This window comes from Ochotona curzoniae, unplaced genomic scaffold (assembly GCF_017591425.1).
Source record: "Ochotona curzoniae isolate NIBS_2020 unplaced genomic scaffold, NIBS_Ocur_1.0 contig_21, whole genome shotgun sequence".
Classification (NCBI taxonomy): Eukaryota; Metazoa; Chordata; class Mammalia; order Lagomorpha; family Ochotonidae; genus Ochotona; species Ochotona curzoniae.
Genome location: NW_024465322.1, coordinates 1,207,738 through 1,351,916, shown reverse-complemented (window position 1 = coordinate 1,351,916; position 144,179 = coordinate 1,207,738). Strand labels below are relative to the sequence as shown.

Sequence of the window (144,179 nt, the reverse complement as noted above, 5' to 3'; positions counted from 1 at the left end):
TCTGACAGAGAGAGCCAAGATTCACAGGCAAGATAATGGCCGGAAGACAGATGGCCAAAAGCAAACAGATCAGACGAAATGGTAACCATAGAACATAAGTAAAATATGCAAGTTTTGAATACTGATAAGCATTGTGAAAGGAAAAAATGTGGAGTTAGGGATACTTTGCAAGAACAGGGATGGCTGTTCCAAATGGAGTGTTCTGAGCAGGCTCCGCGGAGATGATCCTTAAGCAAGAACCTGAAAGAGGTGAGGAAGTCTGCCCTGTAGGTGGGGATGGGTGGTCCTGATGATTGGAAGAATGGCCAAGACAATGGAGGCAGTGGAGAACCAGCTTCCTTGAGCAGAAGCCGCCAGGCTGTGGCACTGTGGGCATGGCAGCCACAGCGAGGGCATAGAGGTTATAAAACAGCTTTGTAGAAGGAGCTGCCAGGGGATTGTGAGAAGAATCATGGGCATTTTCTAAAGTAATTTTGGACGTTAATTCTGCAATGTTGAGAGAAGAATTTTAGCAGGGAGTGAAACACAGTGCAAGGGCAAGATCGTGGAGTTAGTTTTATAAGCTGCATGGTTTATAAACTTGTACCCTGATCACCTGTCACCCTGAATTTCCATTGTATCCTCTCCTTGGCATGATCGACTTTCATAGTCGCCCCTTAAAATGGGGTTCCAAGATTGGAATGCTACACCCAACAATGGTTTCTTTTTTTATTAAGATTTATTTATTTTTATTGGAAAAGTAGATTTCCAGAGAAATGGAGACACAGAGAGAAAAATCTTTGGTCCAGTGGTTCAGTCCCCAAGTGGCCACAATGGCCAGAGCTGAGACAATCTGAAGCCAGCTGCCAGCAGTTTCATCTGAGTGTCCCATGCCAGTGCAGGGTCCCATTGCTTTGGGCCATCCTCTACTGCTTTCCCAGGTCAAAAGCCAGGAGCTGAATGGAAACTGGAGCAACCGAGACACAAACTGGCACCAGTGGATGCAAGGCGAGGATTTAAGCACTAGACTACCGCACCAGGCCCAACACCCATTTGTTTAAGATGTCCCTAGCAATGTTTGAAATTGCTATATTCCCATTGGCTTCAGTCCTGGCTGCATTTCTGCTTCTGGCTATCTGCTCAGGCACACACAGAAAGCAATATGACATGACTCAAGTTGTTGAATCTCTACCACCACACGAAAGAAAGGAATTGACAAGTGTCTACTTTCTCCCCTTGGGAGAGCCAATACCAGTGACGGATAACGAAATATTTTCTCATTTAGAGTCAAGAAGTGATTCTCCTATCTTAATCATATTCAAAAGCATTATCATTTATCTTTTCCACTTATGATTTGCAATTCAATTGGAATTGATTCTGTGTGTGATTTAAGCTGAAGAGAAGATCTGCTTAATTCTCTCCGTGAAAATCCAACTAAAGCCACGTCATGTACCGAAAAGCCTGCTGTTCTCTATTGTATTATGACAACTGTCGTAGGCAGGTGACTTTAAGTGTGCATCTGTTTCTGAACTTTGCATTCCAGGTTGTCTTTTTTGCCTCAGAAGTGTGTCTTGTGTCTAAGTATTCAGTAGTACGTGCATCTTATGACTTTATTCTATTTTATGAATAGATTAGATAGCCTTGAATCCACATTTTCATGGATATTTTTGAATCATTTTGTTTCAATTTGCACACATGTCAATATGCAGAACAGACACAAATTCCTGGGATTTCAATGGTGCATATTATTATTATTACTATTTATTGGTCAGTTTTTGGAAGAATGAATGCTCTTATTGCATAAAATCTTTGAATGCCACATGTCCAATCCGGTCTGGACAGCAATGACCCACTTAACTTGCTTTGAAACAACCTCAGATTTAAGAGACAATCAAAATGTGTTGGTTTTTCTGAGTATATGTATAGCAGTTTCATTATTTCAAAGCGTAAACAGTGAGATGCTTCGGTTCAAGTCTGTAACTGCTTACTGAACATCCATGAAAGGAGCTCCAGGACAAAGAGATAGAAGATGCTCCAGTCCCTTCTGTCTGGTGCCTGAATAGAGTGCCTTCTCAAGAATAGAATCCCCATAGTTTTTCAATAGATTGAATTTGAAATTTATGCAATGGGAAACAATTTTATCTAGTAAAGGAAAATTGAATTTTAAATCAACACATAGTGGCAATCTAGATTTGGAATAAGAGCCTCGGTTACTATTAATGTGTTTTTAGGAACCAGAGGGTGACACTTGTAATAACTTCTCTACACCAAATGTGCTGTGTGGATGCTTTCAAGATAACTCCTAAGCTCTTGGATTTGATTAAAAACATCAGGCTACTGTAAGAAGAATAGATACAGTCTTTGCTGGAAAATGAAGAGAGTGGTTCCAATCCCAGTTAGGTCAGCCAAGAGCTAAAAGGGGGAGAAGGAATGAATCAAGAATCAAATTCATTAAACCATATTGTATGCATTTAAAAGCATATTTTATTTGCTATTTTCCTCCAGGTAGAGAGAAGAAAAATCTGGTAACAATTTACACTGAGGTTCAGGCCCATCCCCAAGAGTGTTTATTAATTTGAAGGAACAGTGAATGAATCACATATCAAGCACTCGATTCAAGTTCCAGTTTTTCCAATTCCAGTTCAACTTCCAGCTAGTGCACAAGCTGAGAAGAGGTAAACTAAGGCACAAGTACTAAGTTTCCTTTGCCCCTGTGCGAAATGCGGGTGGAACTCTGAGCATGTGGTTTCAGAGTGCCCCAGCCCTAGCTATCACCATTCAATACAATAGTGGTTGTCAATTCAGTGTCTTTCTGTATATCCCTGTCTTTATGCCTTTAAAAATGAAAATAAGTCATTAAACATGATAAAAACATTCTCTAAAAAGGGAAAGACATTTTCAGATTTTTGGAGCTGCTGGACAGAAGATGGTATAACATGACTGCAAGCCTCCAAGAGGAAATATCACACTCACAAGCTCCATTAGGTATTTTTCTAGTCACTGGATTAATGTAATTGACACACTAATAAAGTCTTCTTGAGCCAGCATTAGGGCATGGTGGTTAAAGCTAGCATCCATGCCACTAGCATCCATCTTTTTCTTTGTCTCTGCTTCTCTTTGTTACTTTGCCTTAAAACTGTGACAAGTTGCCAAAGTCTCCGAAAATCAGGCTTGTTTTCCTCAAAAATGATGCGTACCAATATGATCAAATAAACAGGCATGGTAAATGCTTATGTCCTGGGGCGTGCCCTTGCTTGGTGCTCATGGAAGTACATAACCAGCACGTGGAAAACCTTGAGCAGGCATCCCAGTGAACACTTTTGAATGAGTTGTTTACCAGCCAAATATCAGGGGCATAGGTGTTGATGCAGGAGAGACCTTTGCAGGCCACCCGTGAAATCCAGCTCATAGGGCTGTTAGACAAATTATGTTAGACAAATAGTCATATTACTTCACACAATTTCAGGGTGATATACAAATCCCCAAACTAAAAGATGCACTATAAAAGCAAACTCTTAATTAACCTGTTCATCTGTCTTTGCATTTGCTTTTTTATTTTTCATTTGACAGGAAAAGCAGCAGAGGTCTCCTGTTTGTTGGTGCCACCCTCCCCAAGCTGCCATGGCAGCAGGGGGTTCAGCCTGAGTCAGAGCAGGTAGCTGGGAACTCCTCCCAGAAGCTCCCTCCTTGGCGACAGGAACCCAGGTGCCTGAGCCATCACCACTGCTTCCATCCCAAGGATCCTCCTGGTAAGAAACTTGATCAGAGATGGAGCCTGGAGTCTCACCCAGGCATTCTGATCTGGAAAACAGGTGTCTTTAGCATTAGACATTGTAAAATCCACACTCTAGCATTTTGATGTTATGGTATAAGCAGAGTAAAAACAAAAGTACTTGGAGATTTGGCAACTCCTGGATTAAGACAAGATGAATAGTCTGTTGAGAAAGTTAGAATTATATGCTGCTTTATATGATCTACTTTGGCACCGTACTGGATGTTATCATGCAAATTATTAATGAATAATAAATTAATGTTCTTTTTAAAGAGTACTTAATAAAGTACTTCCTATGTTAATGATGAAATATTAATGACTGCTTCTTGGAGTCATTTCAGGTCATGTGGCTTTATACTCAGCCCTTCTTTCAAAGCTGGCAGAGCTAGCAACTAAAAGCTGTAAGCATCAAAAGCCCAGAAGATTCTGTCTGCCAAAGCTCCTCAGAACTGCTCTCAAACTCAACATGAAAATGTTTGTCCTAAAAAAATTCTGCCACTCTGAGGGAATGGATTGTTTTCAGTACGATAATCTCAACCCAGGGCATGGTTCACCTTGTGTAAGCATTCCAGTATTTAGGGGCATTGTTACAGGAGCCAAAATGTTGGCTTCCACGTAGTAGAAAAATTGAGACAGAGAAGGATTTTTGTATTAGATCAGCCAACACTGTAATCAGTTCCATATTTGAAGATCAGCCAATGATCTATTCCTGTAGGTCAGCAAGCAACACTCCTTACCAGTGTTCGAATAAAGAGGTGTCCATGCATAACAGAGCAGTAGCAAAATCAAGCAAAATAGATCAGATTTGAATTAGTTAATTCCATATCAATACAGAGAAACTCTCAACAACTTCTTTCAAAAGCATCTATTTCACACAGTAAAAGAGTTGTTAAAATCCTGTCACAGACATTTTCAGCCATTTTCCTATTTCTCAAACATCTAACTGTAGGAAAATATATATTTTGTAATAATGGTGCTTTGGTTTCCACCATGGGAGCGATGCCTGGCCTTGATGAGAGAGCCTGTGGAATTGAGATATTAATATTCATGAGTCCTCATCTGAACCCCCATCTGGTACCCTGCTCTAACAAAGGAGACGCGTCCCTGTGACTGCTTCACTTGACACACCCTGCAAACAGAGGCCCATCCGCACGCTTGAACACAGAGATGCTTTCCGACCTCTGAAGTTGTTTATGGCTCCTCAGCCCTCAGGCTCCAGGAGGGATCCCCGAGCTCCAGGTCGCCTTGCTTTCTCTCGCCTGCAGCCCTGCCAAGCAGGTCCCTGGGAATGGTGTACCGTTTGGGGAGACTCAGTGAACACTTTCACAGCTCATGGGCTGTGTGATTCATGGACATTCTTCCAGAGTGGGACCTGAACACTCCTTTACCTCCTGCTCCACCAGAGCACCAAGCCAAGGACTGATCAACCCTCAGCTCTCCCAGTCTCTCAAACACAACGACTGATTTTGCTAAAGTATTGCACTCCCAGTTGCAGAGGAGCTACTCATCAATATAAAACAAAGGCTGGCTCTCATAGCTGTCAATCTGAACAGTGCTCTTCAAGGAGCATGATTCATTTCATTAATATTGATAAAAAGCCCAGAGGGAGCCAGGCAATCTACTAAGCACCAGCCACTCTCTCCTCCATGGCCTTGTGCATGGCCAGCGCATACGAATGGTAGGCAAGCAGCCTCCTCACCATGAGAAAATGCTGTATTTTGATGCTGCCCATCCCTGCTTCCACTCCTCCGGCTGTCTCTGGTTTCTCAAACAGCTTGAGCTACTCTGGGTAGACTCAGAAGTACAAGAGTCCAGGTTCTAAACCTGCTTCATTTGTAATCTGGTTGAGTGATCGCGTTCTCTCCACACTTTGCAGGTGAGCAAACCCTGGATTTAATGCAGATGCATGCCAATGTGGACCACTCATTATGTTGCAAAGGGTTGGGGATTCTGGGAAAATAGATGGGACCATTATTTCCAAGTTTTGTTTTCTCCCTCCTGTGGGCAAAGAGGAGAAATTGCACCCAGCATCCAAACCACATCAGTGCCCAGGAATGGGGAACGGCCACCCAATTTCTTCCCAGGGTCCCCAATGTGAAACATGTTCCTAGGGTTCTGCTCAAGTGGTTTTGATAGTTCTGAAATGCTGTTGATTTCACTGCTGTAAGAATGAAGAAATCTTTCCAAGGTCCATTGGCAGACATGTCCACCTTAGAGTCTCCATTTGTTCAATATTTTCTGTAATCACGTAGCTGGGAGAGTTACCCAATGTCTTCTGCCTGCCATCCTCTGCTGCGGTACCAGATGTCTTCTGCAGACTCAAATGGACTGCAATATTCCCCATGTGCATTTGGCCATGCCACCCATTGCTCCATCTTAGCAAATCAGAAGGGCCAGTTCTGACACATGCACTCCACAGTCTGACCACAGATCCTACAATTCTCCCCATGATTTGAAACTCTGCTTCCAGTGGTTCACTTGGGGAGGGGTCACTGAAGAAGCTTGGTCTGAGGTGACCCCAGACCTGATTCCTATTTGCTAGCCAGTATGAGGCTCGGCTCAGTCTGTCACCCACGTTGGACTATACACACAGGGGTGATTGCAGTTACAGATCTGTTCCCAGCCCCATCTCTTACGCAAACCAATGGTCCAAGCCAACCCTATCCCTCACACACGTGACCCTTACACCAGTGGGATCTGCAACCCAGTCTGAGCAAATTCCAACAACCCTACAAGACCCACCCCTAGCCCTGGTTCTTGTCCATGCTGGTAAGTGCAGCAGACTGGGTTGGTCTGTCCCATACCCCATTCTGATTTGTACACACCAATGGATGCTGCAGCCTAGCTCAGCCCAATCAACCCCACTATCCAAGCCACATTTATACACCCAGCCTGGTTTGTATGTCCTAGTCTCTGTAAATCTGTCTTTTCAATAAAAACATAAATAACGCTTAAATAAAAAAAATGGCAACTGAAATATATCAGGAAGAAAATAGAACTTATAGAGGTATGTGTGTGCGATTAAACTCCCAATTGCCTGGCTTCTTTCTTCACTGAACCCTTAATGAAATAAAAAGATGCTTTTGAAAATACTGCAAAGGGTCCATCTCCAAGTTATGTCAGCTCTGAAACAAATCAAGCCATTGTTCTTCGTTACTTGCTTGGGATGAAAGTAAAACTCGCCATAGCTCCTTCCAAAGTTAAAACCATTGAGAAAAGAATGCTGTATCTTTTTCTGTCTCTTTTTTCTTAAGTTTGCTATAAGTTTTTTACCCCAACAAGCCTGGTTTCGAGAAGTCTAACATTTAGAGAATCTTAGAACATAAAGAGAGGATATTGGAAGTGCTACCATGCCTCAGCCTGAGGCACCACAATGCCAGATTGGTACTGCTTATTGTCCCTGCTGTCCCATTTACAATCCTGAGTCCTGCCTAAGGACTGGAAAAGGGGCAGAGGAAGACTCAAGCTCCTGGGAACATGAACCCACTTGAAAGACTCAGAAGCGCTGCCTGGTTGCTGGCTTTGGGCTGGCCCATCTCCTGCCATTGTGGCTGTTTTAGGGGTGAACCACTATAGGGAAGAGCTTTCTTTTCTCTGTGTGTTTCTGCATTTCAAATACAAAAATAATAAACTTTACTTTGAAAAGGAAGAGAGAGTGTTTGTCACAATGCACACTCAGTTTCTGAAAACCTTCATAGCGCGTTATGGATTCTGATGGCAAAGTTCAAACTATTAATTGAATACAGAAGTTCCCGAGTCAGTGGAAATTGTCAGCATGAATGCAAGAACTGGCTTCCGATTCCAAATCCAAGCATCTCAGCTGGGGATGGCAAGAAGATGAGCCATTTTCACATGACTCGGTAGCTTCTCAGAAACAAGCCCCTCGCCCCCTCAGAAGACGAAGGAGAAAGACACAGGTGCTTTGTCTGCCTTAACTTGGGATTCATTGACGGACAGATCAAATCGTACACAATAAAACGACTTCTAAATCTCTAGTGTTTTTAACACCAAAATCAACATCTCCTACTGTACTTAACTGAGAGGACAGGCGTTGGGGCAATTATTACGTAAGCGCAAGATTTTCAAGTGTCATCTAAAGCTTTCAGGGAAATGTACTGCGATGCAATAGATGAACTGAGATATTCACATCCCATATGGGAATGCTTGGTTTGGACTCCAGCAGCACAGAATTTCTCTCTAATGTGTCTGAGAGGCAGCAGTAGATGGACAGTAGATGGTTTGCAGCCACCCACCTGGAATACCAACAGCAGGAAGAACTCTCTCTCTCTCTCTCTCTCTCTTTCCCTCTTTCCTTTTTTCTCTGTTGTTCTACCATTCAAATGAATAACTAAAAGCAAACCTCAGAGAACTTTTTCTTGAAGAGTGCTTTTCATGTCTTTGCACAGTTGTGTTCATTTTGCAAACTATCGCTCTGTATGTTTCCATGCACGTGAGATGCCTACTTGCTCGACGCATTTGTTACAATCTTAGGTCACTTCTCATATCATTATATCCATAAGGAACGCATTTTTTAATAGCTACTAAGGGAACTGGGATTAGAATTTTAGTGTCAAGATTCTAAAAGCTCTCCCGTTCCTATAATGTCACCACATCTGCTTCCTCCAAAGTCGCTTCTTTTTCTCCATCTGGGAATTTTTCTTGCCTCATACATTTTTAAATCCTGATCGGATCATTCCCAGCACACAGATATACCTTAACATTATCCATGAAAATAATGTTTTGTATTAGAATAACTACTGAACAACCATCACTAAACAATCTCGTCATCTCATTGTTGTCATCTCTTCTTCCTCATTGATTCACACGGAAGAAGTTTTTGTTTCATTTTTGGATGCTAACGATGTTGAGAAAGACTTCTAGGCTGAAGGAAATTCTCTTTTTCTTCAGACTTCCAATAGACTTGACAAGTTGCGAAACAATTTTGTGCTTAAAATTGAAATCCGTTAGCTGACTACCCGCTATTTCTCCTGTCTTTTCTCTGAAAGAACAATGAGGATGAGCTTCCAAGAGTATTAACGCATTGCATCACTTTGACACTAGAATTTATGTAACACGTTATTTCGCTTTTGGAAATTAGACATGGGCGTATATTTTTGTGACTTTCAGCAAAATCAACAGTAAGGGGAACTAAAAAACGGGTTATAAAACAATACAATTTAGCAGGAAAAAAATGGCAGTATAGGGTGGAGTTTATAAAGCTTCTTTAAAAAAAAAATGTATCTATTTTGTTCCCAGCATGGTTGCCTAGAGGTTAAAGTCATAGCCTGCACACAGGGGGTTCCCATATGGGCACAGGTATTAATCCTGGTGGCCACATTTACCATCCAGCTTGTGGCCTGGGAAAGCAGTCGAGGATGGCCCAGAGCCCTGGAACCCTACACCCATATGGAACATCTAGAAGAGGCTCTGGGCTCCTGGCTTCAGATCAGCCCAGCTCCTGCAATGCCATAGAGGCAATTAATAATAAACATAACCCCAAACCAGAACTGAGATTGAACACACCCAACAAAGAAAAGCACTGAACCAAATGGCTTCAATGCTGAATTCTGCTCAATTTTTCAAAAACAACTTAATCCAATGCTCCATACGATACTTAGAACAATGGAAAGCGAGGCGGTCCTTCCAAACGCTATGAAGCCAACATCACCAAAGCGAATAGAGACACGTCAGAGAAAGACAATGACAGACCTATATCTGAGGCTATATCCTGAGGCTCTAGGAGAGTGGTCCTTGTCTAGACACCTTCCAGAGAGGGCTTTCAGGGCATGGTAACTTACCACCTGCAGAATTGACATTTTATGCGGGTGCCAGTTGGTGTCCCAGATGCTCCACTTCCAACCCAGCTATCAGTTGGCCCAAATGCCTGGCACCTGCCCCCATGTGGGAGACTCAGAAGCTTCTAGCTCCTGATTCAGCCTGATGTAAAATGGACCACTGGGGAATGATCTGTCTCTCCTTCTCTCTTTCTCTGACATTCAAACAATAAGAGTTGTTGAATCCCTCCACAGCGTCTCTGCTGTAACCTTCTCTTCTGCCTCCCTCTTTCATATTTAAGGACCTAACACTCATAGTAGTCTAAAATGGATAATGCATGGCAATCTCATTATTGCAAATCTACCGTATTAGCAACTTTGATTCCAAAATAAATATCAATGTAATGGGGCCACAACCTCTCTGGATAAGGATATGGATATGCAAATATTTTGAATGGGAGGGCATTATGCTGCCCAAAAATGCAAGGAAAAAAAAAGACAGAGTTGCCCTTTGTTTCAACTTGAAAAATCCTAAACAATTCCTGTTAGCCTGGCAAGGGCCACAGTCCATTCTTGTGGTAAGGATGGGATGGAGGGACAAGCCATGTATCATGGTCTACTGTCAAATAAAACCACATAGATGGAGTGAGAAGAGAAGCTGTTCATTGAAAGAAGAGGAGGCTTTTCTCAGATGCAGGGGGTCTGCTGGTCCAGCTGTCTTGTGCTATTTCACTCTGACTTCTCACTTCCTCTTTGGCACCTGATGTCACAATACACCCCCTTCATACCCGCTGTCCCTTTCATCCTCTTTCATTTTCTTATGTACCTTCATATATTTTCTTAGGCAAGGCGTGCTTCCCATTCACGCTATAGAAGTCCTCCTTCCTTCTGGTGGGCCTCAGGAGTGAATTCTTCCAGGAGAGAGGTGGATTTGCGGAGCTGCCCACGTCCCTAACGTTTTACTAGCGCATTTGAGGTTTAACCAGAAGTGAGAGCCAACGGTACCCTTTTGCATCTTTTAAAATGTTCCAGAGGCCCTTAGAATCCTGGACTTTCATCCGCTCTCTTCTCAAGTTGTTCTCTGGCTTAAAAATTATTGCAAAAGTTTTCCGAAAGGCCAGGATATTTGGACTCGCCGCAGAGAGATTCATAAATGCCAACTTTGATTTCTACTCTAAACCTCTTTTCCTGCAGCACTAACTATAACGACAGGGCCACACAACCAGGCTATAAAACTTGACTCTTCAGAAGGAATCTTCAACCTCCTAGGGGGAAAAAAAAAAAACTACTATGAAAGTTTTCGATCAGTTGAAAATTACATGTAATTATTGAGAAATATTTTCTAAAATAAATAACTTTCGACGTAGAAACATAAAACTGAATGCCTTGGCATGTGCTTTGTTCTATGTTATCTTTGCGTCACTGCTCGCCTCTCCCATACTTATCAGCATTTTTTTTATTGCACTACAAGGAGTCTAAGACCAACACTTTATTCTACTTCCAGGAGAAAGCTTGATCTCCGAAGCCAGCATTGTGGTGGAAGGGATTCTTTGCAATGCCCACATCTCATGCTGGTTTGCTGGTTCAAGTCCCTGCTGCTCCGGTTTCAATCATGCTCCCTGCGGATATGTACAGAGTGGAACAAGCAAAACAGGGTGCCAAACACAACCAGTAAAACTGACTTGCAGACTAGTGGGCAGCACAGCTTGGAAACCAGCCCTCAGGAGCAGAATCTGCTAACCAGAAATGCAATGACTAGAAGCAAAAAAAGAGAGGAGCAATGAATATTATTGATGTTGCCTCCCCCCCCCCCAAAAAAAGGAGCAAAAGCCTTTGTGAAACTCAGAGTTAACACAGGAAGACCTCGAGGAAAATGAGGGCTCGTTTCTTTTCAAACTTGTTAGAAAGTTTCTTATCAACAAAGGAGAAGCATATATGGGAGTTCAAGGAATATGGGACACAGGAAATAGCAACCCTGAAACAAAATCAGACCCAGTTATTAGACAGAAAGGCCACAATGGAGCAAATTCAATGAAAAGCCTCTATAACAGAAGGTGTGACACAAGAAAAGAATCTCAGAACTGGAAGACACTTTTCTTCCACAACAGGGAAAAAAAGACAAAAAGCTGGTGGTGGAACTGAGGCAAGCCAAAAAGTATTCAAGAATTAAGACACTCATAAAAGGCCAAATATAAGAGTTATGAAAGTTTCAGAAGGCACGGGAAGAAAATGACTTAAAATGTATTCACTGAAACAATAAAGGGAGTTTTTTCTCCTAATTTGGAGAAAGAATTTGGAAGCAACATACAGGAGGGGTACAAAACTCCCAATAAGGGTTGATCAAAAGTGTTCTTTGCCATGGCAAATGATAATCAAGCTCTCTTCAGTTGAACATAAAGAACAGATCCTTAAATATGCAGGTGAAAAAAAAATCAACTAACATATAGAAGAAACACAATTAGACTCATTGCTGACTTCTCAGAGGAAACTCTACAGGCCAGAAGAGAATGGAGTGACATATTCCAGATTCTAAAAACAAAAGAATTGTCAGCCCAGAATAGCCTACCCGGCAAATCTTCCCTTTGTTTTTGATGTAGTCATTTGGGGTTCACATTAATACCTAACTCCCTCATCTGGGCTTCAATTCGTGGACTGGGAAAGGGGGCCAGGGATGGCTCTGAGCCTACTGTGCCTCTCTCCCTTTCTGCCCGAGCCTCTTAGGGGGCTGCCCCCTGGCCAAAGCTGGCTTCAGGGATGCAGTGTCTGTGGGCTCTGCCCTCTCGATCCCCGGGGCTGTCAGCTCCCCTCGCATCTCTTCACCTGACCCTGGACGCCTTCCCTTCCTCCCCCGACTCTGTACCCTCCCAAGCTCTTTCCTTTCCAAAGAAAACCAGCTGTTTGCCCTGGTAGCCCCTACTGCCTGGCCAAAGGAGTTGTGAAGGGGGTGTCAGACTGCCCTGGCCTCCACCTCAGCAAGCATCCTGTCGGGGTGACACAGCTGGACCCCTCCCTGATCCAGATGCTTTCTGTGAGTCCACTCCATCCAGCAGTCCTCCACTCCTTGGCTCTGCATGTCCGCTCTCCCAGGCTGCGTTCGAGTGCAATCCAACCTCCTTCCCTCTTGGCAATTTCCCCTTGACTCGGGTCCCTGTCCCTGTCATTCGACCTGGAATGAGATGGTCCTTGCTTCGCCTTAACAAGTGCTGCTGAATAATGATAATAACCAATAAAATACTGATAATTTCTAAAATGTCCACTAATAAGGTTTTTTTTTTTACTTGTAGATATGTGTAACCTATCTCTTTTGGGAAACCTCAAAGCCTACAATTCGCATCTAACACACTTACGGAAGAGGATTCAGCAAACAGGAGAAAGACGTTTAGGTGCAGACGCGTTTGGAATCCCTGACTATTTCAGAAAATGAGTAAGCGAGGAGACATCGCAGCACACGTTTCTCTTCCCAAATAAAAAGAGGACTTCCAGTGGAACTGCTGAGTACACCTTAACAGCAAAGATTCTAGATTTTCTACCTTTGTCTATAGCTGCAATGCTAAGACGCACTCAACTGAGTGTTAAAATTGTCACTGTTAATAATAAAAGACTAGGGTCCTGTCATATTGCTGGGGGCGGGTGGGGAGGCGTGAGGAGAACATGGGAGGGACAAAGGGGAGGAAAACGGGGTGCCCATTACCTGGAAATTGTATCCTGGAAAAGAAACATCCAAAATGTAACAAATACATGGAATTGAATGCAGAAAAATGGAAGGAAAAACTAAAGCGGTACTTTGGCGCCATCTGCCGTTGCATCGTAGTATTACACCCATTTTCAGAAAAACCAGACGAGAAAAACACCAGATTACTACTGTTTCATGCAAAGTTTAAAAGCTACATAGTCTCTTCAGGCACTGGCGCTGTTCATTTTCTTGTCCAGAGAACATCTTTCACTGTCATCGCTCAACCGTTATATCCTGTGTCTTTGTCTTCTTTCTTTTAATTTTATAGGAAAATTCTACAGAGAAGCAATCCTTGGCTTGTCATCTGTTGACAGAAGGAATTGAGAATTGGCGTTTTTTCGCAAGAGTCATGAAGTTAAGACGAAAACTGCACATGCAGAACAGAATGCAAATATCACAAATACTTCGAATGCAGAAAAAATATGTATATAAAGAAGCGGGCCCGGTGCGACAGCGTAGTGGTTAAGGTCCTCGCCTTGCACGCCTGGGATCCCATATGATCGCCAGTTCTAATCCTGGCAGCTCCGCTTCGCATCCAGCTCCCTGCTTGTGGCCTGGGAAAGCAGTGGAGGACGGCCCAAAGCCTTGGGACCCTGCACCTGCATGGGAGACCTGGAGGAGGTTGCTGGCTCCTGGCTTCCGATCGGCACAGCACCGGCCATTGTGGCCACCTGGGGAGTGAATCATCAGATGGAAGATCTTCCTCTCTGTCTCTCCTCTTCTCTGTACATCTGTCTTTCCAATAAAATAAATGAATATTTAATATATATGTAAGAAATATTGAAGAGTGAACGTGCATTGAACAGACCCCACCCGCTAAACATCACAGGCCAGCAAGACAACGCACTGTGGGGCAGCAGGTGTTTTGTTGCTCACGACGGGGCTGACTGAGAGCTCTGACATGGTTCCCGCCCAGCCTCACCAAGACAGTATCATGCGGCTGAGGCCGTATCATCTATCCATCATTGTAAAGAAAAAAAAAATCCCGTTGAATGAGCAAAGCCAACTCTCATGAAAAGCCAAAACTAGAGAGAGAAAGAGAGAGGGTGCATTGGGCTGTATTGGTTTCGTGACTGCTCACAGCAGGGACTCCATCCACAGTGCATGTGAAAAGTGAAAAATGAATGAGCCACAGCCCGGGGTTGTGAGAGGAATGGCTACGGTGAACACAGAAGCCTGCCGGTGCTCAAAACACACGCTGACATCATTCATATAAAATGGAAGGGGAAAAAGAATGGGAAGCATTCAATAAGGCGTCATTCTAGAATGCACAAGTCCTTAATGCTAGTAAATTTAGTGAGCAAATACGATATATATCTTTTGCTAAACTGTACTTCTGGCGTATTTAGCAGAGCAGTGTTTAACCCTGCATGGTTACCTCTTGTTTCCTCAAGCCCCTTAATCGCAGGGATGGCTTCAACCTCCGTGTCTGCCGCCCAGCATGTCTCTGAACTCACTTAGGCTTTTGCTTTTATTCAAGTCTCTTCCACTTGCTCGGAAGTCTTGCTAGTGCGAAGACAAGCAACTTTCTATCTGATTCTTTTTGGGGAGTGGTTACGAATTCTCAGAGCTTTGGGGGGCTGCCTCAGTCGCTCATCTGGCTAACCGTCCACCTTCAAGCACCAACAGCCCATACGGGTGCTGGTTCACGTCTTGGCCTCTCCACTTCTCATTTGTGGCCTGAGAAAGTCCTTGGGACCTTCTCCCCGTGCAGGTGGGAGATCCGGAAGAAGCTCCCGGTTCCTGGCTCTGGATTGGCTCAGCTCAGGCAGTTGGGACCCTTTGTGGAGGAAACCAGAGGATGCAAGATTTTTTTTGTCTGCAAATCTGCCAGCCTTTCCGATGAAAACAAATACATCTTTTTCAAACAAGACAAGCCAATTCTCAGAGCTTTTATGTGCATCAGCTAGCTACCCATAAATCAGTAGAAAATTGGTCTTGCGTTTACAGAGGTGAGTCACTTACAGATAAAAGCACCATCTGACCAGCAGAGTTGTATCTCGCATGCACGTAATACCAGCCCTTAAAACACCTGAAGAACTCATTTGAAATTGCGATGGGCTTTGCAGCGTACCTTTGTGCCACGTCCCTCGTATGAAAGCCAACCTCTCTTCACATATTCCTGGTTTTCCACCAGGCGCTGTCAGACTGCCCTGGCCTCACCTCAGCAAGCATCCTGTCGGGGTGACACAGCTGGACCCCTCCCTGATCCAGATGCTTTCTGTGAGTCCACTCCATCCAGCAGTCCTCCACTCCTTGGCTCTGCATGTCCGCTCTCCCAGGCTGCGTTCGAGTGCAATCCAACCTCCTTCCCTCTTGGCAATTTCCCCTTGACTCGGGTCCCTGTCCCTGTCATTCGACCTGGAATGAGATGGTCCTTGCTTCGCCTTAACAAGTGCTGCTGAATAATGATAATAACCAATAAAATACTGATAATTTCTAAAATTTCCACTAATAAGGTTTTTTTTTTTTTTACTTGTAGATATGTGTAACCTATCTCTTTTGGGAAACCTCAAAGCCTACAATACGCATCTAACACACTTACGGAAGAGGATTCAGCAAACAGGAGAAAGACGTTTAGGTGCAGACGCGTTTGGAATCCCTGACTATTTCAGAAAATGAGTAAGCGAGGAGACATCGCAGCACACGTTTCTCTTCCCAAATAAAAAGAGCACTTCCAGTGGAACTGCTGAGTACACCTTAACAGCAAAGATTCTAGATTTTCTACCTTTGTCTATAGCTGCAACGCTAAGACGCACTCAACTGAGTGTTAAAATTGTCACTGTTAATAATAAAAGACTAGAGTCCTGTCATATTGCGGGGGGCGGGTGGGGAGGCGTGAGGAGAACATGGGAGGGACAAAGGGGAGGAAAACGGGGTCCCCATTACCTGGAAATTGTATCCTGGAAAAGAAACATCCAAAATGTAACAAATACATGGAATTGAATGCAGAAAAATGGAAGGAAAAACTAATGCGGTACTTTGGCGCCATCTGCTGCTGGTCCATATTATTACACCCATTTTTAGAAAAACCAAACTTGAGAAAAACACCAGATTTACTAACTGTTTCATGCAAAGTTTAAAAGCTACATAGTCTCTTCAGGCACCGGTGCTGTTCATTTTCTTGTCCAGAGAACATCTTTCACTGTCATCGCTCAACCGTTATATCCTGTGTCTTTGTCTTCTTTCTTTTAATTTTATAGGAAAATTCTACAGAGAAGCAATCCTTGGCTTGTCATCTGTTGACAGAAGGAATTGAGAATTGGCGTTTTTTCGCAAGAGTCATGAAGTTAACACGAACACTGCACATGCAGAACAGAATGCAAATATCACAAATACTTTGTATGTAGAAAATATATGTACATAAAGAAGAGGGCCTGGTGTAACAGCGTAGTGGTTAAGGTCCTCGCCTTGGCCTCTCCACTTCTCATCTGTGGCCTGAGAAAGTCCTTGGGACCCTCTCCCCGTGCAGGTGGGAGATCCGGAAGAAGCTCCCGGTTCCTGGCTCTGGATTGGCTCAGCTCAGGCAGTTGGGACCCTTTGTGGAGGAAACCAGAGGATGCAAGATGTTTTTTTCTCTATAAATCTGCCAGCCTTTCCGATGAAAACAAATACATCTTTTCAAACAAGACAAGCCAATTCTCAGAGCTTTTATGTGCATCAGCTAGCTACCCATAAATCAGTAGAAAATTGGTCTTGCGTTTACAGAAGTGAGTCACTTACAGATAAAAGTACCATCTGAGCAGCAGAGTTGTATCTCGCATGCACATAGTACCAGCCCTTAAAACACCTGAAGAACTCATTTGAAATTCCGATGGGCATTGCAGCGTACCTTTGTGCTATGTCCCTGATTTGAACGCCAACCTCTCCTGCACCTGCGCTGGAGTTGGGCACCAACAGGGATGTCTTATTGTCACTGAGGCTCCACACTCACAAATGAGCCTATGCCATCGTAGTAAAGATTTGCTGGGTGGAGGCTCTCTCTTCCCTGCCCTCCGGTGCTGTGAGTCCATGTTCTTTTGGTGCCCTTGTGCCGCCCCCCATGTGCGGCTGCAGCAAATAGACCCTCATGACATTGTGGTTCTGTCCCCCCGAGTTTTCCCCAACTCCACAAGTGGGAGAGAATACATTTCAGTTCTTCAGAAGCTGCAGAGTTCACGGGGCACTGCCACAGCTATACAAAAGTCACAGGTCCTTTTAAGGAAAAATTTTCAGGCTTTCATTTTACAATCATTTGATATCTGCAAAAGAGTTGGCAAAGAATACCAAGGGTTCACAAACAGCATACCCCGTATTCCCTGCTTCCACATTTTTTGTTCCCTGCTTCCGCAAGTGTACGGTCTGTTTAAATGAACGATTCAATTTTTGTTTCTCTCTGATATATTTTTTTGTCTCGGTTCCGGCATTCCACTCAAGATATGGTAATAAGCTTAGTTGTCATCTGTGGCCAGCAGGTGGCATAGCAAGTGAAGCTGCTATTTGTAATATCGGCACGCTGTGTGGGTATCAATTTGTGTCCTGGTGCTTCACCGTCCAATCCAGCTGCCTGGTAGTGGCCTGGGACAAAATGGCAGAAAAAGGCAGTGAAAGATGGCTCCAGGGCGTGGGTGCCAGCCATGTCTACCGAAGTGCAAGAAGCTCTTAGCTTTCGGCTTCTTGACTGGCCCAGCTCTGGTTGTTGTTACCATTTGGGGATTGGACCAGCGGGGTAGGGATTTGTATCTGTGTGTGTGTGTGTGTGTGTGTGTGTGTGTGTGTGTGTGTGTGTGTGCCTGTGTGTGCGTCTTTCCCTCTTCTCTTAGTAACATTGTCTCAAATAAGCAAGTAAATCTTTTGTGAAATATTTACCATTGGGGTCTGATGCGGTAGCCTCGTAGTTCAAGTCCTCGCTTTGCATGTGCCAAGATCCCATATGGATGCCAGTTCGTATCCCAGCCTCTCCACTTCCCATCCAGCTCCCTGCTTGTGGCCTGGGGAAGGAGTAGAGGACGGCCCAAAGCCTTGGCATCCTGCACCCGCGTGGGAGATCCAGAAGAAGCTCCTGGCTCCCGGCTTCGGATTGGCTCAGCTCCAGATGTTGCAGCTCCGATCCAACCAGTGTTCTCGTCTCCGTAACGTTGAGTTTTCCAACAAAATTTTTTTTAAAAAAAAAATCTTTGAAAAATTAATTTTGGTGTTGTTCAGAAGCATCTTTAAACTCTTTAGTCGTTTCGTTTAGACTCCGAATTGAACACGTGCCTTTTAAGAATAAGCATCTACGTAATTTTAAAGCAAGAATTGACTTATACCATGGGATCAAGTCACTACATGTATACAGTCCAATAGATCCATCACTTCAGTCGGATGGAAAGGAAATGGGAATCGGCCGGCAGGTGGGTACAAGCCAAGCTCACACACAGGACATGGCAGTCGCATAGCAACGGACCAGGTTGTTCGGGGACAGAAAATTCAGGGGAAGGGAAAAATGCCAAAGATAAGGAAGGAATAAGAAATGCTAGCTGAAACATCTCGGAAAGTTCCCAGGACTCTGATCACCTAAAAATTCCACCACCCTGCTTGCCCTCCCCGGCGCTGCAAGCAGCTCATGCACCTGTTCCGTGGAAGCAGCTGCCGTGGAGGCTTGGCTGGACCTGGAGCAGTAGCCTAGTGGCTAAAATCCTCACCTAAATGCTCCAGGATCCCCATTTCCCATCCAGCTCCCTGCCTTGTGGCCTGGGAAAACAGCAGAGGATGGCCCAAAGCTTGGGCACCCTGCACCTGCACCTGCATGGGAGAACCGGAGTAGGCCCCTGGCTCCTGGATTCATATCGGCTCAGCTCCGGCCATTGTAGCCACTTGGGGGAGTGAATCAGCAGACAGAAGATCATTCTCTCCGGATTTTCTTCTCTCTGTACATTTTCCTTTCCAGTAAAAATACATCTTAAAGTGAATGCAGCTTTATATTGATCTCTGAGGCCACGGCTTCCAGGAACTCTTGGCAGCTGTACCAGCTGAACGTAGCCAGTCTTTGGGGGGCGCTCTTCCTTGAGTTGGATCTTCAGCCAGCACCCCACCCTCACTTCCGTCTCAACGCATTGCACTGGCCTCATGCGTAAAACAGTACTGACTTGGGCATTCCATGAGTTGCATCCAACTTAATTGCCGACAAGTTCTGGCAGGAAGCAGAAAGAAAAATCCGTCCAATGGGCTGGTGTCTCTCCAAGCTCAGGTGTGGCTGGAACTGAGAGTGTGCCCACAGCACAGGGAGATGACGTAGCAGAAGCAATGGCAAATGAAGAAGCAAGCAGGATCATTAAAACCGACCTACAGATGTGCGAACACAGCTTGAAGAACAAAAACAACCCCAAGGAGACAAATTTGCGAATCAGAATTAACGATGGTCAAGGACGAACGAAGAGGCGTAGACTCAACAAATAAGGTTCCTGGCACCTTCCCCAAAGGAAGAAAAGTCTGTCAACTTCGGAGTTAACTGAGGAAGACACTGATGGCCCGCTGGATAAAGATTTTTTTTAAAGAGTTATCTATTTTTCATTACAAAGTCAGATATACAGAGAGGAGGAGAGACAGAGAGGAAGTGCATACAGGGGATCCTGAGGTTGTAAAATCAGCACGGTAAGTGTAAAATCACTCCGTTTGTCCTAGTCATCCCTCGGCAAAGGGTAAGAGGAGATAATTCCTTTGCAGAGATGAAGGCATCCTCCGTCCACATTGCCTAGCGTCAGAAGTTTGTAGTTGAGTTGGCGAGGCTGTGCCCTGCTGTGGCTAGCGGGAAAGGCAGAGGGCTCAGGAAAACCTGGACTTGTTTCTGGCTGTGCAATCACTTTGGGGACAAAAGGTTAGCATTTTCTAACTGCCAGTGGCCCCAGATCTTGAAATGGTGGCATACACTGGGGTGACAGGTTTCACTGTAACACTGAAGCTGTGTCCGTTGGAGTCAGACCGCTGCTGAGCAGTGGAACCAGGGATGCAAATCATATACTCCTGGTACGAAGTGGAACTCAACTTCTTGAGTCGTCCCGGCTGTTTCCCGGGATGAGCCACACTGAGTGGGTAACCTGAACTCATTTTTAGATTTATCTTGCTATAACAATTTCATATATATATTCATGCCACAAAATGTGTCTTGGATATGATAGCCTTTTATTCAACGAATTACTACAAGTGGAAAAATAATATTTAGATCTATTCCATCAGGACTTACTGAAAATGCCATGGAACTGTCTTGCTCCGTATTAGGTACTTTTATAAGTTTCCCAGGATTTGCACTGCAATGAACAAGGGTGTGTGAGACCGGGAGAAGAAATTCCTGTTATTGCCACTAGATGGCAGAGTTCGTCTGTGAATCTCACTTGTGTCTTGCCAAAAATTTACTCAATCTGTGTACATACGTAAAAATCTCACTTTTTCTTCATAAACAGTTAGGAAAATTTCCAGTTAAATTAATATTAGCGAGAATAATGCATAAATAAAACGTAAACAAACGCTCCTTTAGGACATGGTGTCTGGAATGGCTCCTTCCAGCCTGTTCAATCTTCCAAATGCTGTCACTTAGCAGTGCCCCATAAAGAATCATTGAATGAATGGGGGAAAAAAAAGACTTCATGTGGCTCATTTCACTGACTTTCCCATTACACCCCTCTCTCCTCCTTGACAGTTTTGTGCTGATTCACATGGGTATGTGTGAAAGTGTGTATTTTATGCATTATGTTGTAAATAAAGTCATTGGTTTTTCAAGAATAAAGTGAAGACCACTGACAGCAGCTTTCTGGACAATTATAAGGAAATTCTAGCATTGCAATAACAACGTAGCAAATTAGGCATATGGCGCTCTTTTATTAGAGAGAGAGAGAGAGAGAGAGAGAGAGAGAGAGAGAATGAATTGCTATCTCAATACTCCACTAAATAAACAAAATATTCTTGCAACATGATTCTTTAGGACAAGGGAAAAAGAGCCAGTTGGGCTAATGTGGCACACCCACTCATGTGAGGGCATCCCATACGGATTGCCAGTTCGAGTCCCAGCTGCCCCACTTCTGATCCGGTTCCATGTTCATGTGGATTGGAAGACAGCGTGGGGTGGGCCAAGTTCTTGGGCTCTTGAGCCCCGTGCAGGACCCAGAAGGTTAGGGCTCTGGCTTCAGGCCCAGCCAAGCCCTGGCTTTCTAAGTTATCTGGAGAATGAACTAGAGGATGGAAGATCTGCCTCTTCTTACGTTTTCCTCTCTTCCTCCTCCTGCTCCTCCTCCTCTTCCCCTTCCTCCCCTCCTCCTTTCCCTTTATTCTTCTCTTTTCCTCCCTCTTACAAGTAATTCTCTTTCAGAATTCAAGAGACGATGCTGTCAGTGGCTTTCTCTGTTGCAGAGATCCTGCGCAGGCGCTGTCGGCTCAGAGGCAGCAGGTTCCTCGGCATGTGGTAACGGTGTGGTTGGCTCCCAGGCAACCATGTGAACTGCTGTGGGGCAGGGCAGAGATGCCCTGGCATGGGTTCGTCATTTACTCTCCGTGTCACGTGAAGTCAGCGTTGCCCTGTGCACATCTGTCAGGGTGCAGGGCGTGAGGCGCGACCTTCCTGTGCACAGGCAAGTGTGGGAGGCAACTCAGAAACGAACGCTGAGTGCTTCTCTCTCCGTGCCAAGGATCTCTACGGTTCACCCTCTCTGCACCCGAAGGACCCGTGCTGCTCTGCTTCCCAGCCCTCTCCACCCCTTTCTGAGGCATCAAGCTACAACCGCAGATGGATGATGCAAGCGAGCATGGTGCCGTCTTGCAGCCGGCTCGGAAGGCACAAGCAACGCGGGGTCTGAAGGTTTATGCACTCCGTAACTCATCCTTTTCACTGCAGAGGCACGGTGGGGAGCCCAGTGTGGCACGAGCCAGGGACATACTGTTCTTCATGGAGCCACCCTTCCTGCGCATGGCAAGGAGCCCAGGGTGGGTGCTGTTGCACATATGCCGGATTGCACATTCTGGAATTTTCTCATGACTCAGCTTTCGCTCAGCTACTTCACGCCCCATCCTCTTTCTCCTCTTCTCTGCTCATTGACACGACCTGTGGCCTGGGGAGGTCCAGGGAGGGTCCTCTCTCCAGTGACACTCGGGCCGCCTCTTAGCTGACCTGAACCTGCAATCTCTCTCTTCCTCGCCACATTCTGACTGTTCATAAAATAATAAAATAAATGCATTTAATTAAGAAAAAAAAAAACAGAAAAGAACGTCTCCCAGAAATGGCTTTATACCGTAGCTGGACGTTCTAAAGGCAGCAGACTCCTCACCCTCCACGCTCCCAGCTGCACTGCACAGGAAGGCCCAGCACATACTGCCTTCCTTAAGTCAGCAGGGCACCCACCAATGAAGAGTGGCATTACTGAGTCCCTCCCTGGCAGCGGCTCTCTGCAGGACAGGATGGGTATCAGGAGTCCTTCCTGGCATTAGGCACGTTGGTTTTAGTGGAGGTGCATTGTAAGGCATTGAAATGAAAGGAACCATGTGCTTCAGAATCAAACAAGAGAGAGATCATAAGGAACAAGATAGTCAGACCAGCAGCTGGAAGCCCCGGGACCAGAAGAGACACAACGATTGTTGCTGGGACGCAGTGTTCCTTGTGCAAAATTAATGGGCAGCCAGTTAGGGCGTTTCATAATTTCCAAAGCTGGAAGCATTCAGACATGCACAAGCTGTGGATTGCAGGGCAGCCACCCGAAGAAAGAGTCAAGATTCCATGCCAGTATCCCAAACGGAGATAATCTACAGAGCCGGAACTCATTAACTGAAGGAGCAGCTGGGTCCTCGTGAAGAAAACAAACAAACAAACAAACAACAAAAAAAAAAACCCTTCTATACCACACCATGCATCCATGGCAGTAATTGCCCTGAGAAGGCTTATTTCAAGGGATTCTGAGGCCAGGAATTTCTTCACCTGACCTGTATTAAAAGGAAATACTTGACCTTTGGAGAACTAGTAGATACGGGACTTGAGTTAACACTGGTTCCTTGGTCTGAGGCATGACCATGACTTTATCAGAACCAAGGAAAAGGAGGGAAGCATCTTGGGATACTGGTCTCCTCAGCCAGTGCCTTGAAGGTTGACCAAATCAAGCATGCTCTGAGCTAGTCCTGTGGAACTTGAGTGGGTAGAGTTGGGTTTGGGTAGAAAACTCAGTTCCTTAGCCTATGACAAATGTTCGCCTTTGAAACTGTCTCCTCCCTGGAAAAAAAGAACCTGAATGAAATCCAGGATTCTCATCTTGCAAGGCAGCGAAGGGACCACTTCAAACACATGGATGCCACACTGAAGTGTCTGGGTTCAAGTTCCGGCCCCATACCTGATTTCAACTTTCTGCTAATACACATCCCGGTGGGCAAACAGTGGTGCCACCCATGTGGGACACAGATGAGGCAGTGGCTTCTGGATTTAGCCTAGCCCAGTTCTGGTCCATGAGGCACATGGAGAGTGAATCAATGTCCTTTCTGGTCTCTCTCTGTCTCTCTGCCTCTCTCTTTTGCTCTCTCTCTCCTTTTCTCAAATAAATTGCAAGGAAGAATAGTCCCGCTAAAGTTATGCATGATGGCGGTAAACCCTTTTCAAGGCCTATTTATATTGGAAGCCTTTTCTCTCCAAAGTTTAGATGAGTTCTTGAAAATGAGAAGAAACTACCCCGAAACCATCCAAGAACTAGCTCCAATTCCAATTTCAGCTGCTGGGCTGGGTACAGTAACTCCACAGATTGCATCAACATCACCTTGGCTAAAAGGACATAAGGACATAAACTTTGTATTGTACACTACATTTATCTGTAAAAGAAATGGGTTTACCTTCAAGAAATAGACAATATAATCAACTGACGATTTTGATCAGGTTCAGGTTAATTTTCTGGCTTATTGTCAGCATAAACATGGATCATGCTTAACTAGATGCAATATCACGTTGCTTCTTTACAGCTACCCATCAGTGGCCCACAATTGGTTAAAAACAAATCGAAGGTATTGCTAAGAAACATGCAAATTAGAGGGTGCTAGATGAACCCCACAAATGTTTAGGTTCCTTTCTAAGTAGCAGTTTCTCTGTATATATTCTCACTTTGGGCTTCACACTCACTACACTGGCAACTCAACATGTGGAAGCTGTGCACTGCTGTGTTTACCGAGAGATGTTAAAGCTAGCAAGCTGAATGGAGCTCAGAGCAGGAAAAGGCTCCGTAACAAGCTAATCTGCAGAGTCAACATCCCCACTTCCTGCACCTCCTCACCCTGCAGGGTTCTAGAATATACTGCAGATCTGTTCTGAGAAAGGCACTATGAGGAGACATGGAGCACCCATAAAAAGAATGGCAGTGTAAGTCCACCAAACGCAACAGAATTTTCAGCAGACAGACCAACGCTGGGAATGGGAGCCTCTGAGGTACTGGAAAGTAAGTGGACTGTTAGGTGTCCATAGGACCATCGACTCATGCTGAGCTGCTGGCTCTCAACCCAACCAGGTCAAAAGTTGAGCGGAGCCAACAGCAGCTGGCAAAGCAGACCTGGGTTGGAGGTCCAACACAAGTTGTGCCAGCTGGTACAACGTAACCGCAATCCGCAGAAGCCAAGGCCCCGATTTCCTTCCCTGATCTCTCCCTTAGCTGTCTGTGTGTGGTCACTGTGGGGAAGGAGCAAGGCTCATCGAATGGGGATCAAGCTGAGAACACGGATGGGAGCAGATCTCACCTCTGCTGCTGCAGAGAAGGCGACAACCCAAGATGTGGTCCACTGTTGTGTGCATCCTCTCCATGGAGGTCTCTCTCACTCCAAGCTGGCTTTCTTGTTGCAGTTGCATCTCAGTTCTACTCTGCTCAATCTCCCTTCTCTCACTGTCCTTCGGTAAAACTTCAGAAAACTCCCTGCCAGCAAACCTCTCCCTCGTTTTGGGGAGAGTCACGGAAGGTGCACTTGAGAGAAAAGCCTGAGAAATATCTGATTACTGTTTTTTTTCTCTCTTTTCCATCACACCTCCCGGCCCCTGCCCAGTGTTGCTTCTGTGGAAGGCAAGTTTTTGAGCTACTGGAATCAAGTAACCACATGGGGCATCATTAAAATATGTCAGAAAAGTTCATCACTGAAAAGTTCTGAGATTGCTTATTGCTTGGATATTTGCTCTTGTCCCTTAAAAAGGAGAAGCAAGCCCAGTTGGAGTAGTCCAATAAATGAAGCTGAATTTTTATTTCATAAATTGTTTCATTTGAATGGGTTCTATTTTCAAGTTAAAAATTCCAATTCCATTCCAGTCTGAACACAATTAGAACTCTCGCCGTAAATGCTATCACTAAAAGCAAACGTTTTTCCATCGTACGTAGCACTAACATAATTGCAGTCAAAAAGTTTAGGACTATCAAAATATGTGACAGCTTACACAGAAGTATCCATTTATCTAAAGACCTTTTTTTTTTTTCCTTTTTAATTGCATACAATCATGCTTTTTGAAAGATCTTTTTAAATAAAGCAAAGGGAAGCAAAGACATGTGACCATGCTGGTTCAAGTTGAATGTCTGCCAGCAGATTCACGTTCTTTTCTGGAATCTTCCACACCTTGACTTGCTTGTCTCATAGTAGAATTGAGCCCGCATCCCTGTCACTGAAGGAAATGAAAGAAAATCCTTCATTAAACTACACATCAAAACTTGAAAATACTTTCAATATTGCGACTGTCGGAGTAGTAAAATGCAGATGTAGAAAATTATTAATATTTTGGAGAGATAATTTTATGATAAGTGATTGACCCAAGGGTGATAATGAAAAGATCCAATGGAATAAGATAAAATTTGATTCAATGTGTGGTATGAAGCTAATCCAGAATTAGCAAAACTCACATTATTGATGACAGATGATCAAGGGAAGTGAGTGAACATTTAGATGAAAGCATTTAACTCCCTTTAAAAAATCATCACAAATACAGATTGTCCCCAGCTATTGGCAACTGTCTAGATTGCCTTGTACTTGGGCAAGTGTTCCAATGCCAGGAGAAAAGCAGCCAATAGCCGACTGGTTTACTAGGTCTGGTTAATATCAACTCTGTTCTAACCAATCTGAAAGTGGGTGAATGGCAAAGCAATGTGAGCACACATTAGCTATGGCCACCCCACTGCCATCACCGCTGCTCACATGTGCGGTGGAGTTGGGGGGGGGACATCCCACTGCCATCACTGGTACCAAGAAGAAGAGGTGAAGTTAGAGGGGGCATTTCCCCAGAACAGGGAAACTGTGGAACAAACCGGAAAGGGAGGTCATTGAGGGGCTTGTGTGATTCGTATAAAACGGTTTCCAAGGGCTTCCATGGACCAGGTCATTGCATCACGAGGTAACCAAGGCAGCTGGGACAGAGGCACATTGGATGGGAGAATCTGAATAACAACGTAAATGCCGGTGAACGCAACGGCCAGGACTTGAGGATAAGACTGGGCTGGGCAAGTCTACAGCAGCTACTGGAGCTCATGAGAACATGTTTAGGGTCCCAAGGCTTTGAGTCGTCCTCAACTGCTTTCCCAGGCCACAAGCAAGGAGCTGGATGGGAAGTGGAGCTGCCAGTATTAGAACCGGCACCCATATGGGATCCCGGCACATAGAAGGCGAGGACTTTAGCCACTAGGCCATCACGCCAGGCCAGATACAAAAAGTTAAAATCGGAAATGGAATCTCTAATTGACAAATGAGAAAAGCTGGGTTCAAAGTATCTTCTAGTTAAAGTTATGATTCCAATGTATCCATATTATTCATATATTTATCCCCAATCTCAAATTATTCCATCTGCATTCTTCAATGGCTAGGTAAAACGTTACCTATTGCTTATTCTATAGATGATTCCAGTAAACTTTCCCCTTAGCATATCATTATGCACACATATACATATGCACACACTTGCCCACACTGGAACAAGAAAGAGACAGTCCTATTTCATCTAGAACAAAGGTTCTGCCACTGAAGGTCACTTATGTTGTGCTATTACCCACCTCATTTTTAATTTCTGCTATAAAATCTTTAGAAAAAGCATCTTACACCCAATTACTCATTTAATTAAGTCGCTAATCCTTTCTACAGCACTACTTATCTTCTTAAAGGTTACCAGCAAACTCTTAAACAGCAAACCTCCTCTTAATCAGACATGATGTGAGTACCTAATATTTGCTTGTCACTAGAAGCAAGCATTCGATAATACTGTTCTGTCTTTCAAGAGGTTTACAATGGGAAAGACAAAGTGAAGAATATGATTGGTTAGCCCAAGCCTTTCCATCCATACAGGTTAAAAAAAAAAACTGGAATAATATCTACTTCCTTCTGGCTCTCTGAGGATTACGTATTTCTTGCTCAGAGGGGCTAGCACTTAGAACATGTCCACAAAATGTACACTGTTGTGTTTGTGCCATTACTCGGTAGCTTTGGAAGGAGCTTTCAGAATTGCTTAAGAAAAGCAGGATAGAAACAGGCCAGTGAGGACCTTATTGCCTTGGTAAGCACAAGTGATTAATTAAGGCTCTACAGGGAATAATGAAGATGAATGAGATGGTGGAAGGCATCCGAATCTACTTCAGATATGCCTGTGAAATTTTAGACTATAGGTTTCAAGAAACGTTATCTGAAGAATTCATGCATCATTGCGATTGATGAATTCAAATTGTGGACTTTAAACTAAAATAGTTTATGATTATAATACACTTGGACCTTTACGCAAACATAAGCATATGTATAATTCTCCTTCATTAAACATTTTTCACGTGGTTAACTCTTGGCATCCTATGCATGAATCATATCACAATGCTTCTTTTCAACTCTGTGAAACCTTTTCCAGAAGTATCCCTTTGAGAGAGTGGAGAATTGCTCTTAGATTTGGCTTCTTAACAAAATCATTCGCCTTCATCATAAACTATTGATAGCCGGAGAATAAATTTACAGTTGTTATTCTACTCCAAATGTGTATGTTTATACACAGTTGCTGGCCCTCTACATGACCTCATGATTCTTAATAGGATTACAACCTCAAAGTATGTAAGTACATTATGTCAGTCATTTATGCCAAACAAACAGAACATCTGAATAACATGATTATTTTGTTTGTTCATGTCATTCATATGTTACATGAATTCTGCCTACTGAAAACTTCTCTCCAGTTTCAAAGCCATTTCCTTGTTGATATTAAAGCTTAACCCAGACCATATCCAAGACATTGTTCATTGTTACACTAGGTCACCATGGCACCCAGAAGGAGTGTACACCGTCGTATTACCTTCGTAAGAGTAGATTTAGAAAAATCAGAATTAGGTCATGTCTCCCGTATTTTGTGTGTCATTGGAATAAGGCTAATGGCCATTTAAATGGAACGCTGGAGAACAATCTCTTTGGCATAGGTTGAGCAGGTCTTTGCAAGTGAGGAATTGTCTCTAGCCAACCTATACAACGATACAGCTTAGCATAACTGAAATAGGATGATAACTGAAGGGCAGAATGGTCAAGGGAGGAACTGAAATTAGAAGCTATGAAATCATGGACAGTTATGTAAGCAATCTAGCAGATGACAGGGCCAGAGAAATCTGTGCTCAGAGCTTAACTCACATGGACATAGGTCAGAGTGGGCATAGTTCTGGTTTGAGAAGAATTCACACAATCTAGCAGTGAGGCAGATAGGTTCGTGCTGGTTTCAGGAGACTGCATGGCTTTTAAAATCTAGCATGTACAGATTTCAAACATGTACAAAGACGTTGCAATCCCGGGTGAGGAAAAGTCGATTTATTGGAGATTTGGGGAAAAAGAAGGGGAGCTGTGAAAGTGGCCCTAAGTGGAAGTGGTTGCTGAGGTTGACTCACTAGGAAACTTGACCCTGTGAGGCTGCAAGGAGCTACTCTTTCAAAATCGGCTAAGAGCTGTGACATCAGGGTAGCGTGCACAATACTGTGGTTTTCAGTAGGACCATGTGGCTCTTCACCTGTACTCATAGAATAAGTGTCACGTAGCTTTAATTGGAATTGGAGGGTTTTTTAAGCTTTTTTTTTTTCTTAAATTCCCATTGGAAAGGCAGAGAAGGAGGTACAGAGAGGAAATTTTCCATCAGCTGGTTCACTCACCAAGAGGCCTCAACAGCTAGAGATGAACTGATCTAAAGCCAAAAGCCTGAAAAATCTGAAAAATCCACCTGGGAGCAGGGAGAGATGTACCCTGCACAAAGAAGTGTATTCACTTCATCTACTTCCTTCTTAGGATTTCAGATGCCAGATTGTATGTCCAAATATAATACAAATTATAATATATATAACATATATAGTGTGCCTGAAGGCAAATAAAAGCATCTCCGTCAGTATCAGATGAGAGGAAAGCAGTGGGAGAGACTTGCACACACGTAGGCTTCCTAGGAAGCAGGGTGTGGGACTGTCAGTACAGAATCATGACCCAGAGTGGGTTATGGGGCTGGATGAAACGGCAGCATGACAGTGGTGATAGCTGAGTCTGTATGTAAAACCTGGGAAGGACAAACAAGGGTAGACAGGCTCCAGTGAAAGGAAAGCTAGTGAAAGCCTTGGACATCCCCTACTTGGGATTGGGACTTGCTTAATGCCATGAAAGGACACACCTTCTGCAAATGACTCCCTGAGCTAATTCTCCAACAAAGCTTCTTCTGACCAGCCTCCTTCACAAAGGCCTCGCTGTTCTCTCAGTTCCCATGAAGCTCCTTTTATGCCCTGTGCATGCTGATAAACACTCATACGTTATATCTTGCAATATTTTACTTCTGCTCTCTCCCAGGTGGAGTATACGAATTCAAAGAGTGAAGGCTGTGTTTCATGTCGCTGTTTTAAATTTACCTAAGCACTCCACAGAGAGAGCTGTTCTATAATGCGGTGTACAAATATCTATTGAATGGATCTTAGCATTTTATCCAAGGGTAACTTCCAATTACTTTGCCATTGATTTGAAAATCTTTTAGATATCCAGAATATGAAGTCAAATAGATTTTTGCATCAACATTTGACTCTGCAAATTTGGAACGAACTGGTTCGTTCCAGTTTCCAAAACCATAGGTGGCTAATGAGTATTTCTTTTTTAAATTATTAGCATGTTATTATTTTTCATGAATCTGTGCTATAACCACGGTGACTCACCCCACCATTCTCCCACGACTTTCCCCCATATTCAACAGTTACAGCACACATTGTGCTATTTAAGTGTATCATAGCATTGTTCGGTATAGACAACGGTAGAAAGTCTAGTATGCTATTGCCAAGCTATATTTAACAACTTCATCGGGAGTCCATGTCTTAGCTGGGGGCAGATACACACAGTGCAATGTATCTTCAATTCCAAGCATGCTAGTTTCCATTCTCAATGAAAGAACTCTTCTAAACCGACTCACATGGATTGAATATTTGTTGAGTAGGACAGGACAAGTGGGCTTTACAGCTATGCTTGGATGGGTCCTAACATAGATTTTCTACATAATTCAGTTGCAATAATTCTTCACAAATTTCAAAGGAAAGTTAGAGTTAACATATAATTTGGCTTCCACCTCATTGTCACACATTATGAATGTGTAGCAACTACAAACATAACGATATCACCAGCTTCAATCACTTATTTAGTTTCCACTATAAACTGATAAGCATTAATGACGTCCTTTCCATTTTGAATTGCCACTCACTATAACTTATTGGCAGGTGTCTTTGCTCATGCAGCTGCCCTGGATAATCGGAGTAATGACTCTTGTGTCTACGGAAGCAGTTTCCCTTCGTCCATACCTGATGACTTGCAGGCAGCACATCTGGCTTCGCAGTCGGATCGGCGCCATCACTCAGTAAGTGCCCATGCCTACAGAAAGCATTAAGAGATACTTGGAAATGTTTTAGGTGCATTTTGGTACTTAATTGCATATACAAGAAACGACACAATCTTTACTTTCATAAATAAGTAAGCAAACCAAGAAGCCTTAAAGTGACTCTTAATAGCCCCTCTACCTCTTAAACCGTGAATATTTATGCTCTGAATTTCAAACGCACAGTAACCTTTAACCATTAATAGTTTAGATAGTATCTATGTCTTGGATATGGTCTGGGTTAAGCTTTAATATCAACAAGGAAATGGTATTTCTATTTTTTAATCTTTGGTACCTGGGGCATTTATGTTCCATCGTTGTTATATACAACAAATCGATTGGAAAAAAATAGGAAAACCTCTGTGTGATTATCAGTAGGGTGCCTTATTGGATCAGCATCTCCTTTGCAAATCTGACAGCATGTCACATAGGCTGTTGGGCATCCCAAAGCAATTGCTGGATAAAGACAGAGATAACTAAAAAGAAAAATGCTGCAATAAAGAAATTGGAATGTCATCTCACGCTTTAAAGTGATAATAAACATTTTAGGTCTTTTTAAAGAACTTAGATCATAAAGTCCCAAATGTCATTCTCTACAAAGTTAAGTATGATGTTACCTTATGGCTTTTCCGGACTCTGCTGTCCTGAGACTTGGCTGGTTCTGTTGATGTTTTTGACAGCGTGGAAATAACCTTGAACAGGCAGCGACACTACGGGAAAGAAGAACAGAAAGTGGGAGGAATTCTCAGACAGAAACAGAGTAATTGATTTTTCATCAACATTGTTCAAATGTTCAAGCTCCATTTCCTCATTTGATCATAATGAAATACATCATGAAACTTTCCAGGTAAATTTTTCATGGAAAAAAAAACTAACTAAATTGAATGTAAGCAAGATGACAACTGCTAAGTACATCTCTTGAACGTGAACATGAAATCATATCCATAAAAGACTTTCACAAAATCCCTGTAGGAATATATCAGCTCTTGAGATGTCAAAAATATTTGAAGTTTTTTGCTGACATATCGGCAATAAGGCTGTGCCTGCAGTAGATGCTAGGGGATTAACAAAGAAGACGCTTCTAACTCAACAAATAATGTGTGTACAACCATCACCCTTTCACACTCCTCTTGGTGGCAGCATATCCTCAGGTCCGCTTTCATGATGCACAAGCTTTCTGATAAAGAATGCGTTGTTCATTAGAGAGAAGAGTTAGAGAAGCATGCAACACAGACTTTCAGAATGATTTATCACATCCTATTACTTGGCTAGTCATCGCAATGTCTTAAAAAAGAATAGATTATGTTCTCGGGCACTTGATGTCACCATTTTAAATTTAAACTATTGTGCTAGAAAGTGTCCGTTTCGCAGAAAATAGAAAGGTCAACCTTTCTCAGTTGGCCTCAGTTTAGTGTTTCATGTTAATTATACTGCTTCCTTACTCCGTTAACTGTCCGATCTATATATTCCATTTTCCAAGACAAGAGCCAATCTTACATTGAGCAATAACTGTGCAGCTCATATTATCTGTGTCTAGTTTTATGTTTCTTAATAGAAAAAAACTCAGCCTCAGACGTAAGTAAATTATAATTTAGGTATTTATGTTTAATCGTGTTTGTTCTTCACAAATCAGTTTCAATGGCACTTTCTTAAACTTTCCCTACCCTTAAGTACATCTTTAAAAGAAAAAAAAAGAACTTTCCCTGCCCAGCTGCCTGATCAACAATTCAGTAGATCATAGAAATATACATAAACATTCGTTGGCCCTCTTCTCATTTTCCTTATATTACAATCAGTTATTCTCCTGGGCCCATTTACTAAATGTTTTATTATTTATTAACATCTCCATATTCTGATCACCAGCCCCAACTCCTATGTGGGGAGAGCTTAGAATAAAATTCTAGAGTGAATGTAACCCTCTTATAGAAAGATACAACTGTTTGACATTTGAGTTTTAAAATGTTTGGTGTTTTTATTTGTCAACTGACACACAACGATTGTGCATTTTCTATGAGGTACAATGTATTACTTTGATATCTGTATGTAAAATATAATGAAAACTTCCTCTGATATCTGACTTTTAAAAATAAACCAGAAGCGCGTGTCATGATTAAACCTAGGGCCATTAGCTTACCTGTCTCTTAAACATGTATCATTTCTTTGTTTTTGGAATTCACAGCTCCTTTCATCTCAGATGTTTGGGACATTCTGTGTATTTTTTAATGGGAAACTATTGCCAGAGGTTTCAACTTGCTTATATAGATAGTCGGTAAATTTCAGCATTGTTCTCTGCTCTACTCTCACATTTCTTGTTTTGGCTTTTTGCCACATGGGCATACGTCCACCTCAGGTAAGTCAACATCATCAAAATAAAATAAATTCATGAAAAACAATGAACCGCCAAAGCAAAACAAAACCTTACTCTTTGCAGAGGCACCATGCTACGGCATAGAGACACATCAGAAAAAGAACTCCTGTGAGTGTGAGGACTGCAGGGATCCAGTTGTCAGGGCTCCAGTAATAGGAAATCTTCATCAGAACAGAGGTGGTTACCTGTGAAACGCGAGCATTGGTCACCAGCAACTGGTACAAATGGCAACAATACGAGGCACAGTATATACCTGTACTAGGTGAAGCTTCTTAGATATTGCACTTAGTCTTTCTTTATGTACTGTGGAACATAAGATTACCACTTGACATTTATTTGAAAAACTAAAATAAAGAAGCCCAGGTGAGGACATCTAGCTTGTACTAAGTCGCTGCTGGAGTCCTACAGCACATAGTGCAGTGTCTGGGTTTAAAATGGCATGCTCTTCTGGCCCCAGCTCCTCCAGCTGCTTGCTATTGTGTAAATGGGAAAGTTCTTGGGTTCTTGGGTCCCCATGACTCACATGGGGCACCGACATGGCATTTCAGGATGCAGGCTTCCATCTGGCCCAACCTACACCTGCCCACAGGCTATCTTACATCTGTCTGTCTGTTTGTCTATCTCCCCTGCCTTTCAAATCGAAATAAAAACATAAACAATTTAATACAAACACAGGTGTTAGCTTTTGCACAGCAGTCAGGGCACTGCTAAAGAGTTGTACACTTCGTATTGGAGGGCATGGAATTGGACCACAGCTCACTCCCAATTCCAGCTTCCTGATGACATGCACCGCAGGAGGTGACAGTAGCTCAAGAAAGCAAGCCTTTGCTGTTAACATGGGAGTCCACCGTTAAATTCTGGGCTTCTAAATTCAGCCTTGCCTGCTTTGGCACTGGAATACATCCTCACACCCCCTCTCTCGTATATTGTCATTTTTTAAACTCGTCTATTTCTGTGTATTTGAAATAAGCAAAAATTCAAAAAGCAAATAACTATTTGAAAGCAAATACAGAAAATTAGAAAGCATGAACACACCTTCTGTGCCATTGAAAGCAGGCACATCTCTCTTAGAAATGTGTTCAAGAAGTTACTTCTGCCTGCGCTCCCTTCTCCTGCATGCCCTCCTGGTGAGTGCGTGTACAATGCCAAGGTTATCCTGCACCTGTGCTTTTGCCAGAAACCTGACTTTTGCAGAAATGCCCCGCCTGTACCCTCTTTGCTCATTTCCCTCCTGTAACATTAAGAATACTCTCTCTGGTTTATTTTCTTTCATTGTGATTCTTCTAGGATACAATTTTCCAAGATGCAAGGACCATCCCGTGCTCATTTTGGTGAATTGTATGCAATTTTTGGCACAGAGAACACATTATTGAATATTGGTTAGACGCTAAGTTCCTCACTGGGAAAAATATTATTTCTAAAATGCGACAGACTATTTTTATTTGCTGTCATTTCTTGGTTTCCTATCCTAAAAATATCAGAGATTTTTTTATGCCCAGAAGAAATTCTCATTGCCGTCTCAACCGGACCATGTAAGAGGCCAGTAGTGAAATATTCGTGGGTTTGTTTTTAACTAAGCAGCATGCCCAGCAGATGGCAGCAGACACTAGGATAAATTGTGAGAATCCTTGCTTCTGTGTGAGCAAAGAAATAGTTAGTAACTGGGCTGGCCGATAAAGCACCACTTAGAAAATTCAATGACAAACGTCCCTTCCATCTTGTTGAAGTTTGGTGGCTGGTAATTAGGTGACCAAACATTCTCTCTCAGACTAGACAAGTCTGCGCAGAGCAAGATGAAGATAATCAGTGGTGACAGCTGAAACGCAGTGGTTTCCTTTTACTGAGTAAATAATACTCCACGGAACTTTCAAAACAAAACAAAAAAAGGACAGAATGATGACAGACAACCTAAGCTCTTAATCACCTCGCTCTATTTTCTGACCCCTCCCAAGCTACCCTGCGAAGAGCAAGCCCACGAGCAGTAACTGTCAACCTTGCAACTGTCAACGATCAGATTCTTCCTATGCTGCAGGAATCATGTTATAGAAGATATACAGAAATGTAAGATTGGCAACTAGGAACTCACACTCATTCTGTAGCCGCTCTGTGCTGAATACACTAGCTATGCTTTTGCACTGCTCCCTAATGTTTACCCCAATAGAGAGGTGTTCACCGTCACGAATCTGCAAAGAGTTGAGGCCACAGAGGGACGGGGGAGGTTGTATAGGTCACCGAGAATTCCCCAGCTGTGAAGGGGCACAGCTGGCATTCACAGGTAAGCCCCTGCATCCCCGTTGTCCATGGATTCACTTCTCTAAAACCAGACGTTCGCGGGAGTTTTAAGAAAGCGTCTGATCGTGTGTAGAAACAACGACACGTTGACTTTCCTGAATATTTAACTCACTGGGACCAACGCCAAGACCCTGAAAACAGCTTGGAAGTTTTCAAACTTGGAAAACAAATGGTCCTCACTTGTACTTCCATGCCTGACCAACAGGGCTAGATTTTTTTCTAGTTTGTTTCTATTCAAGCTTTGCCCTCTCTTTTCTCGCATATGCACGATATTCAAAGCTATTATAAAAGAAAAAAGTCAGGTCTAATTTTATTAATATTTGACAGGCTAAGGTAAGTTGGAATAGTCTTTTTATTTTTTCTCAGTAGTCGTATGAACAATCAAAATCTGCCTACAGGGATTAAAAATGGTATAAATGGCTTATGTTGACATAGCATCCTCATAAACGCTTGTGTCTATCAGATCCAGCTATTTTAATCCCTTTAGTAACCCACGGACACAGTGTAAATATTTAAATGTGTCATATGGGCAGGCTCGGTTTTTTCCGTCTACTTTTTCGACTGGGGCCTCAAAATCATTTTAAAAAACTGAACTTGAGAGTTTACGTTTGACATTCTTCGTGGTCCACGGCAACTGACGTCAGAACCTTCCAATGTGTTATTCAGAGCCTCTTGTCATTGTGTTTGTGCTCAGGTGGACCATTCTGGCGTGCCCCTTTTTACCTTTCATGATAATATTCTTACAAGACTCACTGATTCCTGTCTTACCTTTATCATTTCATTTTCTACTCTGCTGGTCTACTTTTATTTCTCAAGCTATCTCGGTTGATTTTCTGTTGTCTGTATAACAAAGCTCAACTGCAGAGAGCTGACGCTAGGTGTCTGTCAGCCCTCCTTGTTGTCCAGCCCACTTCAAGTGTTCTTCAAAACACCTGCTTCTCTACTTTCCAAAACGGGCCCTGTCTCTGTCCTCAACCATCTTCCGTTGTCTCCATTCTTAATAAGGTTGCTTCTTGCTCCACTATGAAATGTCAAAGTGAAACTCAAATATTTCTTTTTTTTTTTTCATTTACTTAAAGCCCAAATTTGCTACATTATCTGCCTCGCATTGGTCTAGCTTTCTTTTGCAGCACCTGTCAAAACTGACATGGAATACAAGTAACTGGGAAATAAGTTGTTATAAATCTTTGCAGGATGTTATTCTTTCATTCTTCATTTTGTTTCACACTCTTTTTCTCCATCCTCTTAAAGATGTGAAGATTCCTCGAATCTCAACTGTTTCTCTGGCTCTTTGTCCGTCTGTCTGGTTCTACCAAGCACTAACACTGTGACTCTGAGAGCCGTCCTCTGTCAGATGTCCTCTGGTGTCAGTTCTGTCCTCCGTAAAATGGAAGGAAAAAAAAATAGATGAAACTTTGAATTAAATCCAATAACCTACTGATTGTGAAAACGCTATGCTCTGATTTACAAGATCCAGTGTAATGACGAGTTAGAGAATCCTATCAAACCTTGACTGAGCCATTTTCTCCCAAAGGAAATTATTTAAGTATGATTTAGTTACCTTTTCTAAAATATCTGTAATTTTTAGAACAGTTCTTCCTTATTGTATGAAGTGTGCCTTTTTCAATTGAATTTTATTGAAACTTTTTTTTTTGTCTCCCTAAGGTTTAGGGAGCTGCTGAAACCCAAAACAAGATATCCTTGTACTTGGACAACCGAGCAGCTCTTTCTTGTCTTGGGGCCGAGGAGTGATGAAATCAATGGCTAAGGATTGATGAGACAGTGGACTTTGTATGTCATCGTGTGTTTATCTTCCCACTAGGTAGTCACCAGTGAACCCAAAGGAATTTCCCCTCTGTCATCTGATCTTGCACAAAGTTGCTTCGGGCTGAGTGCAATTCATTTGGTTTGATTCATAACCTTAATTATGTAACTTGCCATATTTTATAGAAAAGACGGCCATGGTCTTCCCTATCATGAAACTCTTGTCAGAGCAGATGTGTAAGGCTGTCACGGAGGAAAGAAAAATTCATGTTACTTCCGCTGACTTGCAAATGATTTTACTTATCACTGAGGACGATGTTTTTAAGGCTGCCAATAGGAAATTCTGCCCGTTTGCTTAATGGCTATCACTCATGCTGTGTCTTAACTATTTTGAGTTGCATGTAGGTTAAGAGCTCCAGACGTACTGCGTAATTTTACTAATGGAAAAACACTGCTAATTTAGGAGAAGTGTTGGATTTGAGTATTTTCTAGGGAAGCTACTATACAAACAATGAAGTTGCCAATCGATTTTAGAGAAATGAATGTAAAAATTCAGGAACTACAGATGATCATTTGAGCTTCAATCACCCTATCAGCCATCACACTGCCAGTGTTTCCAAACACACCGCTTTGTGCATTGTCAATCCATTTGTAAACATTAGGTGTACGACTAACATACATTACTCTTTGTTAGCTGCCTGCTATGGTCTGGAAATTACATGATTACGGGCTGCTGAAATAGCTTGTAATAATCCCCTCGTATGGTGGGAAACTGAGGCACAAAGGTGGCAAGTTGCATATCCTAGGTTGAGGGAGTTCCCAGTGGTGTATTTTAAGATTGCTTCTTACCCACATGGAGATGGCTTTGAAAGAATCCGTAAAATTGCACGGTTAGCATGGTTTTCAGTTGAAGCTTGTATTTGGGTATTTTATTTCCCTTTTCTCAGAAGGCTATGTAATGCTATGGATGGATGAATGATGACCCTTTTTTTAACCTTTTTTTCTAGTTATAGATAAGTCCTCTGTGACCATGAAGCTACTTTTTAAAATTAAATCCTTTTACTTTCAGCATCATAGTATTCCTGGAACTTCATATTCATTCTCAAATCTTGCAGGCTAATTCAATTACCACTTGTCAAACAAGTGAAAATAGATGTTCAAAACAAGGGGAAAATTACAGGACAGAAATTGGATTAAAAAACTCGTTTTTTTTTTATCAAGGAGACATTATTTAAGAAAGCAAAAGAAAATGCTTGGGAATAATTGATTAGATATTTTTAATTTAATGATTTGTCTTTTTTTTTTTTTACTCCTCTCACAGAAATAATAGATGTCCATGCCGGGTGTTAGATTTAGCCTTCTTTTAAAAAGCGTGTGTGAATGAGTCAAGTTCAAGAAATATGGAAACAGCAGAATAGCAAAATAAACATGAGCACTTGAAATAGATCTGGGGTGAAATTACAGCCGGCACTTTGGGTGAGGTTGTTTCTGTCTGGGGCAGTGTACAGAGCCAGTTGGTTTCTGGTGAGGAATAAATGCGGGTGTTGCAAGCTTATCACGTGCAATAAGCAATCAGAGTGCAATCACGACCTCCCACTTCTACTGTGCCGCTACTTCTATCACGATATTAGGATAAAATTAAAACTACCCCCAGAAACTTCATTTAGGAATTACGGACGTTGCTGATCACAGAAATACTGCATTGAGCTCTACTTCAGGGGAGGACAGGGCTCCCAGCCATTACTTTACAGGATTCTCTCATCTCTGTCATGGTTGTGGGTAGATGCAAATGGTGCGTGCCAGAGTCAGGCTGGCAGAAGGTGAAGCAGCACCCGGGAACACTGAGGTATGATCTCTCAACCGAACTTTGGCTTATCCCAAGTGTGTGCTAATCTCTCTTAAATCTTTTGACTTAATTCAAATCGTTCTTGTTCTCCTACAAGTCCGAAAGAACAAGATGGACAGATGGGTGTGTCCAGGGCTCACTGGAAAACCAGTTCTCGAACAATCCACCCAGGCTGACACTTGGCACAGCCGTTACGCTGTCAATTACGACATCCACATCTCCTATTTAAGTATCAGGATCCAAGTTCTAACTCGACCCATGATTCTAGTCTCATGATGATGTGCATTCTGAAAACAAATCAGTGATTCGCCAAGTCCTGGGTCCAGATCGCCCAAGTGAAAAGCCCTGTGTTTGGTTTGGCTCAAACCCAACAGTGGTAACAGTGGGATTAAAGGAGTAGACTTACAGATGGAATGCCTCTCTATTTCTGACTCTTTCTGCCTTGAAACAAACAAACAAAAATTGATTTACTTTATTTTTATTTTAAAGGAGAGACAGAAGCAGAGATCTTCTGTCATCTGGTTCACTTCCCAAACAACTGCAGAAGCCGGATCTGGGTTCATGCAACACCAGGTGACAGGAGCCAGGAGCCTCTTCCGGGTCTCCTACATGGGTGAGGGCCCCACACCACATGTACCATCATTTGCTTAGCCCACTATGACTTAGCACTGGCCTCTAGCTTTCTTTCAAGGAGATTAAAGAATTTATAATAAATATCACATTAAAAAAATTGAGTATGTACAATTTGTGCAGTTCCGTGATATAACTATTTTTACCACAATCTCTTGCTAACAAAAACTTCCAAAGCAACGAACACAACCTCTACGTACTGAGTCCATTGCAACACAGCACTGCTTGAAATGGACAGGCATACTTGGTTGCAAATTATCCAGTACGGTGTATATGGCAGTGATGGATTGATGCTTGCCGAGTTGAAAAAGCAGTCTTAGGCAGGAAGCATACCGTTAGATGAACACATCGGTGAGGTTGCAAAGATGGGTCTCCCAGCAGCCACCGTGTCCCGGTGATGATTCTTCAAGATTCAGTGAAAGGGCCTAACAGACTCTGATGTTATCACTTCACACATCTAATGGCTTTTCTCAATTCTTCACTGATGCAGTAAAAAGCACGTTCGCTTTGCTGATATACAGTATGAGCTGTGGATGTGTGACTAGCATGAGCTGACTAAAAGGCTGGGCAGACTTCCTCCTCCCTATTCTTTCACTTATGTGCTGTTTATGTTGTAACCATAGTAAAGAAAAAAAAAAACCCCACAGTTACAAATTAGGATGATTCAGGGTTTCTACCACCAGAACGGACATTCGTGCTGGAATTTTTTTCTGATGGGTTCAATTTGCCGCTCACAGATAGTTTCAGGAATTTTGATTCATAATTCTTCTGGGATTAGAGCTGCAGGAAATGGTGTCTAGCCAGTTACCTCATTGTCTTTTTAGACGAACTGGACTTCAACTGTAGGGATTTAATTCGGTTCAAATGAATTCCTCTCTTCTGCTGCTTGCTAATAATCATATGGGTTCAAAGACTTGAGACAATCAGGAGACAGTTAATACTTTGAATAGAGATGAGCTTAGTCACTATTAACTTATTCAACTAAGTTTTTCTACACTTAAAATTATTTTCCTTCTCCATCTTCTTAATCTTCAGGTATTATCTTATTGACTGTATTGCTTATAAGAGCCCGAGAGAACTGTATTACTGATTTTCTTTTTAGCTGTATGTTAGAGTCTTATCTTGATTTGTGTTTTGTTTATTTTTGTTTGAAAGAGATAGAGAAAGTGCGTGAGCATCTCCAACTGCTGACCCACTTCTAAAATGGACACAATAGCCAGGGATGGGGTAAGCCAAAGCAAGGAATTCAGGGCCTGCCCCTGGTCTCCTACATGGCTGGTAGGGACCCCAGGACTTGAACTTACCTTAACCTGCTGCCTGCCAGGGCACACATCAGCACTAAGATGGATTGCAGCAGAGTGGGGACCCGAACCAAGCTCTCTTGTATGAACTAAACGCATCACCAAGTACTGTTTAAAAATTGCTCCCAGGCCCAGTGCCATAGCCTAGCAGCTGAAGTCCTCACCTTGAACCCACCGGGATCCCATATGGGTACCAGTTCTAATCCCGGCAGCTCCACTTCCCACCCAGCTCTCTGCTTGTGGCCTGGGAAAGCAGTCGAGGGCGGACCAAAGCCTTGGAACCCTGCACCTGTGTGGGAGACCTGGAAGAAGTTCCTGGCTGCTGGCTTCGGATTGGCACAGCTTCCAGCTGTTGTGGCTGCCTGGGGAGTGAACCATCATCCGATGGAAGATCTTCCTCCCTTTCTCTCCTCCTCTCTGTATATCTGACTTTGCAATAAATGTTTTAAAAAATCAATCTTAAAAAAACTGCTCCCAATGCTTTTTGTGTTATAGTGATAGAAATAGAATTTATGTGTGCAAACCTCGTTTACAGATTCATAAGGGTGATAAATCCTTGTTTGCAGTCCGGGTTTTATAATCTGGATCCCGTGGCTAGGTTCTACAAGCATCCATAATTATATATAAAATTGAGTATACATATATATAAATTCATTGTTCAACGGAGAACATCCATAGAGTTTTCACCGGATTTTGTAACAATTCATGAGCCCTTTGCTGTCCCCATTAAGAACTATCCTGCATGGGGCTGATATTGCAGCTCAGCAAGCCAAGCTGCTGCCCAAAATGCCAGCAAGAGCATAGATACCTGGATTCTAATTGGAGTCTCAGCTGCTTCATTTTCCATGCAGCTCCCTGAAATTGTGCCTTGAAAGGATTAATTTAGATATTGGGATCCTTGCAACCCTTTCGAGAGATGGGTGGAGTCCTGGGCGCCCAACTGAAGCTCATTCTGGCCCTGGATTTTTGGACACACCAACAGATAGAATCTCTCTCTCTCTCATCTCTCTTTCTTCTTCTCTTTCTCTCTGTATGTGTGTCTCCATCACTCCGCCTTTCACATAATTAAATAAGCCCTTTCCATGAAACCATGACTATTACATGCCTTTCCTACAACGTATGGCACCGGTTCTTGGACGTCTCAACAATTGTACTTGGCCTGCAAAAGATACAGAGGTCTTTACTGAGCACTTTCAAAACATTCAAATTTATGAGACGTTGTATTTTTCAAGATTCCCTCAAAAACGTCTAGTCCAAAAGACTGTGGATAGAGTGAATTTCATGCTAAAGATGGCTCCTATACCATTTATAATGTGATTGAATTGATTTTAATTGCTCTGAGCTTTTTCTCATCAGCACTTTATTTTTCTAAAATTCATAGACCCACAGTGTTAGGAATCTGGATTTAAGAATGTTCTATTTTTGTCATGAATTTTTTATAGTTATATTTGAGAAGCAGATAAAACTCTGGCAGTGGACTCCAACCACTTAGAAATGGTTTTAAGTCTTTGTACCTCATTCAACATTCTACATGCAATGATCTGCCTTGTAATAACAATGATAAAAGATATAGCCCATAACCATATTGGCCAAATCCTACGAGAAATTTCCTTTCCCATGATATACTGGAATAGTTCACTTTGTAGCACACGGATGTCAAACAAAATAGATGATATATTTTTATTACCTATGTGTATTTCAAATGTAGTGGTTAATTTCCACATTGAGTGCCGTCGCCCTACCGTAAGCCCTAACTCTCATATGAAGTAGTAAAACTAGCTTTGAACAAGTTTAGATTTTAAGGTTTTTTTTATTTATGTATTTTCATTTATGTGAAATGTCTTCCATGCACTGAGACCTTCCATCCACTGGCTCATTGTCCAGATGCTTACGAGAGCTGAAGCTAGGACAGGCCAAATGTCTAACATTACTTCTAGTTCTGTAATACTTTCGCGGAAAAGCACAGAGATGCCTGCCGAGGTAAATAAATAAATAAAGCAGAAAAAAATTTAAAGACACCCCCCCCCCGCGCTGTAATCTTCAGGAGTAAATTTCCTAAGTCACACTTTAATCATTATTTCCAAGTAGCATTAATAGCCTGCCTCTTTTAAGGACCCAACGGATCCTATCAAAGAAAGTATGTAGGTTCTAATCCCACTCAAACACAAAATTTAAAATACGTTCCCATCTTGCTGCACAACTTCTCATTTTGCCTATTGTGCCTTATTGGAATGCCTCAGGCTTTGCTAGAATTTGCTCTTTTAATCAGGAATTTGGTAGGTGGAAATCCATGTGTTAACATAAGCCAGGAGATTTTGTTTTTCCACAGCAGTACAAGCTAAAATAATCTCTCCCATAGGAGCAAGATCAGGCAAAGCAGATTGACTCGGGATAGGCACGCCAGGTTCAAGTTGAGCCAGAAATGACAACAACATGTTTTAAATGTTTGCAATACTGCTATAGCATCTGACAGTGTTAACACCAGTATCCCTCTGTCTTCCGCAGTATTTCTCTAACTCATAAAATTACTTGGAATAGAGATGGAATGTGAAAGTCCCAAGGTCATACACTGTGAGCAGAGAGACATTGAGAAGCAATCAACTGCAGAATATTCAGGCTTAAAATCATGTATTGTAGGATCTGGCTATAACAGACATACAATGGAAAACTGAATCAGATAAAGTTTTACTTAACCTCTGAACAAGTGATGTATTTCATCTGTAAAGGTTATTTGGAGAGTAATTCATCAAATTACTTATTAACAATATTCATGTGTTCCCAACTCAAGATTGTTACGAAACAAGTTATCAACTCCCAAATATTGGATTTTCCTTAAAAATATCCTTATGGTTGCTTTTTTCCTTCAATTGGAAAATTTTATATCCCGAACTGTTATGGGCTGTCTCATCTTTTTCTAAAGTTTATTATTTAATTTTTTTTCTCATTTACTTAAAAGGTAGAGGGGAAAAAGAAAGAGAGCTTTTCCATCCATTGGTCAGGTTCAGGCCAGGGCTGAGGATGGAAGCTGAAAATACAAACCAATTCTCCCCATGGATGACCAAACCCATTTACGTACATTGAAATCACTGCTCGTCAGGACCTAGGTTCAGAGGAAGTTGGAATAAAAAGTTGAAGGCAGAATTTAAACCCAGGTTTTCTGATTTAGGACACAGGTATGTTAACTGCTGTGCTAGAAAACCTCCTCTAAATTTTATTTATCATTTTTTTTATTGATGTTGACAATTCCTAATGATTTTATCTGAATGTTCATCAGCTGCCGACACAATTTCTCAGAAGTAACATTCTTTTTACATTGTTCTGTGGTGCCATCTCTGCAATCCATTGCAAACAAGGTTTATGCGAACACTGGCAGCACCTGATCATGTTAGACTTTAAGGCACATGGAAGCAGATCTTAGCAGATTCTAGCTCAATGCTGATGTTCTCCCAGTGACTTAAACATTTCCATTTTTCTGGGTTCCATCTATCCCATTATAAAATTGGTTAAATTAATACTCCTGAAAAGACTTTCTTGAAGAAAGACGGCCAATCAGTGTGGTTAGAGAAGACGGTCTTAGAAAGGTTGATGCTGAGCAGTGCTGGTAAAAGAAAAAGTGCTGCATAAGGTGAGCAGTGCTTGTGGAAGGCCTGTGGAGGGAAGGTGGGGCTGCGTGGATGGGAAGAAGTGGCTGAAATTTTTGCTCGTGGCCCGATAAGAGGATGAGTCAAAGGGAATGACGGTTAGGCAAGGCACACCAGCTCCTGGCTGGTGGATTTGTGAATTTGGAGCTAACACAGGGGAGAGTGAGACGATAGACTCCTGCAGGTGTTCCCAAGAGAGGGAGCAAGTGACCAGAAACCATAGAGGCAAAGCTGTCCCCAGCACCTGCACAGGAAGGTGAAGCTAAGTGGAATCCTCTGGGCTGTGGAACACCCCCAGGTTGGCACAGCCACGCCACTGCAGAGCAAACCAGCCTTGGGAGGGATCCTGGAAATGAGAGCAGTGAGCAAGGCTCATGCCAGGGCCAAGATGTCCGTACTCTAACCCCCACCACCACCAAAGGGAGAACTTCTTCTCGTTATTGTTCTTGTGACATCTCTACTCATCCGTAGAAGACTCAGATAAGCTAATCACAACATATTTGTCTCCAAAAGCGGCAGTTGGCAAAGCATCAACTAGCACAACAGCAAGGAAAGAGTGATAGGGCTTAAAGTCACACCAGTATCCTCTACAGCTTCAGGAGACATTGGAAGCATGAGCTAAAGAGACGCTAAGCAGACAAAACTACGGACATGACCTGGGAGGACCCAGGGCAGAGAGAGGCAGTCGGAGCAGTACTGGCTGCAGAAGCTGAGGACGGAACAAAGCACAGGAGTCTGAGCCGGAGGTTTCCCAGAGTGACCAACCAGCACAGCATCCCAAAGTGAGAAGGAATGGGGGATAAGTTCAGAAGGGGAATAGTGACATCTGCCCGCAAATCTGGGGCCAACACAATATAAAGACAGAGACAGTCTGCAAAGGAAACCTGCCGTTCTGAGAGGCAATGGCCGAGCAAAAACAGAACCACAAGGAACGCAACTGAGAAATCAGTGTTTCCCTCAAAGATTTTGCAAAACACCATTTCAATCGTAGACTTACAAGGTGAAGATATTGAGGATATGCTGGACAGAAAATTTTTTTAAAAATCATGATAGGGCCCGGCGTGGTGGCGCAGGTGGTTAAGGTCCTCGCCTTGCACGCCCGGGATCCCATAGGGACGCCGGTTCTAATCCCGACAGCCCCGCTTCCCTTCCAGCTCCCTGCCTGTGGCCCGGGAAAGCAGTCGAGGACGGCCCAAAGCTTTGGGAACCTGCACCCGCGTGGGAGACCCGGAAGAGGCTCCTGGCTTACGGATGGGCATAGCATCGGCCGTTGCGCTCACTTGGGGAGTGAATCATCGGATAAAGATCTTCCTCTCTGTCTCTCCTCTCTGTATATCCGCCTTTCCAATTAAAATAAAATAAATCTTTAAAAAAATCATGATAAAACTTCAGAAACATACAAGATCAAATTAAAAATACTTGAAAACATTCAAATATAATTGATGACCTCAGCAATAGAGACAGAAGAAAGAATTTCAAAACTGGAAGACGTCGCATTCTAGAATACACACGCAAAAGAACCAGAAATGTGGAAGAAGAATTGAATAAAGCTAAGAAAGCAAGAATCAAGTGACAGATTAAAAGATCACATGTAAAGACAGGAGGAGTTCCTGAGAGAAAGGATTACAAGATATTGTCAATGAAATAAGCAATGACAACTTCTCCAACATTGGGAAAGGCGAAAACAAATACAGCAAGGGTAGATTCAATCAGAAGTGATCTTTGCCCTGACCCGTAATTATAAAGCTCCTGTCAGTCGAAAATAAAGATGCTGAAAAGTGTGTGCGAAAAACATGTTGTATCCCAACATCCGTAGCAACACAGACTATGATCGTGGAAACGTGAAAACAACCCCAGACGCCCATCAAAGGAGGAATGCATGAACCACGGAACATCAACTTTATGGAATATTACAAAGTCGTAAAAAAAAGCAAGATTCTACAACGAACTGGTCCCAACCGAAGTCCGTTCTGCTCAGTGAAGTAAGCCAATCTGAAGGAGGTCAAACGCCCTATAGTCTCTCTGTTATAAGGCAAACACCATGCAAAATACACAACAGATATATAGGTGAACAAGCACAGAGAGAGAGAGAGAGAGAGAGAGAGAGAGAGAGAGAGAGATTGATTCCCATTAAGGAACTGTACAATGGAGGCTAGGATCCAGGAATGAAGAAATACTGCAGCAGCCTGCATCTCCTTTCCAAATAGAAGAACTCTCCCACTGAGTCTGCTAAATACACGTTAACAATTTGATGCTAGATTTTCTTCCATTACATGTACCCACAAAGTTGTGATACACGTATTAACAGAATGTTGCAATTGTGACTTCAGATGAAGGACTGTATTACTGCAATTACCCAGGGGGAAACGGGTTGGGGTTGATGGAGAAACCCTATATCTACAAAATCATAGAATGGTCAATAATAACAAAGAAAATACTCTCCAAAAGGTCATTGTTCTCTTTTTCCTAATTCCGGTATTCAGTTTTATGTATCTTTTCTATGTTTTATTTATCTACAGCCTCCATGTTTCCATTGGGAGAATTGTCACACTCTCCTAATTTGGTGTTTTGAATGATAGGTTTGTTACCACATCAGCTACCATATCTTTCTCTCTCTTGCATCTCCCAAAGGAAAATAAGCTAAGCTGCCACAATCTCATTTTTTTTTTTAAGGATTTGTCTTATTTATGGGAGAGGTACAGTGACAGAGAGAGAAAGAAGCAGAGAGAGAAAAAAGACCCTCAGTGTGTTTATTCACTCTCCTATGGTTGAAACAGACAGGGCTGATTCAGGGCAGAGTCATAAGTTCCACACTGCATCCAGGTCTCCCCTCTCAGTGGAAGGAGCCAGCCACTTGAAGCACCCTGCCCTTCTTTCCCGGGCATATGACTGGAAGCTGGATCAGAGTCAGAGCAGCTGGAACTCGAAGCTATAGTCTGATGCGGGATACTGTAACACAAGCATTGGTTAAAACTCTGCATGGAATACTTGCCCTCGTTTTCGTTTTTAGGTTGTCTGTTTCCACTTGTGCTTTTCATTATTTTTTGTCTCTATATTTCTCCTTCTTTTGACCTATGGTTCGTTCTGAATGGTCTGTTCAGCCATTTCCAATCAGTCAAATGCATCAAGTCGAAATTTCAATTAAGGCTTTAGTTTTCTGGATGTATTTGAAACATTTCAGCTATTCTTTTATATTAATATATAGCACATCATTTTCCATGCTAAACCTACCAACATCAGTTAACTTCATCTAATGTCTATAGATTCTACTTGTGTACCAAGAACTAACTACTCGTGCTTCCTCAAATTTCACCCAAAATTCACATCTCTGAAAGATGCTCGGGCCCTGCGGTGGCAGCCCTCTTCAATGTGATCAGGGCTTTCAAAGGAAAGATGCTAGAGAGACACCTGAGCCTCTTTCCCAACATGTCCAGACACAGTGAAAAAAAAATGATTATCTTTAAGTCAGAAAATGGGCTCCTATCACATAGCAAAGGTACCAGGACCTTGACTTTGGAATGACAATATTCTGGTAATAAATGATAAATAAATGCCCAGCGTTGAAATCACCATCTATTGCATTCTTGTTGTAAGCACAAACTAGAACAGAGTGTGTGTGTGTGTATACATATATCTTTTCTTCCACGGTAACTGTACGTTTTAAGAAAAACAAACTTTTCATTTTCAGAAGCCCGATATGGGACTATATGCATAATAAATCTTTACAAGCCCTCATTTAAATAAAGTACGCCACATTGAAAATCCACAGAACCACTCAAAAGTTCTACAATACACGACCAAAGGATCTATCAAATCATTAACACTGATATGCTTTCCTTAACTCAAAATAGATGGCTCACAGCCCCAGTCATTTATTCCTTTTTTTTTTTTTATCATGAGAATTCAACTGTGTGAAAGTAACCGTTTCTCGGACATCTCTCACTGCCGGGACATGCAGATAATTCCTGCAAGAGTTCCCAAGCACTTTCTATGTTTATGACTAATGTAGACTACCGAAGAATTATTTTTCATCACTGTTACTTACTGTAGTTGGAGCTGGTTTTGTGGAGGAAGTTGGCTGTGTTCTGGTCCAGGGAAACACATGAATTATGACTGCGGTGGTGGCTGACAGCTGACTAGCTTTATTCCCACCTAATTCATCAGTAACTTCGATAAGTAACTGGAAAGTCATGGGAGCTAGAATGTCTCGAAATACATCACCCTGGAAATTCGGTGTGGCGGCCAGGGAAGGAGGGTCGGCACCTCGTCTCCGAAGTGTGAACCGATTATTTGTGTTTCCTGAAAATGATGAGGCAAGGAAACATAAATGAATCACAATGTGCATTGTTAAACCTAACTGCCTTGCTTAAGGACCTTGTTGCAACAATTCAGAATAATATGTTTCTAACAGATATAAGATGCTGCACAGGTGAGGTTATGCGAAATCTCATGTCTTACCTCTTACGATTGAATAGCTCAGATGTTGCTGTGGGGAATCTTTGTCCGAACAGTTGAGTTGAATGAAAGGAATCTTAACAGTTGAATAAATCTGAATTTCCAAGTGTGGCGGCGTGCATACCGGGGGTTCGTCATTCACATTCTGTAACGTAAGCATCCCGTCCATGTTAGGTTATGTCTTAAAAAGTTCACCATATTTAATCATTTATTTACCTAATTCTTATCATGTGCTACTTTCACCTTTATAATGTGTATAAGATTCATCTTTATGTCTTGAAAGTTACAGGGTTTCATCACAGGAATTTTCACTTGGGGTGATCCTTTTAACTGGCGTGTATTTCCTATGCAATATTTTTGGGGCAAGGTGCTCGTGACACTCATGATATTACTAAATTGAAAAGAGTTTGGGGTGGACCCTTGCACACAGTTAAGGTGCCATCTGAGACATGAATTTGGGGTGGACACTTACAGTTAAGATGCCATTTGAAACACCCAATCCTGGTTTTGGAGCCCCAGGATTCAATTCCTGGCTCTGCTTCTGCCCCACTTTCCTGCCGATACACACTTTGCGAGAAATAGGTGATGTTTCAAGTAGTTGAGGCCTTCTAATCCGGTGTGAGAGACAGACTGAATTTTGGCTTCCTCTGTTACACTTAGTAAGCCAGTGAATTCTCTCTTTCTCTCTTCTCTTTCTTTGTTTCTCTGCCTTTCAAACTGAATGAATGAATAAATCGTATTAGGTTTAGGCCAAATGTTATCTACCATAATTATTTCTTTCTTCTCTAGAAGATTTATGTCTTCATGCCTCTTGCCTAACTTTGCAAAAGTTTGCACACACATCCCAAAAGGATGTATATTTCACAACTGGGTAGTTTCACGTGTCAAAAAACCTTAACTTCATTTTGAATTAGTAGTTTGAATATTGAGCCTAGTTTTCGTTCTCTGAAGGCAATTATCATCTTGTACAGTCTGTGACCTCCCAACAGTGAAAAGGAGGAATTATATGATCTCTGAGGTTGTTTGGGTTCCATGCTTCTTTAACTCTATGACCTGAGATGCAAAATGATACCTTTCTTGCCACTGTTCTACTTTCCGTTCTCACAGCAGACATGCTTAATTTAGTTATGTCTACAGCTAATTCGGACTGAGTTAGAATTATGCTGAAACATTGTAGTTGTAAGTTCTTGAAAAACGAACAGGTTTAGAGTTCCTTTCAAAGCCATGTAACATCCCAAGAAGGTACTGTCCAGTTTTTTCAAACTGGAATGTAAAATGAAAGCCATTTATGTCCTTGAATGGGTAAACCCAAAATGCAAAATGGAGTGCCTAATTCAGCAATAGTATTGCACACATCCCTGGCTTTCTCCAGTTTGAAAAAGTCAGCTCTTTAGAAGTTATTTGAAAGCACAGAGAAAATTCCACATTCTTCCCTGCACTCCCAACTCCCTTGAAGAGGCAATGTGCTCCCCTAGCTTGGCCATTGGAGGTCACAGGGGGTACTTGCAAACATTTAAGCCCTTTTCAGTAACGTGAATATCTTAAAACCAGAGGCTTTTCAAAAGTCATTTTCCCTCCTGAAAATGAATCCTTTTCTTCTTCTTTCTCCCCCCCACCTTCTGCGGATATACTTTTAAAATAAATAAACTTAAAAAAAAAGCAAAATAACAGGAGGGGATGGAGTGGGAGGGGAGGTGGGAGAAAAAAGGAGAGGAGAGGAACGTTTTAAAAAAGCAGAAAGAAGAGTTCAACATCAATATGAAAATTTTTATTTGAGTATGTAAATACGGAAGAGAACCAAGGTGGAAGAAAAACATGTCAAATACTGAAACTACTTTTGTTTGAAGATAAATAAAAAGGAAATAGAAACAGATTGGATCTTGATAAGTTGTTTGCCAAGTTCAGTATGGCTACCTTGTCTACACAAAGTTAATGCTAATAGCTTGTAAAGTAAAAAAAAAAAAAAAAAAGACTTAAAAAAACCCAGAAAGGCAATATATAAATAGCATCAGTGCTTTTTTTTTTTGCCCAAAGCAACAGGATGAGACACTCAGAAGTAATCTACTAATAGAACAAAAGATAAAAATTATTTTCTTGTATGAGAAAAATCAGCATCTCCAATTAACATGTGCACAAAATTATTTTGGCCACAATTTAGTATCTTCGCCTAAAAAGGGGATTTTTTGGTGACCCTTCCTGTATCATTAATATAGGGAAAAAAAAAAGATTGTTGGCAATGAGGCCATTGATCCGAATCTATTACTTATTTTGAGGCAACTACACAGAGAGGATGTCCTCCTGTTTTTAACTGGAAACACGGCTGAAAGTTGCATCAGTTTTGTGGCAATCAGAACTCTCAAAGCAGTATGTGTGCTAGCCTTATTCAAAAGAGTGTTACGTGAATTATTTCAATGCAAAGCCAGGTTAAGCATATAATATATATATATATATGAATATTCCTCAATGTGGGAACAGGGTGGATATCATAGCCCAAACCCCCAGTAAAGCTGAAGCGAGTGCCATCTTTTGTAGTGAGGCAAAGGCTTGTGGGATAGGACTGCACATGCACTAAGCTGGGCATGAACTCATTTCAGGCTCACTGAATTGCAACGATGTGGCATCCTACAGGTTCTGCCCATGATAGGTTCGAGGAGCTGTCAGACCTCACAGCCAGCAGATCAGGAACTCAGGTAATTACGGAAAACCCCAAGGCCTATGGAACTGTATCATAAACTGATAATAATAATAAACGGAAGAAGAAGAAGAGAGGCCATATTCATTGCTAGTAGGGATGCAAAACTCTACTGCCACTTTCAAATGGTTTGATAGTTTCCTGAAACTCTATAAAAAATATCTTTCCATAGTTGGAGACATTGAATTCCTTAATATTTATCAAACTGAATTTAAAGTGTGATTCATAGCAGTCTCCATGCCCTTATTTGATACAAGAATTATTAAATCTATATTTAATTTCCCATCCTATGGATTCCTCATGACATTTTGAAGGCATCCTTGTATTACATGAATTTGAAAGATTTTGCACAAAAATAAGGATGAACATTGGGTATAATGGGCAGGATGTTGTTTGGGGTGCCCACATACACTGTAGGAGGACTTGGCTTCGTTTCAATTCCAGTTTCCTCTTTATATGGACTCTAGAAGGCAGTATATGATGGCTCAAGTACTTACGGTCCTGCCAATCATATGTGAGACCCTGAACTAGCTTCCCGGTTCCTAATGCAGCCTGGTACTAGCTCCGAATTTTGAGAAAATTTTAGGCAAATGGAAAATCTATGTCCTTTTACAGTAAAATAAAGTTCGCTTTCTGTTTCATTTTTGCATTAACATTTTCAAGCACCCATCTAAATATTTATATAAACTTTAGTTTCAATGGCACAAAACATGGAGGTAACCAAGCTATTTTCAGTAGGCTAATGGAGAAACACACCACAGTGTATACAAACAAAGGAATATTATTCATCACTAAAAAGAAACGAGGTTTCAAATCATGAAATGGGATGGAACTAGGTCAAACAATCTAGTCTGAAAATTCTGCTCATCGTACCATGAGAGGCACGTAACATTTTGAAAACAAGAAAAGCCGTGGAAATAGTAAAATGGTCAGTTGTTTCCAAAGGTTGGAAATAGGAATGGATGGGGAGAACATAGAGGATTATTAGATTTTCTCTAAAAAAGAAAGAAAAAGAATCCGAGATATAAAAATGTGGGAGTCTACCCTGGAAATATCCATCTAAATTCCTCATGCATACTTGTGAAAAAAGGTAATATGGGACATAGCATTTATAGTCTGTGTATATATATATATATATGTTTATTTTTACATTTAATGTTCACTCGCATGCTGAAAAATAAACATGCCATGGAGACAAGATTTGTGCCAAAATCTTGATTCTGGAAATGTGCTCTTCTGTGCCTCCATTTCTTCATCCATCCAGTGTTTGCCATCTTGCTTACTGAGCTATTATGAGCTTTAGTGCAGACACTGTGCAGTATTAAAGGATAAAATGTGACAGATTGGTTTTATTTTTAATTAAAAAATGCTAAATTTATCAACATTTTATTTTAGGAAATCAAAAAGCTAGAAATTTGATCATGTTTGCCCTTTATGATTTCCAGAAAGTGCAAAACAGTCTTGTATATTTAAGAGGCATGGAAAAAAAATGAACAGATTAATACTGGATAATCCCAATAGAACTGCTATTTTTACCAGGGTTTGATAATGGGAAATGTGCCAGACCGTAACAAAGGATTCTGACTAAACAGTTGGGTTTCAGTGCCATCGTACTTTCTCTTAGCGTTTGTACCATCTTCCATTTTTGTAGTGTGGCCAATATACACTTTCACTTATTATGGAAACCGCAATTTCTCGTGAGGGACTCAGCATTTGGATGACAGCAATGTTACACTCATGTGCCCATCCAATAGCTTTTACCTCTGAGTTGGCTTTTTCTTCTTCTTCTTCTTCTTTGGAACAAACAAGAAAATGCAAGGGGAGGGGGGGAAGAACTTTGATGGGCTCGGTCTTTATTTTTTACTGTTTGACCCTGAATGTGAATTTGCTTTTATTTTAAATGCTATTGTTCTTTTCTTCCAATGCAACAAATAGCAGTCTTGATGAAAGCAAGGTTGGGAAGCGTTACTGTTATGCTTTTGCTATTTGGCTCAAAAAGAAATCTGTGTAGGGGGGAAAAAAAGGCAAAGAAAATATTCTGTGTATGCCCACCCACAAGTGGAAAGCCCTCTTAAGTTCGAGTGTCTGAAGCTGAGACTCTGGCTGGACGCTATGCATGTGTAAACCCCAGAGATATCATAAAAAAATGCCCTGTGGGCATCCTCTGAGACAGAAGATGTTCAAGCAGATTCCAAGAACTCAAGAACATGTGTTTTACCAGGGAGAAAGCCAAAATACAAACTTTCCTCTAAGTACTACACATACCAGATGGAAAATTGATCCCATAAACTAAGAAGGAAAGCGCAGGAAAGGAATGAGTTTTGCATCCCACTATGCCAGCCTTTTATACTAATTTCTAGAAAATATGACTGAATTAGAAGGGAATATTTGACAAGTGGTTCAAATGTCATTTCTGGTTCTATTTGGAAACCTTGTACAGATGGCAACTTTGTCTCGTTACTTCTGAAATGCATCAGAGTTTGAAAGGGTGAGAGACAGAAGAATCACCATTGGCCCTGTTGTCCTGCAACTTTCAACGAGTCTTTGTTTTCCATCAGTTAAAACTGTTGGATGAAAGTAAACCTATCTTATTTAAAATGTACAGAGCTTTCCGGAATGCAAAGGAACTACAAAGAGGCCATCAAAAATGGAATTAAAAATAAGCTGTCAATGAAGAAGAAATTTGAAATGTGTGTGTAAGTGTGCACTTTCAAAAATTTTGCCAAGACCTCTTGTCCAGAGCAGCCATATTCTCTGCATTTGGGAAAGTACACTCCTGTTGGACATGTTTAAAACTATGAAGGTTGAGTATAGATCAATAGGGAAATTATCACATAAAAACAGCATAGCTCTGTCCTGACGCAGACTGCGGGATTCTTATATCGTTTTTATTATTATAGCCAAATGATGAAAAAGGGATACTCTTATTTTATAAAGATATTAATGTTATAGTCCAGAAACATAGCATATGTCAAATAACATTACTATATACATATTTATATTATTTCCCCCAGAAAATTTTATCATTGACTGGAGGAGTGTGTGTGTGTGTTAGAGTTTTACGCATCTCAGCAGGGATTCCTGGGTGTTTGTTTTGTATGGCAAGGGCACTGTCAGAATCACCAACCAGCCCTCTTAGAACAGACTGGCTTAACTTCCGGTTTGTACTCCAAGACTCCCATGTGTTTTGGATCAAATGTCATATTAATCTTTTTATGGAGATTCCCACAACGTGAAAAGATTAGAGTTATTAGGACTGTACATCAGAATTTACACAGGACTGTAGGTTGCATTTATTCTGAAGAACTTCTGAATTTGCTTTTCAGAGAAGTAGTCAGAGAGATCTTATTTGCTGTACAAAGAATCCGCGGTGTTATATACTCTGGTGGGCCCTGAAATTATGGTCTTATTTCTGCATAGTTGGGTCCATCTCTTTAAATGAAAATGAATAATCACCATGTTTTCAAATGTTGTATATTTTCCTCTTTCTGAATTCCCTACATTTCGGAAACCCAATTAAGTTCGAAATGCAAAAATGTCCAGTTCTGTTTACTTCATTTATAATTTCTATTTCTTGTATATTGTGTTCTCAGCAATTTCTTCATATCTATATTTTCCATTTCTCTTAATCATTTTGTTTACTATCTTCTATTTTCTTCTTAGTGCTTTTTAAGTGGCTTCTTGAGATCCACGTTACAACTTTAGAATTCTTTCATTGGCTGTACCTTGTTTACTGTCCCGCATTTAAACTATAATATCGTTGCTATTTCTAAGAGTTACATTTAGCTCTTTTCATGTCTACCAGAATTTATCCTCTCTGCTTATTCCTGCCGAGCTTTCTTTTTAAAATATTTTGTGTTTTTGACTTAACTTTTGCTTATGGCTTTAGCAAATGTCCACTGAATGTCCGTTGAATTTTTCTGTTCTCTCGCTGTCTCTCTTTCCCTCTAGTTGTTTCTGAGCATATAATATGAATTTGCGGTCAGGTGCTTATTCCAGCAGTTGAGAGGCAGGTTAAGGCATCCGTGCCCCATAGTGGAGTGCTGGGTTCAACTTCTGATATCACTGGTAACACTGTTGAGTCCAGCTCCCTGCTAGTGCCTATCCTGTGAGATAGCAGTGGTGCCTCACATAATTGGGTCCCTTAATCACTGCAGAAAGTTGAAGGAGATCCAAATTTCTAGATCTATCCCCACGCATGCCCAAACTTTATACCATTACAGGCTTTGGGGCAGTGACCAAACACATGGTAACTTTTTTTCATCCATCTGTCTCTCCCTCAAAATAATAAATAAACACATAAATAAGTAAGTAAGTAAATAGCACCAATTCTGTCCATCTTATGAATGCATCAACGTCATATTTTATTTCAGGTCTCTTTATTTAAAGTTACACTTTAAATAAGGTAAATAAGTATTGGTTTGATGATTCTGAAAAGGCCAAATTTCCTACATTAGTGATTGCTTCAACCCAATTAAAGATGTTATTGATTCTGCTTACCAACTACTCCTTAAAATTGCTGATCTATGAGTTCAGAATGTGTATGACTATTTTAGGATAAAGGTGATACACTTGATTTATTTTTTTTAATTAACCACTGCTATTCCTAACATTCTCCAGACGAGCATCACATTATTATTTATTTTTAAAGATTTTATTGTTTCTTAATATCAGAAAGTCAGATTAACAAAGAGAAGGAGACACAAAGAGAAAATCTTTCATCTGCTGTTTCACTCCCCAAGTGGACAGAGTTGAGCCGATCTGAAGCCAGGAGACAGAAATTGAATATGTAATCAAACAGAATCGCAAAATCATAATGAGTTCACTATTATTTCATAAAATTTACAAGGAAGAACTTAAACCATTATTTCACAAACTGTCCCAAAAGTTGAAAAAGGAAGGAGAACTTTCACCCTCATTCTTTGTGGACAGCGTGAACTGCATCCCAAAATCAGAACGAAAAAAGATAACACGAAAATCCTAGAACCATGTGATAAGCATGTATGCAGCAATGCGTACAAGAATACTAGCGAAGTCAGTTCAAAGACACGTTCAAATATTCACTACAGACAATTGGAACTCATCTCAGCAAGGCAAGTGTGACCCAAGATGAACGTGACAAAATACACTGACTTGCAAGCTCTTCTGCATCTGCTGATAATTAGGGAACTTTGGTGCTAGTATTTTTGTGTTCTTCATTCTAGTTTTTAAAGAACCCTCCCTTCGGTTTACCACGAAGGCTGCACAAATCTACATTCTCTCTAACAGCGCATGCATGTTCCCCTCCCTGTGCATCCTCAACAGCGTTTGGTACTCGCTGTCTTTTGGCTAATAGCCATCGTGATGGGCTGAAGTGACATTTCATTGTGATTTTGATTTGCAATCCATTGATGGCTAACGATGCTGAGCATCCTTTTCATAACTTTGCTGGTCTATTGTAGTTTTTCTTTTGACAAACATCTACTCAGGTGCTTTTTTTTTTAACTAGATTTTTTTTTTTCCTGTGGTTGGGTCTTTAAATTGCTGACACATTCTGGATATTGATCTTGGTTGGATGGGTAGCTAGCAAAAATTTTCCCCATTATTTTGGATGTCTCTTCACTCTATTGATGACTCCACTTGCTGTGCAGAAGCTTCTTAGTTTAATATAAATTCGTTTGACAAAGGATTCGTATACAGAATATGTAATGGATACAAAACACTCAACCACAGAGCAAACAACCCAATTCACAAAAGGACAGATGACATGACTTGACTTTTTGCAAAAGAAGAAATGCAAATGATTCATAGATTTATGAAAAATGCTGAATTTCTTTAACTACCAAGGAAATGCAAGTCAAAACCACAACTGTCGTTCCATCCCAGTTAGAATGGTTACTATGCAATCAGGTAGAGATACTTCTGAGGGAAAGAGCTTGAAGCTGTCAAATGCAAAAGGATTTTAAGGAAGTAGAAACGGTAAGCAGGTTTGAAAGAATTTCCCAAACTCATCGGCTGCTTGTTTTTAGTCACTGGAATTCAATTAACAAACATATGCAATAAAATTCTAGAGTACAAACATTCCAGAAATTTGATCATTCTAAGCTTTTAGGTACATAAACGACTACAAATGCAGACTTTCTCTCTTATAGATTTTTTGCAATGAGCAGAAATATTGCACATGTAATATTTTAATTGGGAACATCGAGAGCCACAAATGCACTATGTTATGCACCAAGTGGAGACTGAGTTGGTGAGGGAAATATTGATCATGTGCCAACATTATTTCTGGCAAGTGCTGTTGGCATGGTACACTCAATCCCAAGCCACAGGAACAGCACCTCAGAATGCAGCCTGATGATTCAGTGTTGGCAGGGTCTCCTTGTTCTACGAAACAGCTTGGAGACTGCACATGGGAGTGTTGGAGAAGGCAGAAAAGCTCCTTCCAGCGTGTTCCTGGAGTTCAAGATTGTAATGAAGACGTCAAGGGATCTGTTGAAAATTACAGCGCTACAAAACTAGGTCAAGAGATGAACTTGGAAGTCCCCAATAAACGAAGGCCACAAGGGAACCAGCAATATTTTTGGAAGGTCTTTAGATAATTTCTCCCACAGGAAGCTCTGTGTGCCCTGCGTCTCACACCTTTTCTACGTTTTTGACCATCTCTATCCTTGTTCCTTCCTGAGAAGAAAGACCTACTTCTCTAAGGTAACAAACTTTACAAGAAAATGCATGATTCAGTTCAGTAAATTAGCTCTTGAGCTTCTCCTTCAATCCCTTTTTTGTAGCTTATTTTTACATAATACAATTTTATAGGTATAAAGATTCCCCCCTTTGCCTACCACTTTCCTTCCCCCATTTTTCTGCTCTCTCAATTTTCTCTCCATTTTCCATCATTTCTTGCCCACATTATTACAGTAGTCTAGCCCTTTAATAATATTTGTATTTTTAATATTCTACTATTCGTTTGCACATAGCATTGCAGGTATATTTTTATGCTTACAACCATCAGGTACTTGTTCTTAGCCAAGTTTCGGATGTTTCACCCCAGAATCACACCATTCTCACAAGTGGTAACCCCAAGTAGAACCAGTGCTTTAAAGGCATAAAGGGTCCTAGGTCCTGCTTTCCGTCTTTTTAGAGAGAGAACAGGCTAGTTCTTGAGCCACACCAAGAGAAAAGAGAGAGAGAGAGAGAGAGAAAGAGAAGAGAGAGAAAGATCACGCTCTTGCATCAGCACCCCATATGGGACGCCAATCTCCCAACAGCAGTAAAACCAACTATGCAACAATGTCAGTCCCTTCCCCCCTTTCCTTGAAAATCAGCATTCATTTTGTGGCAAGTTCTATAAACTTATTTCCCAGGCATTTCTATTGCCTGGTTACTTTATACTAGTGTGATGGATCTATTATCTTCTTTAATAAATTGTAGTTTAAGAAAAGTTTTCACGCAATGCCTAAAAGTTATGTTCATTGAATTCTTGTAATTTCATTTTTCATTGTTTTAATTTAGTGGATAAAACAGATACACATTGTTTTAAAAAATAACTGATACTTTTTTTGTTGGAAACAATCAATCAACATAAACATTCAGAAAAGTCCATTATAGATTGCTGGTCCCAACAAAATAAAATAAATGAAGAAGTGCTAGTCAAATTTTTTTTTCTTTTCAAATAATTTCTGCATAAAAATTTGAAAACTATCTAACACCCGATTCTAGTGTTATACCTAAGAGATTAGCCATTAAAATTTGTATAGACAGCCATATTAGTTCATTTAAATTTCTTATGCTTAATCTCCTTTTAGTGTTTATTTTCATCAACTTGAAAATGACAGTGTGAAAGAAGAGAATCTTTCATGTACACTTCCCAGTTTCCCACATTCAGGACTGTCAAGGTCAGAGCCAATATTGGGGAACTCTGACTAGATTTTTCCACACAGATGGCAGAGGCCCAGGCATTTGGGTCACCATTCTTTGCTTCCCAGTGGTCACGGGCAGGAAACTCTATGGTAAACCAAGTGACAGGACCCTGAACTGGAACTCTCCCATGGAATGCAGCTTAACTCACTGTGCCAACATCTCAATGATCTATTCTTGCATATTTTAGTTCGATTGCTCTAAGGCAAGTTACTTTCCAAAAGAATGCCACAGACATTGTTCCACAGACAATAAGTTTGTGATGGACAATAAACCAGTTCCCCTCGCCTCTTCAGAGACTGACAGCGCATGTTTATAAAATACCCTGAGAATCTGAGCAAAGATTTCATTTTTTTAATGGATGCTTTTATACTTCCTATTCATTCATGTTTAGATTATAATTTGTCCATCCTTGATCCATGCTACCAAACCATGACTAAATGTCTCAACCTTCAACAGAAAATATATTGAAGAAGTCCATGATGCTATGAGATATTGCTTCCCAGGAAATCGAGGTCTGCATGGTTAAGCAAATTGGTTAGCACTGTCCAGCCAATAAGGCGATTTCCATCAAGTTTATTGAGCATCAAAATCCGTATTTCTGACCATTGTTTTAGACTCCTCTTCAAAACTAGAAACTGACCAGGCTGACACATAATTGTGATGAACGCAATCTACCCACCAAAAATATATGTTAACATTGTATGCTCTGAGTCATATAAATTTAATATTTATTTGGGGTAATAGGTCTTTTGAATATGTGGTTAAGATAAAGCCACACCACAGTCATGAGGGCGTCCAATGAACTCTTAGAAAAGAGACAGAGACACACAAGGAAGAATCAGGTAATGAAAACGAGGAGATGTGTCTGCAGTTGAGCAAATGCTACGGATGGCTGGCAACACTGAAATGTACAAGCAAAGAATTCTGGAACAGATCGTCCGCTCGCATGCTCAGAGCAAACACAGCGCTACTGACACCTTGGTGTCAGACTTCCAGACTCCAAAAACTATGACATAATACTTTTCAGTTGTTCTACAAATACCCAGTTGGTATCTATTTGTTACAGCAACTCTGAAGAATGAATAATGATGATTAAAATCAGTATAGAAAACAAATAAAATGCATGCATTTTTCATGATTATAGGAATGTTTACGTATAATTAGGGAATTGTGCATGCAAGAACAAATTTTATCACCAATCGTCCAGTGTCGTTTAAGTAAGTACAATGGTTTTCACATTTTTTCTATCTAAAATAACACTGTGTGAATTTTCATGAGGAACTGAATATGTATCTATCTTTTTGTTAAAGATTTATTTATTTTTATTGGAAAGGCAAATATACAGAGAGGAAGGAAGACAGAGAGGAAGATCCACTTAATGGTGACCGCAACGGCCAGAGCTGCACCAATCCAAAGCCAGGAGCCAGGAACCTCTTCCAGGTCTCCCACAAGGGTGCAGGGTCCCAATGCTTTGGGCCATCCTTGACTGCTTTCCCAGGCTACAAGCAGGGAGCTGGATGGGAAGTGGAGCTGCCAGGAGTAGAACTGGCGCCCGTATGGGATCCCAGCGCGTTCAAGGTGAGGACTTTAGCCGCTTCACGATTGCACTGGGCCCATGAATCTATCTTGAAATGTGTTTATTTACTGTCTTCCAATTTTCCTCAAATTTAAGCAGGGGATCCTGAATTTCTGTTAAAATCATTGACCACTGATATTGATAAATTCAGGATTAGAAAAGCACACCGATATTTAAAAGGCAGCCGACAAAAACTGGCACCAATAACCTTACCGAAAACCAGTCCCTTATGCTTCTCAAAAATGCCACAGGAGAATTCAGCGTGTATCTTGATATTACACAACCATGGTGGACCACTCTCAAGGCACAGAAGGTTAAAAACAGAAATGTATGAGAATTCAAACTTCCTGGAAAGCCCCAAGCAAGACCAGGTGACTTGTACTGCAAGCATGATGGACTCTGCCCTGTGGCAGGAAGAAGCAGGAGCCTGACTCACTTTACTTGAAGAATGACTCATTCTTCACGGTGTCCCTAATCAGACTTGTTGGGAAATCTTCCTTGGAGGCTCTTTGCCAAGACCTGAGGCAGAGTTATAGGCTCTTGTCATCTTTAAACATTTTCATCTACTAAAGATAACCTCTTAATTTTGTTTTAATTTTCTTTTTAATATTGTTTACATAGTTCACATGTCCATGTGGGCCTCTCAGGGTGGAGAGGGGTCAGGTATGGAGGAAGGTGGGTGAGACAGATGTTTCTTTTTTTGTTATTGTTCTCCTGTAGAATCTTCCATGGGAGGAGAGCAGAGGGTCCACTTTTTCTATCAAACTGTATCAGCCCCTGGGCATGGGGCACACTCATTGGGTGATGCCTTAGAGACCATCTGGTCTGAGGGTGTTAATTGAGTGGTTTTGATAATTCTAAGAAGTTACTAGTTTTGTTACTCCATGGTTGAAAAAAAAAATCTTTCTAAGGACAAAGTTCACTCTAGCACATACACAGACCCAAGAACGTGTTGCTAGCTTGGCCGGGAGAATTGTCCAACCTGTTCCCCTCTCTACCCCTGACAAGCTAGTCCATGTCCCCTGCTGGCCTAGATGAGCTGGCTGTCATATTCTTCATGTGCTTTTGGATATGCCGTCCACTGCACACGCATTAGCACACATGCACTCCAAAGTCAAAAAACATGTTGTGATTTCTGAAGGATGGCAGGGGTGCGAGTCCAATGGTCTACTCTAGTTGGGGACTCCCCCCAAGAACTTTCCCTGGAGTGATCTCACACTTGACTCTTGTGTGTGCCAGTCAGTACAAGGTCAAGTGCAGCCTCTCGCCTGCAGCACCCAATGCACTCATCCATGGATGAGGTGCCTGCTGAGTTCTGCCCCAGCCCCATGTCTCAGATGAACTGATGGGAGCTGAGGCCCCATCCAGCCCAACACAGATCCAGTCCAGCTGCAAGCCAACAAGATCTGCAGCCTGGTCATGATGACCCCTCCCAAATATCCCGCCATGGTGGCCCAGTTTTTAATTTTCTCAAACCTTTCTTGTAGCCTTACTTGGCCCAACCCACATGCAAACCTTCAGTTGCTGCAGTCCCACAGAGGTGAGCCCAGAGTTTCCATACAGAATCTGTTCCCACTCCAATATGTCCCTGGACCATCTTTCCTGGGCAATTTGCAGACCCTGGGGGTTGTGTCATATCCAGGTCTGGTGTTCCCTGCTTTCCCCACATGTCTTTAAGAGGAAAAGAGAGAGAGAGAGGATGACTAAGCCACTACGGTACATTTAACACGAACTTGGCAGGAAACAGGCCCAGAATGCCTGCCAGCTATTGGCTGCTTTTCTCCCAGCAGTACAACATTTGTGTAAGGCAAGCTAGACAGTTGCCTACAGCTGGGAGCAAAAGACGATCTTGAAAAAATCATCCTGCAAAAATATAAAAAAAGTACAATTTCACCCATGTTCTTCTGGCCAAGTTTGAGAGAGGGCTTCTGCCCATTTCCCAGTCACATGGCCCTCTGTCACTGAGAAGTAGTCAGAACATGCAGCGTTCTTTTTGTACATAGAAAACAGCAGCTAATCAACAAAGCACTAATACAGGTTTGTATTAATTCCTATTTAACACACACACACACACGTATATATGCACATGTCTGTGAAATCCAGGGCTCCCATTGTAGCATAGCAGGTCAAGCCCAAGCTTGCAATACTGGCATCCCATGTGTAAGCACTGGTTTGAATCTAGGCTCCACCCCTTCCAATTCAACACCCTGCTCGTCTACCTGAGAGGGCAGCAGATGACAGCTCAAGTCCTTGAGCCTGTGCCCAGCCCTGACAGGTGGATGCAAAATCTCTTTGTCTCCCTGTTTCACTTTATCCCTTTGTCTCTCAAGCAAATAAAATAAATCTTTAAAAAAAATTAAGGAAATCTGCTTGCTATCTAGATCTACAAGTATCCTGATTTTAAACCCGGAACAAGTTTGAAACGTGTACCCCAACACATGTCAGAATATATTAACTGATCAAGATGAAACATATATATATATAAAGTTATACATATACATATATATATATTTGGAACATTGTAAAAGAACTATTTGTTTCATTTCAGACATTTACTAAGCTTCACTGTGATTTTCCTTCTTTTGTTTCAGCTAGCATTCCCTTATTTTTCCTTAACGTGTGATCTCACACCTCTTATCACTAAAATCTCTAGTGGGTTAGTTAGTCCCATGTGCTGTATTTTAAAAATCCTTTAAGCTTTGCCATATTTAATGCATGGAAGGAATTGATTCACAGTTCCAGTTGCATATCAACATAAACAATTGAGAAACTCTCAATGGTTTTTAACACTTTTCAAGTGCTTTTTAACACTAACCCATCTGGGTGACTTTCATGCTGTAGCGTTAATTCTATAATCTGCAAAAAAAAAACCAACAGCTTTGAAAGTGCTTCTCGGTCACACTTCCAGAGACTTCTGTCATTGGTTTCGTTTAGGTAATGGTGAAGAAAGCAATTTTAAGTAAGCAGGTTCAAGAGAAGATCCATCATTGCCTTCTCCAATCATAGACACAGTTGTGGCTTACTCGCTTATGAAATACACGCGCAGCTCTTAACATCAGCCACTTCGTGCTTTACAAATATTTGTTCAACTTATCCATGTTCAAGGGTAGATACCATTAATGCCGCCATTTTAGAATAAGAAAACAGCCAGAAAGAATTTTTAACATCTTGCCCAGTGTAACGGAATCAGCTCGTGGTAAAACTAAGACTCCCATCCAGGTTGTGCGACTGGAAAAATCTGTGACCCAAACACCATGGAGAAGAAATTTGGCAACGTTATTTTCACTGAATACACGTGGAGATTGTTAACGGCTCATGGTTAACAGGAATTCCATACCCATTTCTTTGGCACCAAAAAAAAAACTCTCTTATAGTTTAAAAGCAGACACATTCAGCTCTTGGTAATACTGATATTTCCCCAGAGGTTACACCAGGGGTTTCTAACACCTTTCTGGTAGAATGCAATGTTTCTAGCGTTTTTCTTTCCTTAATCAAGTACGCGGCTTTCCTACAGAAGGAGACACAGTCAGTATGGATGAGGCTAGCCTCTACCACACTAGTTTCTTAGGACAGGAATTTGTTTTTGGAGTGTGAACAGTTACAAACTCTTTGAAAGAGGCACAAATGTGAATGTGCAAATCAGGGACTCCGATGATTTTAGATGTAAAGAAAATGACACATATATTTTTACACTTCTCAGAAATGAAGTAAGCCCCCTGGACATGGAAGGGCTGCTGTGCTCCAGTGTGAAAGTACAAGGGCATGTGTTTGGGAACAATTTCTTCAAAAGAAACGCTGCAGAGACAGCGATGATTTAAAAATGATTCTCCAAGGAAATTTATCATGCTCTTTGCAGGAGACAAAACAGCCCTTAATTTTGTATGCGAATACTTGTCAGCAACTACAGGATGGTGTAATCGACAATATACGACCATGCTATGAAATGATTTTCTTGCATTGGTAGATTTATTTCTGATTTTCCCCCCCCTTTGGGTTCAAACAGGAGTATTTTTAGAATCCTGATTCACTTACCTTGAGTTTTGGAATGAAAATGTCTGCTTCTAACTTGGGATAGTAACAGTTCTTTTGCTTTTTTTTTTTTTTTTGCTGTTGTTTTTTTCTTACGGAAGAGGCACAGCACTGAGCGCTGATGGCAGTGACCAGGGTTATATGACTTGAAGAAGTTAACTTTTCATGACTTTTTAGCAGCACCTTTCAGGTGTCACAACCCAACTCAACTCACAGATAACCACTTTTTACAAAAACGATTGGGATTTTCTACAGAATTTTCAGTGAAATAAACCTGTCTTCTTGTGTTGCTTTTTTTTTCTGTTTGTTTATTTGTTTGTTTTTTATCAGTTGCATGAGGGTTCTCGTCCCTTAAAACAACAAATTGGTCAGACGTTTGTAATGATAACTTCTCAAAAATAATAGTCCTAAATGACCCACTTCTTTTATTAAAACTGGGCATTTCTGAACACCAAGAGCACATCTCATTTTCACGACTCAGCACTTTCTTAAAAAGTTTAGTATACTTTGGGATTTGGGATGAGATGAACATCAATATTGAATTTGCTAACTTCGACAAACCCCATCATACGATTGCTCCACTAATATTTTTATTGTTCTATGTGTTTTTTCCACAAAAGGTGTTCTCGTAAGTGGTAAATATTGCCTAAATCTGTTGTGCAGAATATTTCTAACGTAAACACTAGGTTAATTGGTAGGTAGATGATTGGGCGATCAGCAGCTAGCTAATACAAAGCCCTGTCGCAGCAGTGGAGTGTCATGGTTGAGATGTGTTGGGGTTGCCCACACCTTGTATAGGACAGCCAGACGTTAAGGCCCAGTTCTATTGACGGATGTGCACCTGGGGGGGAAATGAGTGAACACTTAGGGACTTGGCTCCTGCGAGACAATGGACTGTGCTCCTGGTTTCTGATTTCAATCTGACCCAGCCCTGGCTGTTCCAGGCATTTGAGTGAAACAGCTGGCTTGAATTCACTACCAGTCTCTGAGAGACTTTCCTTTTTCTTTTTACTCTCTCTTGCCACATCTTCTGCATTTGTAATTAATTAGTTAACGTTAAAAGTCCCTAACATTGGACCTTGGGCAATGACTCAATGACTAAATCCTTGCCTTGCACATGCTAGGATCACATATGGGCACCAGTTCATATCCCGGCGGCTCCATTTCCCGTCTAGCTCACTGCTTGGGCCTGGGAAGGCAGTAGAAGATAGCCCAAAGCCTCGGGACCCTTTACCCATGTGGGAGACCTGGAAGAATCCCCTGGCTCATGGTTTCAGATTGGCTCAGTTCTGGCTGTTGCAGCCACCGTAAGAGTGAACCAGTGGTAGAAAACCTTTCTCTATGTCTCTCCTTCTCTCTGTAAATCTACCTTTCCAATAAAAAATTCTTAATAAAAATCCCTACCATTGCCACATTATCAACTATATGATAGTGCTAAATAGACCCCACAAAACACAAGAAAACCATTCCTGTTGACCAGGTCATCTCAAAAATACACACCAGCTAGCTGGTGATAATCCCACCAGTGCTCTCAGCTTGACACCATCGACATAGGCCTGGCATCGCTGTGCTTGGATGAATTTAGTATTCCACAAGTTGCTGCTTTTTCTGAGTCTGTGGCTCTTGACTCTGAGTTCCTGCAAAATTTTATCTGCAGGAATCTTCCACATTACTCAGGTCCCTCCAAAGAATTTCTGCATCTGTCTCTACCAAGAACTCCTCGAAGTAAGAGCCCAGGACCACGTTCATCTAATCTTGCCTCGGGTTTTCCAGCATCTAGCATTGAAATCCAATGTGCATTTTCTTCATGTCTCAGTAAATACCCTTTTCTTAAGTCAAGAGTCCAGATTTAGATATTCCATCTTTCTTGTCACTTTCCAGGATCCTATGCAAGGATGTCTTTCCACCCCTGTTCACATGGAATTACAACTCCTTGCCTTAATCATTCCCTCATATTTTTATTTCCTGCCTCTCTGTAGATACGGAACTCAGAACAAGGTAGATACTGCTAGGATACGTGGTAGCTTCAAGAAGTTCCTTTTGTTTGGGGAGGCTTCTGGAATTTTTTTTTTCCCTTCATTTCTTGTGAGATCAATTTTCTACTTCAAAGACATTTCATTTCATGACATTTTTCAAGATTTTTTGAACCTAGTGTTTCTTTGAGTCATGCATGTTTCCTTCTTGGTAAAAGAGAGTAAATCATAAGCCAGCTCCATTACAATACTGTTGCGAATCCCTTTGATTTGAGAGATGCACAAGGCGGAGTCAATTTGTTCTTTCACAACATAATTTCAGTTTTCCAGAATGCATATGGTAAACAAACCTGCAGCTCTCACAACAACAAAAAAACAGCATTCTTCATTAAGCTCTTTAGTGGGTGAAATGCATTCTGGGTAAGAGTAATTACACTGGGTTGGGAGTTCTTGGAGAACTGGGATATTAACTCCTGTTTTGAGTTGAGGCCCTTGTAGAGTTTCAGTCCATGCTTACACTATATGGAGACAGCCAGATTTCACGCAGAAAGAGTACATTGGGCCTTGCAGGGTAAAGACTAGGTCACCTTTAACTGGGAACACGACGCGGAGGCCATACAGCACGAGTTACAGCAGAGAGACAACAGTAAGTGTGTGAATTTTATGAGCAGCATATAAAGATTTACAAAGTTCCTTGAGAGTCACAGTGGTTGGGACTTATCTTTTTATAAAATAGATAATAATTCCCGGGAGAGTGGGAATGGAATGTATTTGGAGCTTCACTTGCTTTTAAGATGTCCCTTGAAAGTTTGGTACTCAGTATTGATAAAGATACGCAGTCCCTCCTTGCTGCTGCTCTGTTTCTATAAAACTAGCATGTCCTTCACTTTCATGGCCTAAATGTTATCTTAGGAACATAGGACCTGAGTTGATAATTATTCCAAAAGGAAGAATTCTAGATAAACTAGTCAGTTGGCAGCAGCAGATTTGAATTTGGCAAAAGTCAATGCCAGTATATAAAGTATAACTCATTAACATATTTTGACACAAAGTTAGAAACTACTTCATCTTGAGAGGTGCAACAGTTTAGTGGATGCATGCTTTATGAGCTATACTAAGTGTATTTTTAATCCATTTGCTTTGTCACTGTTTGAGAAATGAAGGTAGACTTTCTGTAGTAACATTGCTACAGTTGTACCTTGCAAAAGGCCCAGAGGTGATGTAAAGAAAATATTTAAAAACACAAAAAAGTCTCCATGACATATTTCAATGTGTTTGGAGAATAAGTTTGTCACAAAATGAGATAATCATACGCCAAATGGCATTTGTGATTATGTCTTTGATGAGTAATAGAAGAATAAAATGACTTAATGAGTAGAGACAGAATTAGCTATATTTTGATAACCACACTAGCTGATTACTTAGCTTCACTATACAACAACTTGTTTACCCGTAAAATGATAATTGTCATTTGCACGTGTTGCCAAAAAAACACTCCAGAAAAACTGTACCAATTTAAATTTTTTTACGAAGTTATTAAATTTCTTAAGGAGCTATTCCCTTTAGCTTTTCCAAAACAAATGTCTGCTTTTGGCTGGGGCATATGAAGGGTAATTAAATGGGCAAAAATAACGCATGCTGCTTTAATTTTTATTTCCTTGCTTACCAGAATTTTTGCCAATTCCCTAATAAACCATTTCTACTGAGATTTTTGTGTGTGTGTGCGTTCTGATTATAAAGGATTCATTGGCTAAAGATATTACTATTTAAAATTTCAACTGTAAATACTCCAAGTGCTTTTTTTCCCTTTCCCGTTAAATTGTTTCGAAGCTACAGACGAAATAGCCATATTTGTAACCACACCTGGTAATCTAATCCCCCTAAATTTAGGACTTTGTGAAGTTTCACTTTTACTTATCACTTTATATGTAATTTGCTAAATCTTTTTAGTTACACTAGAAAGCAAAGTTTGCTGCTTTCCAAATTGGGTTACTGGTTATCCTAACCTCATTTATGTAATAATTTATCACTAATCTACTAACTTCTACGATGAATGCTAGATTTATTTTTATTTTCCTTTGATCTAAATGTGCATCTACCATCTACTAGGATCTTTTAATAATACAGCATTCTTTTAAAAAAAAGATTTATTTTTCATTTTTATTGGAAAGTCAGATGCGCAGAGAGGAGGAGAGACAGAGAGGAAGATCTGTCCTCTGATTCATTCCTCAAGTGACCCCAACGGTCAGAGCTGAGCCAATCTTATGCGAAGAGTCAGCAGCTGCTTCCAGGTTTCCCATATGGGTGCGGGGTCCCAGGGTTTGGGCCATCCTCCACTGGTTTCCCAGACTACAAGCAGAGTGGTGGATGAGAAGTGGAGCCACCGGGACAGGAACTGGTGCCTATGTGGGATCCTGGCCTATGCAGGGTGAGGACTTTAACTACCAAGCTATCGTGCCAGCCCCAATACTATAGTTTTCTAGCATCTATGCTTGTATGTTTGTAAAAATAAACTGACATTTATTGGCCTGATTTGCTTGGGTTACCGAAGCAAAATAGCATTGATTGCATGGCTTAAACAAACAAACAAAAATGTATGTTCTCACGGTCCTACAGGCTGAAGTTTGGTATTTTGTTGCTGGTGATGATATTTTTCCAAGGTTGCAGGGCTGCCGCCATCTCACCGTGTTCTCCCATGGTGGAGAGTGATGGGTTGAGCTCTGGCTAAATGCACTCTCATTGAGTCTGTTTCTCATCCTCATGCTTTCTCTGTCTGATTGATTCATATCACAAATACAAACAACTTCCAAGCACTGGCATGTTCTGAGTAAGGACTTAAATCCATCCATGCCGTCGGAGTTTTTACAAAATACACTGATTCTTATCTCCTTTGCTTTAACTGATGTTAATATTTGTGTTTCTCTTTGGAGCTGGTATGATATCAGAAGCTGTATTGCATTGGGAAATGTTCACCCCAACTTACATTTCTGAACATTTTAACTCTTCCATCCAAAGTCTGGTTGGCAGTATTTTTAGAAGACAGGTTATTTAAATTCAGTAACCATGTCCTAGGCAAAGGTTAAGCCCACCTATAAATGGTGAGAAGTGGATATAATATTTTGCCAAGTATCAGAAGATTAAGTAATGATTTATAGCTAAATCCTGCCAGGCACGTAAGAGAAAGACACATGAATGATATTATGGACGAAGAACAAAGAGACCTTTTGTTCTCATACCCATTGGAGCATGGCCGTTCACCCGCAAAAGAAAAATGCAAGAATCATACTTCAGAAGTGCAAATGTGCAGACACTACCATTGAACCTGTAATACGGAGAATCCCTGTGGCGTTAATGAAAGCTTGTGTAAGGAAAGATGGCTCATTAGCTTAAGATATTTTTGCGTCATGGTTGAAGCCCCACAAGCCACTTCCTTCAATTTCTCTCCATAGATATTTTTAGGCTGTTTTAGTGTATTTTTCCAGACATAATGAGCCTATGGTGGCAATGTTAACACCAAGAATCAGACATCACTCACTATTTTCGTTCACCAAGAGCACATATGAAAGTATTCACCACGCAGCAGTGCGCACACCCTCTCAACAATGTTTGTGGTTTTAAATCTCTTTTATTAGAACGTGCTGCCTCTTTCTTAAGATCCAGTGTTGGAATTCTTGCAGCTCCCAAGTAGAAAAAAAAAAAAGAATGCAAACAAAATCACAAGATAAAGAAAGCTTTGGCACTATCTGTAGAGGAGGATTTCTCTCTGTTCTGCCAATGAAAGCCACGCACAGAGCTGTGAGGATGCAGGTCTTGAGCAAGCCAACTGACACAGTCTTTGCTTTGAATATTTTAAACATTGGGAAGATCCTTCCTCTATCCTTCATGATATTTCTTTTTCCTGAGCCTCTTTGGTTGATCTAAAAAGCTTAAGCAGTAACAATGGATGAATACTTCTTCACGGAAAGAGAGACGGATGGGATCAACAGAGAATTTAAGTATCCATCACAGGGTAATCTAAAATTCTAGAACATGTGCATGTTTATGGAAAAGAGTTTTGGCATAGAAAGATCCTTGCAGCCACTTAACTACAATCAAAGTGCAAAGCCCTCCTCCTCTAAATTCATATTTTTAGACCAAATTAACTCACAGGTTAATTTTATCTAGTGACAATTTTATCATGGTATGTCAAGGTCAGAACACTCTTCAGACCAAATGCATGTCTTTTACATTTAGGTTCCCAATGAGGGAACTGTGCTCTAGCCACTCACAATTATATTCTATGGTTTTTTTTTAATTTCTCAAGATGATGCCTAAGAAAAACCAACATCTTAAGCAGAGACTCCTTCTTACCAGGACATCCACGGTCACCTGGGCACTGACACTTCTCTGTCTTAGAGGATCGGGCAGAGCGTCGTTGTCCAAATCCGTAACTGTCACAGCTATCTTGTATTGTGATTGCATTTCTCTGTCTAGGAGATCCAATAGTTTTATCATTCCTAAAGGAAGCATAAAGGGAGATATGTCAGCCCAGGATTAATAAATATCTCCAATGTATGTCTATTATAAATTATAGAAACTAAGTTCTTTATAAACCTGAAACAGTCATTACAACAAGAATGGAAATTAACTAATAGACTCATTTTTGTTTATATGTTCATGTTCCTACAATGAAAGCATGACCATGATGGATGTTATTCCATATTGTATTTTTGTCACGGTTTCACAGTTTTAGGCCTCTGGAAAAGTATGTAGTGCACAGGTTTTCTGAAGCTTAGCACAGCAAGAACCAAAGCTTCACTCTTCTTAAATTTTTTTTAATAACCGAGACTTTTGGATTTGGTTGACAAGCCCAAGTGAATGCTACAATGTTCAACATGCGCTTGAAGATGGCTCATGCTCCTGGTTTCTAAATAAACCCACCCAAAGGAGCATCTGTGAACTCCTGAATTACATGATCAGCATCAACATTGTTACACTACCTGTGTCTGGCTCAATGTAGAATTTAGGAGGTGTTCCCAAATTGCCACCAACAATGCTGTATTTCACATTATTAAATGGCCAGTCTGAATCTGTAAATGTGATTTGTCCAACCAGTGTCTCAACCGGACTATTTTCAAGTATGCTGAAGGTAAACTCCGAGATGGTTCCAACTGGATTCAGTTCATTTACACGAGTCACTCTTAAGATGACTGTAATAATTGCTGTGGAAAAACGGTTATGCAAAAATGTTAGTGGAGCCATCATATGGCCTGTTGAACAATTCTTCTAGTGGACTCAATTGTATTAAATCTTTCATTCTAGAAAGATATACATATGTAGAAAACCATATACGTGTAGAAATACATACATGTAGAAATCATATAATACTTATATTGATAAGTCTTGTTAAGTCATTACCTTTGAAATGATCAGTTTTAAAACGAGATTAGGAGTAAACTATTCTACGATTTGATGTTAACCAGGATCATTGCTTGTTTATAGTGTACTTAAAAATAAACGCTTATATTCTGGACAAAGCATCAGAGTTTACAGAGAGCAGATGTAATGTAATGATGTAATGACAACATACTAAAGATACACGGGATAAAATGAATTTATCCTGAGAATCTCAGTATTATTATTTCCTTACTGTAAAATCATTGTGTAAGTCTTTTAAAGCCAAAAAGGCTTCAGAAAAGCTCATTTTTGATAGACTCGCTACAAAGTGATTTATTAAACATTTGAATGTGATTTTCTCACAGAAGTTCCAGTTTTTATTAGACTTTCAGATTTTCAGCTCTAGCACATAAGCACTGATTGAGTCAACAACAGTGTTCTATTATACTTTATTTAGACTATTTTTAACTAGTCACAAGTATTACATATTTCTAAAACGAATGTTTTAAATAAAAACGTATTTTATATAATAAAGCTATTGCAATATTTCAACATGATTTCGCACTTGATAATGCCGGATTTCCTCCATCGGACACTCTCACAAATATGGTGTATTTGAAGTGCATTCCTGCAAAAATAGCGTTATCATAATCGAGACGTGCAGGTCCAATCTGCAGATGAAAAAATAGTACATTGATAATTTTGTTTTGCTTTTTGCGGGTTAAAGATATATTTGTTATCTATGCAAATTCAAAATTTAGACATACGAAACCCATTTGATGACGAACGAGTGATATTTTATGACAGTGCTGCCAAACTAGACAATAGAATGAGTTGCAAAAATAATCGCATCTACCACATTAACATTTCTAGTAGGCAGTAATACTGATTTTTCAAATATACACTAAATTTACCAGGGTATTTTAATTAATCAGACATACCCAAAATGCTGTCCTTTCCCCTTGTAAAAATTGTCTACATTTGTTTGTTCATAATAATTCTTTGAAATCTGTTATTTCACAATTGTAACATATCGTAATTTGGATACAAACCTGTTGTAACGATATGTTACAACTGAAGACTGTTTCTTTTTCTACAAACTGGCTTCTGGACCCTGGTTGCTGCAGAGCCAAAAAGATCCTGCCGAACCAATAACCTTTTCAGGATGTAATCAACCTCATTCAATGACATAAAAAGCAGGGAAAAATAAGAGAGGCATCATATCACAAGGCAGCGAGCTTAGTGGCAGAAACATGGTTTCCTAGGAAAGTGGAAATATCCATCATAGGTTATATATACCACTTTAGTGCTTTGCCACTGTGAAATTAATGTGGCTTCTTTTAGCCCAAATTAGAGCAGATCCAATGCTTTACTTTTGGTAGATTTTTTTTGAAAAAGGAGAATCAAAAATTACATATGCCACGTGATGTTTTAACCTTCTGGTCATATGAAGAATATCTTCCAAGTGCAAAGAGCTAGAACAATGTGACATTGAAAGCTTGAGCAGAAATTTATGGTTAAATCCCCTCATTTCTTTGAAAATCTTTTCTGGCTTAATTCTGTGCAAGTATAACTGAAATTCAGGCATTAATTAATTAACACACGCCTAAGCATTGCAGATGCTTCAGGTACTGGTTCAACAACAGATGTTTTTTTTTTCCCCTGCCAAAGTAGTGATCCATACCATGACTGAGGAGCTATCAAAGACATCGAGAAGGATCTGACCCATCTGAACCAGAAAGAAGAGACACCCACAGGAGCAACTTTCTAAAAAATAAATGCCTGATGCAGATGAAAGTTGTGCCAAAGTGTGCAAGGAGAAGCCAAATAGAATGTTCTGGTAGCATAGACAGCAAGGCTAACACGCAGAGTCAGAGAGAGAGCAGGATTTTTAAATGGGGAAAGTGAGTTGAGCCGTTCCAATCACAGAATGAGACAACAACGGGCAAGCTTGTCAGGAGTTCGTACAAGAGGCAACTTCAGTGGAAGCCCAGTTGCAGAAGATAGGGTTCCAAAAGAAAGTGAGAAAAAAAAATGCTTATTCCATATCCTTTCCTCATCCAGATAAACACGGCTTTCTTCGTAGCTTTTTCATCAGCTGAATAACCTTCCCATCATACTGTTGAATACCAACCCTCATCCCACAAAACAGCAAAATATAGCCTGGCCTACACCTTAAAACTTGAAGCCTCGCTTTCCAGAATTGTCAAAATATTGGAGCGACTGCATGTTCCACGTGTATACTATTTATATACCTTGTTCACTATATTTATTAGCTTATTAAAGGTTAAGGTGGTTCAGTTCAACATATGACAAATGAAAAGAAGCATTTTACTGGAGAAGCATTTGTTTTAGGCAAATTTATAACCTTCCTAGTGCATCTTTCAAGATTAAAAAAAAAAATTACATTCCAGCATCTACCCCAAACCAAGATGTTTTTGGCAATTTAAGGTTCAATTGAAAATCCAGGAACAAATTCTGCCACCAGCTATTTAAACTACTGTACTTCATTAAGAATGGTAGAATAATAAAAACAAAATCTTATTCTATCTAAGGTTAATCAAGGGACCACGGTCAGAGGACAAGTTCAAAATACTTACTTTTAGTTCATTGTTTCTGAGGGTGAAAGTTTCATTTGAAAAACTATCCGTCACCAAATGATAAGTGATATTGTTATTGGGTGCAGTTCCATCCACGTCTGAACAAGTCAGAGAGGCTAAAAGAGTTTCCACTGGGGTGTTTTCAGGAAGCTCGATTCTGCAATGGATAAGATATGAGAAAAAAGTCTGGTATGACATGTTCATAATCTCATATGTTTAATATTCATTTCCAATTAAAAAAAACAAACCCACAATGTTGGCCACAAATTATACCAGCTCAATTACTTGATGTCTATGATGAGGGAAGCAGTGATGAATAAAATAATGTGTTGCATAATGAGTAACTTGTTAATGATACATAATAATATGTTGGACTGAGACATACGGTCATGGAAAAAATTGTGATGGAACTTCAGATGAATAATTTAATATAGAAATAAAGAACCACTCGATATGGATATACTCTGCAGAAATTAATTCATGAATTCAAGTCCGCTCATTTCCCTTCAGGGAGACCATGTATCATGGTCTTTATTTGAAAGAGAACAACATTCGAAACTACCGATGGAATATTACACGGACTTGACAGTGAATAGGGACTAATTCTTGCTGGTCTCTGTATGCCCAACCCTTTCCCGGAGTTTTCCTGCAGTTGGCTCTGCGAGCTGTACGGAAACAAGAGATTTTAAGGATTGAAGTACACAGCGATACTAATTAAAGTGATTAAAAAGTGATTGTACTTGTTCTTTATTCTTTCTTCCCTGCTTTAGGCTCAGGTCACAAAACAGGGGGAAAAAAATGTGCCTTTGCTTCACTCAATGATATACATCCTCCGGTTTCTTTCCTATATTAATTATTGAGATCTTCACTAGCACAAATAAGTGTAATGCTTTCCCCTTCAGGAATAAAAGGGTATTTCTAATGGCATAAAAAGCAAGTTGGCTGGTTAACATGAAGATAGTTCTGGGACTAAAAATCAGCGGTATCCCTTCCGAAAGGATCTGTGGACCACCAGTTAAAACACAAAGTGAAGACAGTCTTCCTGTTGGAGAATCGCTCTTTTTTTTTTTTTTTTTTTTTACTGTGGTCTTTCGGTTTTCCGTAACACACTCCAGCAAAGAGCTTACAAGCTGAAAGTCTGTTATTTGCATCAGAGCCATAGCATCGGTCTTAGATGTGGATTTTTGGACTGGTTTATGCAAATATGCCTATGTTTGCACTTCTGGATGTTATTTGCGGACGGAAGAAGAGTTATCCAAGGGTACACCAACAAGAATTTTTTTTTTCTTAGCATGCTATAAAATTAAATTCGTCTTTATGAAAGAGAACATTCAGATTATGCAAGAGTCACCCGATGATGACCCAGCTTGCGGCCTGTCATAATGCTGTTACAACAGTCGATCTCAGGGCATCTAGGTAAGTTTGGCTTGCTGGAAGCACACCATTCTAAGGTTTTCCTCAAGCTTCCTATGTGTAAGTTGAACACTACAAATCAGATTACAGATCCTGAAGTGCTCCACATGTTGAAGCTCTTTTGATATCTACATGGCACCGTCAATGCACCTCATGTGGAGGGTGGGTCATGGTTCAAGCAGCCGCCTTATAAATTATTGCCTGGATTTCGGGCTGTATGCTTAAAGTATTTATCAAACCTAAACACGTTTCAGCTTTAGACTTGTATCCAACTCCCCAAATATTTCATTTTGGATATGCGAGTGTTGCAGAATAATCTAAACTACAAAAACACTTCTGACCCCAAAGAGAAAAAGGATACCACGTGACAATTATTGATAAAATAAAAGTATATTGAATGATCAATACATGAATTAAAGCATGAGGTTTGTTTCTCAGCATACCAAAGATAACTGTCTTACGAGAACGCTACCCGAGTTCGTTAAGGTTTTCTGAGCAAAAAATGCACTAAGGATTAAAAAATATATAGGTTCCAAAATGCAGTTCACCCAGACTTTCCCAAGATGTCAGTTCACTAAGTGAATCTTTATGGATTTGATTTTTCCATTTTTATCATGGAGCTAACACATCACACCATAATTTCAAATCTGTACACAATTGAAAAGCCAGAGCAAGTACAGTAAGCCTGCGTGTGGTCTTACAGCTGTACTTAAATTAATGTGAGCAAAGTATATCATTAAGTATAACCTTGATCTATATACATAATTTCATAATTTTTAATGCAGGAAAAGAGAGAGGGAGGGAGGGAGAAAGGGGCTAGAGAAGGAAAGAAGGATGGGAGGAAGGACAGAAAGAGGAAGAGAGAGAGAAAGGAAGAAAGGGAAAGGAATTCGCATGTGCTCTGAAAATAAATTAAGGCAAAACCATTCTTTTTTGCTCTACCGTGGTTCCCTCATTTTGCTCCCGTTTCTTTATGCCAAGATCTGACGTCCAACAGTCACTTAGCAGAACTCACACGTAAATGTCTTGCGAGCATTGTGGCGGGTTGTCATTCAGGTCTTGGAGCATCACTGTGAGGGTACCAGTTGTGGAATGCATCCGTTCATTGTCATAGGCTCTGCAGTATAACACCCAGGACTTGGGGGTGTGTGCATCTTCGTAATCCAAAGGGTAGCTAACTGTAACGGCTCCTGAATCTAAAATACAGGCACACGCAAAAGAGCTAAGTGTTCGGGAGATGAGTTAGTTGAATTCAAAACAGCACCGTGGGTAAAACAGTTCCGGAGATAAAGGTCAGTTACTGACCCACGCGAGGTTACAGCAGCCAGAGTTGTAGATTTGAGGGAGAGGGGGCTGGAGGGAGCGACAAGAGAAGCCTCCTGAATTTGAGAGAAGGGCAAGAGTCATGACAGGTGGAGGTTGCATGGAATTGCTCAGGAAATGTAAGAACAGGATATTAGGATGCATTGGGAGTTAAATTGTTATGAGGGTTTGCATGCAGAACAAATCAGAAAAATCAAAATTGCTATTTCATTGAAATAGAATACACATTCAAGGTATGCTAACTGGAATTCTGCTTTCCTTGGGAAAATCCATTCTTTAGAGACAATTGCACAGTACCGGCATGAGTCTTTGGATTTCCCTGGCAGTAGCCGGATTCTACAGCTCCTGTCCATAAGGAATGCTCAACTTTCACCTCCTAAAATCATGCCAGAAATACAGCTGAATCTTTGAAAGGTTGTTTCGTTCTCTCAAAGTTATGATCAGGTTGGTTTTCAACTAGGGGAAAAAAAAAAAGCTAAGCTACAAATGCAGCTCTACCTTCATGTATGGAAAATTCTTTGGGGGTTCCTATAAATTCATAATGTACAGAGTCCCCTAAGTCATTATCAGTCGCTGTCAATTTGACCATCTCGGTTCCAACAGGCAGATTCTCATAAATATGGATAGGTTCGTCTGGTATGTATCTGTCGGACAAAACAGATTTTCGTATCGATTAGTATAAACAAATGTCTCTTTACATGCGTGTCTGGCAGCACATTTAAAAATTTTCAGATGATTTTTTTTAACAGTTTTATAAATTCTTGGCCCTAAATTCAAAGTCCTCCAAATCCCTTCCCTCTGGTTGTTATATTAAAGGATGGGCACTTCTTATAAAATTTTGTCTTACTTTCATCCTTTCTTGAGTACTATTTCTATCGATTAGTAAAAAACTACTACTGGCCCAGCGTGATGGCTCAATGGCTAATTCTCTACCTCACTAACACCAGGATCCCATATGGATGACAGTTCTAATCCTGGCTACTCCACTTCCCATCCAGCTCCCTGCTTGTGGCCTGCGGAAAGCAGTGGAGGATGGCCCCAAGGTCTTGGGTCCCTGCACCTGCGTGGGAGACCTCGTGGTGCAGGTCGGGAAGCTACTGGTTTCTGCCTTTAGATCAGCTCACTTCAGGCTGCTGCAGCCACTTGGGGGGTGAAACCAGCGGAGGGAGGATCTTTCTCTCTCTCTCCTCTCTGTAAACTGTCTTTCCAAGAAAAACCAAACCAATAATTACTACAACACTCTTGCCATGAACGATCATCATCTCCTGAAGGTTTGAAACTGTTTCAATGAAATACTTTCCTCTGAATCTCTGAATGTCTACGCTGACTTCCTTATGTGGATCTGTCGATGTGTGTCTCTATAATGTTTCATTTATTAAAAAAAAAAACAGAGAAAACCAAGAAGCTATAGATTGTTATCACACAGTGAAAAATAATTCTACTGCATAGTTTCCAGAGAAAATTCTATTGGAGTTGCAATTTTGTACATATAAAAAGAGCAGGAACGTGAAGCTCATAGAATCTGTTCCTCTAGATAATTTTAAATACATCCATATATGTGTGTATATATATGTGTGTGTGTATATAAATATATGTATATATAAATTTACAATGGAAGTGAAAGTAAAGTACTGATATTTGTCCTGCTCTAAAAATGTTCCAGTGATCTAATCTTAGCATTTAAATATTTAGATGATTCACTGCTTACGTAAAGACAGGTGTCTCATCATTAACGTTCTGGATGTTTATCCAGATGGTGCCAGTGCACGACTCCGCAGAGAGGTCCTCTCGGCTCCTTGCAGAAACCACTAACTGGAAATGCTAAAATAAACAAGGAAGAACAGAACGGGTGGCAACTTTCTTTATGTATTTTTTAGGGAACTTAAAGCATACCATTTCCCTTTTCACACACACAAAAAAAGTTATAAAAGTAAAATTGAAAAGCACTTGAAACAGCTGGAAGCATAAGAATGGACAGCCTTTCTCGAACCATCCCTAAAAGTCACTGTCAGATGCAACATCTATTGACCTCTCAAAAACTTACGCAGCTAGTGAACTTGGATGGAGAACAGATTATTATGCACTATCTTTAAGCAACAAATGGGACAAAATCGAATTGAAGAGAAGCCTCACCTTAATTTCTTAGCTAAACAGCCATCTTACTTTTAAAAAAAATTAATTATGAATACGTTTGAAACTTAAATGTAACATTTAATTTAAACGTGATATTCTGATGGTACAATATAGTTAAGAAATGTGATGTAATACGGTATTAACCACTAAGTCTGACACAGCCAAAGAATCATTTTCATCTTTTGGTTTTTTAACATTTCATCTATACTTAATAGTTCAGTTACATGTGCAAAACCATCTTCAGTGTGGATTTGATCAATGAGATGGTACTTACTGAGCCTCCTACTGAAGGACTTTTTGAATAGATGGGATGAAACGATGTTTACAACCTGTTTAATAAAATTTGACATGACCAACTCTATATGACCATTTAAGTAACTTATTATTCTGGAAACGAAGTGTAAATTACTTTTTTCAGAAAAGACTAGAAAAAGAATGTATAAGGCAAGAGAAGATACGTAAAGTTTCTGGATAAAAATTAAGTGTGTGTTCCGGTATTGTGAGATAGCCAGTATTGCTGCTGTCTGTAGTTTCAGCATCCTATTTGGGTGCTGATGCAAGTCCTGGTTGCTCCGTTTATGATCCAGCTCCCTGCTGATTCACCTTGAGAAGAAACTTGGCCCAGCCCTGGCCATTCTGGCAGTCCGAAGACTGAACCAACAAATAGAAGTTCTCTGTTTCTCTGCTTCTGTTTCTCTCTCTCTCTTTCAAATAAGTAAACAAATGATTTATTTTTGATTAAGTAGGCAGTGCCTTAGAGGTCAGACTAAGAGTAACAATACAGTACTTAGTGCACAGAATACATTAAATATCATTGAACCAACGGTGTCCCATGCCTTAACACAGCACTTAAAATCGGTAGCTAGAGTTCATGTCTTCATTCAAGAAATGTTTCCTGAGTATTGACTTCTTTCAGTGAGATAAGTTCTACATTTAAGATAGCTTTACTGGGAAGTTGCTAACTTCTTGTGAATAACACTGACTTGAAAACCCCAAGAAGATGGAAGCTTATCAAGTTTTGAGTTTAGACCAAGTTGGTGGACAGAGTAAAATAATTTAGCCATAATTCTACAAGAGTACATCAATATAAAGATGGTAGAATTCATATGTGGAGAAAAACAAAATCAAGTGTTGGGTGGTGAAGGAAAGACCACAGAACTCATTGCCCCCAGAACTGTCAATGATCAAGGTGATGATATAAAGGCAGTCGTGTCCTAACGATGCCTGGTGAGGTTGAAAGTTCAAGCACTCCGTGCAGTGACAGCTCTTTAAAACTATCCCAGCGGATTCTCTTCCCTGCACATCTTCTTCTCACTCTCCCTGTCTAAAGGAAGCTCAAATGTGACAACTACACAAATAAGAAAAAAACAAACGTAAGCTTCGGCCAGTAAAAAGAGACAGTGAATCAGGATTTAACTCTCCACATAAAATTAAAATAGTAGTCAATGTAAAGAGCCATCTATATTGAAAAAAAAATTCTCATATGGGTTTGGGTATATGCCAGAGCACAGGATGGCACAATAATAGGAATTATATTAAAGTAACTCAGAATACTAGTAATTAAAGAAAAACTGTGTTCATCTGAGCAGATGGAGAAAAAAAGTTACAAAAGTCAACATCAAATTCTTGACAGTGATTTTTTTAGCAAATTAGAAATAAAGTAAGATTTTACTTAATATGAGTATTTACCAAGTTTGAGCACTTAAATATCTTTCAGAATCAAGCCAAGGATGCTTGCCGTTACTATTTCTATTAGATGTTACTGCGAGAGTAGCCGTCAGAAAAATAAAGTACATGGAAAAGAGCTGTGACACATGGGAAAGAATTTTGTGTGTGTGTGTGATTTCTATTTTATGTCCTAGCGATTGTAGAATTTTCAAAGCAATATAGCATTCATCCAAATCGCTGCTTCCATAAATAGATGTAAAAATTCAGAGATGTGCTATATAATCTCAATCGAGTAATAGATACTTAGCAATAAAATCAAGGAATGCCACACATGTGAAGAACTTGACGGAGGAATAAGCAAAATGTCACAGCAGGATATAAACGTGATTCCAAATAAAAGAATCTACCCAGCTTGTGGAGGATTCATGTTCAGTTGCTTGTGCTCTAACTCACAAATTCAATGCTATTCAAACCAAAACGTCAGGGAAGCTTTTATTTTTGTAAACTTAATCCTGAACCAATGAGAGAAGAAAGAAACCAAAGCGATGAGAACCAGCAGAGCTGAGCGTGGGTGACATAACCCTACAATAATAAACAGACTAGTGAAACCTGAAGGAACAGTTATTTACTTTTTTTATTTAACTCGAACATGGTGAGCGAAGTTCTGGCCAAACTATTTGCTCTTCAGAAAGTCATGTTCTAGGTGAGATGATGGTGAAGCAACACCTGCTAAACCCACCATCAGAAACATTGAAAAATGTTTATAGAAACTGGAAAACATTGGACATGTAAATGGTTCCATTTCCCAGAACAGTTTAGTCAAAATGGGTTTAAGGGTTTTTTTTTTTTTCAACTCCTCATTCCTCCTTCTTCTTTCCAAATATTTGCAAATCTTAAATTTGAGCAAGACTTAGGAGGGGGGAAATAAAAGAAACCAACTCTACCATCAAGTCAACTCAAGAGAAGTGCATGTCCCCTGGTAACTCAAGACTCCAAGCAGTATCATCTTTTTCATTATCCATTACACTGTCTTAAGTTGTAGGTTTTTTTTTTAAATGTAGAGAGAGTCCTTCAACATTTATACTTACCTGCTGAAGCACTCATAACAATAGAAACCCTGCCTCAATAAATTCTAATTGAAAAACTAAAAAGAATCAAATGGCTCTTATGCTTTACCTTCAGAAAATCGATTTTTGCTTGAAAGTGATGAATATAAAAATGCAATACATCAATTCATTATAGTTCTAAGAAGCGATTTTTTCAGAAATAATTTTTATTCATGAAAATTTAAAGGACTTCATTGTCTTAAAGTTTATTTTTATGTGTGTGTATGTGTGTATATATGAATATATGAATATATGTATCTATATATATATAATTTTTATCTCACCTTAGGATTTGTTTCATAGTCTAGAAGTGGTTCCATGGTTTTAGAAATAACACCATTACGGGAATCCAAAGTAAAGTAGGCAGTGGCATTAACCGAAGAATTCAATATTAAAAACTGAGAAAAACAAACCCACATATACATAAACATGGTTAATACATTCTTGGAAAAGCATGAATTTTGAACTGACAGATTTGATGCAATTCTTTGGCAAGACCTAAGCCAAAATTAATTTTGTGAAGACAGTGCCCATAAAATAAATCTGAATGTATTTTCAGTTCCAGACTTCAAAAACTATCTACACATTCTTTCACATTTTGACTTGTACCTTTTCCAATAATTTTTATACATAAGTATTAGAGCTTTTTCGGTCAATAGCTGCTATTGGTTTTATAATTAGTTTACATTTGAATGTTGCCTTTACAGACTTTTCTAATATAACAAAGCCATTCCCTCTTGTATTCTCAGGAAGTGTATCTAAAGGAGGCACATGCACTGAATTATTGGGAAGAAACCATTTGATCTCATCTCTGCGTTGATTTGAGTATGGCATCAATAAAACATTGCTTTGGACAAAGAGTTTTCACAGCATCAGCACGTCTCTTTGTTAGCCCCCGAGCTTATACCTGGGACCAATTTCAAGATACACAGGAAAGATTTTGTGAAGGATTTTGCAAAGGGACTATATCCAGCTTCTGGCTCAAACAAAAACGATACAACCTGGGAGATGTGACATACGATGCCGTTTCTAAACAGGGTGACTAGTGTGTTGGGCGTGTTAAGGGACATGAAGTGAACAACTAAGGTTGACTTTTGTCAGACTAAAATCCACTCAAATGCACTTAAGGGGGAAACAAAGTCTTTTCTTTGTTTCTTCTCTTATGATTGTGGCTTCTGATTTTCTGAAAATGACCATTTTCCAACTTTCTATTTCCTATCGACCTTGACAACGAAATCTCCGTGTTATAATAAAATTCGGTTATGAGTGAACCACATCTGAACATGCAATCATAATTGGCAGCTATGTCGAATTTCTCCTCACGCCTACACGTATCCTATCCTAACATAAACCCTAAACACGCATACTCAGTACAACTCCCCATCATGCACACAACTTAAGCCTCTGCTTCCTTATACTGTCTCAATTCCCAGTTCAAAATTCACTTGAGCTAAAAAAAAAAAATGTATGCTAGTACGTTGATCAATTCTTTATTACAATTAGGTCATTAGGAAAATTACATATGGACTGAAGTGTGTAAAGTTGCACTCCACACTTTAATTCCAATACGACCCTGAACGGTGGGTGTAAGCCAGTTGACATTCAGAACATAGGACCAAGTGGGGTAAAAAAAAAAAAGAAAAGAAAATTCAGTCTAATCTATGGGGATTTTCACTGAATTTATAAATTTAGGGTTGTATATTTTAGTGTGTTAATACGATTTACAAGGTATTACATAATCACAAAACTAAATTTTTTTTTCTTACAAAATGAAATTCAATTATAGGTCACATATACCATAAAAGTTTCTGGAATAAACAGTGATGAGTTATATTAAATATTCCCTTAGCCTCTCTTAAGCTGTAAGCACTTGTCATCTATTATTTATTGATTCTTTATTCCTTGTGAATTATAGCAGAAAACAGAAATAACATAAGGTTCCAAAATATCCTGTATTCAAACTGTGTTATACATAATGAAGAAAATATGCCCAATCATGACCCAGAAAAAGTGTATTTTAATAGTGTATGTAAATGACATCAGATAAACACCAAACAAGTGTAAAAACTAGTTTTTCAACCTGATTGCAGACAGTTCTAGATCCCTTGCTTTCATTTTAATCCATATCAGTTTTACTCATGATTTCTGGATTCAAAGGTTCACATTCCTTTCCCTACTTCCGGAGCAATCATAAGACCAAACAAACACTGTATAAAAAAATGTAGGGAAAATGCTATTCTGCTTTTCGAAAAGTGAGCATGGTGTAGTCTTAACTTGGCAGTTCCCTCAGGGTCACAAGCTTGGAAGGCATACCTCCCCTGCCTGTATAATTCTTTTGGCCCATGTATGTGTCAACAGACGTGTACCCATCCTTACCTGGGACCTGAGGGGCAGCTTGTTGCCATGTTGTGTAACTGGTTCCCACTTAAGCCCCTTGAAAAGCATGTGCTCTCTTGGGAGCGTGCCTCCTCCCACTCTCCATCACTCTTTTAACAGCTGGCTCTTCAGGCTCTTGGTCTTCCTACCTTCCCACAGAGGGACAAAAAGTAACAATCCCTCTCTCTCACCCTTCCACTTCCCGGCTCTCTCTCTGTGAACATGGCCGATGCATCCCTCAGCCTCTGAATAAACCTTAGCACTTCCTTCAGCTGTGTAGGTGCCTGTACTTAAAATGCTTTTGGAGTGAGAGGCAAGCACTTAGGGAAGAAATATGAGGCGCAAACCTAGAACGCCACAAACGTTTTGTTGAATTTTATTTATCAAATCTGGGGGGAAAAAAAAAAGATGGGTGACTGCAGTGAGCAAAAGAAACAAAAAAAAACACCTTACTTGCATTTGTTGATGGGGATCTCTTGAAAGGATTGTATATATAGTAGTTGATGCTCTAGTATTTTCAGGAACAGACACTGAAACACCTGTACAGATATACAAGTCATGAAAGGTACTTTAAATAATCTTAGTGATAATGCTTCTCATGGGGGGGAGAGGGAAAGAGTGATCTACAGATACATATTTCTCATCAATATTCATATTTAAAAGATTCTACGCAGTTCTGTTTCGTATTTCTACGTTGAGGCATGAAGCTGTGTGTGGAAGAGCAAACAGTTCCTTAGTGTCTTGAACCAAAATCGACAGTCAGTCCAGTAAGATCTTAACTTTGATTTCTTTGTTGGAATATTGAAGTTTTTAATTCTCTTTTAACAGCCCCCAAATAGAGCAGAGTCAGGAAGAAATGTGCTCTTCTATTTTTAACAAAAAAAAAAAATGATATCTTATTCACCTTGTCTCTCTCCCAAGAGCCACCGTCCACTTGATAGATGAGGACACCCCGCCCTGCTGCAGTCCCAGCTGGCCCTGCTGGCTCAGCCAAGTCTTAGCCCAAAGCAGGTCAGCATGACCGCCTTCACATCCCCGGGTACTGTGTCAAACTTATTATGATTTGGGGAGAGCGAAAGGAATTTACACGGAGCACCAGTTGCATCGTTCTGAAGTGATTTCAAGATAAATTCTTCTCAAAGCTCAATTGCACGGGCTGGTTCATTGCAATGACTCGAGAAGCCCACCTTATGCTCTTTTATTCTCTAAAAGCACATCCCATTTGCATGAATTTCTATTTCAGATAGATGTATGTCATTTGGCATTTTGGAAGGCCCATCATGCTTCAAACGAAGGGTGTGTGTGTGTGTGTGTGTGTGTGTGTGTGTGTGTGCTGAAATTTCTGAGTTTCCAAAAAGGGGATGACTTCTGAAGACAGAGAAAAGATAAAGCGGACAGCATTTGGCAACGGAGAAACAAAGTAACGATGTTTGCTCTGCTTCGTTTGCTGTTGATTTCTTTTCATCATCTCACAGTTGTGTCGCTTCTCTTCACAGCAACAAAAACAGGGTGAAGTGCAATCCGACAGGAAAGACAGAAGTTGAGAGGATTTGACTGTGGCAGATAAGTAAGGTGAACTACGAATGGTGGCCCACAAGGCAGAGGTGCCAACCAGAACAACAGACATAATCAATGGGCGTCTATGCAAAATATACCAGACAGTTGATGTTTTTTGAAATCCTATTATGTGTCAGATATCAAGTACAGCCAACTATTTAAACAATTACATTTGCCAAAGGTCTTCATACAAAACAAAAACGCACATAAAGATGAGTTACGGAATACAAATTGAGGCTGCGACTTGCATGGCATAAGGACAAGAGCGAGTCATTATTTTAAACCAAAGAGACACTGATCCACACGAGCGTATTATGAATGTTTTCTTTTATGGTTCCATGGGTAAACAACAATAAAATTTTGCCTCCCCAATTTTAGTTTTGATTGAAGTTTTCAGGAATATACCTACTTTAATTCTACTGAGACCTACATATCATGTTAAATATAATGTATATACAATTGAAAAACTTATTCTACGCAAGCACTACTTACATAGTAATGATAGCTTTTACTCAAGAAGTTGAAATTGTATAAGTAAAACAATAGTTTTAAGGAACATTGAAATGGAATAGTAGAGCACATTGAAAAAACTTAGAAAAGGGACATAAGTTTAGCCTATTAATTAAGATCCTCATGTCTCCTCTCAGATTACTTGTTCAACTCTAAATAGCTAAGATGTGGACTGGAACCAGGTATCCATCAACTTATGTTGATGAAGAAATTGTGATGTGCACACACCATGGAATATTACTCAGCCATAAAAAAGAAATCCTTGAGGCCCAGCACGATGGCATAGTGGTTAAAGTCCTCACCTTGGACATGCCAGGATCCCATATGGGCGCCGGTTCTAATCCCAGCATCCCCATTTCCCATCCAGCTCCCTGCTTGTGGCCTGGGAAAGCAGTCTAGGACAGCTCAAAGTCTTGAGACCCTGCACCTGCTTGGGAGACCCGGAAATGCTCCTGGCTCCTGGCTTTGGATTGGCTCAGCTCCAGCCATTGGGGCCATTTGGGGAGTGAACCATTGGATGGAATATCTTCCTCTCTGTGTATTTGCCTTTCCGATAAAAATTAAAATAAATTTTTTTTTAAAAAAGAAATTCTTTCTTTTGCCATAAAATGGAAGCAAGCAAAGATCATTACACTTAGTGAAAAAACCCAGTACCCCAGTTTACAAACGTCAAATCAGATGTTATCCCTGATTTGTGGCAACCAACATACAGAGTACAAAAATATAATGGAGACGATATTTTGGGATTTGATTATCAATTATAGTTCCTGTACATATGCTTACAGAATAGTGATTTTTCTATGTAAAAAACATGCGAACACCTCATGCTTATTAATTTGAAAACTCATTTTAATGAGTAGACAGCAATTCATAAGTATATGTAAACCACCTTATGATCAACCTTCTACTCAATTATTCCAGATATTTCCGAAATTCTACCACTACCATGTATGTTCATATTTAATTCAAGCAGATTTTAAAACCACATAGAATATAATAAATGATTTGATTTTGGTACAAAATGTCTTTGGAACCCATTTTTAGTTTTTGCATAGCATGCATTCTCCACAAACATTGCATATTTCTGAAAAATGAACTCTAGGAAGAAAGTAACAAAGAACATAATATAGATTTTTAAACTCTTTGTAGGTGTTTACTAAAATAGTGCTCTTGGCTGTTATTCAAAATTCCTGCCTTCCAAATATGTTAATTTCCTTATACCTTAGACCAACACTGCCTTTTCTTCCCCATAGTTGCTAATGCTTTGGTTAATTTAGAAAAAGAAACTTGTATTTCATTAGTTAGATTTTCACATATTTGATCATTGATGAAGTATCCATTAGTTCATGCTATACATAAACTTGGAATGTTTCTCTTCTTAGTTATATCCCCCATCTGTCACTCGCATAATTATAACTAAAATTTCAATTTGCATTGTAATTCTCTTACTGATTTTTAGGAGCATATTATAGCAATAATTGCATTTAGAACTTTTGTTTATTAGATTTATATAAAACTATAAAAAGTGACCCTACCTAGAGTTGACGTTTTGTTTTCTATAGCATTGTCCCTCGGATTTTGACAATAACATCAATTTGTAACATACCTGCTCCATTTGAAAAACTTGGATCACAGGAAATCGGATCATCTGTATTCTGAACAACGACAGTGAACGCATACGTGCTGGTATGATTTCCGTTATCCCTGGCCTCAACTTCCAGAGGATACATTTTGGACTCATTTGATTCATCCAAATCCAAAGGCTGAAGAACACTGATTATGCCTGTAACTAATAAAAAAAAAACTAACAAATTCAAGTTTTTATACTAATTTATATGCATTAGTGATATTATCATTTATTCAATAACTCCTTTTCTTCAAGCGTGAGAAAAATGATATTCAATAATGTGCATTCATTCAAATGGTCTTTAGGAGATTCTGATTGCTTTATTTTTGTGCTTGAGGTATAATTCAAGGTGGGCACTGGGTTTTGCCATTAAGACACGTGCTAGGATCCCCATGTTCTTGACTGGAATATGTAGGTTCAGTTTCTGGTTCTTCTAAGCAGCTTTCCGCTAATGCCTAACATAGGAGGCAGTGGTGATGACTCAAGGGCAGTGCACACCTGGCCGGAGCTTCCAGCTTTGTGCATGCATTCCACCCACTGCATTTGGACAGTGACCTGGTGGACGGGAGCTACTCTTCATTGTCATCTCTCTCTGTGTCGCTCTGCACCTCAAATTTTGAAAGCAAATTTTGTTTCACTGTTTGGAAATAAGAAAAATGGCTGCCTCATATTTCCTTCAAAATCTCTAATTGATAATTCACTGACTTTTCAAACATAGGTAAGCATGCCTACTTGGAAAACATTCAACACACAATTTTTAAACTATGACAATAAAAAACACCAATTGTGGATACAATAAAAATGTATCAATATCAAGTCTTATTAAAGCCCTAATCATTTGCTGCCTCTAGTTTCTGACCTTACTCAACCTTACTACATAAGAAACACACACTCAGGGGGAAAACTTAACAAGTCTGCAGACAGAAATTGTTACTCATCTCTGCCACCACCACTTGTCAGCTCTCCTAGAACGAGTCCATTTTGCTCTAGGAGTATCTACAGGGATTCTACCTCAAATGTCTTCATACCTTCCACCAGATGATTGTTTCTGTTAAACTGTCCTTTGCTGGATTTTTCTTTTCCTTTTTAAAGACTCATTTATTTGAAAGTCAGAATCAGGGGAGAGAGGGGAGAGAGTGAGAGATCCTCCATTTCATTGGTTCATGCCTTAAATGGCCACAACCATGGACAAAACCAGAAACCAGTCATCTGGAACTTCATTCAGACCTTCCATACGCATATAGGCTGGAATATCCACCTGTTCCTTTCATGGGCAAATTTTCAAGGATGCTGACCAGAAACACAGCAGCCAGGATATGAGCCCTCCCTGACACAGGATGCTGGTGTCATAGTCAATGGCTTAACTGGCTGCATTGCAATGCCAGCCCCAAACTCTTCTATAATAACATGCTGTTTCTCATTTGCATTTGAAGCCAGACACATGAACTGTCAACTCCTTCCAGAACTCAAATCATCCCAAATGCTTAATGATCAGTATGATGACTTTGCAATATGTGAGACTATTGGAAACAGAAACAATGAGATTGCTTAAACAGTATCTGTAAGATGTGGTGTCTTTGACTGAAGGCTGAGCTCAAAACCTACAAGGCACAAAGGTGGAAGAAGAGGCTAAGCCAGTAAGAGTGTTCCTACAGTTCTATTTCTTGAATGTTTCTGATTTGAATGGGTCACAGGGGAGATTTTTGGCTAGCTGGGAGGATGAAGAAGGAAGAGGAGCCAATTCGTTGCTTGCATATGTCTTTGCTGACCTTCCCTTCTCCATTGACATGAAGCAGCTGTGGTTAGATTTCAGCTGGTCTTCTCTCAGCATCTCCCACATATCTCCCAGAAAAGCTGTATGTGGCCAAGCCTGTTAGGAAAGGCTCTAGCCTCTGCAAGAAACCAAGGTCATTGGTGATAAGAACGAAGGTGTGACCGAGGGAGGCTGTGCAATGGAGTAGCATGCTAATCCTCTACCTGTAGTGCTATCATAACATTCAAGCCCCAGTTCATGTCCCAGGTGCTTCACTTCTGGTCCAGCTCCCTACTTATTGGACTGGCAAAGAAGCAAAGAGTGGCCCAAGTACTTGGTCCCCTGCACCTACATGGGAGAGCTAGAGAGAAGTTCCTGCCTCTTGGCTCCATATCAACTCAGCTCCAGCCATTGTGGCCACTGGAGAATGGATTAGCAAATGAAAGACTTTTCTCTCTGTCTTTCCTTCTCTCTATATGAAACTACTTTTCAAACAAACACATAAATTAAAAAAAAATGAGTTTAAGTTTCATTTTTGTGGGATCCAACAAATAGTTATGAGTTCAAGTCTGTCCTAAACTCCTTGGCTTAGACCCTTCCTAAGGTATTGTCTTTGAACCCTAAGCTGTATCCTCCAACATGGAGGATAAACTTTGGACACTACTCAACCAGCTTTGATTGGTTAGGTTTCTCTGATTGAAACCTATTAGGCTGTGACTTCCTGTGTGACAGTAATCCTATCCAGAGAAGCATAAATCTGTAACCAGACAGCCAAAATCACATTATTCAAAAGTCTTAGAATATCTGCAGGTGAAATTGCTGTGACAGATTATAACTTCTTTGCGGTGTACAATGATTTCATGAAGAGTTTCTATCATTGTAGCTAAAAAGTGATGGCAAGTCATGCAAGCAAGGTGACAAATCAGTATTTCACTCAATTCCTGTTGCCTTCTGGGGTTTACATAGGCGAGGGTGGGAGTTGCTGACCAGAGGCAGGAATCAAATATAAATGCTCCAATAAGGAGTAACAGGGCAAACAACCCCACACAATGAGTCTACCATTTAAAGAAAGCACCGCCTTGAGATAGGAGAACGTCTTAGCAAAGTAGGCGTTCCATTAACTTACAGGGATCCAAGCCGAACACTTCTTGTCGAGTCTTAAAGGAATATGTGATGCTGCCATCTCCATCTCTATCTGTTGCTTTTATTCTTGCTATCATTTCTCCCACAGGTTTCTTCTCAGTTACATTAATCACATCCAAAGGAAACGGCCTACGGGGGAAAAAACAAAATGAAATGAGAAATGTTGAAGATTCAAATTTGCAAATCCTTCCAACCAAAAGTATGATAACCTGCAAGGCATTTTTTTCTTCTGAGATGATATTTGTTCTTGAAAAGAATTTCAAAGCTACCCAAATTATTGGGGAAACCCATTTGTGGTGCACATTTCTTTCTTTTTGTCTGGTGTCTGGATATATATGAAAGATATTATGACATAAGAGATAACAAATTAAAAACAGATCGTAATAAAACACCTTTATAATTGCAACTATTGTTTCAGATATCCACTATATAGAATAGTGGGCAACTGAACTTAAGGGATTAAATATATTCATTTTCATCTTGCTATCTGACATGATGAAATACAGTCCAGTGTCATAACAATCTACTAGTCAAAAATATCAAGTTATTGTCATGTAAATGTCATAAATGTTTTTTTGCTCACCTCTCTGAGTAATACATGTAAGGTCCCTGATAATGTCCACACCATTTTTGAACCTGAAATTAATCTCTTATTCAGTCTTCCATTTAGGCATCTGACACCTGCCAGGTGCCCCAGCAGTTTACACACGGGGAGCGCTTAACCTTAGCTCCTGCTGTTCAAAAGACATTCAACTCTACTAATGACCAATGTAGGTCATGCATAACCCTAAAGGCACACGGTCAAAGACTTCACTCAGTCACAGGTATCAGGAGAGAGCTTCAAAAAATTTCCCAAAGGAACATAAAATCACAGAGAAAAGGATGGAGAATGGGCGATACCGTTCCTGGGGGAGCAGGATTCTGTGTTATCACACTTCAACATGGTTTCTCATTAAGGAGAGAAGGCAACTGCCAATGTTTCCTTGCTAAACGGGTTGCCATCATTTCCTTCTCTGCTTTGTGGCGATTTGGCACATAACGCCAAAGCATGTAGGGGCCATGTTTCTCTAAATGTTTCTATTCCATGTACCATCCAGTATTAAATTTTACTAAATAAGTAAACGCGACATTGAACGAAGACAACAGAAAATTATTCTCAAAGGTTCATGGCAAAAAAAAAAAATCACAAAACAAAAATCAAATCTGGTGGCAGCCCTACTTCACGAGAGAGGTGGGCAGAAAAAGCAACTTCCTTCACACACAAGGTACTGATTAAGTTCAAATTTGCTTCCATAGTTCAGATGCCACCGTTAATAGTGAATTTTGAGAGTGAAACCATCAGTTATTCCCGCTCAGTCATCTGTAAAGGTAAAATTTAGCCAAAAGTAAGCCAAACACTACCATTTTTTTGTTTGTTTGTTTCCACATGTGTCTGGCATCTTAGATTATGGAAGCACATTGGATTCCTACTTCCTGAAGGTTAGAAAACTTGCTACAGGCAGTGATACTCTGCAAACATTTTTCAAAACTCCAATTCTATGTGAGGAGTATGAAAATTAAATTATGACGTTTTAAATTATGTCTTAAAGTGGATTATTAGTTAATGTTGTTATTTTTAAAAAGCACCAGAACAGCCTTATAAAACCTTTGGAAAAGCAAGCAACAAGATACTTTTTTCAAAAGACACACAACAAAAGCTTTCTGTCGTGTTACCAAGTTGGTCACTTCTAACGTTGCTTTTCAATATGTTCTCATACTTTCCATTAATTATGGATATAGTTGAACAGTTTTGTAGAAAATAAGAAGACAGTGGTTCTACATTTTTTATTATCTGTGATAAATGTGAAAAGTTGCCTTTCATCATTCTTCTATGACCCCACTTTGAAGTTGGCATACTTACTCAAATTGAGGTTTCTCATCATTGACATTTTGAATTCTGATGATGAGAGACCCTTGGCAAAATAGACCTCTTGTGTCTGTTGCTCTCAGTGCAAGCTGGAAAACCTAAACAAAACAAAAAGTTTGTAAAGTCTTTGTAATATCCCATACACACACACACACACACACGCATAGTTTTACAGTGTTTCTTATAGCTTTTCTTTTTATCCTAGGTACTTAAAAGAAAAATTTATGCTTTCTTCCTTAGCTAGATTAGTTGTAAATTTTCAACTAGCTTTGTATTACATGCCATTAAATTTCACACAACGATCTAGGCAAGTTGGCTGTATGCCTGAGTATAGATGGAATTAAAATTTCTGAAGCACGATGCACTGAAACCACTCACAAAGCAGACAGCTTAATGCTAAATCCTAGCAACATGGCCATACCACTCCTCTTTGCCCTGGGAAGACAAAGCATTCAGTTACTGAAGTGTTGAGTGTGTCATCAGATCTCAAATATTTCTCCCAACAGCCTGCCACAGAGCTCACTCCTAAGATATCATTTGTCCAAGTCATTGTTTCCTTTTGCAAAGAACGGCCACTGAGGCAATACTATACCCACTGTCAGTCTGCCTGACATTGACCTTCAATAAACTCCTACGATATCCAAAGATTCAATCACTGCACCAAACTCCAGTCCCTTGAATGGGTGACAACATGTCAGATGACATAAAAACGCAGTGGTTCGTAAGGATTGGAAAGTCAAAGAGGTTTTGAAGGACATAGTGGAAGTTGGGTTGAATGTATGAATATAGGCAGAGGAGCAGGATGAGAGAGGGTAGGGAGGGGAGGTGTGGAGTTGAACTGTTTTAAATACCTGGTACATAGGAATAACCTCCACTTCTTTTCCATCTAAACTTTATCTAATACTGTTGTTCTAACACTCAGATTGTTTAAAAGATACGAAACACCGGGCTTTCTCTCATCCTCTAACACTCAACATATCCAAACTAGAATTTAAATAGAATTCCATTGGCTTTCATCCACCATTTATATTCTCCAAGGTGTGAGAGTAGAGATCTTCATTAACTATGAAATTTCTTCTTCCTAAATATCTACTCAGCAGTAAATTTCCTATTTCTACTTGCATTTTCCCATTGCTTAAATTTTGTAACCACCTGACACAAATAATACATAAGGAGGATTTTCAGGGAAAAAAAAAAGAATGATAATATCATTGATATTATTTCCATTCCCTTATGGGTGCTGGTTCATGTCCCAGCAGCCCCGCTTCGCGTCGAGTTCCCTGCCTGTGACCTGGGAAAGCAATCCAGGACAGCTCAAAGCCTTGGGACCCTGCACCTGCTTGGGAGACCTGGAAGTGACTCCTGGCTCCTGGCTTTAGATTGGCTCAGCTCTGGCCATTGCAGCCATTCACTTGGGGAGTGAATCCACAGAGGGAAATTCTTCCTCTCTCTCTCTCTCTCTCTCTCCTCCTCTCTGTATATCTGCCTTTCCGATAAAAATAAATAAGTCTTTAAAAATTAACTTTGCCTTTATTTTTCAAACTTCATGTTGATTAGAGTGAAGACAGACCATCTCAGTACCCTCACAGCTGATGTGTTTCCAGTTGGTTGTTCCTGCTTAACAAATCCTTAATTTTCCACTCAAAAAAAAAAAAAAAACCTCATCACCCAACATCTCTCATCAAATTGTGTTTCTCATGAAAATAAAGAAGTTGATTTTGTTTTTCTTATTGCATTCGTTTCAAATTGACCCATCAAGCCTTTATCTGCCGTTCTTGTGACAACTGAAATGCTTTGATGTTCTGAGAGCAAGTACAAGTGGCCTAAGAATTTCAAGATGGACGCCTCATTGTTTTAAACTTATTGCCATTCATCTTTATTTTTAACTTTTATTTTCTATATATTTTAAATGTAATGAGTTGTGCTTCATGAAGTCAAACTAACTGGACTAATAAATAATGAAAACTATGGAAATGCTTCCTGCCCAACTTACCATGCGTTGTGTAAATAGATCAAATATAAATATGAAAAATCACGATGCCTAATTAAGAATGCATCCTTAATTTGTCAATTTACTGACTTCATTTTTCTTAATTAAAAGGTGTTCTAATTGTTCCACAAAATTCTTTTAATACAGTCCAAAGATTAATTGTTACTCTTTAAGCAAAGTCTTTAAAGAAAGCATACATAACCACCTTGGATTACAGCAAACATTACAAAGCTTGGATTAAGATTTTGGTTATGCAAGATCATAGCAGTCACACAGGATACCACACTTCCTTTAAAACATGATGTGTTGAATTTTTCATGAAGACCTCAAAAGTAGCATTTTCCTTTAGTCTATGTAGAAAATAGTAATTATTACATGATGTCCAGCATCGAAATCCAGGGAATCTTCGCCATTCACGCTGACAATACCAGTGACAGGGTCCACATCAAAACATTTGGCTCCTCTCTTTGGTCCAGAAAGCTGTGTTTCCATGGTGTACTAGGAAAATAGGATATATATTACACACCCCAAAATAAATTTCTAAATATATTTGGACAGAGAGCAATATATATATATAGAGAGAGAGATATATATATATATATATAGAGAAAGAGAGAGAGAGAGAGAGAAAGGGAGGGAGAGAGAAAGAAAGTTTGAATGCCTTAATATTTAACAATACAGAAATTACGTAGAAAGGTTCCTTTTTCACACTGATTAATCTCAGTTTTACAGCCTAGCTCGTGTTAGAATTTAACATACTCAGAACGCTGAGGAAAGTATAAAGTTGGGGAAATTTTCTACACTGGAAGCAAGTAAAACCATTGTCTTGGTGTTGGCATCCTCTAACAGAGTGCATTATCCAATACTCCGTTTCCAATCCAGCCCCACGCCAATGTGTCTGCAAGAACAGCGGAAGATGGTCCAAGACCCCAATAGGAGAGATCAAGAGTTGCAGCTTCCTCACTTTGGTTTTGTCCATCTTCAACTGCTCCAAGTACGTGGAGAGGAATCAGCAGATGGAGTAAATCTCTCTGTGTGTGTGTGTGAGAGAGAGAGAGAGGGAGAGAGAGAGAGAGAGAGAGAGAGAGAGAGAGAGAGAGACTCTGCCATTTTATGAGTTTGTCCACTATACTGGTTTTTGCTTATTTTTAGTCCTTGTTAATTGTTATTTTATTACTTTCCATGCCACTGTTTGGGATTTCTCCCTTTCCCCCTTTTTTTTCTTCCTCTTCATATTCTCCTCCCATGGTTCCCCATATTATTACAATAGTCCTTTAGTAACAGTTATAAGATTAATATTCTGCATCCTAGCATCATAGGTATGGGCAAAAGCAAAAAAATCTAGAATCATATTGTCAACGTATATTTAGGTGTTTCACTAGGAAAGCTCCCTTTAATTTACTGCAAGGTGTGTTCGCTCCCCTTTATGTTATTCTCCATTATATAGATCATACATGATAAACCTGTTCACCTATATATCTATTTGTTCTGTATTTTGCATGAAGGGTTCCTTGTATCAAAGATACTATACAATATTTTTCCTTTGGGGATTGCGTGATTTCATTGAGCATAAAGGCCTTCAGTTGGAACCATTTGTTGCAAATTGTAGGGTCTCACACATTTTTTTCCCCCATGGAGTAGATGTACCATAGTTTCCTTAGCCATTCCTTTTTTGATGGGCATTTGGATCGTTTTTAGGCATCACTGTTGTAGATTGCGCTGCAATAAATGTCAGAGTGCAGGTAGCTTTCTTATACGCAGAGTTCACTTCCTTTGGATATATTTCCAGGAGTCAGATCTGTGTTACATGATGAGTTGATTTTCGAGACCTCTCTACATGACTTCCATGTCGGCTAACTAATCTACAGTCCCAATTACAGTGTCGTAGGGTAACTTTGTCCCCAACATCAGCGCTAGCAGATGTTGTTAATAGGTTTCTGAATGTAAGTGGAACCATAATGTGCTTTTTTAATTTGAGTTTTCTTATTAGCTACGGAGCCTGAACGTGTTCACATATAGCTATTAGCCATCTGAATTTGTTCTTTTGAAAATATCTATTTACTTCCTTTGTCCATTTCTTAACAGAGTTATTTTCATGTCACTGAGTTTCTGAAGTTCTTCATAAATCCTTTGTAAGATCCTTATCGTGTCATGTGGCTGCCTTCTCATTTTATTGATCCTTCCTTTTGCTGTGCAGAAGCTTCTCAGTTTGATGCAGTCCCATTTGTTTATTTCGGTTTAGACTGCCTATGCTTTTGCTTGGCTGTTACCAGTTGCATGCACAATACGCTGAGAAAATGCATGGTTTGATTTGGATTATTTTTTTTTCATTTGCTGAAGCTTGTTTGGTGGCCTATGAGGTCATCAGTCCTGGAGAAGATTTCCCAAACCGATGAAAAACAAGAGCATTTTGCGTCTGCAGGATGAAAGGCTGTGTCAGCGTATGCCGTTGTCTTGGTGAGCTCTGCTGTTTCTTTGTTGAGTTGGTCTCGTCGATTCGTTCAGTGAAATTAATGAGGTGTTAAGGTCCCTTGTTATTATTGTATTGGAACCTAAATCTCCCTTTAGATCCATTAATATTTGTTTCACATAGCTAGCTGCCCTTGCATTTATGTACACTTGTATTATCATCATTCACTCTTGCTGGACTCCTTAGTCATTTGGTTGTACCCTTCATTTCTTTTTAATGCTTTTCACATTGGAGTCTGTAAAAATTTTCCTATATTAAAATGGCTACATCAGCTCATTTTTTCTTTCCATTTAGCTAGAACAGTATTTCCCACCCTTTCACATTCAGTTTCCATGTATCCTTACTGGTGACATGTGTTTCCTGTAGGAAACAGATAGATTAGCTCCTATTTTTTTTAATACAGCTAATCTTTGTCTTCTCATGAATGAGTTTAAGGCATTTGTTTTCAGAATGAACAATGACCAGTAAAGATTTGTTCCTGCCATTTTAGCATTGGGTTTCTCATGGTTCAAGTTAGGTTTCTTGTGCGTTTGCGTTGAAATATTCTCTGCTTTTGCCCTCTTAGGCTGTGAAAAGTCTCAGTGCATCTTTAAGGAACATTAGTAAGGCTGATTCTATTGGTCCAATTCAATGCGTGGTTCTGCCCCACTCCTCTCACACCACTCCATTTAGCAAGTTCTATTCGCGGGCTCCTGTGCTGTGCTCTTAACACGGTCTCTGCCTCAACGGCCACTCGGTCCACCTCTGCCCGCTGTGATCCATGTCATGCATACAGCATCGTCTGCTCAGCCTTCGTCCCACTCACAGTTCCTGCAGTAACTTGGATTAGGGAAAGGTCAGCTGTGTCTTTAAACTGGATCAAAGGGCTCTGGTGGGTCCCATCCCTGTGGGTGCTCTGCTCCGGACTTGCTCCAAGCAAGGCATGGATTTTTTTCCTCTTCTTGCTGAAATGTTTTAACAGCAAAATCTAGGGACAACAGATCAAGCAGATATTTTCCTGGTGGGACCCGAGAAATGAGTGTCTAGTATCAGATTGAACCAAAAACCCTTGAAAAGCAGCATATGGGTTTTCTCTGGGATTAGCACATGGGCCATCATCCTCCAGCGACTTTGCCACTGTACTCCAAACAGCATCCCACGTGCCACTCATGGCTCTGGTAAGGGCTGGGTTGTTAACCCCTCCCTGCTCCCAGGCTTGTCCACAGGGTCTCCATTGCTCTGTTTGGCTCATAAGCAGATTAAAGAAGCAGTGGGACCCACCGTTCTAAGGCTTGATTCACCTTCTATATTCTCATCAATCCCTTCCTGCCTGTCTGCCAGTGGAGCACCAGTTGCTACTGGCGTGCCTATTCATGGTCTGAATTTCAGGTTAGGAAGCAAAGCTCAAGTCCCAGGTCTGTAAGAACTTAAAATCTTGCTCCACTGCCTGGCATTCACTATCTCCGCAAGAATAGCATCTTCCCACTGCACCAAGTCATTCTGAATCCTTCCCAACCGACTACTACTATAAAAAAGAGGATTTGAGTTACAGCAAAGACTGTCTCCTTGCAGTTGAACATCCCCCAAACTCAGCTTTCCAAATGCACAGAATATAGCAAGGAATGAAGACATCCCAAGAAAAAAAAAAAGAAAGAAAAGTGGTCCACGTGACATTAGATCTCCAATGTGCCACCCTGACCAAGGCAGTTTTTTGAGATGCATCCAGACATTCTCCCAGGACACCCAAGTCACAGGACATCCACGCTCCAGCTGGCTTCAAGTAGAAGTGCCTTCTCCTTACCTACTGTGCCTTTCAAAAAAATAAAATATTACTAAACATATTGCTATCCAGCCAATTGATGCGACTAAAATTTTTCCAAATACTCAAACAGTTGCATATGCAATCTGATTCATTTTTATGTTTATATAGATCTTTTTTTAATTTATTTGCCATCGCCAATGAGAAGAGATCAAAGTAAATTGAGCTAAAAAAATCTGAGAAAGGGTCTAGCGCAACAGCTCAGTGGATAAAATCCTTGCTTTGCATGTGCCAGGATCCCACATGGGTACTAGTCCATGCCCTGGCTGCTTCACTTCCCATCCAGTCGTTTGTGGCCTGGGAATGCAGTGGAGGAGAGCCCAAGGTTTTGGGATCCTGCACCTGTGTAGAAGACCCAGAGGAAGCTCCGGGCTCCTGGCTTCAGATCAACTCAGCTCTGGTCCTTGCGACCACCTGTGGAGTGAATCAGTGGATGGAAGATCTTTCTGTATCTGTATCTGTGTAAATCTGACTTTCTAACAAAAATAAATAAGTCTTGAAATACACATACACACGAGGAAAATTTAACTTGACATGAAGCAAAATTTATTTAAATGGAGGGCCAAGTCCTTCTGCATATTTTGTGTTAGTCTGATACGTATCGCAATTTCAAACAACCCAAGTGGGTCTCAAAACACTAAACCATATACCAATACCTGCTTGGTCTCTACCATGTTCCTGCATATGACTGAACTGGTAAGCATTATTTTCCACATGGACTAAGACTTTTTTTTTCTTATTAGGAAGAAAAAAAATTATCTTTTTCTGTTTATCTATTGGAAAGACATCATCTAATGGGAAAGTTCTCATGTTTCCAGTTTCATATTGGCTGGTCTACAACAAAATATTTTTGGAGCTTTCCACAGGGATTTTGAGTACTTGACTGACAATTACAGAAATAAAACTGAGCGTAAAAGGAAGGAGGTAGGGAAAAAGACATCTCTCGTGATTGTGAAAATCAGACAAGCAGGATAAAGTGAGTTCCCAAAGTTATGGCTAGTAGTTCAGCCATAACTTAGCCCAAGCACCCAATTGCCCCACAGCCATTTGGTGTATATTACTTCATTTTGTGAGTTCCTAAGTTAGGATTAGTAAACTATTTCAATACATGTGCTAAAAAACAGAATACTCCAACCAACTTCTGCACTCCGATGCATGGTGGAAGCCTCCCAAGATGTAACTTTATGGGTTCTTTATATTTCTTCCAATCTCTGAGAGACTTTACAATCATGAATCAATTAGAAAAACAAGACACTTAAAAGCTGGAGACCTAATAATTATGACACTGAGACATCAAGAAACACACAATCATATTCGCATGTGTCACTGAAAGAGCAAGAGGAAAAGGTCTATTACCCGAAGGGCAATGCTCACCACTGAAGCCACCCTCCATAAGAAGGCATTGTCTAAGTTTAATGTACACCTGCAAATTGGTCTATTTGTTGCAGGCTTATCAGGCATCAACTGATATGAATTACTCTTGAAGAATGCCTTCAAAGACACACTCTGCTCTCTGAAGTGCCACGGGCATCTTATACAAGACGCCACCTACCTTCAGCCGATCACCATTGGCAAAGTCCTCATCTGTGGCTCTCACTCTGTAGATGGACTTAAACGGTGGGAAGTCCTCTGGGAGTTCTATGGTAGCTGAAAAACAAGGTCAGCAAGTGTCAGAAAGTCAAGTGCATCGCATGTCCATGACCTTTTCACATACTGAAACAGAACAACGCCCATTTGTTTGTCAACTCGCAATTCGTCTCTCTTAAAAACAGAGAAACAGGGCTCCAGCCAATCCCATATAGTTCTGTCACGGTCTTCTTTGGAACTTCCTTTAAAATTTCTAAAGAACAGGTTTGCTGCTACCGCTCAGTCTGCTGTAGGTGATTTTCGCCTCCATAAAACTCATGAATAAATGCTCCGATTAAATAGTTCTTGTCTTTGCAATATCACTAAAACAATGCCATGATATATTTTTTTAAAGATTTATTTTTATTATTTTTTCATTGGAAAGGCGGATATACAGAGAGGAGAGACAGAGAGGAAGATCTTCCGTCTGATGATTCACTCCCCAAGTGAGCGCAACGGCTGATGCTATGCCGATCCGAAGCCAGGAGCCTCTTCCGGGTCTCCCACGCGGGTGCAGGTTCCCAAAGCCTTGGGCCGTCCTCTACTGCTTTCCCGGGCCACAGGCAGGGAGCTGGAAGGGAAGCGGGGCTGCCGGGATTAGAACCGGCACCCATATGGGATCCCGGGCGTGCAAGAGGCGAGGACCTTAACCACTGCGCCACCACGCCGGCCCGATGCCATGATATTTTAATTCTTTATTTTATTTCACTGTTGAATTCAAGTATTCCTACCTGGCACTAACTTGAAACACAGTCTCCCTTTACCACTCGTGGTTTAATTCTCTCTGATTTCTCCCACCATTTTCCTTGCTTCCTCTTAGTTTGCTTGGCAGGCTAAGGGTCTTCCCCACGTCATTAAGAGGAGGAGTTCCTCAAAGCTTGGCTCCCTGCCCTTCCTTCTTCTAAGTCTCTTCTCCCTGATGAAGAGATCCCATACAAGTCCGTGGTTTCAATTACAAAACATTTATAGCTCAAGGCAAGACCTCTGAGCTCAGTTGCTTACTTAAATCTCTCCTTTGATATAACAAAGACATAGCGAGCACGACGTGTTCATGGGTTTTCGCTCCAAATTTGGTCTACTTGTCGGTTTCCTATCTGAAATGAGGATCTCCGGACCAAAAACCTCAAAGTCCTCTTTAAAAACTTTCTCCATCTTCATTGCCTTAATGAACAAAATTATATAGTTCCTTGTTTGGATTACTGGTAATAATATGCGTCAATGAAATCTATACTGCTAGGTCTTTTTGTGGGTGCTTTGAGCTGACAATATTTTCCACATGTTTGGGTAACATGGTCGGCTCTTTAATTAGAACATTTTTCTGAAAGCATTAATTAAAAGTATAAATGATTATAAGATGCAGTGTGACTTTTCATTCTTTTGTGTGTGTTCGTGGAGGTATTTTTAATGTGAAGATTGATTTGGCACTGCCACATTCGCCTCGTATGCGGATATGAAAAACTAATTTTCTTAAACACAAGGATATTAATATCACATAGTATTCATAAGAGTATGCAATTCATGACAGTGACAACGAATAAAGTATGTTTTATATAGGCGGAATAATTCAGTGAATATAATATTTATTATTATCTACATAACAAATAACATGACACGATGCTTTTTTAACACTTTATGTTTACTCATACATGTAAGAAAACGTGATATTTGTCTTTCTGTGCTGAAAATGGTTTTAAAAATCAAAAGACACATATTTTGTGATTGGTGAAATTTGTACAGAATTCATATTTCAGTGCTAGCTGACACATGTATTAACAAAATACATACATACACATACTGGTTTGTGGATTATTTATTACAGGAAATACAGAATTGATAATGAGCTCTCGTCCTTTGCAATGGTAAAAATTCCAGTAATCCAATACCTACAGCATTTTTAGAACCATATCATTGTAAAGTAACATGCCTATCCATCAGTCAAAACAAGAAGAGACAAGTGTACATCTAGAAACACGGCATTAACTAGCTTTCCGTGACTATAATGAATTACTTGAGGCAACTAACTTTATGAAGAGGAAAGTGCTATATAGCTCATACTTCAAAAGGTTCAAGCATAAGGTCAGGCAGCCCCACTGGTTTGCCATCTGACGAATGAGGCCAGTAGCAATGATACTGTGTGTGTAGCAAGGAAGCCCAGAGTGGCTGGGCTCAACTCAGGCTTTTAACTATCCTCTCAAAAGGCCTACTTTCCAAGGACGTATCTCCAATGACCTGAGAAATCCCTGCCTAGTCCATACTCTAAACATCACAATTTGAAGTTTCCACCTTCTTAGTTCCATTAACTCAGTCATTCAGGTTTAAATGCTGGCATTAAAGACAACGCATAATCAAATCACAGCAGACATTAGCTTTCAGGGGAAATGGAATTCAGAGCTTTTACTGGACTACGTGGCACAGCATTGGTTTTGACGCACAGTGATGCCATATTTATTATGAAAGTGACATAATACCAGAGGGAACAACGAGAATAACTACTCATCATGATATTCCCCCTCTATAGCCAAAAAAAAAAAAAAAGTCCAGAAAAAGTGGAATGTTTAATACACAACATTTTAGAATGATAAATTTTATTCACAAATATACATACAAATGAAGCTACAATTTAAAAAAAAAAGATATGAGCCCAGGCCCAGCACAGTGACCTAGAGGCGAAAGTCCTCGTTTTAAATGTGCTGGGATCCCATATGGGTGCCGGTTCTAATCTCGGCAGCTCCACTTCCCATCCAGTTCCCTGCTTGTGGCCTGGGAAAGCAGTCCAGGGTGGCCCAAAGCCTTGGGACCCTGCACCTGTGTGGGAGACCTGGAGGAGGTTCCTGGCTGCTGGCTTTGGATCAGTGCAGCTCCGACAGTTGTGGTCACTTGAGAAGTGAATTATTGGACAGAAGATATTTCTCTCTCTCTCTCTCTCTCTCTCTCTATATATATATATATATATACATATGGCTTTGCAATAAAAATAAATAAATCTCTTAAAAATATATATGACCCTAAGTGGCTCATTTGTTAGGTAAGCAAGAAAATTCATTTACTGATGAGGCGGTTCTCAGCATTCTGCCCAATACAAACTCCACTTGCTCAAAAAAGTAAACACATCTTCTCAACAGTACACCTGTAGGACCACATTATGCCCAGTTGTTACTGTTAACATCTAAACAGTTCTGGCAATGCAGATATATAAACATGTGTTCCACACCAATTACGTCTGTAACTTTGCCTTTTAGCCTGAAAGGTTTAAAATACGTATCAGACAGAAATTTGCAATGGTTGGTACAGTCACCCAGCCACTGCCCTGCCCAACTCTTCTGTAGTTAATCAGATTGATTTATCTGAAGCATCGATTCGTTGAAATTTATCAAAGGATTTCTGATGCTCTTAGGAAAAGGGCAGAGCTTTGGAAAATACCTTTCTTTAAATTTTTAGTGATTATTGTATAGTGTTTGCTCCATTTCAATCACACCAGATTTTCAATGATTCTGAGTCATCTAGGGTTCTTCTGTCTTAGGATTTTGATATTAACAATCTTGATTATTTACCGTGATCAGAGTTTAGATAGAAGGCAAATTATCAATCCTGTAGCAAAAGCTTTGTTTGTATTTGTGACTTGGTCAACCTCCACAAAGAAACAAATGCACAGTGATGTACTGCGTATTAATCTCTTATATTTAAATTTCATGCTCCATTGAAAATTCTGCACTTCTCTTTTATATTTGACTACTGTCTCCTTCCCTCACTTCTGCAAGAAAGTAAAATAATATGTGAACATTCAGAGTTGTAAAATCAAAAAGTTTTTTTTGGCATTTATCACATATGAAGTCTTAAGCTTCCTTCATTTCTCTCCCATCTCGCTTGTCTAACAGAAGTCCCTTGAAGAATCTCTATTGTTAGTTTTCAAGTCCATGCTCTCCACCTTAAAAGTGTGGGGTCATAATTTCCATATGGAAACCTGTTTTCCAAATCTCAAAAAAACAAAAAATAGAAAATTGTCTTACTGGATGTTTTCTTACATACGTGAATATCTGTATATATTCTCTCTTTATGTAAACAAATATGATGTGCAGAGTTGTGCCTAAGCTCTCATCACAGACAGAAATGGAAGGCACACCAGCAGGTGCATCCTGTCCCATACCTGTGCCTGAAAAAAACTGCGGATCAGCTGTACAGTCCGGACGTTCCGGGACATCCATGATGTTGACCGTCAAAACACGTCTCTGGAGTCCTCCACTGTCCACGATCAGGAGGAACCTTATTGGATCCGACTCGTAATTAAACACCTTGGTAGCTGTGATCACACCAGAACCTAGTAAAGAGATGGTCCACAAGTAGTAACTACTGTTTACATAGATGTTAGAATGTCCATATTTCAGAACTTTTACAAAGAACGTAAATTGGAGCTACCATATTCTAGGCAAATTACCAATGCTATATGACTGTTTAATTAAATCCAAGTACTACTAAAGAGAATAAAAAAAATTCTCACCAGAGTAAATGAAAATAGTCAACATACACAAATGGATAGTAAATGCTACGAGTTTTCAAGGGTTCTAAGACTGAATCTTTCACTTTTTAAAAAAGATTTTATTGGTTTTTATTGGGATGGCAGATTTGCAGAGAGAAGGAAAGACAGAAAGATCTACCATCCACTCCCCAAATAGCCACAATGACTGGAGCTGAGCCAATCTGAAACCAGGAGCCTGGGGCTTCTTCCAGGTCATCCTTGAGTGTTTTCCCAGGCCACAAGCAGGCAGTTGGATGGGAAGTAGAGCAGCCTGGACATGAACCAAAACCTATATGGGATCCTGGAGGTTGCAAGGCTAATATTTAGCTACTAGGCCATTCTACCAGGCCCTGGATGCTCTGCTTTTAATAAAACAATGTTTTGCCCTGGAATATTACCATTGACGATCATTTCTTAAGGTTATAGGCACTGTCATAGGACACAGATCTATTGCCATCAAAATTCATGTCTACTTTTTACAAAGAGAGAGAAAAAAAACCATTTGTTTATCTCCAACCTCATTAGTTATGAGTTTGCCCTAAAATCATAACACTGATTTGACACAAGTTTGAGCTGGCACCAAGATAAACTAGCACTAAGAACTTTCTGCCTGCAAAGGAGATAGTCTGTCTCAGAAAAGAGATTTTTGCATGTGACTTACTGCACCAGTAACAAATTCCCAGATGGGCTAACCTAGGAGTGTAACCATCATCTGTTTTAATTGCGGACAAGAAAGAAAAATATAGATGAAGAGAAGAAAAACACAGATACTAATAAAACAGTATTTTTAAATTTTATTATTACTGGCAAGTTTAGTTCCAGTGAAAGTAAACATTATAAAAATATAGATAATCCATTTTAACAAAGAAAATATGTAAAAATAAAAACCATATTTGAAATGGTTTCATAACCCCTCCCAACCCAGAAAATATTGAATTAGAGAGAGAAAAAAAATGTGTCTGCATTCTGGAAAGGTGGGCATTACCAATAGGCAACACCTTTTTAAAAATTTATATCAAATAATCTTGTTAAAAAATGTAATAAAGACCAAACTGAGAATGCCACTAACTTCATGTAAATTTTCAATAGACTCTTTTTCAACTTTATGACTTAATAAGAATGAAGACAAATCAAATCACAGTTTAAAAAAAAAAACAGGAATAACTCAAGCTAAACTTCATTCAGAACAGAATAATTGTTTTCAATTCTTTCTTTTAGAAGTAGACCTGCACTAACCTTTGGGAGTGGGTTTTCAGAATCAAACTCAAATGCAAACTCATTCAGTTAACTCCCAGAATCATGACAACAAAGATTCTGTGGTACTTTGAACCACTGCGTTTTGGGAACATTTATCACACACAAACAGTGGCCATGCACATTGGGAAAGTTGAGTAAAGATGTAGAAATACAACCAAGAGTTTAATGAGTGCAGGGACTACTAAATCAAAAAGGAAACCATCCCTTATCCTCAAGATTTAAAGAAATGATACTGGGAAAGAGATAGTTGTTTAAAATGTGAAAAAAGAAAAGCATTTAATGTGGGAACCGGATGGATGCTGAACTAACTACCTGAAAGCAGTTATTTCTGAACTAATTCATGTGAAGGAGCTAGCTGGAAGAGAGGGAGTAGGGGAATTTGTGGGCATGATACATACAAGATCTCTCAAAAGGGAGAAAATTTCGCATCAGAAGATGGATATTCGGGCTAATATAGAATAGTACCTTTTCAGACCAGAACGAAAATGAGTATTACATTTTATATAGTCCTATTTGTCACTTAGGAAGTTTCACTTTGGGGCAAAATAGCAAGTAATCCAAGAATTATGGTTGGGATGAGATGAGAGGCAGGCAGATGGGTGGCTAGGTAGAGGCGACATAAACAGATGATAGAAACATAAATACATGGATGACAGATGACTAAGACAGATGGATGACGGGTGACAAATGACTGATTGATTAAGATGGATATCAAAGAAGAATAATGATGCAATTCTACATGAATAAAACCATTGTCAGAGAAGAGACAATTACGAGGGGACCCTGGAAACCAGTAGTCAAAGCATGGAAAGACTAAGGTGTGGTTTCGCCCCTGGTGACATTTCCTGAGGGAATCCCCAACTGGATCCCTGGGCTCAAAACTCCGGCCACAGGGAGGATCATAGAATTTGTGGTCTAATGTTGAAACGTTATGTATCAGGACTGGGCTTCCTGATTGCTGTTGCCTGTGCAGTGGACAGCCAGCCCAGATGCATAAATGGCGTCCAGCTCATTTGCGCCTGCAGAGGGCGTTGAATGCCAAGCAAAAAGATGCAGAGCAGAACAGGTTGGACAACTCTCCTGGTCAAGATTTAGCAGCAAGTATCTGGGTGAGTAGATGTACTAAGGTGGACTCTGTCAGCCAATGGACCATGGAGGGATTTTTCTCAGCCTTGGAGGTGCAGAACCAACGGTGTTTTGGAACTATCAAATCCAATCAGGCAACATCCTCAGAACATTCTTTTCCATGTTGGAGTTTCTAACATGACATCAGCTGAGCATTCCCTTCCCCGGGTACTGATGTAGTTTGGTAGCTGGGAGCAGCCCCCTCCTCTCTTGTCCCCCCACTTCCCCATATATGAGAAAAGGAAAATCAGAACCATTTGTCCCACCCACTCTCCCATTCCTCAGCCTTCCCCACCCTATTCGGTGGTCCTCATGAGCCTCTATTATTGTCAAATAGGTAAACAACATCAACAATTAAATGAAATTAAAAAAAAATAGGTGTGACCTCTTCCTAGAGTGTCCTAGTGTGCAAATTATGCAGAGTGACTAGCTGGGCATTTCACTGAAAGTGGTACACTGGCCGAGGGGACATAAAACGGTCTACTCCCCTTGAAGTGTAAGTACAAGAGAAATGCTAACTTAGTTCTCAATGTAGAAGTAACACCTGAATAATTCTCTAAAACCTACAGAAATGCTGCTCTGGCTTAGAAAAAAAAAATGTGGAAGAAAATGCATTGATTCTACTCCAAAGGGTCTCTAGGACTACCATTTCTGCAGTAGTCAGCCGGCACAGCAGTTAAGATTCGGCTTAGCAGACCTGTCTCGCATCTGAGAGAGCCGGGCCCCACTCTTGATTCTGGCTTCATGCTAAGGCACACTGAAGGCAGCGACTGGTGGTGATTCAGACACTTGCTTTCCTACCATCCATTTGAGAGACCCATATGGCTTTGCATTTTTGGCTTCCAGATTTGACCTGGACACCTTGGATATTAAAGGTATTTGGGAAGTTCATCAGCAATGCAAGCTCTCTTCTTTGTCCTTGCTCTTCCTCCCCCCACCTTTGTTCCTCTTCTTCTCTGTCTCCACATCTTTTAAATAAATAAAAAAAAAGCAGTTTTATATCACTTTCTCTAATGTTTCGCTCTCTGACTGGATTCTTGGTTATGAGGAAGAAGGCATTCTTTGCATTCTTGATTCTGTTTTCGCTCTTGTTCTAAGATTCTGCCCCACATTTCATTGAATCCACTGACAATCTTTTCTGTAAGACATCTGTTCAGGTGTGGGCTGGGCTAAGGCGCATAAGGCACTGTGCCTGTTGTCAACTTTAATTAATTTACGAATACTTGCTTTTTTGGGAAAAATAAATCATTGCATTTGACTATAATGTTTCCTAAGTTGTTTTTCTTGAAACCAGGACAAAAATGATGTATTCTGGATCATATTTTCTATTGTTCAGAGATTTCTTTTTTCAGAAAAATTGGGTGACTTTCAAGCTAATTCAATGGACAGTCTATTTTTATTTTTTCTAGATAAATAATCTGTGGCAGTGTTGAGAATGTCCTGACGACGACATAAGACACCAATGGAAGCTTCTTCAACAACTGTCTATATGCCATTTGTGATACGCTGTAACACAGAAATCCAATATGCCACTTGGATTTAACTAAATGAGCCATATCTAAGTTTCAAAGCAATAGCTATAAGATAAAAAAAATTAGTAAAACTTTTTTACTTGCATCAATGTTGAAATCTTCTGTTTTATTAAGAAAGCGATAAGCATTTGGTCTTCCAATCACGTCTTTATCATAAGCTCGACTTAGCTGAGTTCCAGGAAGCAGGTTTTCAGGCAAATTCACAGGGTTAATCAATATCTGAATTTCAGCGACTGTGTGGGAAGACACTGAAAAGATAATGTAGAGAGACATTCAAGCAAAATGAAGATATGAAATGAAGACTAGTAGCAGTAGTTATTCCATGTAATGGTACGAATAAGTTATATTAGTAGTTGAAACTTTTAGAGATAAAAGTTTCATCAAGCACTCAGAAAAATTTTTCCCAACTCACGTTTCAATTTAGTTGCCCTGTGATGTGTCATGCACAACAAATGTAGAATGAGATTTCAGTTTAAGCAAGTCTTTGGTTGATCCCTTCATGCAACATGTGACTCCGTACAGAACGGTTATTTCAGTGAAAAGCAAGTTGCATGAATTTCTTCTTGTATTGATTCTTTCATCTAAATCACTTTGCAAGCTAGATTTTGAAGCATAAGCTATTACGATGGAAAACGTTGCTTGAAAATAAATCAACGAAATTCCCTTTAGCTCGCTTATTTTCCTTATTTTTCTTTTCATTAGGTCAACAGGAAGTCCTATATTTTTGCTCAAACACATTATGCTTTACCGCTGGAGCAGAAAGCAGAGCCAGGCAGATCCTACAGTTCACTCTCAGAACACACAGGGTGTGAATCAACAATACATTAAACAATAATCCAAAGCGAAAGCCTTATCATAAATTCCTAGCTATTTCATGAGCATTTATTATACAACACAGCAAGAATTCATAAAGCAAATCCTGCTACTCCAGAGATTCCTATATAACAAATACCAAAATTAGAATGTTGTTTGGAATTTCGTTCTTTATATAATACACCAGTCTTTCTCATACTGTATCATACACACACACACACAAAGGATCTCAACAGGGATTCAAATTCCTTAATTAATACTAGAGTTTCTTAAAGGTAAGAAAGCAACAAACTCACAGAAACCTGTGCATACTAAGAAAATCTTGAAGATCTTCATCTTTAGGCCAACTTCCCTTCCACCCATAGCAATGCCGACCAACACACATACGGCCCTGGCTATTTATATAAATTCAGCTTCATGCAGATTAGGCCTGCAGGTAAATCAGCTGTTACACAACCCCGAAGGCAGTTGTCGCTCACTCATTGTTCGCTGTGTACGTAGATCATGTTTCAGCCTCTGTGGCTTCCCTACGTGTCTGGTCAACAGATTATCCACAAAGCTGGAACCACTACACAGCAGCACCTCCAATCCTGTCTTCATACTTGCTGCATGGAGACACTGAGCTTTTGACCGAACGTTCGGGTGATTTATTGTTTCTTAAAAGTTAAGTTTGATATATTTATTTGAAAGCTAGCGTTATTGAGAGAGGGAGAAAGAGAGAGAGAGAGAGAGAAGAGGAAGAATCTTCCATCTGCTGTTTCACTCCACATTCGGCTGCAATAGCAGCAGCTGCAGCAGGATCCTGGAGCTTCTTCCTCATCTCCCACAGGGACCCAAACACATCATCTGCTGCCCCGCTGGTGTGTTAACACAAAGCTAGATCAGGAGCAGAGACTAGATCCCGGTCCGCCTGGTGTAGGATGTGGGAGCCCCAAGCAGCGACGTCTCATGCTGCTCCATAATGCCCAGGTGATTTGCTCTTGAAGAAGTTTTTTTTCAACAGAGCTGCACATTGACAAGCCGATGCTGAGCCCATGCAGTCAACACAGGATCCTGGTTATCCTTAGTACCACTCATTGCTGAGATTTCCCAGGGGAGTTAGACATCTTTGGGGGGGCTAATATCCAGCAAAGAAGACAGAGAACGGCTAGAAATAAGAACACCATGATATGCGGGGTGATATCTTTCAGGAAATGACACCAACGTTTAGATGGAAGAAATGATTTCAAAAATAGCGACTAGCAGAAATCTTCAATCAGATGATTTATTTTGGTAAATGAGGCTTTGGCCAGATGAGCCATGGCTATGGCAGCCACTGGGAGAGTGAACCAGCCAATGAAATAGCTCCCTCTTTCTCTTCCTATCTTTCTCTGTCATTCTGTCTTTCAAATAGATAGGTACATTTTTTTAACAAAACCTTCCATTTATTTCACTCATTAATATGCATTGTATATATTTCTTTTATCTTACTTTGAAGAACAGCTGTCTTTTCAACTGTGCCACCCAAATCTACCAAAGATGGGTAGTTTCTATAACTTGATTGAAAGTAAGTTGCACACAAGCTTACTAGCTAATAAAATCTATACATCTATTTGCGATGCTGCTGGTGGAACAGAACGAGGTTAGGCAACCAGGTCAAGTTCTATGTAAGACGTGCATTCCCAAGGTTCTTTGGATGTTCAAGTGCAAGGACAGTGTTGGGTTTTCTTTTTTTTTTTTTTTAAGATTTATTTTTATTATGTTTTATTGGAAAGGCGGATATACAGAGAGGAGAGACAGAGGGGAAGATCTTCCGTCCGATGACTCACTCCCCAAGTGGCCGCAACGGCCGATGCTATGCCGATCCGAAGCCAGGAGCCTCTTCTGGGTCTCCCACGCGGGTGCAGGGTCCCAAAGCTTTGGGCCGTCCTTGACTGCTTTCCCGGGCCACAGGCTGGGAGCTGGAAGGGAAGCGGGGCTGCCGGGATAGAACCGGAGCCCATATGGGATGCCGGGCGTGCAAGGCGAGGACCTTAACCACTGTGCCACTGCGCCGGGCCCAGTGTTGGGTTTTCTTACACAGCTTCTGTAGAGGCTCACACAGAGGTAATTATGTGAGAACAGCGCCTCGTGAGTGTGTGCCATTGCTTAGAAATCTTGCAAAGTTAGGACATGACCACCTTAATTCTACATCAACTTTTCAAGGGTGTCCATGTAACTGTTCTGAAAAACAGACATAGCAAGCTAATCCTGTGCTTATAGTACAGATAATCCATACAGGTGCAAGTTTTAGTCCAAGCTGTTCCACTTCTGATCCAGCTCTCTTCTGATTGCCTGCAAAGGCAGTGGAGAATGCCCAAGTCCTTGGGTCCCTGCACCCATGTGGGAGATCCTGAAGAAGCTCCTGGCTCCCAGCTTTGAGTCAGCCCAAGTCTGACCCATTGTGGTCACTTAAAAAATGAATCAGCAAGTGAAAGCTCTCTTTCTCACTCTTTCCTCTTTCCCTCTCTCTGCCTCCCCCTTTGCAACTCTGAATTTCAACTCAAACGAACACATATTTTCAAAGATTTATTTATTGTTTTGGAAAGGCGGATGTACAGAGAGGAGAGACAGAGAGGAAGATCTTCCATCCAATGATTCACTCCCCAAGTGGCTGCAATGCCCCGAGCTGACCTGATCTGTCTGTACCCAGAAGCCTGGAGCCTCCTCAAGGTCTCTCACACAAGTGCAGGGTCCCAAAGCTTTGGGCCATCCTCGACTGCTTTCCCAAGCCACAGGCAAGGAGTTGGATGAGAAGTGGAGCCACCAGGACAAGGACTGTCACCCATATGGGATCCCAGTGCATGCAAGTTTGTCTCCAGGAAAGAGCAAATAGACTGTATATTCCTCCTAACATTTTTGAGTTTCCCAATTTAGTTTCTCTCCTCTAACTTAACTTGTGGCCCAAATAAGGGAACACCTGCTCCTTTTTGTCTGAGTTTTGGATCCTTGAGCCGTAAGTACCCAGTATGAATGCTGCTACCCTCTCTTCTGTGACTCCCACAGCTGTGATGGCCTTCGTATCTGACCTCAGTCTTATCCCAGCGTCCATGAATCTGTGTTAAACCAACCTCGAAGCTGACAAGGATACAAAATCCCAGACCACTCTTGATTGTTAGCCTCAGAAACTCAATATATCCCCGCAGTCACAAAACGGATCGGCTCAGTATATAAATCCAAGGAGGACTGAAACCTGAAGAACAGAATATATTTCAGATGTGAGCCATGTTGTCTGAGCTACGGCAAACTAGAACAAATGGCAGTGAGTGCCAAGTTTTTGTGAAAGTAAAATAGTGAAACAGTTGCAGTCCAAGGAATTATATTTTTTTTAAAAAAGGCACATTTTATAATTTCATATTGCTTTATTCGCGTAGATATCATTTCCCTCATTTATTAGTATGTAGAAATCTAGAGTGAAGAGGGCCTGTGGTAACACATGAAAGTAAATAGCACAATACATGATATATGAGAAGCACTCAGCAAATATTTTATGTTGCTTTAGAATTACTTAGGGTACCTCATTAAACAACTCAAAGCCTATGACAGAATTTTGTAGTCCTGTACCTTGCACATCCCACGAGGTTGTGGTTTAAATATTTTCGGAAGTAATCTATCCTAGCCAGAGTTCTGTTCTACATCAATATTAAGAGTATGATTCCTACATCGTGCTGTAAAACTTTCCCTGTAGAATTAATGTATCTTTACGCAGGTACCTGAAGGACTTTTCCCAAACAGCTGGTAACTGTAGAAGGCTGCCTGTGCGGTGCAATCCATCTTCCACACCTACCATCCAACAATTCTCATTTCCAAATCTCGTTATGTCATTCTTCTGCTAAAACATTCTTCTTGCAGAAGAGAATTCAAATGACCTAGAAGGGAATGTTTTACTTTGTTTTAAATTTTATGATGCAGCTCTATAGGGTCTGAACCCCCTCCCCAAATTCCCTCCTCCCATCTGATTTCCCCCCCACACACTATTACAATGGTATTGTCCTTTGTACGCAATCATAAACTAAGTTCCATCACTCTGCTGTTGAACTGGTGTTGCTGCCACCGACAATGCTGGACAGTCCAGCCTCATAATATCAGATGATGCTGTGATGAAGTTTTTCCGTTACATAATGGATTCACATAGAGTCATACAATGTGCATCAAATAGAGAAGCTAGTAGACACCTAAATTAACACTTGAATGCCTATGTCCCACATCATAAAGCATGGGTTTAATTCTTGGCTCCAGGTTCTGATTGTAGCTCCTGTAAATTCAATCCCATGGGGGTTGGGGGTGGCACAGCGGTGAACACCCATGTACTTGGACCCTTGGCTCCCTGCCGCATGAACAGGACAGATGCACTGAGTCTCTGCTCCTTGCTTTTGGCTTGGGATTGCTCTGGTTCTTGCAGACGTGTGGGGGTGAATCAATAAACGGATATTTTTTGTCTCCCTTTCTTTCTCTCTTTCTCTTTCTTTCTGTCTCTTTTCTCTCTCGCTGTCATTTCCCTCTCTTACACAGAATAATAAAAACAAACATTAGAAAGTCAACACCGTATCTAGTTAAACATTAGGTCAGTAAACCAATGTTTTTTTTTTTTAATCTTGTCAATATTTATCTATCAGTTCCAGCTGGAATATACGTTAATGGATGGAATGCCTATAGATTTTGAATGCATGTTTCAAAGTCGGGAACTAAGATAAGCACCAGAAGAGCATGCTGAAAACAGCCAATTAATTTGTGTGTTCTGGTAAAGCAGAAGAGAGAATAGAGCGTGGGGGAAGGAGTGGAGAAGCCTGGCTCTAGTTCATGCTGTGAGTCACTGGAATTGCGTGCCTGAAACAATCCAGATCTTCCGTGAGGAACTCAAGATCTTTTGAACCAGAGGCTTAAGTATTCCTTGGAGGAATTGGTAGTTCATAATTGGATTTTGAATTATTATTTGATCTTCTAACTGGGACAAATTCTCATCTATTTGATTCATGTTCTCATATAAACTATCAAGCCAACAGGTGTATGTTTAAGAAGAAACATTCTATTTTCTAACTGATGTGTGTTCACTTAGGTCCACGCCATTTTATTTCAGTAGGATTACTAAATAATCTGGATATTTGCTGGTTGGCCAGAGGGAATTTTAATTAGTTCCCATTCTAAGATGTCCCACAACACTCCAAAGATGTTTATTATTTTTATTTTTTTAAATGCTGTTACTCAAATCCGATAGGGAGGTACACAACCAGTAGGCACTCTGTCTTTAACAAAGTTTTTGTTTGGACAAATGAGAAACAAAAAGGAAAATCAAAAGCAAATTGTTCTTTTTCCCTTGTTCAGTTTTTCCAGGACATTCTTGTGAAAGTTTCACTAGCTAGGCAACTTGGAAACGAAGTCACGTCTTTCATTCTTCAAGTTATCAACTGGCAATGGATCACACGCAATTGATCCGTTGCAAAATCAAGATTGGGAAAGATATTGCTGTGGTTGAAACAGGAAGCTCCAAAAAGTCCACGTAGCCCACGTATTTACACCTGTTCCCACTTCCTGAGCAGCCTCACTGTAGTTTTCTTTTATCCAATTCTACTGATCTTTGTGCTCAGTATGAATAAGCCAGGCATTTCTTTTTAGCTGCTGTAATCCCGTGTGCCCTTCATAGTAAACTTTCATCCAAAGACACATTTGCAACTTCCCACACTGTACACTCAGTACCTGTAAAAAAATGTTGACTGGTTCATTAAAAAAAAATTATGCAGAGGTATATTTTACATATGTAAAATAGAGTGAGAGTACAATGACATTTAGTTCCCTAACTTTTCCTTATCTCTTGATATTTAAGACCAAGACACTGCTAACCATCATACCCAAGCATACTGAGTTTTGAACCCTACCTTCACAGTCACAGATGCTACCATGAATCAATTCATAACCACCACATTATTTTGGAAAAGGTTGACTTTAAGCTCCTTTTTTGGTAAAATATCAATACCCATGACATAGGATATTTTGCAGGTGAGAACATGACAAACAAGTCAACAAATAATGATATGAACAGGAAATGATCAAGCCATAGCTTCATTTGCATGATTGATATGCTACAGACTGCTCTAAGATGACGGACACATGAACTGTGATTTTTTTTTAATTTCCTGTAATTACAGGTAAAGTGACTGTTCACACGGCTGGCCTGAGTAGGCCTTTCTGGAATAATCATCCAGTATCCTTTCCCTCTCAGCGCTACCATTTTGGAGGATGAATTTGAGCACCCTACACAACAGCAAGTTGTCGATTCTCGCTGGACTCTTGATATACCCCCATTCTGCCCGCCGTATCAAAAAAAAACTATCAAAAGTTCAATGTTAATGACAGGTTTTCCATCAAGCTGTACTCTACTTAAATATATTTAGATTTGTCTTTTAGGGATAATTCCTTCCATTTTCTTTGTTACAGAGCAAAATTCCATGTTCATTTTCGCACAAATATTCTAAGGCCAGTGGCTTCAGATTTGTTCACTAATACATTCATCGCACAGTTAAGTGCACACATATCCCGCTGCTGCTGTGACAGCTGCCACAGTGTGCAAGCATGAATATAATGAGGGTCTATACATTCCACAGGAAGAGAATGCCCAAATAGCTTTCAGAAAACACCAGACCCAGAATATTGCTAACTCCAGAAGCACTGCGTTTATCAGAAAGGATGGGCAACTGATTGGTGATGTGTCTCCCACCGTACCAAAGTATGAACACCTTTGATTTCATCTTCTGTGGGTTCTGCTGCACAACAGGGATTGCAGCGGATAATGGGCTAATCAATGAGTGTGAATTATATGAATAGATGACTTAACAAATGAAGTGTGTGTGAACCACTAGATGTGTAAATGCTTTCAAATTTGGAATGCAATCAATTATGATGAACGCAATCTCTTCCTTTGCATCCAGAAAAATAGCTGAGGGCCACAGGGAACCACATTTGTGCATTGCTTCCCCACAGGTGCATACCATATCAGTAGTTAAAAATCTAGAATTAGCGCACGACATTCTGAAATTCTAGCTTCACACGGACAGTCATAGGTTTTGTATTACGATGTATGCTTTCCTACAATAACAGACACTAGATCAATTAAGACAGTTGCTGCCTCCTTGGTCTGCCAAACATGGCCCTCGTAGCTAAAGTCTTTTAGACAGGATTTCTTATGCATTACCAGTGCCTGAACTCGACCATGTGATTAGATGAGTTTCATTAGCGCACCAACCTGGGACTGTTTTCCATTAAACAGCGCCATTCTCACCACAGACATTTCAGGAGAGTAATGAGAAACAGGTAAATGTGGGGCGCGTTTACTACAATCGAAAAGAATGTAGAAGGTCTTTCTTGTAGGAATCGTAAAAGGAGCAACATCACTCCTGCTGAAGATTTGGAACTGAAATAGATCGAGTCTAGAATCTTGCTATTCAGAATGGACAAACTGCTTAACTTTGCGGAGGCATAATTCTTCCTAAAGATAAGTAGGAACAATGACCGCTGTAATGCCTTAAGTCTACATTTTCCCTTAATTGTCACAATGAAATATGATCGTTCATGTGCAGGGTTGGTGGAACGTAGGGGATTTAGACAAGCCCAAATGCATGCAGACACAGAAAAATGGCCTAGAAGGAGCACCAGCATCGTAGACAACGAAGCATTGCAGAAGATGCTAAGACAGCAGCATTGCCTGGCTTACCTCTCACAGCCTTGTCCCTATTTTGCAAGGGTCCTGCATGTGAGCTGGTGTTCTGGAAGTCTCTCTCGCCTTCACACGTGCACCTTCTTACTGATGATGCTCAGGAGACAGATGCGGCAAGGATCAGTGTAAGTGCCTTTGAGACACTCAGCGGAAAGCCTAAGGGTTACTTTAGTTACTTTAAATGTAGCGGATTATCCACGTGAGAAGCAGAGGCGAGATACACAAGGCTCTTGTTGTTTCTTGCACCCAGAAATGACTAAGATGAGCATGGTATTGCCATTATCTACACATCATGTTTCAATATTTGAAGAATGTTGTATTTAAGCCTCTCTTGCTTGCAGTAGAGGTTCCTGCAGCCACCACAGCCATGTGCTGTTTTCTTTCCTCCCGGTACACAGCTAGAGGACATTTCTGAGCCTTCTTTGCCTTACATGCAGCCAGGGGACTGTAGAAGGAGGTGGTAGCATCCACAGTTTCAAGTCTGGGTGCAACAACATCTCTCACATGACCCCACAAAGACTCTGCTGATTAGAGAGGGAACACCACCCTACAGAACAAAAGAATCACATCTTGTAATGACAATGGGAAAAAAATTATACCCATCAACCAGGATGTGCCTAAATCACACTGGAGTGAAAAAAAGGGAGAAACTTACATTCAGTTACTGATGCTTGAGAGTTGCTCACCAGAACCAATATCCTTGTCAATGAAACACGCTGAAATAGCATCCCTTCACAACTTTCCACTGGATTATCTCTGAGTTGGTATACGTGGGAGAAAAACATCACCTCCAGCATTAGCTGAAACGAGACACTCCAGCAGCCTTTGTTCACAAGTAACAAATTATGAGTCCCACAAATGCCAAGAGTTCAGTCCTCGCCTTGGATACCTAAAAGCTAACAAAAGCACTCACTGTCCTATTTCGTTCTTGTCTGGGAGAATAGAGCAGACATGCTCAAACCACCACGGCCGGTTTTGCTGTATTGTTAAAAAAAAAAAATCACTACACTTTAACAAATCTGTACTTTTCTCCCTAAAATAGGGTGTTGACCTCAAATAAAAGCAGGTTTAGGCTACATCGACATGGGTGACCATGTGTGGCATAAAATAGATTTTCCAGCATGCGTTGATTTGGCAATGACTTAAAAGTGCAACCAGATGTTTTCGTGAACAGCTCTTTCAGCTGCAAATGTTTCCAATTTAAATGCATTTGTTTTGACTCTACTTTGCTGCAGGTGGAAAACATCCATTTTCTTTCTTTCCAGTGGGGATACGCACGGTGACCGTTGGCAAATCTCATAGAGCGATAACCAGTGTAGACACCATTTCAGTGAAAGTTCTATTTCCATAAACTAGGATTGCTGAGAGACAATGTTGCATTTTTAAACGGGTTGGCTTTCTAAAACTCATTTCCCTCCCCTCCTCAATTTGTACCATAGTTCCTTGAAACATCTGGACATGTTCGATCCTGAAAAACTAGCTTACCTTTAAGTGAGAAGTCGGATGGATCAATTCAGAATGACAGCGTACAGCTTCTGGATGTGCCAATGACAGCCACTGACAGCAGATATGTAAGCTTTCTTATCGAAATGTGTCGTATGTAGAGCCACTTTATACTGCTAACTCAGAATTGGCAGGTTGGGAGACTCTTAGAAATTTTAAATGTCACTATAAAAATATCAGGAAAAAAAAATTTTTTTTTTCGGAAACAAACGAATGTGTACGTGACAGAGAATAAAATAACCTTGGCACGAGTATAATTTCCTGTTTTAAGAACCTGGGAGTTACATTTTAACTCATAAAATATGATGTTTTTCTTAACAAAATTATCCTTTGCTTTTTTAACTTGAGTTCAACTCAAACTTAGGAGAAGCTACTTGAAAGACAAAAAGATATTGTGTTTTTTTTTTTAATAGTTTTTTTTCCCCCTCTGTCTCAGATACTTAAATAAGTTTTAAAAGTTTCAATATTTTGGGGGGGGGGTGGAATAAAAATCATTCTTTTTCACTTTTTAGAGTACAGGCCCTATCCCCAGGGTGGTCGCTGTGGCACAGCAGGTGAAGCTGCTGGAAATGGTCACAACCCTCTCAAGCACGTCCATTCAGGTACTACCTGGACTGATTGTGATCCAGCCTCCAGCCAAAGCATCTTGCAAGGCAACAGGTGATGGCTGAAGCACTTGGGACCCCGCCACAAAAGGCAGATCCAGGTGGGGTTTTGGCTCCTTACTTTAGCCTGATGCGACCTGGCTGAGGCATCTGGGGAGTAAACCAACAGATGGAAGATCTCTCTCTCTCTCTCTCTCTTCTCTCTCTCTCCCTCTCATCCCCCATCCCCTCCCTGATGGTAGGAGTATGTGTGTGTCTCCACAAATGGTTTTTAAAATGAATATGGAATGATAAAATGAACACACATCCTGTGCTAACCAAGGAAGTGATGCTGGAATCACGGTGCATTTGTCTCCTTTGTTTTTGCACATTCAGGCGTCCTTCTTTGTGACAACCACTCATTTCTACCTTTTCAAACTTTCCTTCCAGATAGAAATCTTCGTCCCGCATCTTTTGAAATCTATCCTTTGTCAGAGATGTTTGCAAGAATAGTTTTCAGTAAATTGATACCAAGGTCACGTCGTTGACTGTCATTCCACTCACTCTCCATCCTACCCAATTACTGAAGTTTTTTTTTGCCACATAACCAAATGTAACTCTGGTCTCATTTTGGCCTTCTGCCATATTGGCCTTCTGCCCTAAGTGACCCGTTGGGGGAAAGCCTAGTTTTGTGCTGATCACAGTTTCAGAGGGGTACCGGAAGGCCGTGGCCCTGCGGGAAAGCCACCCCAGTGGCTCTTCCAGCTATCACTGGCAGATAACTGGTTTTCCGCAGAATTGCAGAGCTGGACGGAGTTCTGAGAATGTAAAGGAGCAAAAAAAAAAAAAAAAAAAAAAAAAAACCTAGTTAAATAATCTCTTGGAATTTGTCTTTGGCTGGGAGAAACAAGGCTTAACAAAACACTTTTCTAGCAGCAGAGTTTAGCAGACATTTGCAATTCGGTGTTATCTGGCAAGACAAAAGGCAATATTTGTCCGTTTATGTTCTTTCTTAATAATACATTCAGATGATAAACAGAAAATACATTCGCTGTTGTGTTTCCTGAATCTGACATTCCATGGGAATTTTTCATGGAAGAATAAAAGAAAAAATTTTTCCCTTTCTTTCACTGGGGCTAGATATTTGTTTGTGCCACATTCAACTGAAAATCCCAGAAATCTACATTTTTTTCTTAGAAATTTTATCAGTTTTGAAATTAGTACAAAGGACTGTCAGTAGGAGCCCCTTCTATTACCAGAGAACATAACTTTGTTTGTACAGTAAGTTGGAATATCTGTCTTGAGTTAAACATAGTTCTTTTATTCTTTTCAATAAACTGCATCATTTTTTTGTCCGATTTAAAATACTGCTCAGCAAATTTTCTGATAAACGAACCGTATTTTCTCCTAGGTCATTGGTTTGGCACTTAGTTGTTCAACTTGATGAGAAACACGGAAACAGAAAACTCTAAACAATCACACTGGAGCTACTCTTATTTTTAGCAGCTATTTGAAAATAAAACCAAATTTATGAAACCATAAAAAGATTTACAAATGACTTTCCAATATCGTAATAGTTCACATGTAAGAGACCAGCATTGTGGTACAGTGAATAAAGATATCAAGTTCTGTGCTGGCGTATTTTACAGGTGCTTGTTTAAGTCCCAATTCAGCTCCCTGTTAATGTCCCTGGGACACATGATGAGAATTTCCCAGTGCTTGGGCCTCTTTACCCATGTGGGAGACCAGAAAGAAGCTCTGGAATCTAGAATCTTCAGCCTGGCCCAGCCCTAGCCAATACAGCCATCTGGAGAATGAACCAGAAGATGGAAAACTTCTCTCTCTTCCTATCTCTCCCACTTTCTAGAATTCTGCCTTTCAAATGAGCAAAATAAATCTCACCAAAAAAAGAAATAACGGTTGAGCCCAGCGCAATAGCCTAGTGGTTAAAGTCCTCGCCTTGAATGCTCGGGATCCCATGTGGGAGCCAGTTATAATCCCATCCAGCTCCCTGTCTGTGGCCTAGGAATGCAATCGAGGATAGCCTAGGACTTTGGGACCCTGCACCCACGTGGGAGATCCGGAGGAGGCTCCTGGCTTCGGATTGGCACAGCTCCAACCGTTTTGGCTGTCACCTTGGGGAGTGAACCATCGGACGGAAGATCTTCCTCTCTGTCTCTCCTCTCTGTATATCTGCCTTTCCAATAAAAAAAAATGAATAAATCTTAAAAAAAAAAAGAAATAACATTTTAAAATGATCCGATGGGATTATCCTGTATTAAGGTTATAGATCTGGTTTTCAATGAGCGAAATGAATTTGCTCTTCGACTGCCACTGTTGTCTTATGCTCATCATGTATTTTGCACCACATGACTCGGGTCCCTCACATGAAGCTCCTCGATAGAAAAGCATTTGCAACAAGTTACAGAACAGCGAGACTTTAAGCATAGAAAGGCATATTCCTGCCAGTCAAATTTCCCAGAATATTTTTTTTCATCATTTCATACGCTGTCAGGATGATATGGACTTTACAGCTTCTGAAATTAGTCTTACAACTGCTTTTGCTATTCCCGTAAATGTTTGTATAGCATTCCTAGTACCAGAAATTCAAGCTTAGGTAATGAAGAGTTCAGTGATTGTCTACAGCATAGATGTTGAATATTGCTATTGCATGATTTGCTAAGATGACAAAAAAAAATCCTTAAGTTATACAATGTGAAATTGTATATGTGTGCCTCTTTTAAATTTAGAAACTTGTTGAAATGGGTGATGCAATCATGAAAGTGGATCGATTGTAACAAGCAACAGTTTGCTTTCCGATGACATCAGACACCTGTGACAATGACGAACTCTGCATCTGGTTGACTCTGACTAACGCTGAGTAACAAAACTGCAAGATCTTGAAGAAGTAAAACTGAGAACAAGGAAATGAAAACCTTCCTAGAGCGACTCCGTGTGTTAATCCGTGGCCCTATGAAATCAGAGCATTAATGCGTGAAGGAATCCTTGGTGGAAATCATGGAAATGAGTAGGACGCGAAAGTTGTGTGTTACTTTCACCACAAAGAATTATTTAAAGCAGGCAAGACAGAGCATTACCTACAATGCCAGAGAACTGAACAAGGCCTCAGAAGAAGAACTGGAGAGTTGAGACTGGATAAACAGACCTTTGAATTATGACTAATCCTCTTAGTCATAGATTTGTATCTGCGTTAGTCCACATGCAAGTTTAGAGGAAATGGGGTGAGTTAATGAAACAGAAAAGCAGCTGGTAGTGACTTTGGGGAGGCGTCGCCACTCTCCCTACTCCGAATGCACAGAAGCTCAGATTCCTAAAATCCTGATCCCACCTGGGCGTTTTCCTAGATTTCTTTAAGCTGCACTCCCTTTTCATCAATAAATCTTTCCTAGCGAAGGATCCTGATTTACGCTGCTGCAGCATCCATTCAGGGTACCAGTTTACTTTTCTCACAAGAGAAACAGGCCTTTGTCATCACCGACCCAGTCTCCAGTTCTGTGTCATATCCAAACATCACAGCCGGTCCATGAGAGCTGAAAGGCACATCTTCTGGCCCCGCATCCTGCAGCAGGATAGGTCATCTCCAAACAGCAGCATCCCATGAGACAGATAATAGCCCATGAGCCTGAGTGCCTGTGACACACAACAGAAGCCTAGAGAAGACCTGGCATCAGCCTGGCCCAGCGCTGGCCATTTCAGCCATTTGGAAAGTGACCATTAGATAAAAGAAGGTTCTCTCTTTTTCTCTTCCTTGTCTTTACTCTTGCTATTGTTCTGTGTTTCAAATAAACACTTAGGAGAAAGAAAGTGAAAGAAAGAAAGAAAGAAAGAAAGAAAGAAAGAAAGAAAGAAAGAAAGAAAGAAAGAAAGAAAGAAAGAAAGAAAGAAAGAAAGAAAGAAAGAAAGAAAGAAAGGAGGGAGGGAGGGAGGGAGGGAGGGAAAGAAAAGAAAAGAAAAGAAAAGAAAAGAAAAGAAAAGAAAAGAAAAGAAAAGAAAAGAAAAGAAAAGAAAAGAAAAGAAAAGAAAAGAAAAGAAAAGAAAAGAAAACTTGGGCCCCCATCCAGCTCCCTGTTTGCTACCTGGGAAATGAGTCAAGGATGACCTTGGGACCCTGTACCCACATGGGAGACCCAGAAGAGGCTCCAGGCTCTTGACTTCTCACTTGCTCAGCTCTGGCCATTGTGGCCACTTGGGGAATGAATCATCAGACAAAAGATCTTCCTCTCTGTCTGTCCTCCTCTCTCTATATCTGGGTTACAAATAAAAATCAAATAAATCTTTAAAAAAGAGAAATAATACAAATCCATATCATATGAATTAAATGCATGAATTTCTGCAGCATTCTTTCTATAGAACCATGCTTTTATCAGAGTAAACAGTCATCACAGCCTGACTATTTTTCCTCATAATAATACATTCTGGAACTGGTTTGTAAAAATATGTATTTTGTGCTTTGTAGACATGTCATTAAAATATAGAAGACATGGATATAATAACTGCATTTGCTTTGGAATCCATGAGGTGTAATTAGACACTAAATGATAGACACACACTAGCAATGTCAACTGGATCCTGCAAACACTTCCCCACACACCAGATCTTTGGGATGACCAATTGTAAACAGGCACTTTGACGCAATCCCAGTGCTTGAGCTTGCCTGTGTGTTTGTAAACTTGTCAGTTGCCCTGTGCAGCGATGAAAATTACAGTATTGAACTTGTCCGTCTCAGCAGGCAAGCATCTCAATGATACGGTCTTTGGCATATTTGCTGGCGTTGTTTTACCTCCTTAAAAGACAGAGTGACAAGGCAGAGACGGAACTTCTACGGGATAGAACCAGCGCCCATATGGGATCCCGGGCGTGCAAGGCGAGGACCTTAACCTCTGCGCCACCGCGCCGGGCCCCAGATTTATTTTTATTGCAAGGTCAGATATACAGAGAGGAGGAGAGACAGGAAGGAAGATTATCCATCCAATGATTCACTCCCCAAGTGACTGCAACAGCTGGTGCTGAGCCAATCTGAAGCCAGAAGCCAGGCGCTCTTCTGGGTCTCCCATGCGGATGCAGGGTCCCAAGGCCTTAGGCCATCCTCCACTGTTTTCCCAGGCCACAAGCATGGAGCTGGATGGGAAGCGGGATTGCCAGGACTAGAACCAGCATCCACATGGGATCCCGGCACATTCAAGGCGAAGACTTTAGCTGCTAGGTCACTGCGCCGGGCCCACAAACTACAAATCTGTATCCACAAATCAACTATAGCAAAACATGTGAGGATAACTTAATGAAGTTTTGTGGGGCAATATTTTAAAAATGAATTTATTAGTTGATTTCAAAGGTAGGCAAACAAAGAGAAGGTAGAGGCAAAGAGAGAGAAATCTTCCATCTATCAGTTCATTACTCAAATGGCCACCACAACCAGCTCTGAATTGGAATGAAGTTTGGAGCCACAAATGCCAACCTCGTCTCCCAAGAATGAAATCGCTACAAGCACTCGGGCCATCTTCTGCTTCTTTACCTAGGGCAGTACCAGGAATCTGAATCAGAATGACAAGACCCAGGACTCAAACTGGCACGCTAATAGGGCATTGTGGCCTGACAAGCAGCAGTTGAATCCTACTGGTCCTTTCCATGGGAAAGCAAAACCTTAAAAGCAAAAACAAAACCCAAGATCGAATCTAAATGGATAAAGGATCTAAACCTATACGCAGAGACCGTCCAACTATGAGAAGAAAATGGAGGATATAGTCTATAAGCTAGAGGTGCAGGCAAAGACTTCCTAGAAAACTCAGCCAAAGCACAGGCAATCAAAACCAAAAACACAAATGGGACTACATCAAACTAAGAAGCTTCTGCACAGCAAAGGAAATAATCCAGCAAGTGAAAAAAGCAATCCACAGAGTGGGAGAAAAGCTTTGCACACTACCCAAAAGATACAGCACCAATATCCAGGATACACCAAGAACTTCAGAGACACAACAACAACAAAACAAAGAAAGAACTGGGTGAAGAAAAGGAACAGACGCTTTTGAAAAGAACAAATCCAAACAGCTCCCAGCAAAAATGCTCAGGCTCCCTAGCAAAACAAGAAATTCAATTAAAAACCACACTGAGGTTCCATTTAACCCCAGTGAGAATGGTACACATACAGAGATCTACCAGCAACAACACCTATCGACAAGGATGTGGGGCAAAAGGCGCTCTACTCCATCACTGGTGGGAGTGCAGACTGGTGCAGCCACTGTGGAAATCACTGGTCTGGATTAAGGAGCTAGACTTGGAAATAAATCCCATTCTTCATTGAGAAATGTGGGTATCTCGGGCCCAACACAGTGACCTAACGGTTTAAATCCTCATCTTGAACGCACCTGGATCTTGTTTTAGTGCCGGTTCTAATCCCAGCAGCTCCACTTCTCATCCAGCTCCCTGCTTGTAGCCTGGGAACACAGGAACAGCCCAAAGCCTTGGGATGCTGCACCCGTGTGGGAGACTTGGAGGAGCCCCTGGCAGGTACTGCTATCCAGCCTTACCAGGTAAGTCCCCAGCCCTAGTTTTGGTATGCTCTGGGGAATAACAGTCAGTGGTAATCCATGCCAACTAGTCTGGCCCGGCTCACGTCTCCCAAAAGGACTGGGGCGTTGGTCTGATCAAGCAAGATCCTCCAGCTTCTGGCCTCTAAACTGCTCAGTCTAATACAAAGTGTATTAGATACAGCAATACTAAATTCAAGCGTGATGATTTTGTTGTGGGAAGGGGGTTTCTCTTTCTCCCATGCAATGTATTACCCATTTGTAGGTCATAATTTTGCTTTTAATTTCAAGCTTTTCAATGTCAAGACTGTCGTTCTCAAGAAAGGAATAGAATTCTCTTTCCTGAGATTAAAAATATTATCTTCTCTTCTGTTTCATTACTCTTCTTTTCCATATTAAATCAGAGATCAAAATTCACAAGTCATACCGCAACATTCATGATTTTCAATGAGGTCATTGTTTGGCTGTCCTTTAACCATTCTGTTATCTGGATTAATAAAATGCAGCAATCAAATGATTTTGCTTCTTCCTCCTTTTTTAAAAAATTTAATTTCTGAATAGTTGGACAGACTGATCTCACTGGACATGATTATCAGTGGTGAAGATATTGCTTCAATGCCGTAAAAAAAAAAATGCCAGTGGAATGCACAGAACTTTCGTGCAAGTTTTCCAGGTGTTGGTCCAAAAAAAGGTTGAGCAGAATGAGTTGAGGTTTGGGAAAAAAAAAGACAGCTAATTACCAAAATGGAAATCAAGTATTGCCTTCTTCTATTGCACAGCAAGGGCTACCCATAGTATTGTTCATGGTGTACATCAAACTAGAAAATGGGGGATTTTTTTTTTGTATTCCTGTAAGGGGCTGTGACGTCACTGACAACACTTTGCTCAGTGGGCGGATGAGCCTGGCCAACACAAAAGCTGGTGACGTTACTTTTATCACATAGGCATTACAAGAACCACAAGGGTCAGCAAAGACAGTGCATTGGCCCATGGCGCAATCATTAGTCTGTTATCACTGGAATTAGCGATTTAGAGGAGTAGCAACTAGGTTGACTCTACGTGAAGTCTCTCAACCCTGGGAATTGATGATGCTCCCCAAACGACCCCTAGACCAAAATACACGAAAACAGTATTCTAGAGACACTATTCTAGTGCTTAGCCAAAACCCTGTCTACGTCCATTTACTCATATTTCATCAAATGTATCCTTAGAATGATCCAGTTCTCTCTGGATGTAAACTATCCTTCACAGGGGCCTCCCAATTTGGATACACTTACAAGGGTCATAGATTTTATTTTTAGTTCACAGGCACATAAACAGTCAGATTAAAGAAATAGGAGTAACATGTAAGAAGAAAAAAAAGTGTTTTAGAATTTCAACATTTTCTCTCAGGATCCAGTATTAACTTTCACTTCACAGCAATCAAAAAAATATGTCTCTTAGACCCTAGGGAGGGAAAATGTTCAACCCATAAAAGCAGAGCTGGTACAGTCATTTCTGATCTGAGCGCATACCTTATTTGACTACATCAAGAGGCATCAGTAGAATCTAGAGATCGTTAAGCTAAATGGAGATGTGCTATACTGTGGAGTTAGCAATGAAAAGCAGTCGCCTAGCAGACATGTCAATCACACGAGTGGACAGCCCACAGCTCTCTGGGGCCACTCAGGCCCTGGATTCATCCTGGGAAGATAGAGTGCAGATTAGGGAGAGATCCACAAATAGAACCCTGCAAATAAACAGGGATTTCGGTCTTCATGCTTTTCAAGAGATTATGTTTCAACTGGGGAATTACAGTATTTTGGTCTTGTGGAATATCACAGTTTCCAGATTTCAAATCCAAAGCCATTCGTGAAATACACTACTCTTCACTTGAAAAGCAAAATTTAAAGAGAACAGAAACTAAAAGAAAACAACGTAAGAATAATAGAAAATCCAGCAGACCTTCTGAGATAATATTTGTGTTGTAAATTAAGGCTCAAATTGATGTCCATTCCAATGAATATTAAGAGTTGAAGCATTAATTTTTTCTGTATCTCATACAGTTAAATCTAAAAATATTAAATTTATCTTCCTAAGGCAGATGATTTAAATATGTACATTAATGTATATATGATCATTACACTATCAACACCAAGAAACTGATATACTTTCACTAAAATATCTTTAAGCGGAATCCCCTGATAATGGTCTTCGCTAACCGTGACCTCAACCTGGCCTGTTCACCGGGCATACTGGGCGTACAGCAAGAACTCAGATGAGCTGTGTTAGGACTTCTCTGATCAGCAACTTTAAAAAATCAAATTCGTCAGTCATGGGTAAAGAATATGCCCTGAAGAATAATTTTCAGCTCAGGTGCCAGCTCCTGTGCACACATGAATCTTGGCTTATCTGCCAATGGCTTCAACCCTACGTGCAGAAGATGATCTGTGATTGGATGGTCCAGAGAGACACCCATCCCGTCAGCCAGGTACAGTGTCATTATCGGTGGAAGCACTGTTGGGACCACCCTTCTGCCAACCCCCATTTTTTTGTTGTATTTAAGCTTGTAAGTTCTTCCCAAATAAATGAACTAGATTTTTTTTCCTGGTGATTCTGGGGCTGAAGATTACCATTGCCTCATCCCCTGGTGGTCTCAAGGCCAGCTGGTCAGGAAAACTCAGACACCCATGTGGGTCTTTGATTAGTGTAGGGAGAATCAAGGTATGGAGGAAGGTGGATTGGACAGTGTTTCACCTTTTTGTCCTCTATGTCCCCGGAGAGGGGATGGGAGGGAACTGCTCCTTGCTGTCCAACTGCAACAGTACCTAGGGATGGGAGCTGGTCATTTGACATTGCCTTGGAGACCTCCACGTGGGGAACAGTGTTCCCAGGTTGCTACTGGAGTGGTCTTGGTAGTTCTGAGACATCAGCTTCATCGTACCATGGCTGAGATAGTCTTTCCAAGGTCTATTGGCTGACCAAGTCCCCTTCTGTAGATCCACAGATCCAGGAACATGTTGCAAAGATGACCAGAATTGTCCAACCTGTTCTGTTTTTCTTCCTCTGATGAGCAGTCAACATCCTTTGCTGGCCCAAAGGAGCTGGCTGTCATGACTCCTATGTGTGTCTGTGCAGGCTGTCCAACGCACAGGAATCAGCAAGTGAGGGGGCCCAGTCCTGGCACCTTTGAGTAGGTCGGATCACCACATCTATTTCCATGTGCCTGGGACTTGAGTCCAGCAATCTAGTTGGGAAGTTCCCCCAAGAAACCTCATCTGGTTTGATCTCAGACTTGACTCTTGTGTGCGTTAGCCAGTGCAGGGTCAGGTTTGGTCTATCACTTACAGCACCCAATGCACCTATCCATGAATGAGCTGCCTGGTCAGTTCTGCCCCAGTACCTTCTCATGTGAGCCGATAGATGTTGCAGTCTAGCTTTTATAGGACTTTACCAAAAAGCAATGGAACAAGATCCAGAAGCATTTTCTTTGCAGAAATTCACCCGATAGTGATACACAGCTTGACCGATACAAAGTTGAAGACAAGACATGATCAAAGCAATGGCTACCAAAGGGAAGTGTTTTCTTCAAGAGAAAAAGGTCACGGAGATCTGTTTTGTTTTGTCATGTTTCCTCAACGCATTTTCTGTAGGCTCAAAAAGCTAGAACATTTACTCACTAGAAGAGTATTTTGATAAAATGAGCCCAAGCATTATAGTAAAAGGACTGGGAAATCTTGGTCATAGAGTTACAGAGTTTCAAATCTCTTGCTCAGTTTTCTCATCACTCATCGTAGCTTTCTGAGAGTCAGAATGGGAAAGCATTAGGCGTCCCATCTTACAGCCCTAACTGGTCCCCCTTTTGAGTTCTTTTTATATCCTTAAAAATCAGTCAGAGAACATCCATTCATTTTCAGTTCATAATGTAAAACAACAGCCTGACACGGCTCAATTCCCAGGACCCTCTGTTCTTTAAGGATGAACAACACGGTTGGAATGTCTGCTTGCTAAAATACCTTACCCTTGATCATGTTTAATTTTATCCCATTTCCTGGAACTTTTTGAATACTGTATTACACATTTCATAAATGTGCATAGATTATATGTACATATTTGTGTACGTAATGCAGATGAGTGGGTACAACTTAAGCTTATTGAATATAGCATGTTTTTAAGACGATTTACTAAGCTAGATGAAAGGCAGGATGACAGAAAGGGAAGCGGAAAATCTCCATCCTCTGTTTGACTCTGCAAACACCTGCGACAGAACAGCCTGGAACATGCTCAGTCAGGCCAGGGGCTGTAGCTCCACTTGGGGTTCTGACAGGTATCCACCTACTTGACCCTTTCTCCACGACCTCTCAGGTGCATTTTTAGGAGGCTGAATATGAAGCAGAGGAACTGGGATCCAATTCTAGGCACTGCAGTGACAGATGTTAGTGTAACTAGCAGCAGCTCAGTCACGTGATCGCACCATCATAGCAAAGGATGATAGGTTGTAGTGACTTGAAAGGATGAAAGAAAAAGGAATGTGGGTGAGGAACAGGTGACTTCGGGAAAGTGATTAGAAATGAGTGGGGAAAACAAAATGGACAATGAGTGTTATTTTTGTAGGTTTGTCTGTCACATCTCCATCTCCAGTGAGAAGAATGTTCTCGTTTCGGTACGAAGATAAACTTCTTGCCGGAGACAAGAACGGCTTTTCTATAGCTGCTGCTTGTCAACTTGGTTCAATTCAAAACCAACCAGTGTGGCAGAATCACGTATTTTAGTTGATACGTTCTGATCCTTTTCAGAGCTAGCAATATATTAAAAAGAGCAAAGAAACATGGAGGCTAAGTTAAAGGGAACTTTTTCTATTACACATTTTTACTTGCAGCTTTTTAAATGAAAAGAGATGTTTATTAATGTGAAAGGCAAAGTATCAGAGAGAATAGTACAACAGAAACAGTATGTAGGCTTCTTCAAGAAGAAAACAAAGAGGAAGAAAAGCAAGAAGAATAGAAAAAGGAGAAGTGGAAAGAGGAAATGATTGAAGATGGAACAGAAATACACATGGACTTCGTTCTCCAATAATCATTTGCAATCTTTATTTTTTTCCCACAGAAAAAGTTTGCCAATTTCTGGTTCAGACTCATGAGTTTCTCGCTATTCTTCCAAAGTACATATGGCCAGAATGTTTTCTCTAATTATACTCATGCATTTTAATAACAGGTGTCTTTCAAATAAATCATTTTCTTAATCTGGAAGGCATGGAAGCGACAGAGACAGACAGGAAGCGACAGAGAAAGAGGAATCTTCCATCCTCTGGTTTACTCCCCAAATCACTGCAGCATCCAGAGAGGGGTCAGCTGAAGCCAGAAGCCAGCAAGCGGGTCAGAAGTGAAGCAACCACAATTCAAACCAGTGCCCATATGGAAATGCCAGCATGTCATATAGCACCTGAACCTGTGGTGCCACAACGTAAGTCCCATAACTTACGTCTTTAATGATTGTCCTGATTGTGTTTGTTCATTGCTGAAGCTCTCCCCAGTTGAGACCAGCAGTCTCAAACCGCATTGCTTTTTGGTTTTAGGTTATAATTGTATTTAAAACCTCCATAAAATATGGTAACTGCCTTTGTTTCCAGCATAGAAATTCCAGGACTCTTGCCACACTTTGCCCTTGGCGTGTAACCAGCCATTTTTTCCAAGGAATCTTAGAACACTTTGGTAAGAAGTCATATACAGACAGCAAAATCTGAGTGGCAGAGGGTGGTAATGGCTGATGAGTTGCCATTGTTTCTTAGCTAGGTTATTATTGCATCTGTATCTTTTGAATGAAGAAAGAGAGAAAGCATATTTATTTTACGAATATGAAAATTAACAACTTCTTCATGCTTACAAATCAAGTGTAAGATTATAGTGGTGTTTCTGAACTCATTTGATGTAATGTGGCTTCCCGCATGCTGAAAATCGTGACTCCTTAATTCCTTTTGACATTTCTTATCTGTCTGGGACTGTAATTATTACAAAATAAAAATAACAACGTTATCAATGAATACAGTTTAAAAATCACATAATCTTATTTTATGTGCAGCTCTGCTTCAAGATAACTTAGTTAATGTACAAACATATTGTTGGTTCATTAGCATGAACACATGCCAACAGCACTATGCATCATTGCCAGGGCTGGGGGAAGCTTATCTTATATGCATGTTTTCTCTAGAAGGCGCATCACAGCCATCTTGCACTCAGGAAATGTACAATCAGCTTTTGGTTACTACAACTAAAATCTCTGCCAGAAGCTACTTCGAAAGGAAAGTTGATTTTGATTCATGGTTGTGGAGGCAGCCCCACTGGCCTGGTTCCTGAAAAGGGTGGCGCATGGCACGCATGTGCCCAGGAAGAATGGCACAGTGAGTGAAGGAGCCGGCTCTTCCATACGGTCTCCTTAGAAAGCCATCAAGTTTGAACAGTGGGTTCCGGCTCTAGCAACTTAATCCATTCTGCTTCCCTGCCAGAGGCCCTACCTTCAAGATACCATAATTAGACACGATTTCCGCTCTCCTGGCATCATTAAAATAAGATTGGGGGGTTTCAATATCTACATAGTTGGAGAAGCCAAATCTTATTCAAACTGTAGACAGCTCTTCAAGCACTAGGCTTGGGGAACCACTTCAAACAGTAAAATCCCCAACAAAAGGAACAAGAATGTGGAAAATGTGGCATTAAGTGGGTCACAAAATGACAGTGTTTATACAGTGTGCTTGTTTCACTGCAGCTGGGAATGAGCGCTTGGAGCAACTCAGATTTTCTGTCACTCCGGGATGGTGCACAAAAGCCAGTGACAGCTCAGTGAGTACTGATTTGGGGATTGCAAACAAATGCTAATAAGCCATGCAGATTTTTCCCCCAAGAGGTCTGTGAACAGTGGGTATTGGTTGCATGTGAAAGATTCAGAGGAAGGAAGGAATATCACGCTGGGAGAAGGGGGGCGGAGCATGTGATGTGATCTCAGCTTTCAGCCTGAACTCAGAGCAATCTGAGGAGGAGGCGTGGGCATAAAAAGATTGTAAACTGAGAGAGATAAGACCGTTATTTGTGTTCTGTAATTTTCCATTTGTCCACGTGCTGTGGAAGGATGGGATTGGGAAGGGAGGAGTTGGAGAAATATCGGTGGAGCTACTACAAGCATGGCGGGACCAGGTGGGTTCCATCCAAATCCAGTGGACAAGAACACTATGCCACGAGGGATGCTAGCTCTCACTGGAGTGAATCTACCGTACACAGGGACAAAGATTAACAGAGCGGAACCAGTTTGAAAAGCAGAAAAGCAATGGTGAATTAAACACAAACAGGTCGAGTTTTGACTGGCTGTCTGACATCAAGGTGGCAGGGCATGGTAATCCTCTCCCTGGAGTGCCAGTATCCCATATAGGGGCTGGTTCAAGTCCCGGCTTCCCCACTTCTGATCCAAATTCCTGCTAATGACTGGAAGACAACAGAGGATGACCTGAGGCCTTAGAGCCCTGCACCCATGTGGGAGACCCGGAAGAACTCCTGTCTCCCAGCTTCGAATCACTTCAGCCCAGTTCTGGCCTTTGCTGTCATTTTGAGGAGTGAACCAGTGGGGGAAAGATTTCTTCTTCCTTTTTCTCTCCCTCACTCTGTGCAATTCTGAATTTCAAGCAAATTTTTTTTAAAAAAAATCTTTAAAAAACAAGAAAGTTACAGACAGGTACAAATATTTTATTTTAGATAAAATTCATGGAAAGGGATAGGACTGAACTGAATCCAAAAAGTAAATTTTTTAAAAAAAAATGATATGATGAAGGAGGAAGAAAAATATGAAAATCCTCAGCTTTATGTGACTAAGTGATCCTGAAGCAAATGGAGACTCTTTTTGTGGAAACTGGACAAGAGATTCTCAACAAGCAAGAAGGGAATAAGAATGCTAATTATTGCAAAGAAGTAAAGGAAGATAAGCTCAGAAAGGCATCCAGAAGATTTGGCAATTAACGAAGGACTTGGTGACCCTAGCAAAGGGAGCCTCGCTCTAATGAAAACCAGATTGGTTTAAGCTGGAGCGAAACAGATGGCAAGACAGTCTAGACTGTCTGTTTGGGGGGAAAAAAAAGCACATGGTTAAAGCTTGTCAGGTTTCAAATTTCAGTCCTGCCACTTGAAAGCTGTGGTAGGCTCCGTCCGTGGACTCTGTGTCTCCACGGCTTCGCGTTGTCTTCTGCAAAATGGATTCCGATAGCGTAAGTCGGTTTATCTTTGAAGAAACGAGTTCACGTCGCTGAAGTAATTTGAACACGACCCAGTAGACAAAAACAAAAACACTTTGATCACACTTTTAGTAAACTTGTCCAAAGAACAGCCATCAAAAAGGGTAGTTTAGCATATATCCATGCATGTGTATAGTAACATTTTTATTTTTGCTATATATATACTTATATATGTAAATATCTGTGCAATTTTAAATCTGTGTTCCAAAGGAGGAAGGCATGTCATTTCGGGTAGACTCAGTCTATATCTGTTAGAACGGTCAAGCTGACCTTGACTATTCCACGCAGGTGAGGCTCTAGGGCAACAGGAACTCTCGTATCAGTGCTGGCGAGGGTGCAAAGCGGTACATCCCCTTTGGAAAGCAGTTGGGCAGCTCTTTACAAAACTAAAGATGTTCTGAGCACCTTACCCAGTGCTCACACTGCCCGGCATTCACTCCAAGGAGGTGGCGATTTCTATCAACCCAACACCTGCGTCGTCTGTCGCAGCTTTATCCGCACTGTTAGGTTGAACAGAGCAGGAGGCTGGCAATGCCCTACAGGAATCACTCAGGCCCACCAGGAGGCGCACTCCGCACCACAGCCGACAATGACAATGACAGATGACAAACGGAGGCGCTCTGCCTGCTCCCCATCCTCCATGCATAAGATGCAGAAAAGCCTGGTGCCGTGCACCCTGGGCAACGATTTGCGTTGTGTGGTCACTGTCATCATGCATTAGTGCTCCTGGCCATCTGCCACCAGGGCACAGTTTGTCAGACTCTCCCCTGACGCATAAAACTGCCTGAGCTGAAAAGTCTCTCTGTGTCTCTCTTTCTCTCTCTCTTTGTCAGCGGGTCAATGAATCACTTGGTATATCCAGAAAATGGAGTATTATTTAGCACCCAAAAAGGGTGTGGGAGGAGTGATGAAGCCATGAAGAGACGTGGAGGATATTTAAATGTATATTACTAGCGGAAGAAGCCAGCCTGATTAAAGTGCATGCTGTGTGACTTTGACCATAGGACAGTCTAGAAAAGTAAAAAGTGGGCGGAGATAAAAAAAAAAAAAAGAAGAAGAAGAAGAATTTCCAGGATAGGGAGAAAAGACACAAGACTGTTTTACTCTCTAAGTGGCTACAACATCCGGGGTTAAACCAGGCAAAAGGAGCTTCTTCGTGTGTCCTGTGTGAGTGGTAAGGTCCCAAACACTTGGGCCATCTTTTGCTGCTTTTTGCAGCCCATTAGCAGAGAGCAGAATTGAAAGTACAACAGAGGGGACTTGAACCAGTCTTAATAAATGAGATGGCAGCATCATGGCGATGGCTTGCCCAACTTCACCACGACACCAGCTCCCACCCCCCTTCAGCTTTGAAACCATGTTCTTGGTAAGGATTCTACATAATAGCCCTTCGCTACACTTGACCTTGGCCAAGAGACCAGAAGCGATATAGCCCTTGTCTAGATTCCACTTGAAATAAATCCCACACAATATATTGGATGTTGAGCATCGTGACTTCATATGGGCTCAAAATTCTGTTTAAATTAAAAGAAATTAAGAAGATGATAAATTGTACTATTAGTCTATTTGATTTCCACTTTAATCAAAATGTTATGTTTGCTTTATTTATGCTTGAACATCACGGAGTGCTGAATTTTTTTTTTTTTTTTCCCTAATGTTGTGGTTTTTCTTGGATGATGCATCGCCATGAAACTGTAATGTTTTAAGTGTGAAAGCATTAGAGTTTCAAGTCTGATTTGGTATGAATGCTTTGCCTTGGCAACCCTTCAGCTTCAAAGACATACATGCCTATTTGTGGTTTCTTATGGTGTGGGACCTCAGGAGGGAACAATTTGGCTTAATATGGCAAAAACTGTCTGTGGGGTGCTGGCAGGTAGAAAGGGCAGCAGACAAAAAACTGACTAATCACAGGGTCGTCCAAAGAAGTCCCAGGAGGGGGGAGAAAAAAAAAAAAGAAGTCATTCTCTTAACCATGTTAAACAAAATATCCATATTAGGTACAGTTCATACTTGACAAAATTGTGCTTGATATTTATTTTAGCTAGATTTTCCTTGGGATTAATCCAAGCTATTCAGTTTTCTATTTCTGGACCTTCTGTTAGAGTTGTCTTTACATTAAAAAAAAAAATACCTCTATGTTCTTAGCCATCCGCCGTTCTCCCAGCAGAACCTCAAGTTCAGTGTCTCCAAGTTCATTATCACTCACGCTCACCTGCAATAGCGCATGAACTTACATAGGTGAATTTCTATTTCTACCTCCCTCGGGTATTCATGCTTACTTTTATTCTTCGGCATAGCAGTTCAACACAAAAGTGTTTGACTCTAAATTCCTTGTGTTTTGAGGTGCCAGGGACAGAGAGATGTTAAAGTCTCTTCAAAGAGTCCAGCATAAGACGTTCAATCCAGAAAGGAAAAAAAAGTGGAAGAGAGCTATTTAAAGTCATGGCCATCGCTTGTTTGAAGCGAGATATGCTACCCATTCATAACCAAACCGTCTTTGCTTGAAACGAGACAGTAGAGGTATACGTGGAAGTAAAAACGGAAAGAGTTAAGTGTGCAGACCTTATGCAATAGCACTGTGTTATTATGGCATAAGTCTGCATTATTCAGTATTATTTGATCACTAAACTCGTGTAGACATTTAAAATCGCACAGCTGTATGTTAGTGATAGTAAAAGGGTAAAAAGGGATGACGAGGCCTTGCACCATCCATCGTGTGTCCTCGGGAGGTAGTTCTCATGGGAGGGTTGTTACAAAAGCTAGAGTTGGCCACAGCTACCCTCCCAGCCTCTGCATGGCACCATTATTCTTCATATGCCCCATCATTACCATCTACCACCTAAACCAGGTGCCCACACGGTGGGATCATGTCACAGTGGGCTTGAGACACAACCCCCTTTTCCACTTTTGAGTCGCCCTGGGTCTTCTATGTAACTGTAATAATCCCTTCTAGGCTACAGCTAATGTACGACTGGTGAATAAGACATGTTGAAGTGAATGCCGAGATAGAAAGAAAGAAGTCGCAAAACGCAAACGCTATTACTCGTTAAGAGATTTGCTGAGTGCTCTGTGAACACTGATCTCAGTCCATTTTTAAACTCATTTAATTTCACAATAGCCACATAATAGAGACGCAATTTTATCCACATAATGAAGGGGGGGGGGGAAACTTGGAACAGGGAGTTGAATAGCTTTCCCAAAATTACATAGTTAGCAAGCAGGAGAGCTACAACTTGAAGTGATTCCAGAGGATAATTCCTTAGCCAAGGAGTTTCACAGTTGCAAAGCCTCCGTATTAGGGCTGCTGGGAAGTGCTGTGGGCAGACATCATCTTAAGTGTGCATTCTTCTAAATGAATTTTAGAAAATGGCATGAGGGTTTGCTGCAAATTTGCTAAGGTAGAATCAAGCAACATAATTAATTGGCAGGGTGGCCAGCATCACGGCATTGTAGGCGAGGCTTAAGCTTGTGGTGCCAGCATCTCATTTGGGCACCAGTAAGAGTCCCAGTTCTTCCACTTCTCATCCATCTCCCTGCTTAGGACCTAGGAAAGCAGCTCAAGTCCTTGGGACTCTGCACCCATGTTGGAGACATGGAAGAAACTCCTGGATCCTAACTTCAGATTGGCTCAGTTCTAGCCATTGTAGCCATTCGGGAAGTCAGTCCATTAATGAAAAGATCTCTTTTACTATTTCTGTCTCTCCTTCTCTCTGGTCTCTATAATTCTGTCTTTAAATTTAAAAATAATAAATTTTTTTTAATGGGGTTAAGATTACTCTTATGGTTCATGGTGAATGGAGTGAAAGAATTCGATGGGTTTATTACCGTTTTCTGGAGGTACCATATTGATGACTTATATAGAGACTGGTTAGACCAGAGAGCATTTTAAGACTTGGAATCATCTTAACAGAGAAGGGGAATAGCACCCACCAAACTGAAGCCAGAGGTGAAGAACATCCCAGTAAAATGACAACAGAAGACTAAATCAATGAACAACCCATTGCTAAAATGACAGGACCAAGTTACCACCTATACATATTAACCCAGAATGCAAATGACTTAAGTTCAATCCAATGCCATAGATTAGTAGACTGGATTAAAAAGTTAAAAAGTAAAACCCTTCTTTTTGTTGCCTACAGGAGACACATGTCACCAACAAAGATCAGCGGAAACTATATCAGGAATTTTGACTTTTTAAAAAATGTTGTCTCTTTGAAACACTTCCTTCTGATTAAATTCTTCAGTGACAGTAGTATCGTTTTCTTCAAGAAGGTTCTTGATTTTCTTTTTTATTTCTTGAGCGACACAGTAGTCAGTAGCATGTTACGTAACTTCAAGGAGTTGTCAATTTCTTTTTTCTTCCAGTTGTTGATTTCGTTGTGTGGCTTTTCATTTAAGGGGATGTTCTGTAACTGAGAAATGGAGACTAACATATCCAGATGTGAGGATGCAATTCAGTATGCATCTCTACTGCCAGACTAAAGATGGACCCCCCGTGAAATTGTTTACTATATGACAATCGGATGATGGGCTCTCTGCCATTACCCATACCCACAATAATGGACATATGACTGTGTATGAAGAACTATACTTTAGTAATGATATAGGGGAACTCAGTTGAGGGGCTTGGGGAGGGCATAAGGAAAATCCCAGGGCTCTATGGAACTGTATCATAAAATGATGATAGTAATAATAATAATAGTAATAATAAAAGATTAAAAAAAGATTTGGAATCAAAACTAGATGATGTCTGGTTACGCATGGATTGAAATTGAATCACAAACACTTCTCGGTTACTCTAAGAAATAATTTTCATTTCCCCACTATGGAAAAGAAGTGTTCTTCACATACCAACACACGCATGTAGACCTGGCCATTTCCTCCACATGTCACAGGGACAAGACTTGTATAAAACGCAGGCAATAGACTAATAAGGAAGGACTGTGGATCTTCCCTGTGTTAAGCATGGTGATGCAGAGAAGTTAGTGCCAGCTGGGACACCCGCATCCCTTACCGGAGTACCCGACATGGAATGTTCTCGCTGATCTCACTCCAGCTTCCTGCTAATGAAGTAGGAAGGTAGTCGAGGATGCTCCAAGGCCTGGGACTCCTGCCACCCATTTGGTGAGATTCAGAAGGCGCGCCTGACGTTTCACACAAGCCCAGCCCATCAGCACCTCTTATAATCATTTGGGAAGTGACCCAGTAGATAGGAGATCTCTCTTTAGCTCTTCCTTCTTTTTCTCATGTGTTGGGTGTATGCATGTGATGCTGTCTTTCCAAAAAAAGAATTTTTTTAAAAAAAAAAAAAGCATATACCTTGGGCCTGGTGTGGTAGCCTAGTGACTAAAATCCTCACCTTGCATGTGCCAGCATCCCAAGCGGTGTATTGGTTCATGGACAATGAACCATCAGATAAAATATCTTTCTCTCTGAAGAGCTTCCTTCTCTCTGTAATTCTGACTTTCCAATAAAAATTAAAATAAATCCTTAAAAATATATATTGCTGTGGCCAGCACAATAGCCTAGTGGCTAAAGTCCTCGCTTTGAACCCACCAGGATCCCATATCGGCACCAGTTTGTGTCCCGGCAGCTCTGCTTCCCATCCACTGCCCTACTTGTGGCCTGGGAAAGCAGTTGAGGACAACCCAAAGTCTTAGGACCCTGTACGCACATGGGAGACTTGGAAGAAGCACCAGGCTCCTGGCTTCAGATCAGCTCAGCTCCAACCATTGCTGCCACTTGGGGAGTGAATCAGCAAACAGAAGATCTTCCTCTCTGTCTCTCCTCCTCTCTGTATATCTGACTTTCTGATACAAATAAATAAATCTTTAAAAAAAAAAAAACATATCTCCTCATGGATCCTTGCCTTACTGATTCCACGGTGATTCCACGCTTCTGCAATTGACAACAGAGCCAGTTCTGAATGCATAGAAGTCAACTTACATCACAAAAAAAATGAATCCCAAACTCTGATCTACTTCATTTGCAGAAAATGTCTGGTGTGAAAGCAGTGAACCCAAGATCCAGACTTCAAAAACCACGAGCCACATTTGATCCACCGTGTACATCTGAAACATCAGATGCCATGATCGACGCTGTGACGACAGCGCTGTGGCTGACGCTGTGAAAGCACGCAGCGAAACACCCAGAAGTATTCTACAACCATTCTCCTAGACAACCTGCGGTATGCTGCTACCATCAATTTTATCCAGGAAGAAAACTCCTCCAGAATGTGGCGAAGAAGTTAACTCTTTTTCCTGCTTCTTCTACGAATGGCTTATTTCACTGGTGTTTAAGTTCCGTGTTGGCGTGTATCTTGGCTAATGCTTTTTAATTTTATATCTAGCGTTCAGAAAGGAACTCAGTCCATTGTATCCACTCAGTGATTATTTCTTGAAAACACCCAACACGTTTTCAGCCTTGTTTCTTCTAGACACAAGCAAACACATTGAAATCTCCATCACACCCTGACTGTATATCTTAGCAAAGGCGCAGAGGACAATATGTGAGCATATAATATTTTGTGTCTTGCCCTTCCAGTTGCAATGAAGCCAATTGCAAGTCAATTGCAAGAAACAAACCCTGTTGCTTGAGAATGACTCTGACAAGCTTTAACCAGAAAACTCATAGTTGCTAGGAGGCACTGGAGAGGTACAAAGGCAGGTCATATTTACCGAGCTAAGATACAGAGACTCCTGCTAAGGTAGGCCCCAGATTTTTCAGTAATTTTGAATCCAAGGCATTGCATCTATTTAATTCATTCGAGTTGTTCAGTGACTCTGGACTTTGGAAAGACTGAACAGAGTAAGTAAGCACCACTTGGAGATGAGAACTGAGAGCATGAATGGTCCACACTCCCAGAAGAGACAGGACAAAACACCCAAGGGTGCGTCTCCATCTGTAGGCGTCAGGTGGTAAGGGTCCAGGCACCCAAGCCTGGGACAGCAGAGGTAAAAGAAGCCGAAACACTGTAGCAGGAATGTCCTTCTGGAAAGAGAAAAGCTGCGGTTCAAGCCCCAGGTGGAAGGGCATAGCTCAAGCCTTCTGCTGGGAACGATAAAGAACCCCACCATGGGGAAGAGTCGGGCAGTCACACCTCACAGGTGCCAGCACACAGCCTTACCTTGGAAGAACAATCTTTTCCTATGATGGAGTGTTGGGCCACTGCCATGAAGACCTCCAGGACAGAACACTTCCCTGGGCAACGATCATGAAACAAAAATTAAAGATGTCCTGGCAAGATCAATTCAACCTCAATGAGAGAAAAAGAACCGAAAAGAAACTTCACTTGTAAGGTGATCATATGTTCCACTTTTGCTTCAGAAGCTTCCAGAAAGCCTAAGTCTGTTCAAGAAAATATATGAAAAATTAGAGAATTTTACTGAGGAGTATGAGATTATTATATGAAGACAAATTAAAAACAAAAATAAAGAAGACTATAAAGAAACAAACAAAAAAAAAACTCTGGACAAAAAGATAAGCAAATTAGATAATGCATAGTTTAATTAGCTAGACTTAACCATTCTACAGTAGGTATGTATTTCTTACTTTTTTTAAAAGCTGGTACAGTACCCTAGTGGTTAAAGTCCTCATCTTGTATGCACCAGGATCCCGTAAGGGTGCTGATTTGTGTCCCAGTAGCTCCACTTCCCATCCAGCTCCCTGCTTGTGGCCTGGGAAAGCAGTCGAGGATGGCCCAAAGCCTTGGGACCCTGCACCTGCATGGGAGACCCGGAGAATGTTCCAGGCTACTGGCTCCTGGCTTAGGATTCGCTCAGCTCCAGCTGTTGCAGCCGCTTGGGGAATAAACCAGCAGATGGACAATCTTCCTCTCTGTCTCTCCTTCTCACTATATATATGGCTTTCCAATACAAATAAATACATCTTTAAAAAAAATAATTTGACATGAGAGCCGGAAGACAACTACGCATCATGGAGATCCACCACAAAGTTACCCCTTCGGCTCTATGTCTAAAGGTTTCTCCCAGCTTATTCCAACCGTCAGATGTAAGTTTCGGTAGCGCTGTTGCACCTGTTATGGATATCATCAGCTCAGGAGAAAGTGTTCCAATCAGGATCTTTTTCAAAGGAACGGGCACTTTGGATGTGGTGTCCTTAAATATGGCAGGCAATGGGGAGAAGCATGCAAGTTTTTTCTAAGTTTAGATATCAGCGGGCATCCCTTGAAAAGCTCTCCTCAGGCATGTCCCATGGTAGTAAAATACACAAATGAACCATAGAGTTAGAATCGTAGTGCTTTCCTGTCCTTTCATTCCTATAGTCCTGTCAATTGCCACACTAGGATTCCAGGGTGACTTGAGAACTTTCTCAGGACCCTCCAAGGGACACCTGTACTCGCCAGGGTGGCTCCTTGGAATTATTCAGGAAGCACAGGAGTGCTTCG

At 40.7% G+C, this 144,179-nt stretch overlaps 1 protein-coding gene across 1 annotated transcript; it reads right to left on the bottom strand.

Moving 5' to 3' along the window:
* Positions 1–25,423: 25,423 nt before the first annotated feature.
* Positions 25,424–111,499, bottom strand: LOC121150455 (protocadherin Fat 1-like). Its single transcript, XM_040971379.1, has 22 exons — positions 111,466–111,499; positions 110,431–110,598; positions 106,068–106,238; positions 101,850–101,944; positions 96,405–96,527; positions 94,034–94,137; positions 92,117–92,262; positions 89,217–89,399; positions 85,997–86,082; positions 79,969–80,081; positions 78,759–78,904; positions 77,953–78,133; positions 75,525–75,681; positions 73,490–73,595; positions 72,528–72,749; positions 71,899–72,044; positions 49,383–49,524; positions 48,970–49,223; positions 33,505–33,635; positions 31,700–31,792; positions 31,009–31,078; positions 25,424–25,865 (listed from the first exon to the last, which is right to left on the bottom strand). Exons 1-22 carry the CDS (start codon positions 111,497–111,499, stop codon positions 25,863–25,865), a joined length of 2,874 nt encoding a protein of 957 aa, XP_040827313.1. The 3' UTR covers positions 25,424–25,862.
* Positions 111,500–144,179: the final 32,680 nt, after the last annotated feature.

Coding starts and splice junctions, on each gene's coding strand:
- LOC121150455 (XM_040971379.1), bottom strand. CDS start 111,499: ATGAAGATCTTCAAGATTTTCTTAGTATGCACAG. Junction 86,083..89,216: donor AAGTTTTTCAAATGGAGCAG/GTATGTTACAAA, acceptor ATATCTGTACAG/GTGTTTCAGTGTCTGTTCCT. Junction 72,045..72,527: donor CTACATTGAGCCAGACACAG/GTAGTGTAACAA, acceptor TGCTTCCTTTAG/GAATGATAAAACTATTGGAT.